The sequence below is a fragment of the Rattus norvegicus genome, chromosome 4, assembly GCF_021556685.1.
Source record: "Rattus norvegicus strain SHRSP/BbbUtx chromosome 4, alternate assembly SHRSP_T2T, whole genome shotgun sequence".
NCBI classification, from domain to species: domain Eukaryota; kingdom Metazoa; phylum Chordata; class Mammalia; order Rodentia; family Muridae; genus Rattus; species Rattus norvegicus.
Window position 1 is genome coordinate 79,803,615 of NC_141537.1, and position 144,179 is coordinate 79,947,793.

General features: G+C 43.0%; 1 protein-coding gene and 1 long non-coding RNA gene across 2 annotated transcripts; both read left to right on the top strand.

Moving 5' to 3' along the window:
• Positions 1–44,064: 44,064 nt before the first annotated feature.
• Positions 44,065–55,380, top strand: LOC147994844 (uncharacterized). The gene is made up of 4 exons (XR_015685987.1): positions 44,065–44,254; positions 50,375–50,508; positions 51,421–52,180; positions 53,248–55,380. It is a non-coding gene; the product is annotated as an uncharacterized LOC147994844 (long non-coding RNA).
• Positions 55,381–73,040: 17,660 nt separating this feature from the next.
• On the top strand, positions 73,041–80,244 carry Npy (neuropeptide Y). The gene is made up of 4 exons (NM_012614.2): positions 73,041–73,136; positions 73,929–74,116; positions 78,209–78,289; positions 80,043–80,244. The coding sequence occupies exons 1-4, from the start codon at positions 73,134–73,136 to the stop codon at positions 80,065–80,067; spliced, it is 297 nt and encodes a 98-aa protein (NP_036746.1). The 5' UTR covers positions 73,041–73,133; the 3' UTR covers positions 80,068–80,244.
• Positions 80,245–144,179: the final 63,935 nt, after the last annotated feature.

Consider the following 144,179-nt stretch of genomic DNA (forward strand, 5'->3'; position numbering starts at 1 on the left):
ATTCTTTACACACAGACAGAGGCTTCTTCAAGGAGTTTCTGGCCAATGTGCATTTTTTTTTGTCTTTCCCACAGACCCTGAGGTGTTCTTGAAGAAACATAAAAATAAACCTAAATCCTAAACACCCAACACTTCAATAATACTTCCTGAGGCGGAATTAACACGTGGGCTTCTCAGACACCCAATTAGATTTTAGCAAACTTCAGACGTAAACACACTATGTAGGAAAATACAGACCAACTCTCCAGTCACAGTTGGGCAGGTGATGCTGAAGGCTGTCTTTTGGCCAACTGCAATGTCAGGTTCAAGGCACTACTTCAACTGGGGTTTGACACACATTCCTTCCACCTATAGTGCTTCACCCCACCTCCTAATGAGAACTTTGTCATCTTCTTTAGTCTCCCAGGACATTCCCCAAACTCACCCCAACATTGTCCTCCTGTACTATCCCCAATCATCCCTAAGTCTGAGCCACCAAATGACCAGCAGTCCCCACCATGGGTAGGAGCTGTTTTCAAGCTTCTGAGTCTTGGCTTGCTGGAGTGGTACAGCACATGTATCTTAACTCGTCTTCTCTCTAGGGTGCAGTGGATGGGTGCTCATGTTTAATAACATTTCTTCTCCAGAAAGTTTCATTTCTCCAGAAAGATATTGCCAATCCCAAGGCTAATCCTACAGCGAGTGTGTAACATGCCATTGTAGAGCGTGAACTACCTTTGATTTTTCAGGCCCAAGTTCCACCATGGGGTGCAGACTTCCTGTCTCTCCATTTGTTCTCATGACAACTCTCAGAGAGAAGTAACCTTCTGCCTCAGGCCAGTGTAAGTCTCCATCTCTGTCTGAAGACAGAAACTGTTAGAAAAACAGTGCACACTGGTAACTTTAAGAGACTTGAAGGTGGTTGGAGCAGTGTCTGCATAACTATGTCATACAGTTCAAAAACTGGAGCACGCTTGGAATCCAGCATGGAGGGCAAGACGTTGTGGCAGGCCCTTGCTCTGCCCATTTCAGAGGGGATCTCACTGCGCTGATGTTGAAAAGATGATTGTGGAGGCACATGGAGGCATCGCCAAATAAGTAGCAAATAACGTGAAGCTCAAAACTCCTGCCCGGCCCAGGCATCTCCACTAGAAGGTGCAACAAAGGGAGAGAGAATTCTCCCTAACTGGTAAACTAGCTACACCCATGAATGTCATCCAGAGGGACAGGGAGTGCTGGGGAGATAACCTGGCTCTTGACAGCAGCCATCTGCCCTGTTTGCTCTTGCAGAAGATGTTGAACATGAGGCAGGGTGGAGTGTTTGGCATTGTAAGAGGAGAGCCTTCTTCAAATGTGTCTCTTTGCTTTCTGGCATCCACTGGCCTATTCTAGGTTCTATAATGAGGTCTATAAATAGTCAGGAAGGATCCAAGACAGTCAATAGTAAGTAATTAGCAGAGGATGGTTTCTATCAGACATGCAAGGCTTGCCTTATATAGAGAGACCAAATAACACCTTAACATAAGTTACTACTATACTCAGTGTTCTCTCATGGCAATAAGCTCATAAAAAGAGTGGAGAGGGAGTAGATAAGTAAGCAGGAAATCCTATTGGATGTGGAGTGCATACTCTTACAAGCTGGATCACAGTAATTCCCAAGTCCCGAGAGAAGACAGCAGAGTGCAGATATTCAAAATCCTGATGGACTGAATGGGAGGAAATACTATGATGTGTGAAGAAGGTGGGACTAAATGCTATTTTCCTTAACTTTGATAGCCAGAATTAGTCAATACTATTTGAAATTAAAATGTGAAGCGATGAATTCATAGATAAAGCTCCAGTCTTACAATATTTTCATGATCTTATTTTTTTAGCTTTCAGGGGCTGAGTTAGAAACTAATACTGCAGAAGACTGCTCACCAGTGGTTTCTTAGGCTTTACTGTTTCACTATTAGAGTAAAAAAAAAAGGATTTCATAATCACGTTTCTAGAAGTGATATTTTTCTACCCATTGTCTCTTCATCACCTGCTAAGTGTGTATGTATACTTATAAAACTGTGCATACAGCACTGTATTTTACCTCTGGGACTTTGGCACAGTACCTAGTAGGTAAAATACTTGCTGTGTAAGCAAGAGGCCCTGAGTTCTGATCCTTAACACCAATGTAGAAGGAGGGCAAAGAAGACCAGGGCAATGATCACTTCTTGGGAGGGAAAGACTGGGATTTGAGAGGATGATTCCTGGGGGGCTTTCTGGACAGCCAATCTAGCCAATCAGTGAGCTCAAAATTTAGTGAAAGACCCTGTTTAGCACAACTGAGGAAGATATTAGTGTCAACTCCTGGCTTCCACACACATGTACATATATGTGTGTGTGCACTCATATACAAGAACACATACATACATGGTTTATTTTTTCTATGTGATGAAGTTTTGGATTATTTTGTTTTTGTTCATGGCTTTATTTTTTGATTAAGTTCTAGATAACGATCAAGGAGTGTTTTATGAGATCAATAATATAATCAGTAAGGAGGAACTGAAGGGGAAGAGAAAGGCGGACAGAAGAAGGTGTGTGGCAGACTTGTCATGAGATCCAGAGCTTGTAGAGCAAATGTTAGCTTACAGCTCTAGGCCTTAGTGTCCTCATCTCTATGGTCAAGCCCCTCTCTTCTGAGTCTGTTGGCACAGCGAATGGGAGAAAGTCTGGCAGGCACACAGCACATCTGGCCTTTCACCATCTTAGTACACAGTGACTTCAAAAAGGAGCAGCATCCTGCAATGCTACAACAATAAGACACTTCCATGGTTCATCTCTTCAGCTTCATCCAGTGGAAAACTGAAGCCCACAGACCTCAGAGCTCAGACCTAAGCATTCACAGTCTGTACCACAACCAAAACCCTAGGGTTTGGGAGCATAGTGTGTTTTCAGTGGAAGTGGGCTTATGGCTGCCTTCGACTTTTTCCCTCATAGCTTCTCTGTTCTTGGGTTCCATTCTTTTCTTTGGGTTCTTGTATTGGTTAGGTAGATCTTGCTGTCAAATGCTGTGCTCAGAAAGGGCTCATGAATGCTGGGTTCTAAACATTTAGGATTTTGCCAGGATTGGAATATTCAGTAGAGACCCACTTCCCTTATGGCCAAGCCTTGGTCTTCTGATGCCAGCAGTTTGTGGGTTCATTCTGCAAACCATAATAGGAGTGAGGATGGATGCGTAGACCATGCATAGCTACCACGTCCTTGGGCTAAACTAACCACTGACATCCCCAGAGCACACAGCAGTAGATATGCAACGAGAGGTGGAAATCTCTGCAACTCTGGGCTGGAAGGAACACACTTGGAATTAAAACGTGGCCCAGAGTTCACAGCATGAATCAAACATGTGGCTGGTCGCAGTGATCTCAGTAGGTCCTCTGGTCCTCATCCACCAAGAGGTATTCCTGTCTTCTTCTTTTGCTCTTCTGCTGCCAGACAATAAACCGAATAGCTGAACTCCCAACTGATCAACTAATTAAATATCTTTTCAGATGCTCCCTTGTGGCAGTAAGCATGGGTATCTTAACAGGGCCACCGAATGAGGTTGGCAGGCTGAGAAAAGCCTGATATTCATGACAAGGTGGGTCTATCGTTGGAGACCTCTCTGCAGAGGGAGGAGGTAGGGTTGGCAAATAGCAATGAGAGGAGATAAAAGATTATCTCAATAACCACAGTAAGTGAAAGTGTGAGCTCAGGAAGCAGCTCCCAGGGGAAAATGGAATTGAGCATCTTTGAAATTTATTGGGAAAAAGAATCATCTAGAGACATCAGCCACAAAGCTCTAGTGTCCTTGTTTGTTCTCTCTACAATGGGCACTTGGACTAGCATGAGGTGGGATGGGCTAACAGTCTTCCAAGTAATAGCCAGGACTGCCCAGCTTCTGATTAATACTAGGCAGATGGAGCTGACAGAGGTGTACCCACTTCGTTCTCCTGGGCTGGCTGTATTTATTGAGCCTCACTCCCCACTACAGCTAAAGGAGGGGAAGCTATTAAGAACACAGGTTAGGCAGCAAATTACCTTCTCCCTTCCTTTCATTCTCAGCTTTCCAGTTATGAGTCAGGCCATCAAAAGTCTATCTCCGTCTTATAGAGAACTGACACATTCATTGTACTATGTCACTTCTCCAACTCTGCTGCCGTCATTTCAGCTAACCTTAATTTAAAATACTGTCAGCATCAGCTAGAATCCCTTACAAATGGAGCGCCTCATCACCATACTAATTGAACGGGGGAAAAAATGGTCCATGATTTAAATACCTATTGCTTCATCATTTCCCCAGTCTTTGGCTTCCATTTTGTCAGGCATGAAGTTGGTGATTAAACCCAAGGCATAATTATTAGCAACAGAAGTGCCTCTGTCCCATCTTGCAGTTTCCTGACCAGGTGCAAATTCTCGGCTCCACACTGAGCATGTCTGTCAGTCTTATGAACAATCCCAGCAGAATAAGTGACTGATTTCCTCTTTATAATCATGGAGGCGCTTTACAGAAAATTGTCACACTAGACCTCAACTTCTGAAAGGCATAATGAGTGTTTCAGTGTGGTGAGAAGTGTAGGCTTTGAAAAGGGGTGTCACAGTTGGAACCAGGACGCTGGTGTCCTTTATTGATGTACCTACCACGTCTGCCTCCCACCACACTGGGTTGTTCTCTGAGCGTTGTGAAACTGAGGAAAGGATTGTGAAGCTGGGTGGGAGAGAGAAGCTTACAAGGTCTAGCTTTGAATAGAGGTAAAATAGAAGCTTGTATGGGCCTGGACTCCATGTACCAGGGGGGTGTTACAGTGGAGAGCTATCAAGTAGGAGGAGGAGAGTCTTGTGTTCAGGAGTTAGAGAAAGGGTGATTAAAAAAAAACAACATCACAGATAGTAACAAATTAAGCCTGATTAACTATAGATTTGAGCTATTCAGATTTGTAGCATCAACTGCGGAACAAATATGTCTACCAAGCTATCAAGGAGACAAGATTAGCATTTGAGTTTCTAAAAGACCCCCTCAGAGCTCTGCTTTCCCACTACCATAGCTAGAGTGCTGTTCTCCCCTCCCCCCACTATCGCTCTCTCATGCACCCAGAAACAGACTTGGGCTTTAAGAAGTCTCATTGCTTGGACTCAGTTCTGGTAACATCACACTCCACTTCCATGTCCTAAATTCTGGCCATCTGCCCAAAACTAGAATGGCATGCCCCTTGATGAGTACTTGCCCTTACAGCTCCTTCCAAAGTTTTGCATTATTAATAGTCATTTATGTCGATATTAAGGTGACATGCAAAAAGTTTCTAAAATTTCCCAGACTGGGTGTGTGAGAGCATTTTCTGTATACACTCCTCCCTTGGGTTTATGGCAATAGTCATGATTTTGGAGATTGCATTCATGATTCATTATCAAGACATGCCTTTTGTTTCTCTTCCCAACTGATAGATTTGCAGGTAACTCTAGGTTTCCCACAGATATTGAGATGCCTTCTTTGCATTTAGAAATAGAAAGCTATAGTAAACTTCTGTCTTTCGTTACACCTTAGGGATTTAAGTCCTTGACGATGCTAATATAAGCAAGTAGGCACAAAGAACGTCTGTAGAGCAGAAAGCCACTGCTGGGTGTGTTACATGAAGCCCCCTAAAGGAGATCGTAAATGCAACGGATTTTTTATTTTTTGCAAAAGACATGATGGTGATGTTTGCAATGTAACCATTTATAGCATCCAGTCCTTGGAAAACTATTTAAGTTCTTAAGCTCAAAGGCCATCGGGTATAAAACTCCAGAAAACACAATTTAAGAGAGATGTGTCCTTCATCTCGTGTGCAATGGCTGGTGACCTTGGCCAAGTCCCTCTACATGTCTGGTGGTCGTTGACAGCAGGAGAGATTGTGACTCTAGCACTTTTCAGCTTTAAAAATCCTGTGAACTGATTTAGTGCACAGCAGGATACTGAACACAGGGCGCTTGCTCCAGATGTGCTGGAGCACATCTGTCTGTTATACCTTGGGAGGTAGTATTACTGATACACTAAGCTTAGGATATTCTGGTACTCTCTCTTCCTAGGGAGACCCATTGGTACCATTGGTACAGGACCTTAGTTCATTTTGACTTGAAAACAGCAAGACAAGTGGCTTGTGTACACTTTTCTGTGGAGAAAGATTTACTATAAAGTTGTAACCTCAGGAGATTTTTACAGCATGGTGGTGTGCAACTTTCAGTGTGTGAATACAGTCTGCTTATTCTACAAGAATGCATTTTTGTTATGAGGAAGGCGACTTTTCTCTTAAGCTTGGGAATATGGGGTGTGTTGGGCCTTGCCTCTAACATTGGATTATTGATGACGGTGCTCAGTAAGAATGGAATGAATACAAAGGATCTATAACGAAACAACTGCTTTCTACATGTGTGGCTTGTTCTGATTTTATTTTTGAAATTTCTTTTTGTCTTTTGTTTGTTGTTTTTTGTTTTTTTAATCCAGGTTAGCCTGAAACTCATTGTGCTGTCTAGGCTGGGCTTGAACTGATGGCAGTGTTCTTGCCTCAGTTCTTCCAAGTTCTGCGATTACATGTACAAACGACCAAGCTTGGCTCTAGATGTGACTTAAATAGGCTGCATTGTGCTTTGAAATGTTCTAAAATGAACACAATCCCAAACACGTGATTTTGGAAGTTTTCAGGTCAATTCTATGAAGACAGGTCATTGCTTCATCTGCTGTGACACTGTAAAATCATTCCACGACACGTTATACCGTGTCAAATGCTTGTGACTATTCACATGCTGCCTCTTCCCTCCCAGTTGCTGGTGGTGAAGAAATAACTCCCTCTGATCCACCCACCAGCTGTCAACAGCATAAGCCAGAGAGACAGGGAAATTTCCACTTGTCCTTTGGAGTCTGTTCGACTGGCCACTCATGGTGACATCTTCTTTTCAGGAGGCTATACAGCAGGCTTTAGAGGAAGTGATTGTGACTCCCCAAACCAGATGGCTCCCTCTTCCAGAACCTTGACCCTCCACGGTTGTGCAGAGCTCAAGCTGCCCCAGCCCTTCTTCTGGCCTCAGTGGTCTCTAGCACTACCCAGTTCGTCCTGTCCCTCAGAGGAGACTGTGGGACATGCCCAGAGGAACCTCTGGTCTCTGGTAATCTGCAAAAGTCCCATTGTGCTAAGCCCCCACATTTCAGGGGACTGTCTATTCTGTCCCTTTTGCCTGCTCTCAGAACCTAACACACCTCAGGTTCACACAAAAGGAGTCAGAGGCAGATAGACTCAGGGTACACAATGCAGAGAGACTACCAAAGAGCAGGTGCAGCTGCTGCAAAGCTCGGTGGTGTTCAAGGCAGGAGTGATGACCATGGTTTATAAGACTCTGGCTGTTTGTACTGTAGGGTAAATGGAAGGTTCCATGAGAGAACAAGGACTTTTTACCTTGAAACAGGACAAACCTTGGGGAAGTGAAAGAGGGCTGAAGAAAGCCACCCAAAAGTGGGAAGAAATATCAAATAGCCTCTCTTGGTCCGTCTCTGGGGGGGTGGGTCCCTAAGGACACACATGGAGAACTCTTCCTGACTTTAAGAGTGACTCTCTCCCAAACCTGCTCTCAGGTTACAGAACCCAAGCTGCAGAAGACCAAGTGGTATCCTCACATTTCCTAGGCACAAAAGAGAACAGGACAAAATGCAGAGTACCTAACTTCCTTGTGAGAGCAAGGAAGACTGTTTTCAAAATACACAAAACCAGTAGTGATGGAAGTCTATTCAGATGTCCCACAAACGATTGATTCTACTGTGTGCCAAGGCCCGCTTGTACAGTTGGGAAGTAGAACAAACACAGGCTTAATCTCATCTTCATTATGCAAATGGGCAAATAACTGTGGGTTATAATGTGAGCACCTGATTAGTGCTAGGAATAAAAGCGAATAAGGAGGGGAAGCAGAGGGATACCGGAGGGGAGGCAGAGGGGGAGCAGAGGGGAAGCAGAGGGGAAGCAGAGGGGAAGCGGAGGGAAAGAACTCCTTACTGTTGAACATGGCTGGACAGTTGTCTCTGCAGAGGTAGCATCTGAAGATCCGACAGCAGGATGGACCCAGCACAACATGGGATCTTGTGTTCAAGGAGCATCCAGGAGACCAGGGTTGTTGATAGTATGTGTGTTTGGGTACCAGTGAATCAGAGAGGGAAGGGCAGGAGGAGGACTAGGGAGTTACCAAGACTCGGATGCTGGAGGGCTTCTTATACAGAGTGTGATGGGCCACCAAAGGGCCTGTGCAAAGCAGCAACATCACAGTTTGCTTTTGAGAAAGTAGCCTGCTTTGGTGTGTGTTATCTGGTACAAAGGGCAGGTCATCAATGATATAGTGTGGTGGCTAACATTGCCAATTTGACAGGATTTTGAATCATCAATAAGACTAACCTCCGGCCATGCCTGTGAGGGGATTTCCAGACTGAGTTAACTGAGCTGGAGACACACCTTAAGTGTGGGTGGCGCCATCCACAAACTGGTGTCCTAGACTGAATGAAAAGGACGGAGTGAGTTGAGTCACATCATGCCACTGACCCCGGGCCAGATCCCTATAAACTGCAACAGACACACATCCTTCCTCCCTCAAGTTGCTTCCTTTCCGGTGTTTGATCACAGCAAGGAGAAAAACAGCTGATGCGCCCATCCCTAAGTCTGGATTCTGTTACCTCAGGACTCACTGATCAGAAAGTGATAAAAACTTCCCATACATTGTGTTTGACTAAAGCTGGAGATGCTTGACTCTGAACATACATGTAGAACCACAGATTATCTCTGTTGTCTTCAGCATGGCCTCTGTACTTGTGTTCAATGCAGTTTCGTGACAGATTTCATAGGGTAACTCTACATTTTCATGTAGAATAGACATTCAGTCTACAAATCAGCTCTGTTCAGAGATCAGTGAATCATGTGCCCAGTATTCCATTGCTCTGCATTCTGGAGGGTTTGCACACTTCCTCCTGAAGACAATAACTGATAAACTGCATTTGTGTTTTGTTTTGTTTTATAACAAGGGCAGAACTCCATGGGTTATTCTTCTTTTCTGTTTCCAAAGTCTGACCTTCCCGTTACATCCTAAGCCTCTTTCTTGGGAAGACAAGTAGAGGACACACATGCAGCCCTACAGACAGAGATCTTTCTCTCTGACTTTTCAAAACTATTAGGTCAGGCATGTTGTTACAGAAACCTTAAATAGATCTCAAACTAAGCTAAAACATGCCCCTCTTATCTCAGTGCATACACAGCCATGCCATTTGGTTCACTCAGTGCAAATGCCACCGAAATTGGTGGCCAGGTATTTACTGAGAGCTTCCAATGTATTTGAAGACCTCAGCAGAACACAGAATTTACCAGCTTTCCCTACCAACAAAAAAAAAAAAAAAAAAAAAAAGAAAAAAAAAAGAAAAAAAAAGAAAGAAAGAGAGAGAGACCAAGTATTTAAAAATAATATAAATCTCTCAGGTGTGTAAGGATTTTTTGAGGAGCATAAATATTGCTTCAACAGAAACCAAAAGAGAAATGTAAACAGAAATGTAAAATTCCAAATTATTAGAGAGATCTTAGTTGATAATTCCAAATCTACTCCTCGCAAGCAGTCTTTTAAGGGTGGCAGAGTAGAATTGCTTGATGACTGCCAAGATTCCATTTTTAAATTGGCCTGTTTTAAGGTTTCTCGGTGTGAGGTCAGGGTCATTAGAGTAGTGTAATGCATTTCTCATGATCGATCACAGGACCTCAGGAAGCAGCTGCTACCACTGGAAAGCATCAGCAAATACATAAACAGTCAGCTCATGAATGATGTAGGGACAAATTAAAACAAATCTCATCAGCCTTGCCAGGATAGGCAGGGAAAGTCGACAGTTGGGGACGTCTTAAGCAACTTCAGAGTACTGTTGACACTGCCATCGGGAGCTACTTGAAGGCTTGTTCCTCTCAGGGCTGTTGTGTCTGAGGCCACCCTCGCTGTCTGTCCTACAGATGGGTCACGGTTGAGAATCCATGTCTCATCACACATGATTTGCATTATCATATCTATGGAAGATTTTACTAATCATTGTACTGATTAGCAAACTGCCACTCCTTCTCCCCACCAAGCTCAGAGGAGTCCTCGGCCTCCTCCTCTGCAGTGGGCTGCAGTGGGCTGGAGCTAATCACCAGATGCTTCCTGGGGGTTTCGCCTCTTCATCACGGCATCGCACCGTCACAGTCACAGAGAAGAGCGTGCTGTGTGGGCAGCCTCTTCTCTCTTCTTTCCCGTTGGAATTTTGTCCAAGAATCTCATCCTGTAATTTTGAATTTGCTATTGATGTTATCTTTGATTTTACACTATTAAATCATTAGAAAATTTTCAATTAAAAAGAAAGCCATCTTTACCGTCTTGGCAGCTCCTTGATCTACTCTTCGATGTCTGTGGTTGCGTTTGAATGCATTTCCCTTGTATGTCAAAGCATCAGCTACTGTTGCTCTGAGGAGATCTGTTTCCCTTTGGTTTCCTGAGTCTGATGTTTCCCTAGTCTGCAAAGACTAAAACATTAGAAGGGGCTGCCTGGAAATAGCATGAAACACTCTGGGGGTTGGGGGTGGGGAAGCGAATGGGTAGAGTTTTCCAGGATACTCACAGCAGGCTAACAGCAGAGGTGTCTCAGAAAAGGAAATGTATTTTTGTAGTCACGCTCGCCATTGGTCCATCCGAAGACCTCATAACCTCCTTCCTTTGCTACAAAGCTCAACTATCTTTTGGTAATTTCCCCAGCTAAAATGGCCCCATCTGAGGGTCTTAGGCCTTTAAGGACATCACAGAGTTGCAGCAGAACCTGTGACCTAGCAACCCTTATAGCACAATATCTTATATTGTGAGAGAAATACAATTCTTAATTATTTACATTGCTGTGAGCTAGGTTTTTCCCCCCTCCTCCTGTAGCTGAGAGCTGAAGGCAGCCCCAGTAAGTGAGTTATCTGATGACGTCAGTCCCACTCTAAGCATTAACATTCTAGGCAGGGTAATTATTTGTTACAGAGGGGGGTTGGGCTGCACTGCACATCACAGGGCGTAATCCTTAGCCTCCACCCACTTGATGCCATTACTACCCTTTCACTGGGACAAAGAATTACATCTGCTGACATTACCAAATATCATCTGGGAATGGAGGGGACCAAAGCTTCCCTGGATGCTGGAGGCAGAACCTGTAAGGACATGGGTGAAGGCATGGGTGTTCCTGTGCCCTGAGTGGTCCAGGTTGGCAGAGCAGACTCCGGAAGACCACTGTGGCCAATGTGACCAAAACATTGCAGAAAATGCCCCAGCGTCTGCATCACAAGAATAATGCCTGTAGTCAGGACTAGCCTATACCCAGACTTAATAAAGCACATCATCTGTCGCCTCTCAATTTTAGAGTGTATTTTTTATACAAACATCTTCCAGAAAAGAGAGGGGCAGTTCATCACTCACAGATGTAGTGACATCAGCATCTGTAGTGCTGGGTCCCTAGTTTTAAAAAGTAACGTGTCTGAAAGATTTTTTCCAACAGCTCTTCAAAATGGTTGTCCTCCTGTGGCCTTTGTGAGTGAGAACGGAAGTTTCTCCTCTGTGCTCAGATCCTCCTATTTACGCTCTATCAAACTCATGTACACTTTTGTCATTGATAAAATTAACAAATATTTCTGTCTCTGGGTTTACCCCTCATATCCCAAACCCATGCTAGGTACAAAAGCTAATACAATACTCAGTCCTATGGAGCGCCATTTGGAAGCATAATAATAAGACTCCTGGGAAATTAGTGATCAAAGACAAGATGGCGAGCCCCTGGCTATGCTTTTTATTAAATAGAAAACAATAGATACATCAGAGCAATGATAGGGATCACTGCTCCAAGCACTTCACACTAACAGGAGAGAAACGCTCGCTGAAGGAACATTACTGCCACCAGCACGCAGGAAGAGAACGGAGGGTGGCAGAAATGGCGGTCTGCTGCATGCTTCAAAGACAAGACAGGTGGGAAGACACCTGCAAGTACCCTTTTACTCGGACGTAAGAAACACTTTGGGAAAGGTGGGTATTTTTTTATATGCCCTGGAATAGTTCTTTTCCCAGGCAAGATGAGACCTTTTAGGGCCCCGGATGGCTCAGGAATTAGAAAGGCCACTTCAAATCGTATCAATTTGTTTTATAAACCATGTTAGAAGCATGCCCTCGGGCCATCCAAGTCCAAAACCGCATTTAGTTCAGTTCACATAGAGAAAGTCTGGGAAGCGGGTTAGAAGCCGGCGTGCCTGAGAACTATGACCCAAGCAAGAATTACCTGAGCTGCAAAGGTTTGTGGGGTCACTAAGCCGCTGAGCCACCATGGTCAGCTGACAAGCTCTCTAGGCTGTGATTCCCCAAGCTCTCTAGACTAGGGCTTATTAAGCTCTTTTCCACTTACAAAATGCCTTATTGCCCTAGAAATATGTGTGCAACTCAGATATTAAGTATACAAAGTAAGCATATAAATCAAGGTCGGTGATAGGCCAAAGAGAAAGATGCTGGGTATACGTTACAACTTTACCATTAATTAAAGCTGAAAGAAAATTTGTATACTATTGAGAGATGTTTCTTTTTTCATGAAAGATTCAATCTTGGCTGAGTATTTGATATTGCAGGGCATGGAGTGTCTTCAATATTTTTCAGAGTTGATTGATATTTTGGTTTTACAGCCGCCAGTGCTTAGAATGCCACTTTGCATAAATACATAGCACAGAGTGGCAGAGTGCTGTTTATGGCCACTTCGGAAGCAGTCGGGAACACTTTCCTAACCCCGAGCCAAACATGCTAGCCTAACACAGCGCAATCTAAAGTTAAATTAATTTAATACATGCTGAGGAATAACAATGAAGAAGTGTTGAGATTCTTTATTTTCTATAAGAGTAGAAAACCGAATATAAAATAAAAACACTCCAATCTGCAATGCACGATCATCTTGAGTCTGCGCTGAGATGCTTCAGGCCCTGTTCGTTGGCATTTTATGTCTCCGTGGCATGGCTCGGTGTAAGGTGTTCGTGCTGTGTTTTCAAAACCAAGGCTTTCATGAAGTCCTGAGGTACAACACGAGAGAGCACTGCTCCTAAGCCCTTGAGTCCATTGTGCATTTGACTTTACACCCATTTTAGTTCTTGCATGTTCAGAAATTGCCTTTTTTTGTGGCATTTGGTTATGCAATACCACCAGAGAACATGACCCACGTTTTAAGAGTCTGGGGTTTGGACAGTCTGAATGACTGCTGCCTCACTGAAGGTGAACCCGAAAGGATCAGGGGCAGGAGGCACTTAGGATAAACTTGGAACACAGCAGCGATCGGATAACAGGTACACTGGGAAACACATCCCCTTAGGTTATTGAAATAACTACTGAGCCAGAATCTCGGGGGGATGGTTCAGAAGTTTATATTTTTCATAAAGTTGCAGGAGGATGCTCCTAGCAAGCGCCAGGTTTGAAAGCTGCGGACACTTAACTTTTGCTCACAGCAGCCCAGATCCTTTTCCAGAAGCCACAGCAGAGTGGTTGCCAACCACTGCTGCCAGGCTGCATGGTACAGGCAAAGGGAACATGCAAATGACGGTGCCCAGCAGCTGTGGCAGCTTGGGGGCAGCAAGTTGCTCCCATTCATGCTGTGGGGCACTCAGATAAAGAGGAAGAAATATGGTTTTCTGTAGGCAGCTGTTCCTACCATAGCCCTGACTATAAGGTCAGGGAGGATATGTGGCCTGGAAGAATTTCTCTAAGGTGTTCTAGAGCGGGATCTATTCTCAGGAGGACACAGATGGCATGGTGTCTTTAACTAGGACATGCAGGTGAAGCCCTGTGGCTATCTGGTGCCTACTTCATCTACCCCTAGGCTACTTATGAGGTTTGTGCTCCAGGCAGACACTGGAGCTAGGCTCACTTGACCCAGAGTAGGAAGTGTTTCCCGACTCCTCTCAGTCCTGGGTGCAGTAGAAGGCTGCTCCTGTGCTCTCCCAGCTGCTACTTCTCAGCTCCTCAGCGAGTCTTGTTTTGACTGTAATATGGTTTTTTACATCTAAAAATACTGCTAAGCATATGTTTTAAGGAGAGAAAAAGCAGTTCTCTATGTTAGACACCATGCTAGGGACTTTATAAGCATCGATTCTCTTTGCCTGACAAGCAGCCTACATAGTGGGAATCATTATGTCCCATAGAGTTTGCTCATGTGCAGTGGAACCTGGGTTCCAGCCTGGCCCATTTGTTGTAATCCTTATTATACTTTTCCTTGTTTTCATTTGACAATGTGCCAAATTGTACTTATTTATTGACCTGCTCATTACTTGCTTCTTTCTACCTTTCAAAACACACACACACACACACACACACACACACACACACACACACACACACACACACACACACGTGTCTAGGTTTTCCTTTGTGCTAACTCAACACTCAGCCCTACCTCAGACATTCAATTTGATTATACTGCCTAAGCTTAAAACCTAGGATATATTCATCATCGAGAAAGGGTCCTCCCACTCTGATTTGTGAATACATTTATCTGAAGCAACAGCAGCTGGGTGAAATATTTGAAATTGAGACTGGCCCAGAAAAGCTGGGACAAATAAATGATTGCTGCAAACTGTCAGCGTAAAAAATATTGAAAAGATTGTTGCCAGTGATCATTGCTGGCTACATAAAACTGCAAGACACAGCCCCTCTCCTTTACTTGAAATTTTATATATATATATTTCCCTAAAGGAAAGCATATGTGTTTCTGTCCTGCCTCCCCCCACCGTCAATGAGAAAGGGTCAATTAACCACCAGAATGAGTGGAACAGGGCTGAGAGAGACACAGAGGGGCCAAGGACACACTGGACATTTATTTCTTCCAGTTCCTTTATAAAGAGGACAAGGCATCTGCAGAGGCGGCAGGACAGGACAGCGGGGGTGATGGACGGCAGACACTGGCCCAGGAGGGGAACTGCAGACACTGAAATCAAATAGAGTTTCTTATGAAGCAAAACAGTGAGGAAATGAATGGCTGGCCCCAAACAAAGCAGCGATCTGGTGACTGTTGTCAAGAAAAGCCCCTCCCCCCTAGCCCCAGGCAAAGCAGAAAATCCAATAGGAAATTTTTATCATCTAATGGCAGGAAGGGACCATTAGTACCCCAAAAGCCAAGAGGACAGCCAAGCAGAAATTCTCCCTTTATTTGTCATTAACTCTTCAAAGCGCTAAATCTGCTTAAAGGGAGTAAGAAAAAAGAAAGTTCTCTGTGCTTCAAAGGCAGTAGCTCTTTGTGGTAGACAACTTGTCAAGATCTACCAGGCTCAGAGAGATTCGGACAATTAACATCCCTAGAAACTGCTCTTGCAAAGAGGCAAAATGGGCAGATTAATTACGTAGGCGTGTGTGCTCTTATTTCTCAATTAATGGGTCTGCAAATAGCTTGGAGGAGAATAATTCAGTAGCCTAACATCCTAGCAGGAAACTCTAAACTCCTTAGTGCTGATATTAAAAAAAAAATGAATGTAAGTTGTGCCAATTGTTTCTGAACTAGAAAATTGCCCCCATACAGAAGGGCTTTCGGGAAGACGGGAGGGGGGGGGGAGCAGGGCAGTACTCAGTGTGGTCTCTCTACGAGGCTAGTTTTGGAAGTACCTGCAATATTCTGGAGAATTCGTGGTCTTAGGAGATCTCTGAGGCACAACGGGCATTTGGAAGAACAGGGTGTGCATGATACGATGCATTTAAGAAATAACAGGTGAGAGCCAATCACCAATCCTCCTGCGAGGTGTGCAGTGGAGAGATGGACCATGTTGTGGCTTCTCCAGTAGGTTCTCACCTATGATGAGAAACGGCCATTATTAATTAGATGAAAGATCTGCTTGAGGTTTCAATATTGCCCTATTTTCATTTCAAGCACTAAGGTTCCATTTCACTTCTTGGAAAGAGAAGCAAACTGGTTTATCTGATTGGATAATTGGAGTCAGAGTCCTGAAGCAGTAGGCTAGCACCAACGATTGTCTTCTTATATTTTCCTGAGAGCCAGGCTGCACTGTATGAATGAGTGGTGATCCTGACAGCGTTATTGTTGCTCTCATTTTAGCTCCAATGTCAACTCGGTTTAACAAAGTAAGCACCATGATCCTGTGATGGGCTGGATCCCTCCTTGCTTGTGTGACTTGCTGTCTTTGACTGTAAGAACAGAGACCTACTCTCTTAAAATGCTAATCAGAACACAAACTCTCAGGGATATGTTGGACTCCACAGTTTCTTTCATAATGGGCTTTAAAAAGCAAAATTCATTAGACTGATGCCAGGGATCTGCTCTTTTCAGTTCCCCAAGCAACCTGGGCTCTGAGGGCTGTGAGTGGAACAGGAGGTCAGACGCTGCAGTCACAAGATGGCTTGGCTGTGGCCACACTCCACATGGCTCCCTGGGTCTGAGAACCTCCTTGGCTTGGATTCATATGAAGCCTGCAGTAAGTTGCTATCTATGGCTGAGGACACTGAAAGCCTCATGCAGGCTACTCCCAGCTCTCACGGCCTGAGAATCTTAAAGCTCATTTGACAAGTTGTAGTTAAAAACTTGGAATACATTCTCCATTCCTGGGCCAAACCGCAAAACTTATTTATGCTGTAATATCACTGAAATAAAGTAAGATGGGGTTTTTAATTTATCTTAAGTTCCTATTCTGAAGGAGAGTCTGGCTTAGGCTGAGAAGGATTTTCAAGATTCTATAAAAAGCCTCCTTCACACCCGAAGCCTTCCCGGCACTGGCTCCTCGTTCCGTCCAAGCACATGTCGAAACATCCCCACTCTTTCCCCTCCATGTGTCCCTCCAGATTGGTATCAGTTGTTGTAAGAATCAAGAGTTTTCATCTTTCATTCATAAACGGAATCAGAGAAATTGAAAGGAGGAGAAGCAGAAAGGGTGGATAACAGACAAGGTGAAAGGGTGGTGAAATCTGAGGTGAAATGAATAGTGGCTCTAGACCCAAAGGCAAACTGACTAACTTGTAAGCTACTCTGTGTATGACGGAGTGGCAGGGAGCCACGTAGAACCAGAATGGTGGGAGATTGGATCTAGAGATGCAGAGATATGCGAGAGGCACGTGGGTGATATTGTAAAGGGAAATGAATAGCATAATAGAGTCCTCAGAGACAGCTGTGAAGATGCCTTCCTAGCTCACCCTCTCTCCAATGCCACCTTGCTATTCCCTTGTGTAAAACACCATAGGGAAGGCCTGTGATATAGGTGGTTGAAAGAGTTTACCAACATATGAATCAGACAAACTGAATGTATTGAAATGTGAGGCCGGAGAGGAGTGGTCAAGTTCCCAGAAAGGAACTCATGGTGCTGAGAGGGAGTACACGTTCCCTTATAGAAGTTAAGAAGTAAATAACCTAGCTTGGCCTTGTCATTGTTGGACTCCTGAGTGGCCTTGTATCTGAGGGGACAGACAGACCTCTTGTGGCCTTGCTAAGGATAATATTTGACTGTTTTTCTTGAGACTGGTCATTTGTAGCTTCAATGAAACATCTGGCTCCAGATGTGTAAGATAACATGGGCCAGGCTTCAAATTGTCGTTGCCTGCTTCCTAAAGGATGGGAAATTTGCTTTTATTTCTGGTTCCTTGTTTCGGATTAGCTAGGTCAAGTTGTTGACAAGTATACAGATGTCCCATCTGAAGCTGCCTTGGAGCTGAGTGGGAGCATAGGGCCCTAGTCAAACAAGCAAACTCAATTATACACTGAAAGAGGCAGAAACAGAAAATATTTAGCAGAGTAATAAATCCTTCTAGAGAGATAAGAAGGCTCATTTATGCCATGTCTCTCTGGATAATGGTCGGGAAAAGCTGGCAGCAAGAGGAAGACCAGAGCAGGCCTGGCATGAAGGCTGAGGTCAACCAGAAAGAAAAGAGGCAAGAGCATTCTGGGCCATAGTGGGTGGGGAAGACAGAAGGGGTGGCTTCCCAAATTGTGAGGCCACTATTTGGCAGCAGAGACTAAGGTAGGAGATGATTTAGACGTGGACAGTTAGCATGTACTATCTGTCCAGGGATGCCTTGAAGATCCTCTGGAGACTGAGACTTGTAGGAAGAGACTTGTAGGAGGACTACATGCTGAAGATGGTGGGAACCTGCAGGCAGTGTGGTGCAGCTTGAGAGCAGAGACAATACATCCAGGCTGTGATGGGCAGTTCTTTAGCAGGAACAGAGGAGATAGTCAATGGAGTTGAATTTTCATCTGTTCAGAGACAAATAACTTTGTTTTAATAGAAGAATAGAATATAGTGACCATAAATACTATCTAGACATCTCCCATTTGGGTTGCCCTGCCCCTAAGTGATTGTTGGTACCAAATCAAACAAGCCTAACCAGCCTTATCTCCGAATCCTAGCAGGCCTCGGTAGGAGAAGGTCCACCACCCACACCATGTCACAGAGAAAAGGGACTGAGTGCAGGAGAAAAGGGAACCTGCATGATGGAAAGAAGCATTTCCATTTAGAGACTTGGTGAGGACCACTCCTGAAGAGGTATTGCCCTTCAGTCAAGAAGCCCTTCAATACTTGGTTGTTGATGGTGTGGTTGACTGTGAGGACTGGAGCCCCAAATTATTAGGGGGGGGCGTTTCCAAGTCAAGTTCTTCATGCAAGGAAATCTAAGTTGAAGCTTCTAGAATCTCTTCTGAGGTTTGCCTGAAGAATTAAATCTGCTGAAAGTCAGAAATTAAGTCACCAAGGAGAGCCAGAAAAGCCAGCTATTCTTGCTTACAGAATAGCCTTCTTAATTTGATACCCCACCCCCCAGAAAAGAGGAATTAGAGCAGTAGTAGAAAAGAACACAGAGTGGGACCCATAAGCACATTAATTAGCCAAGGAACTGAGAGCATTTGTGGAATAAAACCCTGGAACAGCAACAGAAAAAGATTTTAAGGAAATAAAATATGCAAAATAATTTGACATCCAGAAAACTTTAATTGCATAGACTGAAATGTTTGATGGTGATAAAGGATCTGTGAGCTTAGGAATATGTCAAATACAACTGACATACTGGGTAGTTATCTACCTAGTTACTGCTGTTCATCCTTTATTAATTTTAAGTATAAAATGAAAAGAAAATGGCAGCTCCTCTTTGAATGATTACAAAGTCAAGCGTTCTGGCCCATGAGCCTATAGATTTACTGATCTTAATTTGGCATTTGAAAGAGAAAGTTTAAGATTCCTATTAGTTTTCTATTTTGTAGGGATCTCTTGTAAGCTCTCCATTGGTTTTTACTATCTTACATGTTCTCATTCTCGTATAGTAAACATGTTCTGATTAAGGCACCTCCCTGCCATAATGGGTTTTGTTATAAAAAATTTTTTACATCCTTGTGTTAGTTTTAATTGTCAATATGACAACTATAGAATAACTTGGGGAGAGACTCTCAAGGAATCCCCTAGTGGGGGATAAAAGACAGCTTTTCATTTTTTATATTTTCACAACAACAGTAACACAGTCACATTCTTTGCTTGTATCCATCTCCTTCCAGCCTCTCCTGTCCTGTTGTAACAGGCTCCCAAAAGGTAGCATAACTAAGCCCATGTTGGAGGCACCATTCTAACCTTAAATCCCAGCATGTAGGCTCCAAAATGTGCCAAATTTTGAGAACAGAGACCTAGTCCATCAAAGACCTGGTCTACAGATCCAGGATCCAAGAAAGTTCCTAAAGATACTAACTTTGCTTTGGGGCTTCTGTAGTTTCTTTCCTTCCTTCCTTTCTTTCTTTTTAAAATTGGATATTTTTCATTTACAATTCAAATGCTATCCCCTTTCCTTGTTTCTTGTCCATAAGCCCCCAATCCCATCCCCCCCTAGTTCTATGAGGGTCTTTTGCCACCCACCCACCAACCACTTCCTACCTCTCTGCCCTGACATTCCCCTACACTGGGGCATCAAGCCTTGGCAGGACCAAGGGCTTCTCCTCCCATTGATGCTCAACAAGGCCTTCCTCTGCTACATATGCAGCTGGAGCCATGGGTCTGTCCATGTGTACTCTTTGGATGGTGGTTTAGTCCCTGGGAGGTTGGTTGGTATTGTTTTACCTATGGGATTGCAGACCCCTTCAACTACTTCAATCCTTTCTCTAACTTCTCCAATGGGGACCACTCTCTCAGTCCAATGGTTGACTGCGAGCATCCACCTCTGTATTTGTCATGCCCTGGCAGAGCCTCTCAGGAGACAGCTATATCAGGCTCCTGTCAGCATGCATGTCTTGGCATCAGCAATATTGTCTGGGTTTGGTGGCTGTATGTGTATGGGCTGGATCCCCAGGTGGGGCAGTCTCTGCTCCAAATTTTGTCTCTGTATTTCCTCCCATGAATATTTTTGTTCCCCCCTTCTAAGAAGGTCTGCAACATCTGCACTTTGGTCATCCTTCTTCTTGAGCTTCATGTGGTCTGTGGATTGTATCTTGGGTAAACCGAGCTTTTGGGTTAATATCCACTTCTGAGTGAGCACATACCATGTGTGTTTTTCTGTGATTGGGTTACCTCACTCAGAATATTTTCTAGTTCCATACATTTGCCTAAGAATTTCATGAAGTCATTGTTTTTGATAGCTGAGTAATACTCCATTGTGTAGATGTACCACATTTTCTGTATCCATTCCTCTGTTGAGGGGCATCTGGGTTGTTTCCAGCTTCTGGCTATTATAAATAAGGCTGCTATGAACATAGTGGAGCATGTGTCCTTGTTATATGTTGAAGCATGTTTTGGGCATAAGTCCAGGGGTAGTATAGCTGGGTCCTCAGGTAGCACTATGTCCAATTTTCTGAGGAAATTCCAGACAGATATTCAGAGTGGTTGTACCAGTTTGCAATCCCACCAACAATGGAGGAGTGTTCCTTTCTCCACATCCTTGTCAGCATCTGTTGTCAACTGAGTTTTTTTATCTTAGCCATTCTGACTGGTGGAATCTCAGGGTTATTTTGACTTGAATTTCCCTGATGACTAAAGATGTTGAACATTTCTTCAGATGCTTCTCAGCTATTCAATATTCCTCAGTTGGGAATTCTTTATTTAGCTCTGTACCCCATTTTGAGTAGAGTTATTTGATTTTCTGGAGTCTAACTTCTTGAATTCTTTGTATATAGTGAGTATTAGCCCTCTATCAGATGTAGGATTGGTAAAGATTTTTCCCCAATCTGTTGGTTGCCATTTTGTCCTAATGACAGTGTCCTTTGCCTTACAGAAGTTTTGCAATTTTATGAAGTCCCATTTGTTGATTCTTGATCTTAGAGCATAAACCATTGGTGGAAAAGTTCCCGAGTGACCATATGTTCAAGGCTCTTTGCCACTTTTTCTTCTATCAGTTTGAGTGTATCTGGTTTTTTTGTGGAGGTCCTTGATCCACTTGGATTTGAGCTTTGTATAGGGATCAATTTGCATTCTTCAACATGCTGACCTCCAGTTGAACTAGCACCATTTGTTGAAAATGCTATCTTTTTTCTACTGGATGGTTTTAGCTCCTTTGTCAAAGATCAAGTGACTATAGGTGTGTGGGTTCATTTCTGGGTCTTCAATTCTATTCCATTGATCTACCTGCCTATCTCTGTACCAATACCATACAGTTTTAATCACTATCGCTCTGTAATAGAGCTTGAGGTCAGGAATGGTGATTCCCCCAGAAGTTCTTTTATTGTTGAGATTAGTTTTGGATATCCTGGGTTTTCTTTTATTCCAAATGAATTTGCAAATTGCTCTTTCTAACTCTATGAAGAATTGAGTTGGAATTTTGATGGGGATTGCATTGAATCTGTAAATTGCTTTTGGCAAGATGGCCACTTTCACATTATTAATTCTGCCAATCCATGAGCATGGGAGATCTTTCAAACTTCTGAGATCTTCCTCAATTTCTTTCTTCAGAGATTTGAAGTTCTTGTCATACAGATCTTTCACTTGCTTGGTTAGAGTCACATTGAGGTATTTTATATTATCTGTGACTCTTGTGAAGGGTGTCATTTCCCTAATTTCTTTCTCAGCCTGTTTATGCTTTGAGTAGAAGAAGGCTACTGATTTGTTTGAGCTAATTTTATATCCAGCCAATTTGCTGAAGATGTTTATCAAGTGTAGGAGTTCTCTGGTAGAATTTTTGGGGTCACTTAAGTATACTATCATAGCTGCAAATTGTGATATTTTGACTTCTTCCTTTCCAGTTTCTATCCCTTTGCCCTCCTTTTGTTGTCTGATTACTTTGGCTAGGACTTCGAGTACTATATTGAATGGGTAGGGAGAGAGTGGGCAGTCTTGTCTAGTCCCTGATTTTAGTGGAATTGCTTCAAGTTTCTCTTCATTTAGTTTGATGTTGGCTACTGGTTTGCAGTATATTCCTTTTACTATGTTTAGGCCTTGAATTCCTGATCTTTCCAAGACTTTTAGCATGAAGGGGTGTTGAATTTTGTCAAATGCTTTCTCAGCATGTAATGAGATGATCATTTTTTTTGTTTTTGTTTTTTTGAGTTTGTTTATATAGTGGATTACGTTGATGGATTTCTGTATATTGAACCATCTCTGCATCCCTGGGATGAAGCCTACTTGATCGTGATGGATGATCATTTTGATGTGTTCTTGAATTCAATCCGGGAGAATTTCATTGAGTATTTTTGCATCGATATTCATCAAGGAAATTGGTCTGAAGTTCTCTTTCTTTGTTGGGTCTTTTGGGGTTTAGGTATAAGCATAATTGTGGCTTCATAGAAGGAATTGTGTGTTCCTTCTGTTTCCATTTTGTATAATAGTTTGGAGAGTATTGGTATTAGGTCTTCTATCAAGTTCTAATAGAATTTTGCACTAAACCCATCTGGTCCTGGACATTTTTTGGTTGGGAGATTTAATGACTGCTTCTATTGGACTATTTAGATGGTTTGTCTGATCCTGATTTAACTTTGTCACCTGGTAACTGTATAGTAAATTGTCCATTTCATCCAAATTTTCCACTTTTGTTGAGTATAGGCCTTTGTAGTAGGATCTGATGATTTTTTTAATGTCTTTAGTTTCTGTTTTTATGTCTCCCTTTTCATTTCTGATTTTGTTAATTTGGATACTCGCTCTATGTCCTCTAGTTAGTCTGGCTAAGGGTTTATCTATCTTGTTGATTTTCTCAAAGAACCAGCTGAAGTCTGTCAACCAGGATATAAATTTCATTCATAAACTACAAAGAGTCTGAGAAGCTTGGAACTGCATGATTTGGACAAATTTCTCATGCAGCTACTGATCAGCAATAAAGAATTTCTTTTCAGTCTTAAGATATGTGTGTGGTGTCCTCTGTTAGGCTTACATCGCAATACTATCTTCCCTTCATAGACACTTTCTTCTTCCAAAGAGTGTTCTTTCTATATACCATACACTATATATATGCCATATAAATGCCAGTTTTTTCATATTTACAAAATCACCATATGTACACATATAAGGTATGCATATATATTATGTGCGCACACACACACACACACACACACACACACACACACACACACACACACACACATATATATATATATATATATATATATATATATATATATACTGCAAATAAATATAAAACAACCTGCCATTTGTCTGTCTAAAGCCGGCTTATTTCATTTAACATTACGATGGTCTCTAATTCCATAAACTTCCTGTAAATGATACATTTTTCATGTGGCTCAGTAAGATTTTATTGTGGGTATATACCCCATTTTTTTTATTTATTCATCTGTTGTTGGATATCTAATTTCATTCTGATGGACTTCACCATTGTGAATAATGGATATCATGGATCCACAATAATCATGGATATTCAGGTGTCTCTGCTGCATGCTGGCACAGTCCTTTTTAGGTTCTACTTAGGAATGATATTGGTGGGTTATGTGATAATTTAATTTTTTGAGTAACCTCCATATTGATTTTCATAGCAGCTGTACTGAATGCACCTCCAACAATGGTGTAAAAGGATTCTGTATTAGTCAGGGTCCTAGACTAGAGGAACAGAACTGTAGAATGTGGTCCAGCTTGTTCAGCAATTGGAAGATCCAAGAATGTAGAAGTCATTCCATACTTGAGGCTGGACTTCTCAACTGGTCTTCAGGAAATGCTGGAATCTCAAAGAAGTAGGCTCTATTGCCAGAGAAGAAATAGGCTTGCCAGTGAGAACAGGCATGCAAAGAACAAAGGCCTCCCTCTTCCATGTCCTATATATAGCCTGCCACTTCGAAGGTGTGGCCCACATTAGCGGTGGATTTTCCCACCTCAAAAGATCCAGATTAAAAGTAGGTCTTTGACCTTCAAGTGATTTAATTAAAAAAAATCTTCTCACAGGTGTACCCAGTTGCTTGGGTTATAGTTAATTCCAGATGTGGTCAAGTTGACAGGTTCCAGGTTCCATTTTCCTTGCCACAGTTCCTCTGCAAGGTACCTCATCCTTGTAGAACTCTACTGGGGAGACAACTAGCTGGAATATCTGCCCTGAACCCCGGGTTTCCATCCACTGGGCTCAGGGGCACAATTATCTTTTTTGTAATGATTACATGCAGTTGTTTGACATCTCCACTTCTTTTTTGTGTCTGAAATATACTAAGGGCTAGGATAAAAGAACAAAAAATCAAGAAGTTGGTAGAGACTAGAGAGTGGGGAAAAAATCAATATTTCAAAAATGCCAACTTATCAAAAGCAATATACGAATTCAATGAAGTACACATCAAAAATATCAACATTGTTTTTCACAGAAGCCATCTTAAAATTCATCCTGAAGCACAAAAGCCAATACAACCCTGAGCAAAAACAATCACCATACCGGATAGCAAGTTACACTACGGAGTCACGGGCACTAAACAGTGTGATTTTGTTGTTTTTTAACTTTATTTTTTATTCTCATTATGTAAACTTAAATGTTCTAATAAAAAGACTGTATAACAAAAATATTTGGACAAAGAGTAGCATACATTTCACAAAATAAGATATATCAGTTGGAAATAGCATGCTGAAAGTTTTAAAAATTATTAGTTGTTAGGTGACTAAAAATTTAAATCTCAATAAAAAACACTACAAACAAATAAAAAGGTTTGCGGTTTGCCCACATGGAATGTTGGAGAAGATATGGAGAACTCAGAACCACACACAAAACACAACTATTTCAAGAAACATTTGAAAATAATTTTATGAAATTGATTATATATTATTCTATACCTAATAATTAAGTCCAGGGTATCTAATCAAAATGAATGAATAAGACTTGTGCAAATTTATTTATAGCAGCTTAATTTATAATAGTTTAAAATAGAACTAACCCAAATAACCTAAACTTTCATAAAGTAAGAAAACAGAACCAACGGATAATTCGTATGAGCACGATAAGGCAGAAAGCTTACAGTACACGTGGATACTGAAGTGAAAATCTTGCACAAAGTATTATTGAATTGGATTCAGCAATGTGGAAAGGGAGGGTTGTCCTGCTTAGTTTTCGTTAACGCAACACACACTAGACTCACCTAGAAAGAAGAATGACAGAGAAAACGCCTCCATCGGATTAGCCCAGATGCAATTACATATTTTCTTTCTTTTTTCTTTTTTTTTTTTTATTAACTTGAGTATTTCTTATTACATTTCGAGTGTTATCCCCTTTCCCGGTTTCCGGGCAAACATCCCCCTCCCCCCTCCCCTTTCTTATCGGTGTTCCCCTCCCAACCCTCCCCCCATTACCGCCCTCCCCCCAACAGTCTAGTTCACTGGGGGTTCAGTCTTAGCAGGACCCAGGGCTTCCCCTTCCACTGGTGCTCTTACTAGGATATTCATTGCTACCTATGAGGTCAGAGTCCAGGGTCAGTCCATGTATAGTCCTTAGGTAGTGGCTTAGTCCCTGGAAGCTCTGGTTGCTTGGCATTGTTGTACATATGGGGTCTCGAGCCCCTTCAAGCTCTTCCAGTTCTTTCTCTGATTCCTTCAACGGGGGTCCTATTCTCAATTCAGTGGTTTGCTGCTGGCATATGCCTCTGTGTTTGCTGTATTCTGGCTGTGTCTCTCAGGAGAGATCTACATCCGGCTCCTGTCAGCCTGCACTTCTTTGCTTCATCCATCTTGTCTAATTGGATGGCTGTATATGCATGGGCCACATGTGGGGCAGGCTCTGAATGGGTGTTCCTTCTGCCTCTGTTTTAATCTTTGCCTCTCTATTCCCTGCCAAGGGTATTCTTGTTCCCCTTTTAAAGAAGGAGTGCAGCATTCACATTTTGATCATCCGTCTTCAGTTTCATTTGTTCTAGGCATCTAGGGTAATTCAAGCATTTGGGCTAATAGCCACTTATCAATGAGTGCATACCATGTGTGTTTTTCTGTGATTGGGTTACCTCACTCAGGATGATATTTTCCAGTTCCAACCATTTGCCTACGAATTTCATAAAGTCATTGTTTTTGATAGCTGAGTAATATTCCATTGTGTAGATGTACCACATTTTCTGTATCCATTCCTCTGTTGAAGGGCATCTGGGTTCTTTCCAGCTTCTGGCTATTATAAATAAGGCTGCTATGAACATAGTGGAGCACGTGACTTTTTTATATGTTGGGGCATCTTTTGGGTATATGCCCAAGAGAGGTATAGCTGGATCCTCAGGCAGTTCAATGTCCAATTTTCTGAGGAACCTCCAGACTGATTTCCAGAATGGTTGTACCAGTCTGCAATCCCACCAACAATGGAGGAGTGCTCCTCTTTCTCCACATCCTCGCCAGCATCTGTTGTCCCCTGAGTTTTTGATCTTAGCCATTCTCACTGGTGTGAGGTGAAATCTCAGGGTTGTTTTGATTTGCATTTCCCTTATGACTAAAGATGTTGAACATTTCTTTAGGTGTTTCTCAGCCATTCGGCATTCCTCAGCTGTGAATTCTTTGTTTAGCTCTGAAACCCATTTTTTAATAGGGTTATTTGTCTCCCTGCGGTCTAACTTCTTGAGTTCTCTGTATATTTTGGATATAAGGCCTCTATCTGTTGTAGGATTGGTAAAGATCTTTTCCCCATCTGTTGGTTGCCGTTTTGTCCTAACCACAGTGTCCTTTGCCTTACAGAAGCTTTGCAGTTTTATGAGATCCCATTTGTCGATTCTTGATCTTAGAGCGTAAGCCATTGGTGTTTTGTTCAGGAAATTTTTTCCAGTGCCCATGTGTTCCAGATGCTTCCCTAGTTTTTCTTCTATTAGTTTGAGTGTATGTGGTTTGATGTGGAGGTCCTTGATCCACTTGGACTTAAGCTTTGTAAAGGGTGATAAGCATGGATCAATCTGCATTCTTCAGCATGTTGACCTCCAGTTGAAACAGCACCATTTGCTGAAAATGCTGTCTTTTTTCCATGTGATGGTTTTGGCTCTTTTGTCAAAAATCAAGTGCCCATAGGTGTGTGGGTTCATTTCTGGGTCTTTAATTCTGTTCCATTGGTCTATCTGTCTGTCTCTGTACCAATACCATGCAGTTTTTATCACTATTGCTCTGTAATACTGCTTGAGTTCAGGGATAGTGATTCCCCCTGACGTCCTTTTATTGTTGAGGATAGTTTTAGCTATCCTGGGTTTTTTGTTATTACAGATGAATTTGCAAATTGTTCTGTCTAACTCTTTGAAGAATTGGATTGGTATTTTGATGGGGATTGCATTGAATCTGTAGATCGCTTTTGGTAAAATGGCCATTTTTACTATATTAATCCTGCCAATCGATGAGCATGGGAGATCTTTCCATCTTCTGAGGACTTCTTCAATTTCTTTCTTCAGTGTCTTGAAGTTCTTATTGTACAGATCTTTTACTTGCTTGGTTAAAGTCACACCGAGGTACTTTATTATTTGGGTCTATTATGAAGGGTGTCGTTTCCCTAATTTCTTTCTTGGCTTGTTTCTCTTTTGTGTAGAGGAAGGCTACTGATTTATTTGAGTTAATTTTATACCCAGCCACTTTGCTGAAGTTGTTTATCAGCTTTAGTAGTTCTCTGGTGGAAATTTTGGGATCACTTAAATAAACTATCATATCATCTGCAAATAGTGATATTTTGACTTCTTCTTTTCCGATCTGTATCCCCTTGACCTCCTTTTGTTGTCTGATTGCTCTGGCTAGAACTTCAAGAACTATATTGAATAAGTAGGGAGAGAGTGGGCAGCCTTGTCTAGTCCCTGATTTTAGTGGGATTGCTTCAAGTTTCTCTCCATTTAGTTTAATGTTAGCAACTGGTTTGCTGTATATGGCTTTTACTATGTTTAGGTATGGGCCTTGAATTCCTATTCTTTCCAGGACTTTTATCATGAAGGGGTGTTGAATTTTGTCAAATGCTTTCTCAGCATCTAATGAAATGATCATGTGGTTTTGTTCTTACAGTTTGTTTATATAATGGATCACGTTGATGGTTTTCCGTATATTAAACCATCCCTGCATGCCTGGGATGAAGCCTACTTTATCATGGTGGATGATTGTTTTGATGTGTTCTTGGATTTGGTTTGCCAGAATTTTATTGAGTATTTTTGCGTCGATATTCATAAGGGAAATTGGTCTGAAGTTCTCTTTCTTTGTTGGGTCTTTGTGTGGTTTAGGTATAAGAGTAATTGTGGCTTCATAGAAGGAATTCGGTAGTGATCCATCTGTTTCAATTTTGTGGAATAGTTTGGATAATATTGGTACGAGGTCTTCTATGAAGGTCTGATAGAATTCTGCACTAAACCCATCTGGACCTGGGCTCTTTTTGGTTGGGAGACCTTTGATGACTGCTTCTATTTCCTTAGGAGTTATGGGGTTGTTTAACTGGTTTATCTGTTTCTGATTTAACTTTGGTACCTGGTATCTGTCTAGGAAATTGTCCATTTCCTGCAGATTTTCAAGTTTTGTTGAATATAGGCTTTTATAGTAAGATCTGATGATTTTTTGAATTTCCTCTGAATCTGTAGTTATGTCTCCCTTTTCATTTCTGATTTTGTTAATTTGGACACACTCTCTGTGTCCTCTCGTTAGTCTGGCTAAGGGTTTATCTATCTTCTTGATTTTCTCAAAGAACCAACTTTTGGTTCTGTTGATTCTTTCTATGGTCCTTTTTGTTGCTACTTGGTTTATTTCAGCTCTGAGTTTGATTATTTCCTGCCTTCTACTCCTCCTGGGTGTATTTGTTTCCTTTTGTTCTAGAGCTTTTAGGTGTGCTGTCAAGCTGCTGACATATGCTCTTTCCTGTTTCTTTCTGCAGGCACTCAGCGCTATGAGTTTTCCTCTTAGCACAGCTTTCATTGTGTCCCATAAGTTTGGGTATGTTGTACCTTCATTTTCATTAAATTCTAAGAAGTCTTTAATTTCTTTCTTTATTTCTTCCTTGACCAGGTTATCATTGAGTAGAGCATTGTTCAATTTCCACGTATATATGGGCATTCTTCCCTTATTGTTATTGAAGACCAGTTTTAGGCTGTGGTGGTCCGATAGCATGCAGGGGATTATTTCTATCTTTCTGTACCTGTTGAGGCCCATTTTTTGACCAATTATATGGTCAATTTTGGAGAAAGTACCATGGGGAGCTGAGAAGAAGGTATATCCTTTTGCTTTAGGGTAGAATGTTCCATAAATATCTGTTAAGTCCATTTGGCTCATGACTTCTCTTAGTCTGTCTACGTCTCTGTTTAATTTCTGTTTCCATGATCTGTCCATTGATGAGAGTGGGGTGTTGAAATCTCCTACTATTATTGTGTGAGGTGCAATGTGTGTTTTGAGTTTTAGTAAGGTTTCTTTTACGTATGTAGGTGCCCTTGTAATTGGGGCCTAGATATTTAGGATTGAGAGTTCATCTTGGTGGATTTTTCCATTGATGTATATGAAGTGTCCTTCCTTATCTTTTTTGATGAATTTTAGTTGAAAATTGATTTTATTTGATATTAGAATGGCTACTCCAGCTTGCTTCTTCTGACCATTTGCTTGGAAAGTTGTTTTCCAGCCTTTCACTCTGAGGTAGTGTCTGTCTTTGTCTCTGAGATATGTTTCCTGTAGGCAGCAGAGTGCAGGGTCCTCGTTGCGTATCCAGTTTGTTAATCTATGTCTTTTTATTGGGGAGTTGAGGCCATTGATGTTGAGATATATTAAGGAATAGTGATTATTGCTTCCTGTTATATTCATATTTGGATGTGAGGTTATGTTTGTGTGCTTTTCTTCTCTTTGTTTTGTTGCCAAGACCATTAGTTTCTTGCTTCTTCTAGGGTATAGCTTGCCTCCTTATGTTGGGCTTTACCATTTATTATCCTTTGTAGTGCTGGATTTGTAGAAAGATATTGTGTAAATTTGGTTTTGTCATGGAATATCTTGTTTTCTCCATCTATGTTAATTGAGAGTTTTGCAGGATACAGTAACCTGGGCTGGCATTTGTGTTCTTTTAGGGTCTGTATGACATCTGTCCAGGATCTTCTGGCTTTCATAGTTTCTGGCGAAAAGTCTGGTGTAATTCTGATAGGTCTGCCTTTATATGTTACTTGACCTTTTTCCCTTACTGCTTTTTAATATTCTTTCTTCATTTTGTGCATTTGGTGTTTTGACAATTATGTGACGGGAGGTGTTTCTTTTCTGGTCCAATCTATTTGGAGTTCTGTAGGCTTCTTGTATGCCTATGGGTATCTCTTTCTTTAGGTTAGGGAAGTTTTCTTCTATGATTTTGTTGAAGATATTTACTGGTCCTTTGAGCTGGGAGTCTTCACTCTCTTCTATACCTATTATCCTTAGGTTTGATCTTCTCATTGAGTCCTGGATTTCCTGTATGTTTTGGACCAGTAGCTTTTTCTGCTTCACATTATCTTTGACAGTTGAGTCAATGATTTCTATGGAATCTTCTGCTCCTGAGATTCTCTCTTCCATCTCTTGTATTCTGTTGGTGAGGCTTGTATCTACAGCTCCTTGTCTCTTCTTTTGGTTTTCTATATCCAGGGTTGTTTCCATGTGTTCTTTCTTGATTGCTTCTCTTTCCATTTTTAGTTCCTTCAACTGTTTGATTGTGTTTTCCTGGAATTCTTTCAGGGATTTTTGCGATTCCTCTCTGTAGGCTTCTACTTGTTCTCTAAGGGAGTTCTTCATGTCTTTCTTGAAGTCCTCCAGCATCATGATCAAATATGATTTTGAAACTAGATCTTGTTTTTCTGGTGTGTTTGGACATTCCGTGTTTGCTTTGGTGGGAGAATTGGGCTCCAATGATGCCATGTAGTCTTGGTTTCTGTTGCTTGGGTTCCTACGCTTGCCTCTCGCCATCAGATTATCTCTAGTGTTACTTTGTTCTGCTATTTCTGACAGTGGCTAGACTGTCCTATAAGCCTGTGTGTCAAGAGTGCTGTAGACCTGTTTTCCTGTTTTCTTTCAGCCAGTTATGGGGACAGAGTGTTCTGCTTTTGGGCGTGTAGTTTTTCCTATCTACAGGTCTTCAGCTGTTCCTGTGGGCCTGTGTCTGGAGTTCACCAGCCAGCTCACTTGCAGCAGAAAAGTTGGTCTTACCTGTGGCCCCGAGGCTCATGTTTGCTCGTGGGGTGTTTTCCTCTGGCATCAGAGATGTGTGCAGAGTGCAGTCTCTTCTGGTTTCCCACGCATGTCTGCCTCTCTGAAGGTTTAGCTCTCCCTCCCACGGGATTTGGGTGCAGAGAACTGTTTATCAGGTCTGTTCTTTGAGGTTCCGGCGGTGTCTCAGGCGCAGGGGTCCTGCTGCTCCTGGGCTCTCCCCCATGGGAACCCAGAGGCCCTATACAGTTTCCTCTTGGGCCAGGGATGTGGGCAGGGGTGGGCAGTGTTGGTGGTCTCTTCCGCTCTGCAGCCTCAGGAGTGCCCACCTGACCAGGTGGTGAGGTCTCTCTCCCACGGGGTCTGGGAGCAGAGAGCTGCTGCGGGCTGGGATCCGCGGGTTTGGGACTCCCCTACATATTTTCTTGATTAATGATTGGTGTAGGAGGGCCCAGTATAGTATAGGTGAGAACCCCTGGGCAGGTGTGTTTGGGTTGTATAAGAAAGCAGGCTGAGCAAGCCATGATGAACAATCCAGTAAGCAGCACTCCTCCATGGCCTCCTCATCACCCCCTACATCTACTGTGCACTCCCCTGGTGAAGGAAATATAATGTAAGGTGGAATAAACCCTTTCCTCCCCACATTATTTTTGGTTATGGTCTTTTTACGCACTGACAGAAACCTGAGACAGTAGTGTTAATACGGTTGTATTTGTCCCAGAAATCAGGTTTTGTCTTAATACTTGGTCATTAAAAAATGACTCCTTTTTTAATTATAGTAAAAGATTAAGGGAGAAAACCTATCTGGTCGTTTCAACAGATCTCCCCCCAAATATGTGATGGCATTCAGCATCCCCTTAAAATAAAGATGCTAAACTAAGTTCAAGCAGAAACTACATAAATGTAAAAAGTTTATAGCCAGTATAATAAAAGTTGAAATAGTTAAGATTCTCCCTCCTGATCACAACAGAACAACGTGCGTTATTGCTACTTCTAGTCCATATTTCACTAACAGTATCAGTTTGTACAGTAAGATACGAAAAAGAAATGCAGGGTGGAGACAGTAAGTAAGAGTGACATTGTTTGCCCACAAAATGATTATGTATACATAATATATTAGAATTAATGTACCACCTTTTAGTAAAAAAAAAAAAGTTTAAAGCTAAGTATTTAAAAATCACTGCATTAACCCAGATGCCCTTCAACAGAGGGATGGATACAGAAAATGTGGTACATCTACACAATGGAATATTACTCAGCTATCAAAAACAATGACTTTATGAAATTCATAGGCAAATGGAGGGAACTGGAAATATCATCCTGAGTGAGGTAACCCAGTCACAGAAAAACACACATGGTATGCACTCATTGATAAGTGGATATTAGCCCAAATGCTCAAATTACCCTATATTCATAGAACATGTGAAACCCAAGAAGGATGACCAAAATGCAAATGCTTCACTCCTTTAAACGGGGAACAAGAATACCCTTGGGAGGGAATAGGGAGGCAAGGTTTAGAACAGAAGCTGGAGGAACACCCATTCAGAGCCTGCCCCACATGTGGCCTATACATATATAGCCACCAAACTAGATAAGATGGATGAAGCAAAGAAGTGTAGGCTGACAGGAACTGGATGTAGATCTCTCCTGAGAGACACAGCCACAATATGGCCAATACATAGGCGATGCCAGCAGCAAACCACTGAACTGAGAACGGGGCCCCCGTTGAAGGAATCAGAGAAAGGACTGAAAGAGCTTGAAGGGGCTTGAGACCCCATATGAACAACAATGCCAACCAACCAGAGCTTCCAGGGACTAAGCCACTACCCAAAGACTATACATGGACTGACCCTGGTCTCTGACCTCATAGGTAGCATTGAATATCCTAGTAAGAGCACCAGTGGAAGGGGAAGCTCTTGGTCCTGCAAGACTGAACCCCCAGTGAACAGGATTGTTGGGGGGAGGGCGGTAAGGGGAGGAGGATGAAAAGGGGAACACCCATATAGAAGGGGAGGGGGAGGGGTTAGGGGGAATGTTCGCTTGGAAACCAGGAAAGGTAATAACAATTGAAATGTAAATAAGAAATAACCAATTTAATAAAGATGGAGTAAAGGAAAAAAATAAAAAAATAATAAAAAATAAAAAAAACCCACTGCATTATTCTTCTTTGGAAGTAAAATATAAAACAAAAATTGAAACCCAATTTACATTAGCATTAAATGCGAAAAGAAGCAAATCTAACGAAGGATCTCTATGGAAAACTACCAGTCATTCTCAAGAGACCTTCAAGAAGTCTTAACATGGGTGTAGTCATATAGCAAGAGCATATATGTTGAAACATATATAAAATTCAGTATATACAATTAGATAACAGGACTAATTATCCTAATTGGTTTAAAATTTCAATGGACTCAAATCAAATTTTCAGTAGCATTTGGAGTAGCTGAAAGTTCAGTCAGGCATAGACAAGGCACAGTTGTCCCAGCACTCCACAGGTGGAGGCAGGAAGATCAGGGATGCCAGGCCAGTGACACATAATGAATTCAAGGTCACCAGGGGTGTATGAGACTCTCTCTTAAAAACAACCATGTCAAATAAAAATATATATTGACATGCAATATGTTAAGAGCACCACTGAACTCTTGAAGAACAGAATTGACTGCTTTGCCTCAGTATAGACAATTGCTATAGAATTAAGGATGTTGTCCCAGGATAGTTCAGGTCTGAGGGATGAGAATAGACCATGGAATAGGTATATCGCAGAGGCTGATTTACACATAGAGTTGCTAGTTCCCCATCCAGTGACAGTGACAGGCAAGGCTAAAGTTAATGATGGGTTTTGCCGTAAATGACACAGAAAAACTTGGTAGCACTATCGAGAAATAATCCAACCTTTATTCGTCATCACAATTATAATAAAATATCAAATGCCAGATTAAATAAGAGTACAGTTCCTCCAGAGTCTCTGCTTCAGTTTCTGTGTTCAGGTCCTTGCCTTGAGTTTCTCCTGACTTCCCTGATACTAGAGCGTAAGCTGTTGGCTGGAATAAACCTTTTCCTCTCCAGGTTAGTTGTGATTGTGCTGTGTCTTATCACAGCAACCTAGAAACTGAGCTACGAAGCAGTTACCTTTGTAGAGGAGAGCATGCGGGGCTGTCATGAGTGACCACACTGGAGTACTGATGACAGTTATGACTATTACTGTTCATCAGACATATTTGCTTTAAAAATGTGTGTCGAACTTCCTCTTAAAACTTGTGCACTTTCCTACACATAAATTATGCTTTTGGGGCTGGGGATTTAGCTCAGTGGTAGAGCGCTTACCTAGGAAGCGCAAGGCCCTGGGTTCGGTCCCCAGCTCCGAAAAAAAGAACCAAAAAAAAAATTATGCTTTTAATGTTTCTCTTAAGCACGGCTACTAGGTATGTGTCCTAGTTTGGACTCTATTGCTGTTTTCCCAACAGAATCAAAGAGGTTTCTATGTTCTCAGCTGAGTTCTCTCTTCTGAGATGGCCCAACATTCTATCAAGTGGACAAAACCCAACCAGCACAGCATGTTTGTTCTGTTATTTCATAATTGCTTTGTACTTGGAAGCCTTTATACAAGTAGTCATTAGGGTCCCTGCATGCTATGCAATATAAGGACAGCTACCAGGGGTGATGGTCATCGGTTGGCTGGATAATGGCCACGTCTACCCTCTGTAGCCTCGGGGAGACTTGGCTGATGTTTCCAAATCAGAAGCTGTTATGTCACCTTTCATTTGAAGGCTTCCCGTGACTTGTAGGAGAAAATTCAAAAAGCATCAACCTGATGGACAAGAACGTTAATTGTCCATTGCAGTCTTACCTCTCAGATGTGGCCATATTATATCATCCCAACCCACTTTTCCTCATTAGCAATCACACTCTTCTCACGCCAGCCTTCCAGACTCCTGTGAATCCAGTTCAGATGCTGGCTTCTCCCCAAAATCTTCCTTCATGCACCCATGAAGAATGGGGCCTTCTTTTCCTTAACTACCATTCCACTTCATAGTTATGGTGATTTATGGTTTCACTAATCGGGAGTGAAAAATGCTTAAGCAGGGCACACTACCTTTTGAAGAATAAAGTTATTTTTGAGGGTGTAGCATACGGAATCAATCCACAAAAATCAGGTGAATTAATACGCATTAACAACGGGCTACATAAAAGGAGACTAAAAGTAAATAAATGGGTTGGCCACAGCATCAGCAAGAACACAAAACACCTAGAAGAAATTAACTAAGGAGACGACAGATGCGCACTCTGAAAATGATAAAACACCGTTTTAAAGTTAAAGACGTGGGCTCTTAGACTGGTGTAAGGGAAAGAGCTCTCTGAAGCATGAGGGCCTAGGCTGAGATCTCCAGTAACTATGTAAAAAGCTAGCTGTGGAGTCAGCTGTGCTGGGTAACCAGGGTCAGGAGGATCCCGGGATGGACAGCTTTCTACCAAACTGTGAATTCCGGAGTCAATAAGAGATCATGTTCCAAAAGGTAAGGTGAGAAGTAACCGAAGAAGATACCTGACCTTCAATCTCTGGCCTACACATGTCACACAGACGCACACAGACAGACAGACAGACACACACACACACACACAGACACACACAAACACACACAAACACACAGACACACATACACGCACATATACATGCACACAATGTATGCAGGTCAGAAATCAAAACTAGCACAAACACAGGGAGATGTCTGTGTTCGTAATCTGGAAAACAATATTATTGTTAAAATTCTGAGAGTATCTAGAGAACTCTACAATTTAAACTTAACCTCTATATCTCTCTCAAAATACCAGTAACATTTTTTCCCAAAGGATTATAAAACATTATCTTAAAATTCATATGGAACCACTGAAGTTTGTGAACGTCCAAAAAAATCATGGGGAAGAACAAACTGGAGGAATCACACTTCCTAACTTCAAAATATTTTAGAAAGAAGTAGTATTCAACACAGTATAGTAATAACAGAGGGGAGGGCTGGAACAGAATTGAGGGCTGAAATAAATCCACTTTGGTCAGTGGGTCTTTAATAGGGGTGCCAAAAATTCTTAACGGCAAAGGGCCAGCCTCCTTAATCAGTTAAATTTAGACAACAGGTTAGCCTTTCATTAGACCAGCACTCCTCATCATACCCCTCCCTTCCCATGTGCCCAGCAGCATCCTCTGCTCTAGTTTTACTGTGCATCCCTAGGGAACTTCCCTCCAAGGCCATTTCTCCTTTAAAAAACCACCTGTGCTGTTACTGCTGCAAAGAGACCCTTTTATTAACTGCTGTATAAATTCTATGCTGTGCAAACTATTGCATGGATGAATGTGTGGCCTAATTCTAATGGTTCCCAGTCCAGTGGTGCCACACCTGTATCTGCATGCACACAGGTGGCCATCTCCCTGCCTGGTTCCTAAACACTGGAACTGCTGATCATAAGATACGTATCTGTGTTCAAACATAATCCTATTGCAGCTGCCTAGGTTCTGAGCTGTTGCATTCATTTTGCAACTTGTGCTTGGACAGGGTGTGGCTCACATATGACGGACCAGAAACCAAACTCTTGGTGCACATAGAAAGAAGTCTGTTTGAACACGCGGATGCTCCAAGGTCATAGATCCAACTTAGCTCTTACTAGCTAACACAAGGTATCTTGCCAGAACTGTGAAAACCAATACCAATAAAGAAAAATAGTGTACACACACACACATACACACACACACACAGCTCTAATGAAGTAGGTATATTAGCAAGATAATTTTAAGGCAACGAAATATGAAATGTAGAGACCACTGCTTTTGGGGCAAGAACCACGACACAGGACAAACTAGACAAGATTGACGGAATCTGACCTTGGTGAGCACAATATTGAAAACAGCATGTTGTGGCCAGCCTGGCAGGGGCTTAATGTCCCTGGCTGTAATGCCAATACCCAGAACACCAACCCCCGCTCTTTGTGGCTCTGATGCTGGTCATGAGTTCCAAGAACAAATGGATAGGAGTGGGTATATTCTCAATTGTTTTCTAATTTTTACCTTTCCTGCTTACTTCGTAAACATTTAAAAAATGTATTACCCAAGAAGAAGCTTCCGGAAGCAGCCTATCACTGAATTAGGAGCTGGAAAAGTGGTTCACCCAGAGCAGGAACAACATGCTCCAGGCCCAGGCAGGGGACAGTGAAGCACTTGAGCCTGATATTTGCCAGAAAACACGGCAGAGTGCTAGCAAGACACTGGTGCTTCTGACCTGGGTGTTTGTGAGTCCTACTTACACATTCAAAATCAAGGTCGCACCGTGGCCATCTTGGCCCTGTAGTGCATGCATGAGGAGGGTTGTGGTGTGCGCTAGCAGGCACTCAGCAGGACCTATGCTCTCAATCATTATATACAGTACACATATTTATGTCACCAAGTGGTGACAACCAATATTCCCAGATGTTCCCTGGAGTCAAGATTTTCCCCAGGTGAGAATCACTGCAATCTCCTCACTTTCCTGGTTTCATTAAAAGTCCCTTAGACATTTGCTGAATGCTTTGACAATACTATTTCCACAGCGGCCTTGCATTTAGTTGACTAGGCCAGCCGTTCACTTCTCTCCTTAATAACCATGCAGGAGCTCCTGTGTCTTACCTGCTACAACCCCATGATTTAAATAGAAGTTGGGTGCCTGGGAAACAACTCCAAGTAGCAGTATCATCGTCCTAAGTTTACCCTGGAGATACTGAACCACAGAAAGGGAGACAACCTGAGCCAAGACCCAGAGCGTGTAAGGCTGAGCCAGATGTGTCACTCTAGGCATCATGGTACAGAGGCCCCCTCCACCCCTGGTAGGACACAGCGTCCTCTGCTGTTGTGGGGTTGGGGATTCTGCGGCTCTTGAAGATTAGAGTGATGTGTTTCCTTCTACATTAAAGGCTATTTAAATCTTTCCATGTATTGGTGGTAGGTATTACACATTTACCTTAAGCTGGGCATATTGCCAGGTACTGGGACTGCCAAGATGAAGGCAAATTGGCTGTTTGTTTTAGATCCCTAGTAAGAAAGAGAGGTTAAAAAATCAGATTAATACTAGTGATAGGTCCCTAAGTAAAGAGAGGCTTCAAGGTTTAGGGTAGTAAGCCAGATACAAGGATGACCCATAAGACCCAACCCTAAAGCTAGCCTTTAAGAATCTGTCATAGCTCAATCAAGGTTCTAACTGTTCAAGCAGTCTACTTCTGGTGACCAATCCCTGAACTGAATTCTCTACCCCATTATGTTCCCCCCTACAGTAGAGGAAGTAGTGATTAGAAATTATCTAGAGACTAGTTTCTTATCTAGTAGAAGTTATCACTGCCATAGAGTACCCTGCAGTAAAGAGAAAAGCTCTGTGGGAAATCTGTAGCTGTTGGGTGAGCAGGAGAGACAGCATAGGTGGAGGCTTCACTGGAGAGACTTTCATTAAGACATTGCCTAGCCAAGGGAATTTAGAAGCAAAGGTGCCAACAGCCAAGAGATGCTAGCTTCATTCTAAGCCTGAGAGGTATAGAAAGAAGCCTGTTGCCTAGGCAAGGAGAAAGCTGCCATGCTCCAGCACCACCACTACCACACCATCACAAGCACCACAGCACCTGCTCACCACCACACTACCACAGCACCACCACCACACCCCCATACCACCACTACCACCACTACCATACTAACACCACACCACCACTACACCACCACACCACCACCACCACACCACCACCACACCACCACTATACCATCATACCACCACACCACCATACTACCACTACCACCACTACCACCTATCACACCACCACCACTACACCACCACCACCACCTACCACATCACCACCACTATACCACCACTACCACCACCAGAGGAAGGGGCTAGCAAATAGATTACTGGAGGAGGCAGGAATGAAACAGGATCTGCCAGGTCTGTAGTGAGACAGAAGAAATGGGAACCAATGCCCTGGTCTTGCTTCATCTGGGACTTTCTGTTGCCTTCCCCAACAGGAAAGGCAATCAGCAGTCAGACATCCATAATCAGGGAACCTGGGTCACAGAGTCCGCAAGTCTGTCTCTAGGCTGAAGGTGGGCAGAAGGCTCACCCACAGTGGGAACAAGTGTCCCTTGGAGGCCTGGGCTCTGGAGAGGAGAAAGGCTGTGGGCACCTCTTGGATTGGCAAGGTTGAAGCAAGGTGTCAGTTAAGAGGCAGTCTTTGAGTAAGGGGAGGAAGGTTAATGAGAACAAGAGGCAGGCAAAAGAATCCCAGGAAACTGAGCTTCTCAGAAAGCTCCCCAGAAGTTAGGACCCAATTTTAAGGCCCAGAGCACATTTCCCGGAAACCCTTGGAGCTTTCTGCCTGAGCTGAGCTGCTCCACCCTGGTTGATAGGTCAGCTGCTTTCAGTTGAGGTTCAAAGTCGGTGAGTTTCTCAAGTCACCTCCATGGTCACCAAGCCACCACCCAAGGTTGTCATAGCTATAGATTTTTGGTTGTTGTTTTTGAAAAATAAGTTCCTAATCCTTAACACGTGGGCTCTTGATTCTTCATTAGGATATTTGGTTTATGTGTTAGCTACTGCTTCTCCCTGGGAAAGTCTAAGAGCTGATGGTTCTTTGTGCTTTTATGGGTTCATTGCTTCCCTGAGAGAATGGTATAGGAAATGAATTTCCAAGATCAAAAGGAGGAGGTGTCAAGAAGAATATACCATGAACAAAAGCATATCTGTTAATACACGTAAGCACACTTTGTTCAGAAGTTGTCATTTTGGGAGGAGCAACAAAACGCAGGACAATCGGTCAATCTCAAGCCATCATTAGATTGTGTCCAGTCCTGTCCACCTACATACAGCCAAATCAAACTTCTGCCTCCTCATGGCTACCCTCGGCATACACCTTTATGATGTCTAATCTACCTAAGTATTCTCTTCCATTCTTTTCTGTTACGATCCCACACTGTCACCACATTGAACCCCATGGGACCAATTATGTCCTTTCACCTCCATAGTGGATAAGCTTTCTCCCACACTTTCTAAGCTCCCTGAGGGTGGCTCCCATTCTCTGGAGTTCTTTTAGTAGAGCATTAGCTTCTTTGAAAGACTTTGCTTGCATTCACGTGGTAGCAAGCTACAGAAGCAGATGCTGGAAAGTTTAAGTGAAATGTACTATCTAACTAAATACCCTTGGGATGCACTCGCTATGCTGATCTCAGACGAGCTGTTTCAGAGCGGTGGCGGCAGAAACCCTCTCTCTGGGACTTTGGTGAGCATATGGCTTCTCTCTTACAATGCAGGCTGAGGTTTCGTGACCAAGGTTCCATAGAGGAATGGTATCAATTCATCTTAGGCCGGGTGCCTCCTGGATTGTCCATCATTACACAGAGATGTGGAAGACCTCCATGCATGGAAAAAAATGTAGTCAGAGGGAGTGTAAGAGCCCTGATGCTCCAAGATGTGTCTCTTACAAAGTAATCAATTCTTGGTGTTGAAAACCATCACAGTAAGTGAGAAGCTGAGAATTAAGATCTATTAGAAGTCATTCTGTACTCTGTGTGGAAGCCCTCCTTCCCATCAGGGAACACAGGGCAGTGTTGAATGAGGATCTAAATGGACCTATAGCCAGACACACTCATTGACAATGTATTCCCTTAAAGAGTCACTATCCTTGGCAGATCATGTAAGAAGACAGTTAAACAAACACCAGCAAACCCAGGTTCTACTCTTTGACTTTGTTTAAAACATTTTGCACATGAATTCGCCCTGCAGGTTGCAACCCGGCATCCTTCTTTGATCTTAAGCTTGGTGGCTCATAGGACATCACCTCATTGCTTTGAGCTTTCAGTACTGCCAGTTTCCTTAAAAGCCATAAAACTTCACTAATGCATATATTATCCATTAACAGATACAATGACTAAGGGCTATCATAAACCTGACCAAACTTTTAAAAGAATTACTTTATATGTTTTGTGTGTGTGTGTGTGTGTGTGTGTGTGTGTGTGTGTGTGTGCGTGTGTGTGTCTGAGGGTGCTAGAGAGATGGCTCACAGTTTAACAAGCACACACTGATCTTAAGGAGGACCCAAGTTCATCCTAGAACCCACATCCAGTGGCTCACAATGCCTGTAACACCAGCTTGACTGTTCATGTATGTAAGTCTTTGTAAGAGGAAGTTTTTCTTAGGTACTTCTCCTGGCCAGAAGGGTCAAACTTACCCTTATCAGAAACTTCTATGTCTTAGCTGAAAAGCCTCATAACTCTGACTTCCTTTTCACAGCATGGGTGTCTTCCACGGGAGATACTTTCTGAGGCTGGCCCCTTGTGAGCACACTGATTCTTCTGAACAAGATAATGGTTACTTGTTATGGAAAAATAATCCCTACTCAGTCCAAGGATGGCTAAGCCTGAATGACAAGAGTTTGTGGCCCCTAAAGCAGAGTCTGCCTACTCACACAGGAGCCTGGATTCAGTGAAGAAATACTGAGGTCTCCCACCACTCTGTGGGAAGGATCCTCTGGCATCCGGAGATCATGGATTAGGCTCCAGTTGCCCAGAGTAAGTGAGTCACAATGCAGTTGACTTTGTTTCTCTCCCCTCTCACCTCCCTACACCTAGTGGTGTGTCCTGGCAGGCAGAGTACTCAGTGCCTGCAACCTTTAGCTCCCGATTGGTTTGGGGAACCAAATGAACACAAGGCCTGGATTATTTGGCCCCCTCAAACCTGCATTATTATGTTTCTCCCAAAACAAGTGTCTTTGGGTATATATTTTTTTAAATTTAGTCATGAACTAATCATAATATAAGGAAGTTGAAGTTAGCCGAAACTGTAGACACCAATGAATTCATAATTTATAATAAATATGGGTGAGGCAAGTCCAGCTCCTTCCATTCCTCGTTCCGGGGCTCCCAGGTCCATTTATCCCTTGACCCCCCTCCCCAAGCAATGACTCTGACTTTACTGATGATTTTCAACAGTCCTAGGACTTTCAGAGATTGTGTCTCTTATGTACAATGGAATCTCTTCCCCCCCAAAGAATCTTATCTTTCTACCTCCGAAAGTTCTTATGAGTTTTTAAAAACATCAACTCTTTCCTGTGGACAGCTCTCTATAGTCACTTGGGCCAGGGTGTATGCTGGTTACCATTTAGTAGCTTGATGAGAACATAAGATTTTTTTTCTCCTGGCTCTCTCTCTCTCCTCTCATGCTCACAATGCCTGTATTGTTGCTTTTCTTATTGCTGCTAGAAAATAACCAATAAAAGCAGCTTAAGGAATGATGAGCTTGGGTTCACAGTTTGGGGCATGGTCTATCACGGTAGGAAAGTCAAGGCAGCTGAGCAAAGTCAGGAGTACAAGGCATCCAGTCAGGAGTGGAAGAAAAGTGCATGGTAGTGCTCGGTTCACTTCTTTCTGTTTTTTTCAGCCTGGAGTCGAGACTCAAGCCTGTGGAATGATGGCTCTCACATTCAGGGTGAGTTTTCCCTCTGAAGTTAAACATCCCAGAAAACTCACAGACTCACCCCGATGCATGTCTCCTGGGTGATTCCAAACCCAGTTAAGCTGACAATGAAGACTGACCATTATAAGATCTAAAAATATATATATTCTTAAGTGGTATCTCTTCTCACTCAGAGGGAGGATAAATATGCCAGAGAGTATTCACAGCCGATGCTTCAGAAAAATTGAAACTGTTGGCTGCTGCCATTTTGCTGTCTCCTGGTGGAAATCAACGACTTGATTTGTTGACCAGCTTTGATATGTTTTACCGACATGTAGAGGAGAAGATGGCATAAGATGCTCAAGCCTTAGTGATATTTACCTCCTAAGGCAGGAGTTCTCAACCCCAGACCTCTTGATGTTGGAAGCATTTTACTTTCCTGTGGGTGCTGTACTGTGCCTTGTAGGATGTTGGGCAGTGTCTCTGTCCTGTACACAGCAGAAGGCCATTGCATGGCTTTTATTGTGAGAGTCATACATGTCTTAACATTGTCAGATGTCCCGTTGGGGGTAAAAACCTCTCCTATTGGAAGTTACTGTCACAGGGACCTCTGATGATAATTATTCTGGTGTTGCTTCTCCAGGCAAACCTTTGGTGCATTCTGGCTTTTTTCCCATAAATATGAAACTTCTTAGATTGCAGATTACAGGTCAGCAGTCAAGGCTTTTCAGCTTCTGAGGAATCTCACATGACAATCTCGTTTATAAGTCTATTAGATGGGTGTTTATGATTCAGTTCTGCCTATAAATCCCAGCATTGTGAAAGCTGGGATAGGGTCAGATATTGGGGCCATCAATGGCTATACAATGAGATCCTGTTTCAAACAAATAAACCATACTGTTAGTTCAGCTTACATGAATTTTTCTCCCAGCAATGAATGTATCTTTTTAAAAATTTTATTTTTCAAGACTCATACCAGGGAACTTTTGGCTGAAAGACACCAAACAGAACCAGACTGAATCTTAGGTGTACTGTAAGAAGGGCTGCCCAGAGAAATACGCAAGAAATGACTACACACTTTTCAGTTAAAATGACACACTGTCCTGACTGTCCATGTGCTTCCGTTGACTGTGATTGGTGAGTGTGCAATGTCATAGATTGCAAGTGAGGGACTGAGATGGGGCCTCTGTTTGCTCCCTTCCTGTGTTGTTTTCTCAAGGCTAAGGAAGCCAGAAGAGAGAGGCAGCGATGAAGCAGGGGATGAAGCAGGCGAGGAACAGCCCAGACTTGAGAAGGGAAGATGGGAATCCATTCAGCTCTTCTTCATCAGTAAGTAAGGGGAAAGTCTACAGTGCAGGACTGAGAGAAATGCCGGCAGGGGGAGTGGCAGGTTAGCTGACATAGCTATGTCCTCTCAGAAGCCTCCCAGGATGTGCACCCTAGCTGTCGCAGGGTTTCACTGCTATGAAGAGACACCGTGACCAAGGCAACTCTTAAAGGACAACATTTAATTGGGGCTGGCTTACAGGTTCAGAGATTCAGTCTACCATCATCAAGGTAGGAACATGGCAGTGTCCAGGCAGACATGGAGTGGGAGGAGCTGAGAGTTCTCCATCTCATTCAAAAGGGAAACAGGAGAAGACTGGCTCGTGGGCAGCTAGGAGGCGGGTCTCCAAGCCCACCTCCACAGTGACACATCTAGTCTAACAAGGCCACGCCTACTCCAGTGAGGTCCTAATAGCGCCACTCCCTGGGCATATTTAAACCACCGCATCAGTACGCGTCAACTTTGCTGCCTCTCAGCAAGTTATGCTGGATGATGAAGAAGAGACAGGACACAATGCTGTCTGCACAGTGAGCTTGGGAAACAGGAACTAAACACTGGGAAGTCAGAGCTCCTCCGAGGAAGGCCAGTCCCTGTCCCCCACAGATGCTCCGATGCCGACAGCTGCCTAATCACCTCGGATCTGTGTCACTAAACATCACGCTTTTCTATGTGATGACCCGGATGGTGACCACGTCTGTCTGAGACGCTGCTGGTCGTCACCGCAGGTCAGAGAGTGCAGTGTGCCTCACACAGCAGGACCGTCATCCATGTCGATATTGAAACGAATTCTTTCTGGTGTCGGAAACACGACCAGGTCCGCTCTCATTTTGCTGACATCTGTTAAGCAGACCTCTCCGCTCAATGTCCCTTGTGTACATCTATTGCGCAGGTGTGACTGGTGGTTCTGGGGGAGATTTTGGCCCTCTTCGTGGGCATTTGATTAGTCCATCCAACAAAGTCCAAAGGGGGCTGAGAATTAGCTCAGGGCTGAAATAATTCCTTCTGTTTGAGCCCAAATTCTTTAGAAACTGAAAATCTAGGTACAAAATATACACGGTGACTTTCTTAAAAACCGTTCCATGTCAGAAAGGACCTGTCCAGTCAGCTTACTTCCTTACCTAAATGCCTAGACACATGCCCTGAACTCCCAACCCCTCTACTGGGATTGCAGGCTGAGCCACAAATGTTGGCATTGCAGGGAGCCACCATACCAAACTCACTTAATCCCTGTACTTTCGAGGGCTTCCTTGTTTTCTATCTTCTCAAGATAAAATAGGAGAAACCCATTGTAACTGAGAACCTGGACCCTCTGAGCACATTGGGCACTGAAGAAAGCTGTGGGACGAAGGGGTGCTGTGTAGTGCAGAGCTTCATCTGTCTGCCCCAGTGACTGGATGGTGTGTTGGTTTGCATATGAATTAATAAGGAGATTCTTAACCCTGACATCCGCTTACGGCGAGGATGCTGCCTTCCTATCTGGTGCGGATACTAACTGTCAAGTGTCTATGGTCGAGTAGAGCGTTGGTGGGGAGTTATGACCTTACTGTCCAAGGAGACTAAAGGGCAGCTGCATGGCCTTCGGGGTCTAGGAGGACACTCTTGCTTCCTCGCTGGAGAATAAATGGGCGCAATAAGATCACTTACTTCAATTCATTTGACTCCACCTGGTATTTCCAGGTCTAGCCAATTAGATTAGGAATTAGCACAGGGCCATTGGGATGTCCACAGGGGACCCATTATTTGTTCTCTTGTGCTATTTGATCGCAACCTGCAGACACCTCAGTCAGAAATATGGGTCTCCTGTGGGATCTGGTTTTCCGCTGTAATGAGGTGTTAGCCGTGTGTGGAGGGATAAGGAATACAAATTGCTCAGAAGCTGAGCACCAAAGTTCAACGTGGTGGGAGTCAGCAAGCTTCAGCACATACTTCTAAAAGTTCCCAAAAAAGAGTCGGACTTCCATCTTGCCGTTTACAAAATGGACGTTTTGTGTGCTTAGATAATATGGGACAGAGAAGTTTTCTATTCCTAGAAAAAGTGTGTTTAAAAGGGGGTTGTCTCCTGCATGACACAGCTTTTGAGACCGGGAAGATACACAGAGGAGTGACTCAGGCCTGCTGAGGAAAGGCTCTGGGGAGATAAAGCTCTGGTGAAACTCACTGCTCACCGGAAATGCTTCTGTGAGGCCAGAAGCAAGTCATTCATCTAACTCTATCTGTGAGAGAGAAGTAAGAAAATGTCAAATTAGTCAGAAGTGCTCGTGCGTGCCTTTAATCCCAGCATTGGGACTTTGGAAGCAGAGGCCTGCACCCTGGCTTTAATGCTAGCCTGGCCTACACAGTAAGCCATATATGTATGTATGTAAGTATGTATGTATATATATATATATATATATATATATATATATATATATGTATAGCCTCAAAAATGTATATATTTAAAAAGCCATATAAATTAAGTCTCCAGGAGAAAGAAAATAACAAAGAAATAGTAATGATATTGGTAAGTAAGACTGATCTGTAGGAAGGAGGGAGGGAAGGAGAGGGAGAAAGGGAAGGAGGAAGGAGGGAGAGAGGGAAGCAGAGTAACTATTATAGATTAAAGAGGGAAACTCATCTTAGGTCCCACCAATATTAACAGAATGCTAGAAAATACTATACATAACTCCATGTAAATCCAACAATTTATACTTAATAATTCCTCCCAAATGATAAACTATGACAGCTCACTTGTGATAAAACAAATTGTTAGAACTGTGCTGTATATGTGTTCAAAATGAATTTGCAATTTGAAAGCCTCCTGCAAAGCAATTCCCAGCCTAGTGACTGCAGGAGTGAATTCTGTCTAACACTTAACGAAGAAATGGCTTTACAGCTACACATTCTGCGTCATTTTAGGACCTGAGCATTACATTCAAAGGAAAGCCAGGCAATTGATACCAAAGCCTGGAAATAAATAACAATGAAATTATGCGTCCTTCATAAATACAGACACAAATACCTTCAACAGCATATTCCAGGAATAGGAATTTTTATTAGCAAAATCAAATACTGAAATATGTTACAAACAAAACAGAACACTATGGCAAATGCGATTTGTTCCCAGACCGAGATGCTTGTACAATATGCATGCACACATGTGTGCACACTCACAGACACATGAATAATGATGATGATGATAATCAAAACTTAGCATTCCAAAGAAGAAAACACATAATTTCATTAAATGATGGAGAAAAAGCATTTCACCTCCTTTAATATCATTGAAAATTTACAAATTCATTGAAAACTTATAGCAAAGTACAATGAAAAAGAATCTTTGCTTTGATAAAAGGCACCTGCCTGACACATGTAGCCACTATCCCACCCATCAGGAACACTGAAGGCTTCTCCCACAACTCTGGAGAAAGATGAGGGTCTCCACGTTGTTGCCCACACCCTCAAAGTGGAGGTGATAAAATGACTGTGTGCCCTACCTGTGGCAATGTTACATGTGTCAATTCTTACAAAAGTACACACACACACACACACAGAGAGAGAGAGAGAGAGAGAGAGAGAGAGAGAGAGAGAGAGAGAGGCAGAGGAGGTGGAGAGAGGGGAAGTAGTGAGAGGGAGAGGAAAAGGAAAAGGAGGAAAAGAAAAAGGAAGAAGGAAGAGTGAGGAGGAAGACTAAGGAAGTGAGGAAGAATGGGAGGGAGTAGGGGAAGAGAAAGAGGATAATGGGAAGAAGGAAGAGGAGCAGGAGAAGGGATAATGGGGCAAAGAAAAAAAATCACATCTTCCATAAAACCCTTAGGCCACTTGTTTGCTTTCAAGTGAATGGTCTACCAAATACCTCAGTTCTCTCTTGCAGAGGAAAACATTCTGTTTCTCTTGTGCTGAGTCCTTGGACCATCCATCCATCTCTTTCTGTGGTATCACTTTCTGCTCTCCCTCAGATGCCTTCCTGCCCTTGGTCTTTCTTGTGTTTGCCTTTATATCTGGTCCTAGTAACTATTCTTATATCGCCACTGGCTGTGGGTCAGTGACCTAATTTGTCTCCAGCCCTGTGTTTTACACTTTCATTAAAATGTGGAACCAACGTCTCTCTCCTTTAAGGGAGTGTGGGCATCTAGGAGCAAGAAGGGGATATTTGGGGGTGCCTTCTAGGACCTTTGCCATTAGTTATTGCTGCACCCATGCACTTGCCTGTGGACAGTGATAGTTGTACTGGCACCAGCAGATGCCAAAGCTTCCCCGCGTTCTGTAGGGAAGTGTGTAGGGAGAACCATCTCACTATGAACATAACTAATTCTTTTCAGGAGGTCCTACATACATACGTATCTCTAACCAAAGATGCCTAGCTAAAGGGAACCCTGAGATGAATGCTGGACTAATCCTCTGGGGAAAAACACCCCACTCAGGTCTTTCTTGAAGATGTGCTAGTGACTTTGAAGACTTCTAGACAGGGCTTCTAATCCTGGCTCTCTGGCAACTGTTTCAAAGGCGATGCTTCTGTTTAAAAGAAATTTTTAGAAGTTATGCCTGCAGGATTTGGTTGGGCAGGCACACGGTAAATAGTGCCATTCTAAGCTTTTCAGGGCCGTCTCAGTCAGAGGTTGCTCTAGGCAGAAGGCATCACAAGCTGTGAGAATTCAGGCACAGAGAAGCCATGTGACCTGAGCCTGGGAATCTGAGGGGCGGAAATAATATTTTTCTAATCCAATTATTACTCAAGTTAAACAAGCCAAGAAATCTTTTCCCTTCATCAGTCACTGACACTTTTAACAATTCCTGGAGCACTAAACAGTTTAGATATATTCCGTCTGCCTACTAATAATATGTTGAAATGTGCTAATAAACATATTTGAAAGTGTAGTGAGTTACAAAAATTTGTACAAATAGACTAGAACTTTTTCTTGGCTCTTCAAGGAAAGAAAACTCCTCGATGGCACAGCTTCCTAGCCATGCTTTCCCATTAAAAACAACAGAGGAGACTTTACAAGGCTCAAATGTCTTACTCTTGAGCAGAAACATCCAAATTGCTCCAAGGCGCGCGCGCGTGTGGACACACACACACACACACACACACACACACACACACACACACACGCATACATGTGCACACATACCACCTCTGGGGAGAGACTTAGTGGGACAGCACAGGAAAGTTCCATAATGTTAATGAGCTGCCTCAGGTCGCCTTGGTGAGGTCTTCTCTCACTGCTACAGACTGGATGACCACGTCCTACTGGGAGCCCCAGCGAAACAGTCAGGCATTAGGTGATCTTGTGAGAGCTAAGCTATTTCTAGTTCTGGTGAGCAATTTCATATTTTCTGCCCAGCAGGAGATCCATCAGTTCTTCGCCAACTCCTCTCTGCTCTCCACTCAGGAAAAATTTTTACATTACTCAAGTTAAAAGCAGGGAGGGGGCAACCCAAGAGACTTAGAAGTTGTTCAGAATAAACCAGAAAGCTTTAGGATTCCAATAAGCATTTGTAAAACAAAGAGCAGTTCACTGGAGCAACTTGAAGGAAACAGAGCACAGAAGTCATCATTCAATTTAGAATTGAGAGCCATCTTACTGCTGGGGGAAGTGTTTATCTTAACATAGAAGTTCATGCTAAGTACTTATTTCTTTCATGTATGTGAGTACACTGTAGCTGTCTTCAGACACATCAGAAGAGGGCATAGATCTCATTACAGATGGTTGTGAGCCACCATGTGGTGGCTGGGAATTGAACTCAGGACCTCTGGAAGAGCAGTCAGTGCTCTCAAACGCTGAGCCATCTCTCCAGCAGAAGTGCATGTTAAACATAAAGGACAATCAGACCTTAAATAACCAATCAGAGCTTAAATAACCACAGTATTAGCCTGTATGTGCTGCTCCAACCTCCTCTCCTTCCCTTCTCCCCAGAAGCCTACCATGAGCTTATCGAACCCATGCTGCTGTAGCATTACGGTCAGAGCATAATCAATGCGGTTTAAATGGTTTACTTGAATTATGGGAGTAGTTTAATTGCATTAGAATTGTCTGTCGTAATTCCTCATATAAAAGAAGTAACAGAGAGCTTAAAGGCTCTCAATCAAATTCTTAAAATGCATTGATGAATAAAGTGATTACAATAAAAAATCATTTTTATAGGATTACGCAAACAATTGCAAGACATTTTACATAACAGAGGGCTATTGTCAGCTGATCTTGAGAAAGGGCTGTAAAGAGCAAGAAGAAACTTCAACCGGGAAAGAGACATCAGAGATGTTAAGAGGAAAAATATGGTAAGGCATGGATACCTCTGTCTCCACATAACGTATTAACAAATTGCTTATGAATTTTTAAGCTATTCTAAGGCATCAGCTACTCTTTCGCATGTGTATATATATATATATGTGTATGTGTACATTTGTCATGAAATATGGTAATCAAAGTAAAGCAACCAATCAATGTCAAAATGATCACAGACAGACAAGCCATGATGTGCGCCCATGACTCTGACGCCTGTGATGGTTGCAGGGTTCCTCCCTTCACTGTGCTGCCATAAACTATACATACCCCAACCCCGTAGTCTCTGAGACGCTCTGTGGCCTGCCTTCATCACCTTGTCTCTGTGGAGAGAGTTCAGATGAGCCCCTAGAGCACAGGGTAGAATAGCATTTATTACAGAGAAAGGGAGGGCATCCTCATGGGATGGGCAAGAACAATGGTCAAAAAGACCACTGCAGAGGAAGAGAGCCTTATGCAGTGAGAGTGGCCCTTTGATTGACGGGCTTATTCGGATTCATTCCTAAGGGAGAGATCAAAGCTCTGACTTAGTTGTTTTGCTAGAAAGCTTCCTACTAGACAGAAAGTTTTTCTTGGGCCAGAAATACATTTATCCCACTCTTTGCACACGTGTACATGTATGTATGGGTGTGAGCACTCGCTTGTGCATGTATGTGTATGTGAGCACTTGTATTTGCATATAAGTGTGCATGTATGTGCACACACACACACACACACACACACACACACACACACACACACACATGCAAGGAAGCCAGAGGTCCACATCATTGTCTAAGCTCTATTGCTCTCACCTTATTTTTTGAGGCAAAATCTCTCACTGACCCAGAGCTCACCAACTGAAGTTGACTGAGCGGCCTGTGAACTGCAGAGGTTTAATTGCCTGCATCCCCCTGCTGTGCTTCCAGGCCCAAGTGTCCACATCTGCTTTGTACGTGGGTACTGAGGATCTGAAGTCAACCTTTCCAGCTTGTCAGCAAGTACCCCCTTCAGAGTCATCGCTTTGAACAAAAACCATGTAACGGAAGGAATTACAAGCAATTAAGTGAGAAAAACGACCTATAGAGACAGCCACACTTAACCGGCAGAATATTGCCTTCCCTTGGTGAGCCTTGACAAACCTTGACGCTTCCACCCTTATTCCTTCTGGCTAATAAATAGCTACCCTCTCACGTGGTATTTCCATTTTAAGAAGAATTATATTTCCCTTTCTGTCAGTTTTTTTATTTCATTTGCCCAATTATGTGTGATCATGAGGAAGAGTCCATTCTCAATGACCCTCATGTTGCTAATACTACCTAGCCACCTAGAGTGATTGTGGGAAACAAAACAAAACCAGAAACAGACAAATAAACAAAAACAAAAAAACAGGAGGAACTCAAATTAAGGCATTCTGTGGAGTGACAACTCTATACTCACCACAACATTGAGCTTGTGAAGGAATGAAGAAATCTAAAGAAAGGGAATGGAATGCAGGCGTACCCAGAGTTTTAGGGCAGAAGCCTGGACTCCAGCTACTCCTCAAAGCCATGCTCTGCCACTGGTCCCCAGTTTCCAACAAAAGACAAGTAGTGGTGAGGAGCAGAGAGAGGAATGTATTCATTACGGCCACATTTGGAGGAGGAACAAAGGTCCAGTGAACCCCAAATCAGTCTTCCGCGTACTAAAGTAAGTTTTAGACTTTACTAGAGGGAGATTTGGGTCTGGGTGTCTCCTCGGTTGCTGGCCTAGCTCTCCTCCTGCAGGGTGGGAAGATGTCCTGTGGCCTGTGAGGTAAGGTGGTTGGTTCTCAGATGACTGCTCTGGCTCCAGATTCACACTCGTAGATAACGGTCCTCATCTGCACCAGGGTGTTCAATTTGTCCTGTGAGTTTTTACTGCTCTGGAATCCAAACTGATGTAAGAAGAAAGGCTAAGGACTGTGACTTGTTTTGGTGGCTTTGGATAGAGAAGATGTGTACACAGTGAAGACAGAGGATAGAGAAGATGTGTACACAGTGAAGACAGAGGCACTGGGCTCTCGTCCTGCCTTTACTGTTCTACTTTTGAGCAATAGCGGTTTCTAAACGCGTCTATCAAAATATCTGATCCGGCTACGTTCCCTGTTCCCCTTTTGGTGTAAAGAAGTTTAGGGAAAAATGTCTAACTTTAAACATATTGTAAGTTGAAGCATGGGGTGCTTCTTGGTAACCCTGTAACCTGGTTAACTTGCACTGGGATTCTGCAAAAGAATGTTCTTTTTGTCTTCAGCAAAGAATGTGTGGATTAGAAAGAAGCAGAAAGCTTTGCTTGCGAGTCACTCTCACTGTCCCTTAAAGAGTTGCATGTCTGCATAAGATACACACGGATATGTACACGTGTGTTCACAATTATATGTTCTGTTTAACATGCTTATAGTTTAACAAACACACCATATGTAGACACATGCAAAAAGTCAACAACAGACACATAAAACTGTGATCCCATGAGAATGCAGAGGTTAGGGACTTTGTAACCCTGAGGTTCCCTACATGCACACTGTAATGTCCACACATTGACAAAACAACACCTGACAAAATACTTATTCCTGTATTACCGTTCCTGAGCAACACATATGACAAGTATGTGAACATATATGCAGGTCATTTATTTGTTTATCTATTGAGGGGAAAAAACCTGAATAATTGTCAATATATGAATAATGAGATCGTGGTACTTTTGTGATATTTTAAATTTTTAAATTATTTCTTTTAAAGGAAAAAAAAGAAAAGGCCTTGAGAAGGGGACATGGAAAGCTCCACATTTCCAGGCTAGAAGGACGAGAAGCACTCAGTCACACGCTTTCTACTCTCTGGGGACAAAAAGCTGTTCATTGGAAATTATATTAAGAGGACAATTCAGTTGGTGCCTGGGGAAAGCTCGTGGGTATAAATCTCACCTTGAGTTAGTAATCAGGGCTTGGAGAGTTTTCCAATTCCCTGGGCATGTTGGAATTTTAAACTCAAAAACTACTAGTAGTTTCATTTTGATTTAAATGAAAATATTCTATTTTGTTGCAGTAATTCTGAGCAAATAGTGTCAGCTAAAATAATACGTTTTTGGCACTGATTTATCACAGGGTCTTACTCTTTGCAAGCATATATGTAAATAATTACAAGATTTCATTAACAAAAACATTTTAGCATCTAGCTGTGGCCGGTAGAGGTGCTCACACAGTAGAGTGAAGATGTGCTCTATTTCTTTCTGTATGACTGCAGTGTGTGCTTTCCTCAGGACCGAGAAATGAGCTGTCATTTTGGGCCCAGCTGCTTTCTAGATGTTCAGATGTGTGTTCGTCACAGAGTCAACACTTACAATCACATGGAGAGACGTAAAGGAGCCCGTCTTTCTATTCCCTTGTCTGGAAACCTTCAAGAAGAGTTTCCATACAGAATATGTCTCTGTCCAATAGCAGTGCAATTGAGGTGCCCATCCAGTGCCTAGTGAAACATACCTATACTCCCCCTCCAGCCATTTCTCTCTGTATCACAGCTACAGTCACCTCAAAGCTCTGGGTGAGCTTTACTCATGATTGGAAACTCTGAGTCTAGTCAATAATGTCTGCTTGCCGCTTGGCATTGTGCTTCTCTGACTTTATTTTATTTTAATGGAATGTGTTCATAATTTAAACAAACAAGATAGAAGGAAGACATCTTTTATTCCTGGAAGGGTAGTCTCTTGTGTTGTGGTATGATCTGCAGTGTTGGCCATGAATTTTCAGTGCTCCAAAGAGGTTCCCACTCAGTGTCTGGGAGGCAGGAGGGGCTTTCCTGGAGCAGAGGGGGCTCACAAGCACATCCTTCCTTCCTGGGGAAAAAGCTGGGGAAAAGGAGAGCAGGGCTCTGTGGAGTAAAAACATTTTCCTCTTTTTCTTCTTATTCTTTTTCCTTTGATGGAAGAGAAAACTCACTTGCTAAAAAATTAGGTTTGGCTGGGAAAGGCCCCAGGGTCACTGACAAGAAAATGATAGAGTCCTTGTACCTTCGAATGGAACTTGAAACTCTTTAGGCTCACCATCTATAGGGAGGATCCCTCAAGCCAGCCAAGCAAGAGCTGGTGATAAGTGTGTGCAGGCCAAGCGCCAGGCCTAAAAGCCAAGTCATGGGACTGTATGGCAGAGGATGGCTCCCTTCCTTCCAGCACCGATGAGACCCCAGAAAGATAAAAGAGAAATTTGTTCAGACAAATAAGAGAATTATTAGCTTTCTTGTCCCCATACCATTAGGCCCGCAGCAGAGTGTACTTTCTAGATAATGCTCATGCCTTAAAAACAACAACAAATGGCTGGAAGTTATTGTGCTTTCGGAAAATTATATTGAAGCCACGTAATAGGCGATTGCTCCCATGGCCGCGAGCAGAACCGCGGTTTGTTACAGTGGGTTTAGGAAGAATATTTTTTTGTTTGTCACAAATTACTTTCATACAGAAATGCATTTTTGATAAGTGTAAACAGACTGTTTCGTCCAGAGGAAGGCTTTATCAGCAAAGCTAGAATTGCTGAGTGGAACTCAAAAATTACTCATACATAGAACTATCGCATTAGTGGAGCTCGGATGCAAACCCACTCACCCGGAAATTACTTCAGGCGCTGCGAGGCAGGGACGGAGGTTTTTCTCATTTCAGCTTTCTCTTCCATTTGGCTTTAGTGCCCATATCTTTGTAAAGCTTTGTTAATTTACTTCCAAATCCCCCACACACAGAAGCTCCAGGTTCTTTCCTGGCCCCAGCCTTGTCTTTCCTCTCCTCATCCACAAAAGTCCCTCCGTGTAGGTTTTGTGGTAAGTTACAAATGCAAACTGGTGTCAGGGTGTCAATGAGTTACAAGGTGAACTTGCTCTCCTAGCACCGGAGGACCTGAGAACTTCTTGAGAAAAAAAAAATAATTTCTGGTTTTATTTATTTTTTTTTGTTTCCTGAGCCTTTTTTTCCACTGTTGAAGTGTGTGATGCCCCATCTGCCCACTACTCTTGGTCCCAGTAGAAGATCTGGGGCTCAGTGGGGCAGATACAGTGCCTGACAATCGATGGGGCTCAGTTATCCTGGTCCTGTGAGAATCCCAGACTTCGGTTCAGAAGCAGCCCAGGAAAGTATTAGTTAGGCCTCTCCCCAATATGTCTATATTTTTGTTTTACTGGTTGTCTAATTAAAAAAAAACTTTAAATCAAATTTTGGTTTTTAGTTATTTCTTTTTCCTATGTTTTGTATTTTTAATAAAAGCAATATATATGTATACACACACATAGATATCACTTCTCTCTCACACACACACACAGACACACAGACACACATACACATGCATGCATGCTGGCACACCCCATACATACTAAAGAAAATCAAAGGATACTGTCATCTATTCTCTTTCCTTTGAGTTAATAAAGGGTCAATGTAAATACCAATAGGTTTATTTCCACCTTGGATCATGGGTGCACCTCACCCTGGGCTGTGTCTCTTACCTCTCGGTACTTCGTGGCCATTTTGTAGCTCTAACTATTGTTCATTCTTCTGAACAATGCTGTGCACTGCTCTGCCCTCTGGCTGCTCCCTAGCTGGGCCGTTTCCTTTTGGTGACTTCTGAGCATCCACAATGCTTCAATGGACACCCCATGAGGCTGTCCTATGGTATCCCAGTCTGTTTGCGGAGTCAGTAAGTATAAACTCCTTAAATATTATAGTCATGCTAAGACTACAGTCCTTAAACATTCTAGACAATCATCTCCAACCCGTAAGCTATGAAAGTACTTAGCTTGCAACACCTGATATTTTTATTCAAGATTAAGACAAGGAGTATATTAAACCAGCCCAGGAAATTCTTGTGTGCCCAAGCCCAGGAGCGCTCTCAGGACAAACGGGGGAGAATATAAGCATCAACCAGACATGTGGACTATATGGGGTTGGTATACAGATATTTATATGGAAATACAGATGTGTGTGAATATACATACCTCATATAGAACCTGGAGATGTATGTCTGTGTGTATCATTAATTATGATATTACATATAATAAAATAATTACTTAAATCCTCAAACTCGATTTTCACTTCTTTCTAGCAAAGACCAGCATATCCCTATAATTGAACAACCTAAATTTCTTTTTCTTGCTCACTCCAGCCATGGGGATTGGGGTTGGGGCAGGGTGGCAGGGAGTGAGGGAGGGAGGGAGGGAAAAGCACCTCCACAGGGATCCAGAGGAAACTGCACTTGGTTTGGTTGGATAGTTTGGAAAGCTCTAAGGAAGCCAAGGTTTGCTCTAGATAGGGTCTCATGAGAAAGCAGAGGAAGTCTGTGATGGATCATTTCAATAAAGCTCGTCTACAGGGAGCAGAGCAGAGTGGAATGAAGCTGGACTCGGCAAGGCAACAGTAGTCACAATAGCCTGGAGGAGGCATTTGGAATGTTGTGGGCTATGTGGCAACCATCTGAAGTGGATGCTTTATGAGATTGTTTCTATCTAATAGGAAGGCAACACAGCTTAGAAGTTGTGTGTTAGATCGTTTGAAAGGTAATAGTATGAAGCCTATCTAGGAGTGTCTGGGACTGCTTCCACAGTCAATCAATAGAGAGGTAAGTAAGTAGATAGACAGATGGATGAATGGCAGATAGATGTCCCCAGACAGAAAACCAAATCTCAAAAAGAAAACAGAAGAGAACATATTTTTATAGGGTAGCCAATAAGACTTTAACTTGGGTATTAAACCTAATCCTTCCTTTGAAAACTAATTCTTAATCATAAGGAAAACTACTTCTTAAGCAGAAGGAATTAAGTGTTTTTTTCTATCTTTCCAGTAGGGAAATTTTTTGCAAGATAACCCAATAGTCCCGGGTGTGACGGGATAACTCTTTACAGAGAACAACAGCTGGTCTCGTCTGGTAATGGATGTGGAGCAGATGATGACGTTAGAACAGTGAGACTTTACTGCCCACGGTGACGACCTGCGTGAGGTCACCATCAGTGGTCAGACTGGGGGAAGCAGAGTGGAGAACTCCAGTTTACGCCACCGGGAAAACCAAACCTTCAGATTATTAACACTTGGCCCAGTGAGCCGTCTCAGAACCACGGATACAGTTGACACCACACGTGGTTGCTCTCTGTGTGGATAAATTGTTTTTCTGGACTTTGAGAGTTCTGAGTGGTTTTTACTTATTTTTATTTTAATATACATATCTTTTCATAGGAAAGAATTTTTCATACAACATATTCTGATCACAGTTCCCTCCAACTCCTCCCAGATCCTTCCCGTCTCTCTCCCTACCCAAATCCATGCCCTCTTTTTCTTTCTAGAAAGCAAAAGGAACACAAAAAGCAAACAAACCAGAATGTGAGACCAAACAAAGGAAAAACAAAGAGAAAACACAAGATATACACACAAAACCCATAAAAACACAAAATCAGAAACCAGAATATGCAAGCCAGGGACCAGCTAGACAAAAACAAAACAAAACAAAACAACAAACAAACAAACAAAAATGCTCAAAGTGATACTAGGCCAAAGTCTACAGCAATACCATTGTGTTTGTTTACGGTTGTCTATTTACTGTTGGGATAGAGCCTCTCTTAAGTGTGGTTAATATATCCAGTGAGACTCCATTGAAGAGAACTAATATGTCCTTTGCAAGTGAATGCCAATTAGAGATAGCTTCTTGGTTAGGGATGGGAGCCCAGGTCTGCTTACCCCTCTCTGCACTGGGACCATGTCTGAGTTGAAACTGTGCACATTGGCACAGTCTTTGTGAGTTCCTGTTGGATCAGTCCTGCTGTGTGTGGAATATATAGTTTCCCTGGTACCATCCATCCCCTTTAGCTCTTACAATCTTTCTTCCTCCTCTTCTATGGAACTCCCTTATCCCTGAAGGGAGGGGTTCCATGATCTCACCCCATGTAGGACTGCCCATTGTCCAGTTGTGTCTCTGTATAAGTTCCCATCTATGAAAAAGGAAGCTTTCTCTGATGATGGCTGAACAGTGGTTATAGCTCAGTGTTGTTAGGACTCATTTTACTGCTCTGTTTCTTTTGAAGAACAATATCATTTGGTTTCACCTAGGACCATGGCCTATCTAGTCTCAGTCCTCAGCCGACTGAGCAGTGTCAGCCATGGGTGTCATACAGTGGAGTGGGTCTTAAAGCCAATCACAGAGTGGTTGGTTACTTCCACAGTGTTTGTGCCACCATTGCACCTTATCCTGTGGGCAGATCATTGCTATAGGTTGTAGGGTTCGAAGTTGGGTTGGCGGTTGCCTTTCTTCTCTGGTAGTGTGCATGGAGTGCCTTCTAGTACTCTTAGCACTAGTCAATAGGGATGAAGGCTCTGGTTAGTCACCAGATTGACTTCTCGCTCCACGTTCACTGTCTATGTAAGTTCTGTACTTCCTACAACTACGACTACTACTGCTACTACGACTACTACTACTACGACGACGACTACTACTACTGAAATTCCCATCAGTTTGTGGAAAGTAGTCACTAACCTTGACAATACCAAGTTGAGATTTTTGGGCCTGATCAGGAGGCTAAGGACTGAGACCAGATAGGCCATGGCCCTAGGTGAAACCAAATGATATTGTTCTGTGAAAGGAACAGAGAAAAAAAAAAGAGTCCTGACAACACTGTGCTGTAAACACAGATCAGCGTCTTGCTCAGAGTGTTTCCATGGGGCCCTTTTGATAAACAACTAAAGCAGAGTAAACCATTCTGGGCAATGAATGTTTCACTTGGTAGCAAAAAATGTCCAGTTGCGGCATTATCTGGCCCATAATCTGGTAACTCGGTTTAGATTTCTTTCATGCGTGTATATATTTTTAAAAACTTGTAAAACAGTAGGTTTTCATGTGACCCCTCAAATGGCCCTGAGCATTAGTGTCCTTCCCCATATTCCCTCCTGGGCCCACCTCTTCCCATTCCTCTCTCCATTCAGACCTCGTGTTCCTGTCTCTGGTCATCTTTATTTTACTGTTTTCTTTTATGCCACAGTGGCTCTTTAAGTTAATCAAATGCCTTTCTGTATCTATCAGTCATGCAGTACTTTTCTTTTAATTTACTAATTGATAAATTGTGTTCAGTGATGTCTTAAAGTTAGTCTATCTTTATACTGCAGAAATTCTGTTAATATTTTATCACAATTATTTTTGCCATGAAGTTTTGGGTTTTTTTCCCTAAGACAGGGCTTCTCTGTGCATCCCTGACTGTCCTGGAACTCACTCTGTAGACCAGGCTGGCCTTGTACTCAGATATCCACCTGTCTGTGACTCCCAAGTACTGAGATTAAAGGTGGGCATGGCCACTGCCCAGCTGTAATATCCTACACTTGTCTTTATTAACTGAAATAACTGTATAGCTTTCAGTTTATGTTTTGTCTTTGTAAAAATATTTTTGTAAGGTTTGTGTGCAGGTGTGTGTGTGCGTTCGTGTGTGTGTGTGTGTGTGTGTGTGTGTGTGTGTGTGTGTGTTAGTTTTATGAGTTGGTGTGAATGTGTTCACATGCATGTATGGAGGCCACGGGTCAACATCTGGTATATTCTGCAATTGCTTTCCACCTTAATTTTTGAAACAAGGGACCTTACCAAAACCTAGAGCAAACAAATCTGGCTAGACGGGTTGACTCCAGAGATATGTCTGTCTCTGCTTCCCCAAAGTTAGACTTACAGCTGCATACCTCAGCACCCAGTGTTTACATGGGATTTGGGGACCATGCTTGGACAGCAAGCATTTTGCCTACTAAGCCATGTCCTCTGCCCATTGTATCAGATTTGAATATGATCCAGCATGATTGGAAGCAAGTATTAGATGACTTGCCATTTGAAGATGAGGTGAAGCCTGGATGTGAAAACCACCAGGGAGTCTGGCTCCTTCTCAGCTAAAGAAGAGTTAATTGGTTAATCGAGTTCCAGTCTTTATTGTTTGCTTATGTTTTGCGTTGCTTTGTAAAGCCAACTTTGGTCGGTTTTAGCTAACGCATTTCATACTCCCACAGGATTTAAATACATGACTGTGGCTTACGTGCACCCTTTTCTTTTGTCTGTAGACTCTCTCCAGGACTGCGGCTTAGTTGGGTTCCTATCTCCTCAAATCTTCTGTTTCTGCAGTTCATCTTCAGTTGGCTTTGACAGATTATTTTATTAGACTTCAAAAACAAACTATTTTTCTTTTCTGTAATCATCCTTTTTTCTATTTTGCTTATTTGTTTTTTGTTTTGCTCCTTGGGGTTCAGTTTGTTTTTATTTTGTTGTTTTTGTTTTGTTTGTTGAGACCAGGCCTTGCTATGTAGTCCAGGTTGTTCTTAAAGCTGAACCCTTCCTGCCTCAGCTTCCGGGGTGCTGGGGTTTGAGGCATGGACCTCCGCGCTTGGCTTGCATCCGTTCCTTTCTCAGTATAACTCCTTATAATTGATTACATTTATGTTTTTAAAAAGTTAAAGATCTGAATTTTTCTTTAATTAGAAATTTGTCAGCAACCACAACCTCTCCTACAAACTATTCCCTTTCAGTTTTTTTTCTGGATGATACAGAATTCAGTTCTTTCTAGATGGTATAAGTTTGATTTTAACCTTCTCTTTACTTCTATTCGTTACTTCTTCCCAAGTTAATTTGGAAACTCTAATGTTGTGCATGTGTGTGCGTGCATGCAAGTGTGTGTGTGTGTGTGTGTGTGTGTGTGTGTGTGCATACATGTTCTCTTCAAATGGATAGTTTTCCATTCTTGCCGTCAGAATTCATTTTATACTTCTGAATACTCTCTCTAAGATCGTTTACTCCTGGCAGCTCTATAGACTGCCAGCTCATTCTCCTCTACTACATAATTCCCAGCTTCTCCATCAAGTGTCTGCCTTGGCCGTTGCTCCCAGAGCAGAGGTGGGGGAGGGCAGCAGCTCTTCCCATGGCCTTTTTTTCTTCTTCCTTCTCCTTCCCTTCCTTCTTTGCTGTACTTCTGTGGTTTGAGGACTAGGACATTTTATTAATTATATCCCTGTCCTTTCTTACTTTACAAAAGAGATTGGTGCTTGTGGGCACTGACAGGAAATCATACTGTTGGTATTCAAATTCAGGACCCACCCCTTGTCAGCTCTGAGGAACTCAGAAGATAACTGTGTGAAGAATGTGCTCATTTGCCCAGGTTCCCCGTCTCTGGTTCTCCCCTTGCCCATTCCCCCATGTGTGTACCTGGTTATTGTTCTACTCCCATCACCCTTCGGGGCAGATACAGCAACCTCATTGTCTGACAGTGGTTATGGAGCATCCGATAGTGAAGAAGCCTGAACTGTCAGCAGAACGAAGCCCATGCTCTCATGTCACTGATACTCTAGTGTAGATAAAATTGAAAACAAATAAGAACTATCTCTAATAAATACTAAAATAAAAATGTAGTGATAGAAAATACTCTACTTGTCTATTATTATAAAAAGAAACCCAATATTTAGTGGTTTAAAACAAAGACCATGTTGTTGTCGTGTGATTTCATGTGTGTGGGTATTTGGCCTGCATGTATGTTTACGTACCTTGTGCGTGTCTGGGGCCCACATTGACTAGAAGAGCGCATCAGATCTCCCAGAACTGAATAGGTGACTCTGAGCCATCATGTTTGGTGCTGGGAATCAAGTCTTCAGGAATGTTCTTAACGTCTGAGCCATCTCTCTAGCCCCTTCTATCATAATTTGGTAGGTGAAGAATTTGGTGGAAGCTTAGCTGGATAGTTCTTTGGCTCCACATCCGATCTGTGTGCTATTAAGATGGCGGCAGGTTTAGAGGATGCCTCGTGCCAGGGAGGGTAGTTAGAAGGTTAAGACTGCTGCCTGGCATTCCTGCATGGAGACTCTGTACCAAAGCAGCATGGGACAGTAAACGAGTCTTTTCACTTGAACACTCAAGAGTCCATTGTGCCAGTTCTTTAGGTTTTTGCTAAAAGATACTTCCTCGCAGACCCCCGCTCTAGCTAGGTGTAACTCACTCTCTAGTCCTCTAATCCTGTGTTCTGTCTTTTTGTTTCTCACATTTTCCACTCTAAACTGCATTTCTTTTTCTGTGACTAATAAGCTGGGATATAAGTTGAACTTCCTGAGTAGCTGTCCCTCCTGTCATATGTCTTACTATGTACTCAGGGCCCCAGACACTTCCTGCCACAAACCAGGTCCCTATCTGCAGAAATGAAAGCATGAGTAGCTGTTAGTTATTGTGGCTGCTAATACTATTATAGATCAGCTGCCGTATCCTCTTGGAGCCTCAAGTTAGTCAGCCTCGCACTGACTGCTGTGACAGACACCTGAGAGAAACAGTTACAGAGTGGGAAGACGGAAGGAGAGGCCAGTTAGCCAGTGTCATTGTTATGAGGAGGCAGAACATCATGGCAGGGCCACATGCTGGAACAGAGCAGCCACTGGGGCAGACAGGGAATAGAGGAACAGAAAGTGGGCAGGGCTAAGACCTGTCCATCAAAGGTACATTCTCAGTGACCCATTCCTCCAACAACGCTGCTTTCCAAAATCTACCACCTCCTAATTGTTCAATTTTTGAATCAATCTATGGATTAAACCTTGTTTAGGTCAGAGCCCTCCTGATGTAATTATGTCTCAAAACACCTTCAGACACACCCAGAAGTATGGATTGCTGATTTCTTGGGTTTCTCTCAATTCAAGTGGCTAAGATGAACTAAGATGCACCATGGCTTTCTTCACCCACGACGTGTTAATGGCCCTGCACCAATTGAATCCACATCTGAATGGCCACTGTGGTTCAGAGAATCTGGTCTTCTTTTCCTACTCTTCCTCATGCAGATGCCTGCTTAGTCTTTCTGAACTATTGCTCAGTGGTTTCACACACACACACACACACACACACACACACACACACACACACACACACACACACACCTCATTTAGCAGTAGTTTAGGAAGAACTCAGGACTTTGCAGCATTAGGCAAGCTTGACATCTTTCTCACAATATAAAGCCCTAATCACAGAGCCGATTTGTCTTTTCTCCCACAACTAGTCTCTCTCTTTTAGTCTTAATTCCCCATCCTTTCCTTGTATAAACTCTCAGCCCAGCCAGGTTACTACTCGTGCTGGAAACTGGTATTTTTCTTTTCGTATGACTTGACCGCGGTGGTTTGTTCCACCTGGCCCCAATCTGGAGCTTAAGTCTCACACCCCTGGTGGTTGTCTCAAAAACACTCCTTTCTTTCTCCCCCTTCCCCCTTCTCTTTCCTCTGTTGCCCCCTTTCTCTTCCTCCCCTCTCCCTTTCCTGCTTACCTTTCCTTCATCACGCATTGTACCGTGGTGTGCTCGCCATGTTTACGCCCACGGGCGCGGCTTCCTCTTCGCTGTCTAGGTGGGTGTGCTCCGTCCTACCTGTGAATCACAGCCCGTGGGTCTGAGCAGCCACTTCAACTAAGGGCTCTTGGTTTGAATTCCTGCCCCTCCCTTATTAGATGAATTTGGAGAACACTTAGAGTCTCTCTGGGTTTCTGATACCCTTTCAATAGAACGAGGATAATGGCCTCTATCCAGGGCTATTGTCAGAGGCAGACAAGTTCAAGTACGATGCTTTATGCACCACGGCCTCAGTAAGTTGGTATCTTTCCCACATGTGCCACCCACAATGCCATTCACAGATTTTGTAAGTAGGCAGAGAGATGTCTATAGTCAGCATTCGCCGTAGCTAGCCACATGATGTCTCACAAACATTATTGCTTTAAGACAATGTCTACTCCCGGTGACCTAAACATTGCTTTCATAAAACACTGTTGATAAAGACGGTCTAGGAAACACTGAGCTCCTACTAAGTGCCCTGCAGCTCCCCCACCCCTACATGCCTGCACCCCTGTCGATGTACTGTGTTCCCTACAGTGGGGGTGTCATTGGCACGTGAGGCTGAGTGATCAGAGCTCTAGAAGGTTGAAGCCTCAGCTAGAGACATTATCTTGCTGAGACCGGGTCGGGTCCACAAATGATAATTTTCAAACTGGAAGGTCCGTTCCTCACCACCTTAGGTTCTGATAAGGCTATCCCAAAGAACTGAACAGATGCCCTCCTGGACAGACAGACCGACAGACAGGCTGATGAGGAAATGAGAGCCTTTCTTGGGAGCAAATCCAGCTTCAGGCTTTTCCCGAGGTTACAGCTGAAGAGGACCTGCCTCATGAAATACAAAAAGTAAATTTTTTTCCCAAGTTACATCCCCAATTTGTTAAAAACAAAAACAAAAACAAACATTTTTTGAAATCACAAAATGATTTAAAAATGACTCTAATAAAATAATTTAAAATCTTTATTGACAGGATGATGTGGCTTTTCCTTTTAATTTCATTCTGTTGACACGTCTAGTTACGCTTATAAGTTTACAGATTCTAAGCCACTTGTATTCTTGACATAAATGTCACAGGTCAATAAAGACTATTTTATTATATTCCAAATACATTTGGAATTTGGCCATTGTATTCCTAATGGCCATTTGATACACCATTGGACTTTGCTCGTTGCTTTTACAAATACCTTTCCACGTATTTCACGAGGGATGCTGACATGTGGCTTCCTGTCATGTGGTGTCTTTGCTGGATTTTGATCTCACAATCTTTCTGGCATTGTAAAATATGTTGTGAAGTTTTCATGCTCCTTCTCTCTTCTCATGAAGATGGTGGGGAGGGTCACTGGTAAAGACCTGTGGACATGGGGAACGTGTACAAAGAGGGTTTTGTTATCGCTTCCAACTTCACTAGACATGCAACTATCCAGGCTTTTCCAGGCCTGTGTGCTAGTTTTGCTGTTTTAAAGACATTTCTCTGTATTACCATGCTTGTCGTCACGCGCTTGGGGGGAGACTTTGAGGACAGTTCACACCCGAGCATGCTGCTGTCCTCTAATGCTCAGAACTTACATTCTGTCCTCACTATATATGTGAATTATGACACATGGACAGACTGTGTAAGTATTGGTAGTACTGTTCCTACCGGTGAGCAATATTGGCTTTTTCATGCACGCAGACACAAGCACAAAACCAAAGTAAACTCTACTCCAAAAGCTGCTGTTGGTGGTAGCCAATGGCCACCCTTGTATTCTTGCTATAATAGAAAAAAAATAAAAACTTTAAAAATACGTTTAAAGTGTGTGTGTGTGTCTAGTTATATATGTGTCTATCCCTGTGTGTATCTATCTGTGTGTGTCTCTAGTTATATGTGTGTCTATCTGTCCCTGTGTGTATCTCTCTCTCTCTCTCTCTCTCTCTCTCTCTCTCTCTCTCTCTCTGTGTGTGTGTGTGTGTGTGTGTGTGTGTGTGTGTGGTGTGTCTCCATGGGCTACTGAGATGAAGACATAGCAAGGTGCTTTGTATGGAAGTTAGAGGATAACTTTGTAAAGTTGTGTGTGTGTGTGTGTGTGTGTGTGTGTGTGTGAGTATGTGTGTCCGTGGGTGCAATGAGCACATGGCAAGAGCTCTGTATGGAGGTGAGAGGACAACTCTGTGAAGTCAGGTCTGTCCTTCCTCTCTTGCCTGGGTTCCAGGCTTGACCTCAGACAGGCAGGTTTACTGAGCCACCCCCACACTACCACCCCTCCCCTGAATACTTCTTACACACAGTCTTCATTTGGATGGCCCCTCTCAGCAAGAGCTGACTTCATCACCTAACCCGACGAAGAGTCTTATTGACTGAATTAATTCTGTGAATGACTCAGTTAAAACCCATAAAAACCAGGATGCTGGATGCATCTGTACAGAGACCCTCCACTCACTACAAACGATATACGATATTGGTGTATCTGAAGGAGGCCTCAGACTCCTGAGGGTGGCCTACCAACCCTGCAGGAAGAACTTATGCAGGTTAGAGACTGTAGGGCGGAGCCTTGGCAAAGCCTGGAGTTTGATGACATTGTCAGTTATTGACTGCTGAGTTCACTGTGTAGCCTGGCTTGTCTTCCAGCTTCTTATTTTTGTGAGATCGTGAATCTTCTTTAGGACCTTGGATGGTAGATCTCAGATTTCCCATCAAGTATATGTGACACTTGCCGAGAAAAGCAACCTTTGAGAGGTGATGTCCAGCAATGGCAATGGACATCCTTCTCAGGCTGGAGGCCCTGTGACCCTGCTGGCCCTTTCCTGCTGGAGATTTCAACTGAGCTTCCTCCCTCAGACCTCTGAGGATGGTGCTTCAGATCCCCCTTGACCATTTTAGTTTTAAGGACCTGAGCTGTGTAAAGGAACAACACCTCAGAGAGCCCTACAGTTTCCTTCCCAAGACTCAAGGGAACAAGCCTAGTGGGGGTAAATTTCATTCAAACCATTAGCCCCTCCCCCATGACTCTGCTTTTGGCCACAGCTTTGATCCAGAGCCAGAGTCTGTTCTGGTGGCTTCAAGATGAAAAAGTTTACTGAAGGGTAGACTCTTTAGGAAGGAGAGAAAAGAAGCCTGGTTTAGGATGAGTTTCCAGAGGACTCCCCAAGGAGTTATGAGCATAGCTGCTTTCCCCCTTAGACCCTGAGGGCTCTGGAATCTTCTTCAGGGCTATCTGCTCCATAGCACATGATCCCTGGCTCTCTTAGGCCTGACAGAGGGGGCCTCAGTCTGATGTTCCCCACCTGACTTAGTCCTTTTGTGACTCAGAGTTGTTGAACCCCATTTTAATCCATAGGAATATGGGGAATGGGCATCTAGGTGTTCAAATTCAAGGTTGAATTGAGTCTCAAGCAGCTTGACCTGCTAGAAGTCACATACAAACTAACTGGAGGCAAGGCTGGGAAACCAAGAGTCACCTACCAACCCTTGTGGTCCAATCCCCAGGAGGCTGAACTCCTGCAGTAGGCCTGCAGGGACATAAATCCTCAAATTCCAAGGCAGTACCTAGAATAGAAATAATGTATCCTCTCCACGGAGATTGGATGTTCACTAGTTCAACCCTATGAGAAGTGAATACAAAATTCTCCGATGTCTTCAGGAGACTCACTTGAGGCAGGTCACTGTGTGGCACATCAGCTGTCCAATCCACACAGGCAAACCAGTGGTTCCTGCTGTAGAAAGCCCACCTCCCATGCCGCAGACTGCATCAGTTGTTCCCACAATCCTACTTCATCCCAATAAAGCAAATATTCTGCCATTGTATGACCAGAAGCATGGGACTTGAGCTAAAAATAAAATGAAACTGGCCAGAAGAACACAGAGTCTGTCTGAGGATCCGCATTCGGTGCTCTCTCAGAGGCATCCTTTCCTGCCTGTGCAGGCGACACAGAGGAGAGAACTGCAGCGATTGCCAAAATACTTCCAGATTTCATATATATTTTTCCCATAATTATCTGATATTTTAGATAAATTTGGGGATAATTTTGGTTCCAATGGTCCTCATAATCGTTCCAATTCTCTAATACCTGAGTATTAGACACTGCTAAGAAGACAAAGTAAGAGAAATGCTGTCAGCCAGTGGCTTCAATAGAGCAGAGTCCTGGGAAAGGACTTGCAGGATCCAGAAGCTTCCCTGTTCCCTCGTCTAGCCAGGTGAGTGAAGTAAGGTAGAATGGCCCAGAGAAAGGAGAAAGGAAGAAGCCAGAAGCTTCCTAACCAAGGAGTGTGCCCCCTGAGTACAACAGGCCTAAGTTAATTCTTACATGTATAAAGAAATGAGCCCAGATAGCATGAAAGGAACATAGAAAAATCAGAACTGGATGCACATGCTTTTTGAAAAGTAATCTGAAAATAGCGAAATAGAAGGAACAGGCAAAGAAATTGAGAGTTGGGAGTTTAAGTTGCTTGCAACTAAGAATGCCTTTGGCTGAACATAGCTGGAATCCAGTCGACAGAGGCTTACAATGTATATGTACTTATTATAGATATCACCTACTAAATGACACAGTTATAACTATATTAACTGCATCATTATTTACTGGCCTTCTATAGTGCCTAGTCTTTTAAAGTCTTTTGAGGCAAACACTTCAAAGGAAATATTTATATGGAGTGTGGTGGTTTCAGTGAGTGTGGACCCATAGGTTCATACATTTGATACTTGGTCCCTAGTTGGTGGAGCTATCTGGGAAGGATTAGGAACCTTGTCGGAGTAACTGTGTATAATTTTGCTATGAGAAAATAACTCTCAAATTATCTAAAAACATCATATTAGACTGTTAAATTGTGACTCTGTATCTTTCTCAAAATTTGCTTAACTTTGATAAAATAAATACGTATTATCTTTTAACTCATGTTGAACTCCCAATCCTCCTGCCTTCGGTCTGCTTAGTGTTGGGATTACAGGTATGGGCAGCCCTGGCAGATTATTTAAAACTCATACAAGACAATGATTTATCGTCAATGTCCTTGCAAAGTTAGTTACTACATAAGCAAATAACAAGCTGGGGTCTAAGAGAAGATGAATCGGTTTTTAAAGTTGAATTATCCTCTTTGTCCCTTGGACTGTATGGATGGCATATAATACTGCTATATTAGGCTTTGACGAAAATGTGTGTTTCTTGGATGAGGGAAGCAAGAGGCACAGGTATCTCCCACCACCTGGAGTTTGTTGTCCATTATTCTGACAGCTTACCCGTCTCTATGTCTCATCGTCTCGTCTCTGGCTCATCCTTCATGGTCCTTTGAGGACCTTCAGACCTTTGAAATCCTAACAAACTTTGACTAATGGATGGATGGATGGATAGATAGATAGATAGATAGACAGACAGACAGACAGACAGACAGACAGACAGATGTGACAGTGACTCCCAGTTTTATTTTACCTACTAAGAGACAGGTATCCCTCTATGTTTGTATGTATGGAGCTTGCAATTACAAAATGTTAAAGACAGGAAATGGTTTAGAAGCAGCACACATGTGTGCACGGGAATAGAGTTACAGCTGTGAGACAATCTTTAAAAAAATGTTTACAGTACTGTGGGCCCAACAGTGAGAGTGAGGAAGCAGAAGCTATAGTGGGAAGGCCATGCTCAGAAACAATGACAACAGTAGACAAAAATAAGTAAAACACCTCTTAGAACATAGGCATCTTCTCTGAGCATAGTGATCTCCTGGCAATGAAAACACGAGGCATGTCATGTAATGGTACCAGAGAACTGACTGGAGCCCGCCAGAGCTGAGGAAGTCAGGCAGCCTTGGGAAGTGGGGTTGGGCCTGGAGAGCCCTGCAGTGAGAATGTCTGGGGGATCTGCAGTTTCTCCAGACAAAACTTAGTTGAGTGCTAAATAAATCCTACTTTCAAAGAAGCCACTCAAGGTAAGACAAAGAGCCACCCAGGGGTGTGGGTAAGGAGGGTTCAAAGTTCACAAGGGCTGGGAGTAGCCCAATGGCTGATAGGAAACCTGTCCCCCTCAGCTGTCAGTTATCAGTTAAAGCAAGAATGATCTTACTTTGAAAGTAGAAAAAAATTAACTCTAGACAGATGCCAGCTTGGTGTCCCCTAACAAAACTGAAGTGCAAGGTGCAGCTGCATAAAACTAGCGGTTCCACCCTTCCAGAGCAAAGCTCAAGCATTTACAGGGACACAAAAAAGTCCGAGGGACAATAAGGTAAGATCAGGTAAGCTCCATAGTGTCTGACGTCCCACCAAAGATTCTGAGGCATACAGAGAAGTGGGAAAATGCAGGTCATCATGTGGGGGCGGGGCGGGGAGGGCAATCCAAATACAGCAATTGTGTGAATGATAGAAGTTATTGATTATGCATATCAGGCTGGACATGACAGCACATGGCTGCAGTCCTAAGACTTGGGAGACCGAAACAGTTATTGGGAGTCGAAGATCAACTTAGACCGCATGTGGAGAACCCACTTCAAAATGTCAAAATAATAGTAATAATAACGATGTGTTAAAAATCCAGAATAGAACAACATACACATGCACACACACACACACACACATACACACACATACACACACATACACACACACACACACATACACACACACACCTTTGAATCTTCTACCTGTAAACCCCCCTTTCACTCAAACCCACTAGGAATATTGCTATTATTAGAATCACTATTCTTACACCATCCTTCAAGATTCAGACAGTCCAAGTACATGTTTCAGAGTCACCCAGAAAAAAAAATCCAGAATAGAGAGTTGCCGTGATGGGTATTAAAGAGACCCATATTGAAATTCTAAAGATGAAAGGTACATTGTCTAAAGTGCAAAAATCAAAGAATATAATTGACAAGGATCACATATTAGAAGAGGAAAAAAATGAAGTAACTAAAGATGTAGCAATAGAACTGGCCAAAATAGAAAGAAGAAAAAAATAAAAGAACAAATTAAAATAGACCGGCAGTGACCTGTGGGACAGAGCTCACGTCAGTTGATGACTTAATGTTTGTTTCCCTAGGAGAAGTGATGGCTTACATCAACACAGTGACTTATCAATCAATGCCCTTGCAGAGTTAGTCACAGCACAGGCTGGAAAGAACCTGGGGTCCAGGAGAAGCTGACTGGGTTCTTGAAGTTGAGGGGCGTCTTAGAATGGAAATGTGTCAACAGTACAGTATGTGCTGTTGACATTTGGGTGAGACTCAGCTTAAGGGTGTTGGATTAAAAAAAAATGAAAGCAGAGATGAGAAGCTATTGAGGAGCTGGGCTAGAAATGCTAACAACTCATGTGTCTGGAAACAGACCCATGGAGGACAGGGAGGAGCAGGGAGGAGCAGGGAGGAGCAGGAGAGCACTGTCAGAGGGATGTCACAAAGTCCAGGGGTGATGAACCTATATTCTTTATGGCTTCGTGAATGTGGATGTGTATCCGAGGGAATTTTTCAAACATTTGAAACTTCATAGTGTATTTTATTGAGAGTTAAGGAAAGCTATTACAATAAATAACCATGCATATAAATAAAAAGCCAATGAAGAGAGCTAGCAGCAGCTAGGAGACCGGTGCGGTGCTTTGAATGACATTTGGTTTTGTTTGTTAGAGGAGGGTTGCTTCTATGAGCTGCCAATGGTTACAGGAAACTGCGGAAGGGAGGGGTTAATTGATGGAGTGGTATCGGAGAATGACAGCATGTTAAGAGCCCAAGGCCAGATTTGACAAGGAGAAGAACAGGGTATAAGTGACATTCTGGGCACGCCCTCCCTTGACTTCATTTTCCAAATGCTGAAGGGAAAAGTTCTTGTTCTCAAGCACCAACATTATAAAGTAAGTTAATCAGATTCCCAGAGTCCCTTGCTCAAAAGTGGCACCCCTACCCCTACCCCCTCCGTGTACTTTCTCCCAGATTCTGTGACGCCTGCTGGACCCAGGTTTTGACCGATGTTACTCCCTGATTCACTACAACAGGAAGATTACTTTATTGAACAGCAGTGTGTGCCTTCCTCCTTACCAGAGCGCTCTTGTTAGATGCCTTTCTCTTAGCAAAGGTTCTCAGGAGGGCACAAGAGAAACTCTGACAGCTCAGTGTTTGTGGCCTGGTGCAGGTTTCTGACATAGGGAGAGTGCAGTCTTCCAGCTGCGAGGGATGGGATATTGGTGTTCAGGATTATCATTTGATCACATAGTGTCTCATATTCATTCTCTCTCTCTCTCTCTCTCTCTCTCTCTCTCTCTCTCTCTCTCACTAAAAGTTAATTCATCCCTATTTAAACAATGCACAAAGTGACACTTGAATGAAATCATTTATTTTAGCTTTGAAATAACGCTTTAAAACAAACTTTAGCTTTAAAATAAACTCCACTTTAGCAACATACCATTTTACCTAGATTCAAACTTCCAGAGGCATTAACTCAAGCGTACCTTGTAAAAATCCCCATCTGGTAAACATAATTTCAATATCGTTCATATTTATTCAACAGGTTTAACGCGAGGAGCACAGTGGCGTTGGTCTTTTAATCTGCTCCATTTCAATCTAAAAGCAAGTGTTCATTCGGGCGTTAGCCGAGAACACTCGGGACTTCACAAAGCTTACAGATAGGGGCTCGAATCGCTGCCACTTTCCGCTGTAGATACAGAAGCCTCCTGGACCGCCGGCTCCCCGTGGCAGCCTTAGGGAGTTTCTGGCTGAGGCCGAGCCTGGCTAGCAGCGTTGGGGAGTGTGCTTGGGGAAGGGTCCACCTTTGGTGGGGGAGACCAGTAGGTCCAGTAGGTCCAGTAGGTCTAAGAAAGCCGCTGGGGACCTTGCGGTCCGGGACACCTGCTCCGGGAGCGGGAAAAACCTTGCTCGACTGCTTCCCTCCCAGCGCTCGCAGTTGTCCCAGAGATGCTCCCCAAGTACCGTGTCTGGTCCCTACAGACCCGCGCGCAGACAGCAGGCAATTCCCGCGACAGGCAATCTAAGCGGTCCCTGCTTTATCTTTCTCTCTGGCAGCGGGACTCGACGGGGAGAAGTAAAGAGGGATCTGGGGGATGCTCACTCTTGGATGTTCCCTTCTCCTCTCAGAGCGGGCTGCCTGGAATTGGGGTGTGGGTGGCTCCAGACGCCGCCACTCGAGCGGCTGTGGCTCCAGCCTCCTCCCCCGCTGCTGGGGGCGGGAAGTGGCTGTGGGAGTCACCCGGGCGTGACTGCCCCCGAGGCCCCTCCTGCCGCGACAAGGGCGCTCCATAAAAGCCCGTTGGCGACCCGCTCTACGCATCCCACCGGTGGAGCTCATTCCTCGCAGAGGCGCCCAGAGCAGAGCACCCGCTGCGCAGAGACCACAGCCCGCCCGCCATGGTGAGTGCCAGGACCAACTGGGACAGCGGTGCGGGCCCCTAGACTCCCTTGAACTTGCCCTGCAGCCGGTCCCCTGAGCTTGTTCTGCCAACTTGACACCCAGCTCTTTGGGGCAGCTAAATTTCACTTGCTGGACTCTGGTTCGACCCTCCACCTGTCCTTCTCCGGAGCCCTCCTATCTAGGCGCTCCACCTCCACGCCGGTTATCTTTTGAAGGAAGGGAGAAGAACGTGGGGACACCTATCCCTGGGCAGCGGTGGGGTTTTGTTTGTTTGTTTGTTTAGTTGGTTACAACCAGGAATCCAGATTGCATGCGTGGTCCTAGAGGGAGATTCCCCCAAAGTATTTTCCCTGGCATGGGGAGCCCCGTGCCCAGTCACCTCCAAGATCTGAACTGAGCCTCTGGGTATCTGACTGTCACAGGATCTGTAGCCACACAGATCATAAGCGACTCAGAAGAAAAGTTTCTCCTCCGAGGGTGATTTAGGAACAAGAGGAGAAAAGTGGTCTTTCTTTAAAATAGAGGGCAGAACTTACAATTCTATTCTAAAAGGGGGCCCTCTGCTTCTCACTAGGAGCGTTGGAGGGAAATTTCATGAACAATGGGGCGGAGCAGAGGGGCCAGGTCCGGGCAAGTGGTTCTCTAAGGCTCTGGAAGTGGAGCCTGCCCAATCTGGGCTTTTTTTCCTAGGGTCTGGGATGGGAATAGATGAGGGTCTAGAGTGGTAGCTGGAATCGGGACAAAGGCGAGCATTCTCTGCATCTCCAAGTCTGAGCCTTCTGTATCCACAGATGCTAGGTAACAAACGAATGGGGCTGTGTGGACTGACCCTCGCTCTATCCCTGCTCGTGTGTTTGGGCATTCTGGCTGAGGGGTACCCCTCCAAGCCGGACAATCCGGGCGAGGACGCGCCAGCAGAGGACATGGCCAGATACTACTCCGCTCTGCGACACTACATCAATCTCATCACCAGACAGAGGTGGGTGTATCCGCGGCTGGTATCTCGAGCCCCAAAAAACTGCGGTTCTGGGAATCTTGGACGCCAGAGACCATTTCTTTCTCCTTGTTCTGTCCCAGAATAGGACAGGATCCGGCATATATTCAGCTCCAGATAAATATGTGAGATGGGTACACACGCCACAAACTGGATACATTGTCTTTGTCACTAGACTTTCTCTCCAACCCCCGAAACTGAGATTCAGTACCTCTGGGCTGTGTCTGTCTCCCACCCACCTTTCCTGCCTCTTTTGCTTACATCAGTTGGGGACTTACCCAGCACCCTCCTTGGGAAAAGGCAGCATCAGGAGCAGGGGTGCAACAGTGTAAAGGTGTAACCTAATCTAGAGTAAACAACCACCCCCAAAGAAAACCAACGAGACAGTCCAGCTGTCAGAGAGTGGATAGACCTTCCAGCCTGCCCAGGGCAAAGGGAGTGGCAGCATTTAGGGAAATAAATAAATAAATGAGAGAGAGAGAGAGAGAGAGAGAGAGAGAGAGAGAGAGAGAGAGAGAGAGAGAGAGAGAGAGAGAGAAAGAGAGAGAGAGAGAACGAACGAACCATGGGTTTCTTCTGAACTATCTCAGCCCTACACTTGAAAATTGCTAGATGGTCTTAAAAAGCTGACTTCTCTCATTTTATAGCAATTGCGTTCTGAAAAGAAAGCGTCCCATGAAGAAGAAACAAAACAAAGCAAAGCCTTTCCACTAAGGACTCTGGTGGATACAGACAGCTCCACTGGCTGGGGCCTGAGAGACAGACGGGGATCTGTATTTTTAATGTCCAGAAAGTGGAAGAGAGGTGCCTTGCCTTTCCTCTCAGCATTAAAATCAAACAGAAAAAAAAATCAAATCCAAGCTATTTTACAAACAATATGGGACTTAGTTTGCAAAGTCAGTGCATTTTAGTTCTAAATCATTTAACAACACATTTCAATTACCGAGAACCTTGAAGGATCATATAGGCAAACTCTTTGAAAGCATTAATGTTCTTTACTTAGCAAGTTTCAATTATGCATAGTAAATTACCAGAGAGAGGTTAAACTGCTCACCACCCAGGGGATGGTTGGATGGGACATAAAAGGGAGGTTGTGCTTCTGAAACAGTTTCGTACTTTTAATTTCACCAGAAAAGTATGTGGCATCCTGAAAGCCCTCTGGGGAAAACAACCCCAATGTATACAGAACCACTTAAGTAATACAGGCTCATAATCTTTTGAAATCTGACCATTTTCACTAGCAGAAAGCAATTGCGTTTTTGAGCCTAATAAATTTCCAGAAAATCGATGACGTCAGTTTTTTTGCTCCATACAACTCAAAAAAAATTTACACAAATGAAATGATAGCATCTCTCAGGATTTATGCATGTATTTTATGTATATGAGCATTCTGTCTTAATGCAAACCAGAAGAGGGAATCAGATCCCATTACAGATGATTGTGAGCCACCATGCGATTGTGGGGAATTGAACTCAGGACCTCTGGTGGTTAAGCCAGTGCTCTTAACCACTGAGCCATCTTTCCAGCCACAACACCATGGCTTTTATTGTTGTTTGATTGTCTTTTTTGTTTGTTTGTTTGTTTTTGATTGGCTCGTTGGTTGTTGTTTTGTTTTTTAGATACAACAGATAGGACTCATTCTTTTTGCAAAGACTGCTGCTATATATGGCTTTGCCACAGTGTATACAGTGATGCCATTTCACATTTCTCTAGTCATCTCATTCAGTCTTTTCCTCCAAACTTTGAAGTGAATTTAATCGTCTCCATTCTGCAGATCACAAAGCTAAGGACATTTCAAGAAAGCTTTCTTAGGGTTATGGAACTGGAACCCTCTACTGAGTTCCCTTGTACGGGGCCACATCATTAAAATCCAATGTAACATCCACCATCTTTGAGGGAAAAAAACAGGGGAAGGGGGTTGCATGTCCTAGGAAGAAAATCTGGTTCAATGGAAACGAACCTGTGTCATCTTGGTAAAAGCTCTCTTTAGAAAACATTAGAAGCCCCATTGTACACTTGCTGACTTCCCACCAAAGGTTCACTCGAAGAAATCCAGGCCTTTGAAAATTACCGTGTCATTTGTGACGGTTTAATCTGTAATTCTCCTTCCTTCCTCCTGCCAGTCCTATTTGTAGCCGTCCTCCTGTTGCTGTGTGTGCTGCTGATTTGTTGCTTCTGCAGTCCAGATCACTCATTCTAGTCAATGGCTCTTGTTTGTGTGGTTCCTTAGAACAGGGTTCTCAGGTGGGGGTGATTTTTACTCCCTAGGACATAGGGCTCTGTTGGGGGGAGACTTGTTGGCACAACCAGAAGTGAGTGCTACTGGTATACGCTGTTAGACATCCCAGGATGCTCAGTCCAGCTTCCCACTCCACACCCCTTCCCCAGCAAAGAGTCATCTTCCCTCAAGTGTTCCTACTGAAGAGGTCGAGAAGCAGCAACCCTGGATTACTGTTTCTCCGTCCTGGCTTTGTGTCACAGTCACATGGAGAATTTTAAAGTGGAATGTCCCTGCCTCCACCCTTGCCAATTAAATGAGTCCCTCTAAGGTAGAATCTGGGCTCTCTAGTCTCCTTCAAGGCACCCATGGTGAGTTTAATGTGAAGCCAGGTCTGAGAATCTTTGCCTTGGAGACTGGTCTTTAGATGGTTGCCTGTTACAGAGAAGGATAATCTAGAGTTAGAGAAAGAGCCCTGAGCCCAACCACCATTTGGATAAGTCCATGAATGTGCAGAAACTGTCACAATACTGGGAGATTTTTGACCAAAAAATGGTGGTAACCAGTTGCCAGTCTTTTTAACTCTCTGAAGCATGATAAAGGTGAATGAATTCAGGTTGTTTGCCCGAAGTGTGAAGATTAACAAAATCAACTGAAGAACAGGTTAACCAAGAGCAGGCCACTAGCTCTAGTCTAATCTTGCAGAAAATCTTATATGAGAGTTGGGTGGTGAGGACGAGAATTGTTTACTTTTGCTCCCCTTGAGTCCAGCACAGGAGCAATGAGAAATCTCACCAATGCATCTGGATTTAGTTCTGCTGGGTTGGCACTCAGAACATCTGTCAGCTTTGTCCAGCTGTTCTACCTACTTGTTAATCCATCCAGACCAGGCCAAGTTTTCACTTGGAAATGAAGTGGCTGCCGGTGCCCCATGCCTTTCCTGAGAATGGGGAAAATCATATCATTTGCTATCAACTTGTCAACCCCCTTAGTGTTCTGAAGCAGTTAGTCTATTTTATCTTTACAGAGGAATGCAACCTCAGGTCCATATATTGTTCTTACCATATCCTACTATTACTGTTGGTCAGTAGGACTTGGTCATGCCTCAGAGAAAGCATTAGTGCATCCAACAGAGAGGAGAGAGTGCAAGATCCAGGGTATGTAGGGATCTGTGAGGAGGGCAGTGATGACAGGGATGTTAGTGTGGGTGCATTCAGGCAGCAGCTTCCTTTGGGCATCACTGATGACCTGAGTTCAATCCAGGAACCCAAAGAAGAAACAAAGGACCAACTTTGACTTCCAACAGCTGAGGAAGGGGTATGTGGGAGGGTTGGTAGGGAGAAATAGAAAGGGGTTAAATGAAGTGATTATAATATAATCTCAAAAATAAAATATTTATAAAGTACTTCAGAAAAATTTAAATTGTATCTGTGTGTGTGTGTGTGTGTGTGTGTGTGTGTGTGAGAGAGAGAGAGAGAGAGAGAGAGAGAGAGAGAGAGAGAGAGAGAGATGTATGGATACCCACACTTGCATATGGAAGTCAGAGGATGGTTTTTCCAGAGTTGATCTCTCTCCTCTTTGGGTTCTGCAGATTGAACTCAGGTCATTGGGCTTGCATGGCCAGCACTCTCACCCTCTGGGCCGCCTCACCTGGTTGTATGTATATATGTATGCGTATGTGTATATGCATATGTGGTCATGATAAAGTTGCTATGACATATGTGTCACACTCTGAGAATACTTATTAGCTCATGAACAGCTGGGAATAACATTTGAGTTTTGTGGGATACGCTCCCTTTTTCTCCTATGGTTACTCCAAGCTTACTTTATAAAACCTTGATTTTACTTTCTTGTTTCAGATATGGCAAGAGATCCAGCCCTGAGACACTGATTTCAGATCTCTTAATGAGAGAAAGCACAGAAAATGCCCCCAGAACAAGGTATGGCCAAGCTAGGGATGGAGATGTTGCTACAGAGCTTAAGGTGCCAGGCAAGGAGATCTAGGGGAGTCTGTGTGAACATTAGGATAGCAGCATCCGGGAAAGAGGGGTTAGGGTAGACACAGGGGATGGAGAAGTATACATGAAAGACCTTGCATTTCATGCATTCACAGCAAATCTCAACTTTCAAGGCATATTGTTTTCTAATACATATTATTTGGTGTCACTTTTTTAAAATGGCTGACTTCTAGCTCAGAAATTATATTCTATAGAATGCCATGCCTTATTAGAAGTAAGGAAGTATAGAGCAAGCCCCCAACTCTATGTTGAAATGACCAATCATCCATTTGGGCTGGGCAATTTAGTTTTTGTACACTAGGTGGCATTCTCAAATGTCCTAGAGCCCGTAGACCTCATGCGTTTGACTCTGCCTTTCCTGGCTTTATCCAAAACTAAAGATAAGTCAGGCGTTCCTGGCTACCTTTTGGTGTATTTTAGGTCAATATACTGATCTATTTTATTCAATGAATCATTGTTGGGTAATGTATTACCCTTAGGTGTTTATCTATAGTCTGCAAACTTTCTTGGAGTATAGATTGGTCTTGAGACAGATATCTGCCCAGATCTAAGGGCTCATCATTGGGCTAAGCAGGTGCCTTCTGGTCAGGGAAGGAATAATGCTGAAAGAGGCTATCTACCTCACTTTCTTAACCCCTAACCTCATTTGCTGACCTTGAGTCCAGCTCACATGCCGTATCACACCAAGATGTCAGCACACCAGTCCTATTGCTGTCCTATCCCTAGTAGTTAGCTGGCTAGCTTTCTGAGATCCAGAACTCTACACCATCAAAAACCATGTTCCCCAGAAGAGGTCACTAGCACACTTATTCAGTGAGTATGACTGGAGAGTGACAGGAGGTTCATGGAGGTTCCCCCTGGTGACCTCATGGGTGACAACAGGACCAGCCCCTCCAGATAGTTTCTCTGAGGGAAGCGAATAAAGTACAATGCTTCTGTCCCTGGAGGCATCAACTTAGAGTTAACCAGTGAGTGCTAGGGAATGGTGGGAAATTATAAGCATTGTTTTTGATGCTAAACAATAAGCATCCTTCTGTGTCTCATTGATATGCATGGGATATTTGCCACAGCAAAAGTTTAGGCTAGGCTATGTATACTTAGGATTTGGAAGTGATGATCCAGACCTACTTAGAACTCTACTGCCTGCTTTGTTTTGTAGCCTGAAATAACACAGTTAGTGCAGGAAATAAAGTTAATTGCTCCCTGACTGACAGACTCAATCATGCGCAATTAGAAGGAGACAAAAGTTGATAGCCTTGGAGTTGCATGTGAGTGCTGCTTTATTAAAAGGGGCTCTTTATAGTCTAATAAATAGCATCTCACTGCATAAAAGGCTTGCTGGGAAACAACAGAGCATATTCAGAGTTGAATAACACTAACTTCTTGTTATAGTTTCATGTGATTCCTGTGGTTTTGATCTTCAGAAGTACTTTGGAGTCCCTTAGCTCCTTTGATATGTACAGAGGCTTCTAAGTACTCCCTTAGAGACTGCAGTTCCCATGGGCAAAAGCTGATGAACTGGGTCTTCATTGTGCTGCTGTTCTCCGTAGCCTCTCATTCAGAGTGCCAACAGGAGGCTTCACAATAGCTTCTGATTATCTTGTAGCTCAGGGTGGAGAGTCTCACTCTTGTAAGACCCCGGGAGCTCCCATGTTTTGCCTCTTGTGTTTTACAGGCTTGAAGACCCTTCCATGTGGTGATGGGAAATGAAACTTGCTCTCCTGACTTTTCCTAGTTTCCCCCCACATCTCATCTCATCCTGTGAAACCAGTCTGCCTGTCCCACCAATGCATGCCACCACCAGGCTGGATTCCGACCCATTTCCCTTGTTGTCGTTGTATATATGTGTGTTTAAATAAAGTATCATGCATTCAAAATTGTGTTCTCTGTGAATAATCTGCTATCACAATAGAAAGGATTAGGTTAGCCCTTAAATTATAATCAGCCTCAAGTAACAAACTCAGTTTGTTTCACCAACATTAAGCAATGGTCATGAAGAGTAAATAAATAATTATGCTGCCCTTGGAAGAATTTATCTCTTAGAACTTTGTGCAAAATGTCTCATGTCCATCTATCTACTATAGCAGGCATGAGTGGATGACTGAACACCTGGTGTGACTACTATAAATGGCTTTACATTTCATGTAATTTAAATTCATTTTACTAGCCATGTTTGCTGGTGGCTACCACATCCTGTCACCTAAAGTCTATGCATGAATTGAGGTCACTTTTTGAATATAAGTCAGGATCATACCAGGCAGGATGATCACCTCACACAACAGGGATGTGTTAAATAGATAAAAAATTGCCATTCAACTTCCTTCTTCAAACACTGGCTTGCATGGACTTAGTGTAAAATTAATGCAATGGGATTCAATTCATTTTCTTTTTCTTTCTTTCTTTCCTTCATTGGTTCTTTCTTTCCTCCTCCTCTTCCTCCTCCTCTTCCTCCTCCTCCTCTTCTTCCTCCTCCTCCTCTTCCTCCTCCTCCTCTTCTTCTTCCTCCTCCTCTTCTTCTTCTTCTTCTTATTTTTATTTTGAGGCAGGGTTTCTTTGTATGGTTCTAGCTGTCCTGGTACTCATTCTATAAACCAGGCTGGCCTCAAAACCCGAACACAGGCAAATGCAAAAAACAAAACAAAACCAAACGAACAAAATAAACCTTGGGCTTTTAGGAGATTTTTTGTCATTTTACTAATATCATAGAAAGTATTTATAAAGACTAAATTAGCCACAGTGTCCCTAGGCAACACAGGGTGTTTTATAGGATCCCTGCCCATTGGTCTTTCACTAACTGGAGTATTTGACACATGACTGCTATGCCCCTGTGAATATTCTAGCACCAAATATTTTTTGTACATAAATATTTTTCTGGTTTCTCCAGCCAGTGAAGCCAGTGATGCTATTGACAAGTCTCCTTGATGGACACAAGTTCCCTTGAAGAAAATGGTTCTGTAATTTCCAAAACATCCCCATCATTTTTCTTTGTTCCTTTAAATACTGATATACAAGGAAGGTGGGTTTTTTTCTTAAACCTTTAAAGGTTGACTAAGTCACGATTTACCATCATATACCATGAGTGTTCGGTCCTGACTAACTACATTTGGAGATTTTGTTTACTAAAGTTAGTATTATGTAAAGAAAGTTGACTCAGAGCCATCTGGCAACACAGCAATGCTGGGAATGTGTCACTATCTAAAGACACCCGGTTACACAAGGTAAACAAAATAGGAGTGATGTGCACAAGCACTGAAGGATAACCCAGGAACTTGATTTTAAAGGAAAGTTTCAACTTCCTGTCATCAAACCTAAGCATCGAATTACCCATACTTCCTCATACTCAGCCCTGAGTCTCACAGCTGCTTCACTACATCTTACTAGAAAGCAACCGAACCTTCCCATCCCTTCAACTCTGTGGTCTAGGGCCCACAGCTTGTCAAATGCTCTGACTTCTCAGTCATGGAACTTCTGAGTTCTAACTCATGAGATGGAGATAATCATGTCCTAGGTAAGTTAGAAGTAAGTAATAGAAGTAGGGAGAGGTAGGTAGGGAAGGTGTTTCAATGAGTTGGGTTATCAATCCCTAATAAACAAGAATTGATTTAATGATGCATAATGATGATAAACTTTAGTAATTACAAAACTACATTTCAAATGGTCCCAGTGGTGACATTTCTCAAACATTTCCGACTGCTGACCATCTCCAGAGTAGGCTTAAATGGGCTGGATCATGTCCCTGCAAAAAATAAATCAGGGGCAGAGACAGCTCCTCTCTCCTATTAGTATTTAGGTACCTGGGTTTCTTAGAGTGGAGAAGAGTGCCCTAGGGTGGGGAGAGTACAGGAAGCCGGACAGACTTCCTGGGGCAGCTGAGGTATGAGCTGAAGTTTGAGAGACAGCAGTAAATGCCACTCAAGATGGAAAGGATGGCCTGGCTTCTTCTCTGACTGCTGTGATAAAATACACCATCAGAACCAACTTGCAGGAAAGGGGGTTTATTTTAACTTACAACTCAAAGTACAATGTACATCACCACAGGGAAGTCAAGGCTGCAGCTGGTCCACATCTAGTGGTGAAGGGTAAGTGTTGCTTAGTTCTCTATTTCCATAGGCCAGAGTCTCACACAGAGAATGGCGTCATAGTGGGCATAATCAATCTTTCATGGGCGTGGTCAGAAGCTCATCTCCCAGGTGCCTCTAGAACCTTCTATTAAGTTGATGACACTAATCACCACAGAGGCTTTCAAAGAAAAGGCAGCAGTACATATTTTGATTGTTTGAACCATTTCCAGTTTCTGAGGGGTAAAACCCACTTGGGATGAAACCATGTCCCAAAACACTCAATTATTTCCTTTGGGCGTTAGCTCACCCATCCTACCCACTCATCCCCAAGACTTTCCAACACAAGGGTGATCTGACCATATTCTTTCTTCAGCCAACTCAGGGCTGGACTTCTCATTCAGAAATCCACCGTGATGGAAAAACTGAGGAGCTTAGAGAATAAATGGAAGGTTAGCTCATTGCTGAAGCCAGGAAGGTAGGGTCTCTCTTTCTTTTGCAATGTTTCAGAGGCCTTCCTCTCTTCTGTCTTTTTTCCCTCTGCCTTAGACCAGGATAAAGAAACCCATACAGACATCAGTGTACCTTCCATACATAGCTTCTATATGGACCAACGATGCTAGAGGAGTGACTGTGATGGCCGCTCATTATTCCCCTCTGTCTTTCTAAGGCATGAACATTAAGCACGTATAGCTCCTTATTCCCCTCTACAGTAAGAAAAAGAGTTCCTTGCTGCTCCAGGGAGACCACAGGAGTCAGCTACAATGCCATCACAACTTAAAAATACCCTTTCTAGTGCCATCAAAGAAAGCAGTGCTTTAAGCGAGGCATTTCGGGAGGAATGTTCCTCTATTATGGTTCTGGGCAGGAAGATTATGATATTGTCACAACTGAAATCATTGCCTTTTTCTTCTTCCTATTAGAACAATTAGTACAGCAAGACATCACACAGAAACCTTTCCTTTTAAAAATTAAAGTGGAATAACTTATAATTAATCCTACATGTCATCCAGGCTCATTTTTAATCATGCTAAGCGACGGCTATTAAGTTAAACTCATTCTCATGCTGCAAAAGTGAGGTGCCGTGCGTTTGGGAGCAGGGTTCTGTGTGTGCAGACACTCGTCTTGTTCCTGACACAGTAGATGCTCTGGGAGGGCCAGTTCAGCCTGGAATCAAGCGGAAGACTGGGAATGATCACAGTGAGCCCAGAACACATGCCAGGCTTGGCTGAACAGTCTACAAAGGCTCTCTGTGAGACAATAGCATCACTCAAATGATTTTTCAATTAAAGGTTGCCTGGGATAATTGGATTTTTATTTATTCTAATACGCAAATCCTTTCTATCACTGCCAAGTCTCCTCAAACCAGAACTACCTACTAAATGAGCTGGTCTATGTAATTTAATGCAAGAGTGAACGACACCAGCAGACCACAGACCTCACTGACAGAGTGGGATATCGACCTGGTCCAAATGGGACTCTCTGGTCTTTGCATTTCTTGAGTCCCAAGGTTGCTATCACTTTTGGAAACAGCTATTGAGTATTCTCTGTGACCACTACTCTCATAGGTTCTAGGAGTGATACCGATATAAGGAGATGGTCCCCTATACCTAAATACTTGTCAGTTTATGAAGGACATAGGCCTGTGCTTAATGACATGTACAAGACCGATCACAGCAGGTGTTTCCATAGAAGCATAAAGCAAGAGGTTATGTGTGTGAGGAGTGGGGAGTGTCCTGTGAATTGTCTTTGGTGGCTGGCAGCTGTTCCTGCTAATCTTAATTTGAGGACTGTAAGGATCATTATTAATTATAATAGTAATCATACACTAATCCCTAGAAACAAGCTTTGCTGGCACCTCAGCAACCCATAGGCAGAGCTCTCATCTCATAGCTTGGGGAGATGAGGGTTGGGCACCCATTTCAGGATGAGCTCCTATTGTCGGAGCATGTGCATGTGAAGGGGGATGAGAGGAGAAGGACCATGGAAGGGAGAGTATGACGACAGATCCTCTCTTGCTGCTGGTTGGCTCACCCACCCCCTAATAATGAGGGGCTAGTTTTGGGCAACAAAATGAGAAGAGTAAGTCCTTAGAGCTAAATTATCATGTGTGTGGGAGGGGGTGGGGTATATAATCACATATGTGGAAGTCAGAGGACATACTTCTACCATTTGAGTCTGTAGGCTAAGCAGCAAGTGTCTTTGCCCTTTACTTCCTGAGCCATCTCTCTGGTCCACAATCTGTTTTGGAAAGGTTTGCTATTGGGGTAAGGTATTCTGCCCAGGGCATGGGTGATAGAGTGTGTCAGAAGAGACATCCCCTCACCCCCAGGCTTCAGAAGCTGCTGCACAGTTAGAGCCCCAGTGATCATCAAGCCCCAAGTATGCTTCCCAGCACTGCAGAATGAAACTGACATGTAGCAGAGCAGAGTTTTCAAAAGTGGTCCCAGCAGTTGTGACTGATGCCACCAGATCAGTTGCTGGACTTGGGAGCGGGGGTGGGGGTGGGAGTATGGGGGTGTGACTGACTATTCTGTTTTTATCTCAGAGGATCTGAAATTTAGCACCAAAGTCCTTCATCCTGGGACACTGCCAAGTTCCAAACTAACAGGGATAGTTGGTCCCTCCCAGGTCTAGTAAGAGCAGCACTAAGGATCTCAAAACAAGAAATACTCAGATTATCAAGACTCTCCTAAGCAAGCCCCTCACCCAGCAGTCAGTATCTATACCTGAATATAAATGTTCAACCACATGTGATTTCCCTAATTGACCTTGAGGCGTAGTCTTCCCTTTATATAATCGTAGATTGCAATTTCAAAAATGTTCCCAGTGGAGAGATATCAGCTGTAAAGTCATTAAGAAAGTTTTGAATTTCTAGACTAGGTGCTTCCATATCCTAACATTATAAATACATTGGTTCTGTGAAGTCAGAAATATTTAATTTCATGGTTAATTAATTCTTTGTAAGAAAAAAAAGATTTCAACTTGAAAATCTAAATAGCTATTTGCTTTCTGAAGTTATAAATTTTGTGAATTCCTTTTCTGTGGTAAGAGATAAAGTATGAGGAAAATAAGATCTGTTGAAAAATGAGCATGGATGCTCCCTTACTTACCCTCTAATCTTCACTCAAGCCACAGAGGTATTTCTGGATGTGTTTTATAGATGAGGAAACCAAGGCACCAAGAGGTTAGTTAAATGAGACATGACAATACTGCTGGTCAGTGTTCTAGTTTCCTTCTATTGCTGTGAGGAAACATGCTCTGACAAATAAAACAAAGCAAAACAAAACACCAAAAACCCAAACAAACAAACAAACAACTTCTGGGAGCAATGGCATTATTTCAGCTTAGAGTTATAGTCTATCATTGAGGGAAATCAGGGCAGGTACTCGGGTAGAAACTTGAATTTGGAACCAGAGAGGAATGCTGCTTACTAGCTCTCTCATGCTTTCTTAGCTTACTCAGCAGATTAGGATCATCCGCCTAGGGAATAGTGCTGCCTACAGTGGGCTGGACTCTCCTGCATCAATAACAATTAAGACAAGCCCCCAAAGATGCATTCACACAAGTGTCCAAGGGCCAATCTGATTTGGACAATTACTCAGTTAAGACTCCCTTCTCAGGTTGTCTCTAGGCTAGATAGATTCTCTAGGTAGACCCTGTTGTGTCAAGTTGACAGTTAAATGTGACTAGGACAGTCATTGCTGAAGTTGGAACTACAAACCAAATGGGTAGGCCTGCACACCAATATTCTTTGTATCACACTTTTAAAAAATTAGTTCTTCGGACCCGGTGAGAGAGAGACCCAACCGCCTGGTCAGGTGGGCACTCCTGAGGCTGCAGAGCGGAAGAGACCACCAACACTGCTCACCCCTGCCCACATCCCTGGCCCAAGAGGAATCTGTATAAGGCCTCTGGGCTCCCGTGGGGGAGGGCCCAGGAGCGGCAGGACACCTGCCTGAGACACCGCCGGAACCTGAAAGAAACAGACCAGATAAACAGTTTTCTGCACCCAAATCCCGTGGGAGGGAGAGCTAAACCTTCAGAGAGGCAGACAAGCCTGGGAAACCAGAAGAGACTGCTCCCTGCACACACATCTCGGACGCCAGAGGAAAAAGCCAAAGACCATCTGGAACCCTGGTGCACTGAAGCTCCCGGAAGGGGCGGCACAGGTCTTCCTGGTTGCTGCCGCTGCAGAGAGCCCGTGGGCAGTACCCCACGAGCGAACTTGAGCCTCAGGACCACAGGTAAGACCAAATTTTCTGCTGCAAGAAAGCTGCCTGGTGAACTCAAGACACAGGCCCACAGGAACAGCTGAAGACCTGTAGAGAGGAAAAACTACACGCCCGAAAGCAGAACACTCTGTCCCCATAACTGACTGAAAGAGAGGAAAACAGGTCTACAGCACTCCTGACACACAGGCTTATAGGACAGTCTAGCCACTGTCAGAAATAGCAGAACAAAGTAACACTAGAGATAATCTGATGGCGAGAGGCAAGCACAGGAACCCAAGCAACAGAAACCAAGACTACATGCCATCATCGGAGCCCAATTCTCCCACCAAAACAAACATGGAATATCCAAACACACCAGAAAAGCAAGATCTAGTTTCAAAATCATATTTGATCATGATGCTGGAGGACTTCAAGAAAGACATGAACACACTTAGGGAAACACAGGAAAACATTAATAAACAAGTAGAAGCCTACAGAGAGGAATCGCAAAAATCCCTGAAAGAATTCCAGGAAAACACAATCAAACAGTTGAAGGAATTAAAAATGGAAATAGAAGCAATCAAGAAAGAACACATGGAAACAACCCTGGATATAGAAAACCAAAAGAAGAGACAAGGAGCTGTAGATACAAGCTTCACCAACAGAATACAAGAGATGGAAGAGAGAATCTCAGGAGCAGAAGATTCCATAGAAATCATTGACTCAACTGTCAAAGATAATGTAAAGCGGAAAAAGCTACTGGTCCAAAACATACAGGAAATCCAGGACTCAATGAGAAGATCAAACCTAAGGATAATAGGTATAGAAGAGAGTGAAGACTCCCAGCTCAAAGGACCAGTAAATATCTTCAACAAAATCATAGAAGAAAACTTCCCTAACCTAAAAAAAGAGATACCCATAGACATACAAGAAGCCTACAGAACTCCAAATAGATTGGACCAGAAAAGAAACACCTCCCGTCACATAATTGTCAAAACACCAAACGCACAAAATAAAGAAAGAATATTAAAAGCAGTAAGGGAAAAAGGTCAAGTAACATATAAAGGGAGACCTATCAGAATCACACCAGACTTCTCGCCAGAAACTATGAAGGCCAGAAGATCCTGGACTGATGTTATACAGACCCTAAGAGAACACAAATGCCAGCCCAGATTACTGTATCCAGCAAAACTCTCAATTAACATTGATGGAGAAACCAAGATATTCCATGACAAAACCAAATTTACACAATATCTTTCTACAAATCCAGCACTACAAAGGATAATAAATGGTAAAGCCCAACATAAGGAGGCAAGCTATACCCTAGAAGAAGCAAGAAACTAATCGTCTTGGCAACAAAACAAAGAGAATGAAAGCACACAAACATAACCTCACATCCAAATATGAATATAAAGGGAAACAATAATCACTATTCCTTAATATCTCTCAATATCAATGGCCTCAACTCCCCAATAAAAAGACATAGATTAACAAACTGGATACGCAACGAGGACCCTGCATTCTGCTGCCTACAGGAAACACACCTCAGAGACAAAGACAGACACTACCTCAGAGTGAAAGGCTGGAAAACAACTTTCCAAGCAAATGGTCAGAAGAAGCAAGCTGGAGTAGCCATTCTAATATCAAATAAAATCAATTTCCAACTAAAAGTCATCAAAAAAGATAAGGAAGGACACTTCATATACATCAATGGAAAAATCCACCAAGATGAACTCTCAATCCTAAATATCTATGCCCCAAATACAAGGGCACCTACATACGTAAAAGAAACCTTACTAAAGCTCAAAACACACATTGCACCTCACATAATAATAGTGGGAGATTTCAACACCCCACTCTCATCAATGGACAGATCATGGAAACAGAAATTAAACAGTGATGTCGACAGACTAAGAGAAGTCATGAGCCAAATGGACTTAACGGATATTTATAGAACATTCTATCCTAAAGCAAAAGGATATACCTTCTTCTCAGCTCCTCATGGTACTTTCTCCAAAATTAACCATATAATTGGTCAAAAAACGGGCCTCAACAGGTGCAGAAAGATAGAAATAATCCCATGCGTGCTATCGGACCACCACGGCCTAAAACTGGTCTTCAATAACAATAAGGGAAGAATGCCCACATATACGTGGAAATTGAACAATGCTCTACTCAATGATAACCTGGTCAAGGAAGAAATAAAGAAAGAAATTAAAAACTTTTTAGAATTTAATGAAAATGAAGATACAACATACTCAAACTTATGGGACACAATGAAAGCTGTGCTAAGAGGAAAACTCATAGCGCTGAGTGCCTGCAGAAAGAAACAGGAAAGAGCATATGACAGCACACCTAAAAGCTCTAGAACAAAAAGAAGCAAATACACCCAGGAGGAGTAGAAGGCAGGAAATAATCAAACTCAGAGCTGAAATCAACCAAGTAGAAACAAAAAGGACCATAGAAAGAATAAACAGAACCAAAAGTTGGTTCTTTGAGAAAATCAACAAGATAGATAAACCCTTAGCCAGACTAACGAGAGGACACAGAGAGTGCGTCCAAATTAACAAAATCAGAAATGAAAAGGGAGACATAACTACAGATTCAGAGGAAATTCAAAAAATCATCAGATCTTACTATAAAAACCTATATTCAACAAAATTTGAAAATCTTCAGGAAATGGACAATTTCCTAGACAGATACCAGGTATCGAAGTTAAATCAGGAACAGATAAACCAGTTAAACAACCCCATAACTCCTAAGGAAATAGAAGCAGTCATTAAAGGTCTCCCAACCAAAAAGAGCCCAGGTCCAGACGGGTTTAGTGCAGAATTCTATCAAACCTTCATAGAAGACCTCATACCAATATTATCCAAATTATTCCACAAAATTGAAACAGATGGATCACTACCGAATTCCTTCTACGAAGCCACAATTACTCTTATACCTAAACCACACAAAGACACAACAAAGAAAGAGAACTTCAGACCAATTTCCCTTATGAATATCGATGCAAAAATACTCAATAAAATTCTGGCAAACCGAATTCAAGAGCACATCAAAACAATCATCCACCATGATCAAGTAGGCTTCATCCCAGGCATGCAGGGATGGTTTAATATACGGAAAACCATCAACGTGATCCATTATATAAACAAACTGAAAGAACAGAACCACATGATCATTTCATTAGATGCTGAGAAAGCATTTGACAAAATTCAACACCCCTTCATGATAAAAGTCCTGGAAAGAATAGGAATTCAAGGCCCATACCTAAACATAGTAAAAGCCATATACAGCAAACCAGTTGCTAACATTAAACTAAATGGAGAGAAACTTGAAGCAATCCCACTAAAATCAGGGACTAGACAAGGCTGCCCACTCTCTCCCTACTTATTCAATATAGTTCTTGAAGTTCTAGCCAGAGCAGTCAGACAACAAAAGGAGATCAAAGGGATACAGATCGGAAAAGAAGAGGTCAAAATATCACTATTTGCAGATGACATGATAGTATATTTAAGTGATCCCAAAAGTTCCACCAGAGAACTACTAAAGCTGATAAACAACTTCAGCAAAGTGGCTGGGTATAAAATTAACTCAAATAAATCAGTTGCCTTCCTCTATACAAAAGAGAAACAAGCCGAGAAAGAAATTAGGGAAACGACACCCTTCATAATAGACTCAAATAATATAAAGTACCTCGGTGTGACTTTAACCAAGCAAGTAAAAGATCTGTACAATAAGAACTTCAAGACACTGAGGAAAGAAATTGAAGAAGACCTCAGAAGATGGAAAGATCTCCCATGCTCATGGATTGGCAGGATTAATATAGTAAAAATGGCCATTTTACCAAAAGCAATCTACAGATTCAATGCAATCCCCATCAAAATACCAATCCAATTCTTCAAAGAGTTAGACAGAACAATTTGCAAATTCATCTGGAATAACAAAAAACCCAGGATAGCTAAAGCTATCCTCAACAATAAAAGGACTTCAGGGGGAATCACTATCCCTGAACTCAAGCAGTATTACAGAGCAATAGTGATAAAAACTGCATGGTATTGGTACAGAGACAGACAGATAGACCAATGGAACAGAATTGAAGACCCAGAAATGAACCCACACACCTATGGTCACTTGATTTTTGACAAAGGAGCCAAAACCATCAAATGGAAAAAAGATAGCATTTTCAGCAAATGGTGCTGGTTCAACTGGAGGGCAACATGTAGAAGAATGCAGATCGATCCATGCTTATCACCCTGTACAAAGCTTAAGTCCAAGTGGATCAAGGACCTCCACATCAAACCAGACACACTCAAACTAATAGAAGAAAAACTAGGGAAGCATCTGGAACACATGGGCACTGGAAAAAATTTCCTGAACAAAACACCAATGGCTTATGCTCTAAGATCAAGAATCGACAAATGGGATCTCATAAAACTGCAAAGCTTCTGTAAGGCAAAGGACACTGTGGTTAGGACAAAACGACAACCAACAGATTGGGAAAAGATCTTTACCAAGCCTACAACAGATAGAGGCCTTATATCCAAAATATACAAAGAACTCAAGAAGTTAGACCGCAGGGAAACAAATAAACCTATTAAAAAATGGGGTTCAGAGCTAAACAAAGAATTCACAGCTGAGGAATGCCGAATGGCTGAGAAACACCTAAAGAAATGTTCAACATCTTTAGTCATAAGGGAAATGCAAATCAAAACAACCCTGAGATTTCACCTCACACCAGTGCGATTGACTAAGATCAAAAACTCAGGTGACAGCAGATGCTGGCGAGGATGTGGAGAAAGAGGAACACTCCTCCATTGTTGGTGGGATTGCAGACTGGTAAAACCATTCTGGAAATCAGTCTGGAGGTTCCTCAGAAAATTGGACATTGAACTGCCTGAGGATCCAGCTCTACCTCTCTTGGGCATATACCCAAAAGATGCCTCAACATATAAAAGAGACACGTGCTCCACTATGTTCATCGCAGCCTTATTTATAATAGCCAGAAGCTGGAAAGAACCCAGATGCCCTTCAACAGAGGAATGGATACAGAAAATGTGGTACATCTACACAATGGAATATTACTCAGCTATCAAAAACAACGAGTTTATGAAATTCGTAGGCAAATGGTTGGAACTGGAAAATATCATCCTGAGTGAGCTAACCCAATCACAGAAAGACATACATGGTATGCACTCATTGATAAGTGGCTATTAGCCCAAATGCTTGAATTACCCTAGATCCCTAGAACAAACGAAACTCAAGACGGATGATCAAAATGTGAATGCTTCACTCCTTCTTTAAATGAGGAAAAAGAATACCCTTGGCAGGGAAGGGAGAGGCAAAGATTAAAACAGAGACTGAAGGAACACCCATTCAGAGCCTGCCCCACCTGTGGCCCATACATATACAGCCACCCAATTAGACAAGATGGATGAAGCAAAGAAGTGCAGACCGACAGGAGCCGGATGTAGATCGCTCCTGAGAGACACAGCCAGAATACAGCAAATATAGAGGCGAATGCCAGCAGCAAACCACTGAACTGAGAATAGGTCCCCTATTGAAGGAATCAGAGAAAGAACTGGAAGAGCTTGAAGGGGCTCGAGACCCCAAAAGTACAACAATGCCAAGCAACCAGAGCTTCCAGGGACTAAGCCACTACCTAAAGACTATACATGGACTGACCCTGGACTCTGACCCCATAGGTAGCAATGAATATCCTAGTAAGAGCACCAGTGGAAGGGGAAGCCCTGGGTCCTGCTAAGACTGAACCCCCAGTGAACTAGTCTATGGGGGGAGGGCGGCAATGGGGGGAGGGTTGGAAGGGGAACACCCATAAGGAAGGGGAGGGGGGAGGGGGATGTTTGCCCGGAAACCGGGAAAGGGAATAACACTGGAAATGTATATAAGAAATACTCAAGTTAATAAAAAAAAAATCAGTTCTTTGAGATATTCATAAAATTGCTTTTGACTACACTCAACACACGTGCATGAGTGCGCGAGCGCGTGCGCACACACACACACACACACACACACACACACACCTCCTAAAATCCACCTCCTTCACTACTTACTTACCCAACTTTGTGTCCTCTTGTTTTTTCCACCCATGAAGTCTCATTCGTGCTGTCCACATATCTATGACTAAGTGACCTTACAGTCAAATGTAGTCGCTGTATCAGTGCCAACACTCATAGAAAAGTGACTAACCCTCTTCCAGCAGCTATTAGCTGCCAATACTTCCTTGGCTAGGGGTGGGGCTTCATGTGTACTTCCCCTCTCCATGCCGGGATTTGGGCTGGCTTGAGCTTGCATGGAGCTTGTGCATGCTGTCAAAAGTGTGTGAGTTCATGTGTGCAGCTGCCCTGTTGTGTCCGGAAGACACTGTTTCTTGTCAGCCATTTCCTCTGGTTCCTACAGTCTTTCTAGGCTCTCTTCTACAATGATGCTGGACAGGATCTCAGGGGAAGGAGAAGGGCAATAGATATTCCATTTGGGGGTGAGTGCTCCATAGGCTCTTACTGTCTCTGTGCTGCACGTTTTACCTATAGGTACTTTTGATCGAGCATTGTCTTATTCACTGTGTTAAGGAAGAGCAGTCCTAGAGCGCTTGGGAACTGGAGGCCTTTATTACAAAGTTCTGATCTCAGCAGCACACACGAGTGCTCCTTGCCCTCAGAAGTGCACCGTGCCTAAAAGGCTAGTGTACAGTCACTAAGACATAGCTTTTGAAAAATACTACCACATATTTATTCCATCCATTTACTTCCAACCTTCACAAGCTCTAGCTGTATCTGTCATAAAACAAGTTTGCTATTTTAGAACTATAAATTAAAAGTGCTCTAAACTAGATAGTCTAGAGTATAATTATGATTACAGAGATAAATTTGTACCTCCTAATTTTACTCTGTTTACCGTGTTTTAATTAACCTCACTTTCTTATCTTCCATTAATAAATCAAGTTTTATTTTTATTTTTCTACTAATTTTTTTTATTAACTTGAGTATTTCTTATATACATTTCAAGTGTTATTCCCTTCCCCGGTTTCCGGACAAACATCCCCCTCCCCCCTCCCCTTCCTTATGGGTGTTCCCCTCCCAACCCCCCCCATTGCCTCCCTCCCCCCATAGTCTAGTTCACTGGGGGTTCAGTCTTAGCAGGACCCAGGGCTTCCCCTTCCACTGGTGCTCTTACTAGGATATTCATTGCTACCTATGGGGTCAGAGTCCAGGGTCAGTCCATGTATAGTCTTTAGGTAGTGGCTTAGTCCCTGGAAGCTCTGGTTGCTTGACATTGTTGTACTTTTGGGGTCTCGAGCCCCTTCAAGCTCTTCCAGTTCTTTCTCTGATTCCTTCAATAGGGGACCTATTCTCAGTTCAGTGGTTTGCTGCTGGCATTCGCCTATGTATTTGCTGTATTCTGGCTGTGTCTCTCAGGAGCGATCTACATCCGGCTCCTGTCGGTCTGCACTTCTTTGCTTCATCCATCTTGTCTAATTGGGTGGCTGTATATGTATGGGCCACAGGTGGGGCAGGCTCTGAATGGGTGTTCCTTCAGTCTCTGTTTTAATCTTTGCCTCTCCCTTCCCTGCCAAGGGTATTCTTTTTCCTCATTTAAAGGAGTGAAGCATTCACATTTTGATCATCCGTCTTGAGTTTCGTTTGTTCTAGGGATCTAGGGTAATTCAAGCATTTGGGCTAATAGCCACTTATCAATGAGTGCATACCATGTATGTCTTTCTGTGATTGGGTTAGCTCACTCAGGATCTACTAATTTGCATATTACATTTTCTATCTATTTTAATATGGATGCTTCCAATGACTCTCTCTAGACATTTTGTCTGCCCTCCCAAGTAAAGTATCAGCATCCTTATATTTCAAAAAGCATATACTATCAAAGCTTGTTTACATTTTCTATGCTCACCATTTCCTTAACTCATTGTTCTTTCTGTGCATCCTTTTGACCTGGATTCATCTTCCTTGTCTCTAGTTCATCCTCTGGTAGCCTTTAGGGGTTTCCATGAGTATCTCTTTTAAGCCTATTCTGCAATGTCTGTATCTCACCATGACTTTGAATGACACTTCCACAGGCACACTGTTCTACATCTACAGTGATTTTTCTCACAATTGTCTGAAGCTAGTTTTCTATGAACTTTCAGCTTTTCTGTTGACTTTGAGAAATCCATAGTCATTTAAATTGGGTTTCTATTTTTTAATCTCCCCATCACCATTGATTTTGCTGTTTTTTTTTAAAGAATTTATCTTGATGGTCTTGGATTCCTTGAGGATGTGGTCAGATATGGTATTTCCTTTCGTTTATCCTCGGTAGGATTTACTGGGATTTTACTCCATCCTTTGTCTAACCTCAGTTATCACCTGTACATCCTTTTGTTAAAAACTTTTTATTTATTCACTTTACATCCCACTCACTGCCCCCTCTCGGTTTCCCCCATCCTACAATTCTTCTCCCAATAACCCTTCTCCTTCTCCCCTGAGCTGGTAGGATCCCCCTCAGTATTCCTCTACCCTGACACATCAAACCTCTGCAAAGCTAGCTGTATCCTCTGCCACTGAGGTCAGACAAGGCAGCCCACCTAGAACAATATATCCCACAGATAGGCAACAGCTTTTGGGATAGCCCCCACCCCAGTTGTTCAGGACTCACAGGAAGACCAAGCTGCACATCTGATACATATGTGCAAGGGGCGCCTAGGTCCAGTCTATGTATGCTCTTTGGTTTGTGGTTTGGCCTCTGAGAACCCCAAGGGTCCAGGTTAGTTGACTCCGTTGGTCTTCCTGTGGAGTTCCTTCTATTTTTCCATGAGAGTCCTCAAGCTCCATCCACTATTTGGCTGTGGATATTTGCAACCATCTGTGTCAGCTGCTGGGTGGAGCCTCTCAGAGGACGGCCATGCTAGACTCCATGTAAGCATAACAGAGTATTATTAATGGGGCCATGTATATGCTTGCACATGGGATGGATCTCAAGTTGAGGCAGTTATTGTTTGGACACTCCTTCAGTCTCTGCTCCATCCCTCATATCTGCACTTCTTGTAGACAGGATACATTTCAAATCAGACAGTTTATGGGTGGGTTAGTGTTCCTATCACTACACTGCCTGGCTACAGTAGATGGCCTCTTCAGGTTCCATATCCCAATGCTGCGAGACACAGCTAAGGCCACCCCCATTGATTCTTGGGGGCTTCCCTTATCCCAGGTTGTAGGTTGAAGTCAAGGCAATACATGATTGGACAGTAGAGAGTGGGGCATGGAAAAGGGTTTTCTAAGGCGAGAGAGAGGAGGAAGGAGGGAAATCAGGATGAGATGACGGAGCAGGATGATCCAGATCCAGGGGGACTAGGTCAGTTTTATCTTGTCTAGGTGGGAGGTTTCTATCTTTATTAATTGGCAGTGAATTTATTCTGTGGATGTATTGTAGATTAAGAGTTTGACATATAAGTCTTTGCTAAATTATGATTCTGGAATTTACCGGGCTAAAGAGGACAGTGTGTGGAAGAAATGGCTGAGAGGCAGTTGGAGCACGTGGATCTGGTTTTGTTGCCCACACAGAGTGAGAACGCACAGGGTCTGCAGAATGAGGTGTGTGTGTGTGTGTCTGTGTGTCTGTGTGTGTCTGTGTCTGTGTGTGTGTGTGTGTCTGTGTCTGTGTGTGTGTCTGTGTGTCTGTGTGTTTGTGTCTGTGTGTCTGTGTGTCTGTGTGTGTGTGTGTGTGTCTGTGTGTGTCTGTGTGTGTGTGTCTGTGTGTGTCTGTGTGTGTGTGTCTGTGTGTCTGTGTGTGTGTGTCTGTGTGTGTGTCTGTGTGTCTGTGTGTGTGTGTCTGTGTGTGTGTGTGTCTGTGTGTGTGTCTGTGTGTGTGTGTCTGTGTGTGTGTGTCTGTGTGTGTGTGTGTCTGTGTGTGTGTGTGTCTGTGTGTGTGTGTCTGTGTGTCTGTGTCTGTGTGTCTGTGTGTCTGTGTGTGTCTTTTCATGGGAAATCTACATAACTTTATTTGAGAATTTGTACTTATACAAATCCCTGGGCTGTTAAGTATATCAAAGGAATCTCCTGGATCAGTAGTGTCTGATTGGTTTATTTGCTTGTTTGTTTGAGTATTTTTTTGAGGACATTACTTTTATTTGTAAAGATTTATTTATTTTATGTATGTGATTATATTGTTGCTGTCTTCAGACATAGCAGAAGATGGTTGTGGACCATATGGTTGTTGGGAATTGAGCTCAGGACTACTGGAAGAGCAGTCATTTCTCCAGCCTGGTGTCTGGGTAGTAGAATATAAATCTAAACTCTCAAACTTACATGATGTACAACTTAGGAGTTTAATTTGTATCTAGTGCATAGGCACAGAAAATGTCCATACGTTTTTGGGTTTTGTTTGTTTTTAATTCATCCTTGCCTCATTTGTTATGTCTATAATATAAACAACCTTGTGAGAATCTTGTATTTGTGATAAAATTTCAGTCTCACTTTACTACTTCATGCATGCTGAAGGCCTTGGGTCCTGCAACAATGAAGCTCCAGCTCCTTAGTTACTGGAAGCCCTGATCCCACTCTCTCTCTCTCTCTCTCTCTCTCTCTCTCTCTCTCTCTCTCTCTCTCTCTCTCTCTCACACACACACACACACACACACACACACACACACACACACACACACACACACACATCTGCTGTACTAAAGAGGATGGAGACATGAACACAGCGCCTACCAAAGAAACACAAGACAGAGGAAATGACAGATGCTTTTAGAGTTGTACCAAAACTTTGATCCTTCTAAGTGATGACTGAGGGCAAGACACAGGCTTTCTCCCTTAGTTTTAGATCCTGAGAGATCAACTAGTAATACTAACCTTGCACAATTATTGCAAATTAGGGAATGAATAAAACAGCTTGTAAAAAACACCCAGCATGTAGTTGGTGCTCAATCATTTTAGCCTTCCCCCTCCAAATGGTCATGTGTGTGGCTGCAGTAAAAACTGGAAGAAATTTTAAAGGGAAATGTCAGAAGCTAATTGAGGAGCATAATTAACTTGGACTTTAGAAATCTGCATCTCTTGAGAATCCAACTGAGAAAAAGCCAATAAATTTAGACACTGACTTGTCCCTTACTTACTGTACCTAGCGTGTTGACAAAAGTCATCACCACTGTCCTCACCGGATATGAATAAGGACATTTGGAGTCTGATCTTATAAGGTCATAAGTACAGTCTGCAGAGTTACACCCTCTGCTCTTCCAGCTGTTGATGAGTGAAGGGAGGCGGCAGTGGTAAAGGCAACTATTTTCCAGACCATTCCTTCACCGTGACAAAAGTCTGTTACCATTCCACTCAGATCAAGAATTATAGGTAACTTTGAAAATCATTAAGTTACAAATTGTTAAATATTGCTTCTGGTATCAGCCTCTAGCACAGGTGGTTAGTGGGTTTGCCTGACAGAAATGATATATAGTAATAATATCCTGAAGGAAAAAGATGTGGCTGCTGTAGAGGAAGATCTTGCACTAGAGATGGGAAGATTATCTTTCATATGATTAACATTGCATTTTCTCCTAGTTTTGGTGTGTGTGTGTGTGTTGTATGAAAAAAGTCATGTGGGTGCCTTTACATATATGTACAGATATATGTGAACCTGTAGACACATGTATGGAAGCCAGAGATTGACTTGGGTTGTCCTCCTCACCCACTCTCCCTCTTTGTTTTGAAATGGGGTATCCCACTAATCCTGACTTACTAGACTTGGTGGTCAATGATCTCTAGCAACCTGCCTGTCTCAGCATCCCCAGGACCAGAACTCCAGGCAAGTGGTATCACACCCAGCTTTTCACATGGATACTGGGATCCAAATTCAGGTCCTTGTGCTTGCCCGGTAAGTTCCTGATTGAGTCATCTCCCTCCCCTGAAATTGTGCTTTTAATACTCAAATCTACCAAAATGATAAAGATAGGTTGCTTTTCTCTTCTGTTCTCGAGAAATTTATTTGTGGAACATACAGTCTAATTTCTCCCAAATCAGGTTCCTTACTCTGCTTTAATGGAATCAAATTTCCCATTGATATCAAAGAGAGTCAAGCCTTCTCATTCAAAGCAGTGCCTTCTCTCACTCATTCCAGGAACATCACCAATTTAAATTTGGGAAGTCTGAACTGAGCTTTTTCTTTGCCCCAAAGGTTTCTTTTACTCTTCCTGAGATATCCAAGGTCTATGAGCAGCCTGGTGTCAGGGTAAGGAGTCTGACTTCATATGCTATTCTTCTCCAGAAACTTCTTGTTCCTGGTGAAGCTGGAGTTTGTTTTCAGTGGTGCCTGGGCTGCCTGGTCCAGCATGGCCATGGTTCCTACCCTCAGAGCAGAGTGTGGGTCTTCTTGAGTGCTGATTGTTGTTGTTGGTATAAGGCTGGGGTGTGTAATAATGTATATGTTTTACTTTATTTTTCTCCTTTGGGGAGTGTTCTCCCTGCCAAGGTTAATGACTCCATGATAATCAGAGACAGCACAACTCCAGGAAGTGAGAATATGTCTAGTTTTCCTCAGCAAAATGGTGACTGCGACTGTCAGGATGACCCTTAAGACTATAGGAAAGAACTCTGAAAATAATGAGCTCAAGAATACATAAATCAGTGTGAGAACTGTTCTTTATAAGATTTCTCAACTCTGTAAAAAATAAGGATGCAATATGAACTGCTTCATGGATCTACAAGAACAGAGACAGCTGCACTAATGAGCCAGCTTTGTCAGAAAGATAATAAGAAAAGGAAGAGATTTAGATCAGGGTATGATCCCACCAGGCTAAGTTTATTGTTTGTGTTTGCAATTGAACAAGAAATAGTTTGGACTTTTAATCTTGAAATAAAGGGCACAGTTGTGATTCAGACCTTGAGGCTGGAAGATACAGGCTTTTGATCCAGACCTTGAAGAAAAGTGGCCATGATAAGCTTAGGCTTGGGCATGGCTGTACACACCTTTAATCCCAGGAGACAAAGGCAAGCAGATCTCTGAGTTTAAGGCCAGCCTGGGACAGAATAAGTTCTAGGTGAAGAAAAGCTTAAGTTTAGGCCTGGTGGTATATGCCTTTAATCCCAGAATTCAGGAGGCAGAGGCTTGCAGATCTCTGAGTTCAAGGTCTGTCTACAGAGGAAGTTCCAGGATACCCAAGCTTAGGCAGTGAAGGAGTTGAAAACATAAAGCTGGTGATGATGTAATAGAAAAATGGTAACAAGCAGCAGAACTCGGCAGCTTTGGCCAGGTGGTTCTGTCTTTAGAGTCAAGGGGCTAAGGTCATAAAATATTGATTTGTGGGATAATCAAAAGGGAACCTGGATAAATGATTGAATTGATATGCAATTCCTAAGGAAGTAGCTTATGCAAAATAGAAGACTGGGCTTTGGTCTGAAAGAGAGAGCTACCTTGAACAGAGAACTATCTCAAACAGGACACAATGCTGTTAGCTTACATCCATCACTAACTCTGGGCTGTTCATCTGCCACTCCCAAAGACCCCTTCCTCAGTACCCCTGACCAAGCTGAGTCTAGTCCTCAGCATGGGCAGTGACCTCTGAATAATTAATTGTTCTTGTCAAAAGCAACTCATTGTCTCTCTTTTTGGGTAGCCTAAACTTGGTGGGTCTTATCTAATAAGCCTTCAGTGTGGCTATCTGCCTAACTACTGACTCCTGGTTATAAGATCCACTCAACTGACAGACCAGATAGCCCTGGCTGACATAGTCAGAGCACAGAGAAGAAAAGGGAGTCACAGACCTCTCTGTACTTACACATTCATCAGTGATACTTTCCTTTTGGATGCTGAGATTTAGGAAGGACATACTTCATACCCCATTGTCATACATTTACTTCCCGTTCCCTTCCCCACACACTCAGTGAGACTCCCAGAGCAGCAGCCTGTGATCCATAGTCTGACTTCATCATCACTTACTCCCAGTTTTGGAAAGGGCTCTCACTTCTCCTGTTATATGCTCCATTGTGAGTGACCCATTTTCTTACCTTCCTAGTTCTAATAAATGTTCTTCCCCACTCCCCTCCCCAGAGTCTCTAAATGCCAGAACAAAGGGCACTATGTTGAAAGGAGATGTGCAATGGGAGGTATTCCAGTGATGTTTTTCCTGTTACATATCCCAGGACAATGTAAAGTAAAACATCAGCAGTTGTGTGTCCTGAGCAGAGCCAGTGACCAAATGTCAGCTAACTCCAGAGCTATGCTCTGCCCTGCCACTCACAGGTCTCAGGGGGACTCCTTAGACTCTGATGGCTTTAAGTGTGAGGCCCAGGAAGTAACAAGTTCATGGCATCACCTTTGGACTGCCTCCAACTACAAATTTTGTCTTGTCATGGATTTTTGACCAACTTGCTGTTTTTAGGAACACTGCGTGATATTTTTAGTAGCACCCTTCCAGTCACCTTGCAAACTGAAACATCACTGAGGAGGTCAGGAAGCCCAGGCCACCAAAGTTAAGTACTTCCCTAAAAGAAGAGGCTCAGGTTTGTTTATTGACTTCAAGGCCATTTCTCCGAATGACCAGTTATCTATCACTGGTAGCAACAAAGTACGGTGAATAACATGGCAAGGGTTGGGTAAGTGATAAAACCCCTTTTCTTCAAACTTTCTCCATTAAAGTGCTTCCACATTTCAACAGCATATGTCCTATTGAAATGCAGATAATATATATTTGAGGATGGGTCAGTTTTCATCATTGTTGATCGTTATAATAGCTAGCTAGATATAACAGTGTGATAGCTAGATAGATATGACTTTTTCTAAGGAAAGTCAGAAGAGAGGAGCTTCTATAAAGATGAACAGAGGGCGATGAAGTGAGTTATGAGTTTGTCTCAGGTGGGTGGAGAATTATGCCGGGAGTTTATTGGTCACTTTTCTACAGCTCTGATGGAGCACAATGCTCAAGGCAGCCTATAAAAGTGCTTAACTGGGCCCATAGTTCCAAAGGGTTATATTCCATGAGGGCAGAGACAAGGTTTGGTGGCAGGAATAGTTGAGAGTTTACATCTGGAATATCAAGCTGAAGGCAGAGAGAATGTCAAGATGTGTGAGCCTTCTGAAACCTCAAAGCTTCACCCAGTGGCCTCCTTCAGCAATGTCTCACCCCTGAATCCTGTCCAGTCTACCAACTGGGGAATCATGTATTCAAACACGTGAGTCTATCGGGCCCATTTTCATTTAATTCACTCCACTCCACTCCCTGGCTTCCACAAGCTTGTGGTCATAGCACAATGTAAAATGCATTTTTTTCCAACTGCAAAAGTCCTTGCAGTCTTTCACAGTCTCAACATCATTAAGTCCAATCTTTTTCTGAGACTCAAGGCAACCTATTAATTGTAACCCCCATAAAATAAAAAAGAAATTACATCCTTCAAGCATACAATGTCACAGAAGATACATTACTATTAAAAGGAGGGGGGGGGTCATGGAATACTGGATCTGAGAAAGACCAGAACTGAGCAGAACAAAATCCAAATCCTGTGGCTTCATGTTGGAGGTCAGAAAGCTTAGATGGCTCTATATTCTTGGCTTCTCTGTCTACAACACTTGTCTCCCTCTTGGTCTGGTTCCACTCCCTGTTTGCAGCTCTTCTTGGCAGATACACAGGACGTTGTCTTGTTCAGCATCTTGGAGTCTCCAACACAGCCCAGGCTTTACGTCCATAGCCTTATGCAATGGTCTCTCTGGTCCTACATGCAGGGACACACACCTCGCCTCAGTGACATGCTGTAACCATTGAGGAAGATCCAACAACTCCTTTAGTTATATATCCTTTGTGTTTCTAAAGCCAGAACCATGTGGATAATATTTCCAAGTATGGCTACCAACTTGGAGTGACCTCTCTGGTCCTATTGAATCACATCTGCAGCAGCTTTAAAATTTCTTAGGTTTATTTCTTTTACAAGTCGGAAACTTTGCTGAGTGAGGTCTTACTCTAATGGCGTCCCTCCCTCTATTTTACTGTGGGTCAAGCCTCTTCTTAGTTTCTTCATCTCTCTCAACACAAGCCTTAGCTCCAAAATTAAATTTTCTGGTGCTTTTTTCTCTTTAAACTGTATGTTATCCATACACACACACACACACACACACACACACACACACACACACACACACGCACGCACACACGCACGCACATGCACATATCTATATATACATATATATACACATTTACATATGTATAAAACCTCTCTTGCTCTTTTTCATTGTAGACCTGTATCAGACTGATTATTAATAACCACACAACAGAGTCAATATTAGGCTCCCTTGAAATCTCTGCCAAGGAAATAATTTTGTTACTTTTAGTTTAGCCTCAGGTAAGTTCTTAGGCCAAGGCCAGAAGAGAGCCATATTCTTCACCAAATATTACAAGAGTGGTCTCTAGCCTATTTACTAAGCTCGTTCCCCCTCTGAAACCTCTTGAGCTGGGCTTCCAAGGTTTTCATAGCTCTCAGTATCACTGTATTCCAAGCATCTACAAGGATCTCCTATTAAGCTCTGCTTGTAGCACTCAAATGCTGTCCTACTCCAAAGTTCCAAAGTCTTCCACATTCCTTCAGTCCTCAGCATATATCTTCACAGCAATATCACGCTTCCTGGTACCAACTGCTACACTAGTTTCTTTTCTATTGCGGTGATAAAACATCACAACCAAGGCAAGCCTATGTTCAAGGCAGGACAGGGAATGTGGGTACGTAGCACACTCAGAATAATAAATGATAAATGGAGGGGTGGGTTTCAGGGGCAGTGAAGATTGACGAATCCCCAACTTCAGATTTCTATTCCAGAGGCTGGAAATCTACCAGGAGGGGAAAGAGGGACAATCCACTGAGTGGTTTTATATCATTTAAGCAGACAGACTTCCTGTCTCACCTAAACAAGCAAGCAATGAGAGGTCATGGAAACCACCCTGCCCCATGCCCTTTCTGCTGAAAGTGATGTCAGCTCAAGAGAGGGCAGAGAGGACTGGAGATGGTTGGTGAGGCAGGAAATGCCAACACACTCACTCTGTGCCCTTAGTGGGGCTTGCCCATGCACACAGAGGATTACTTCTACATGTGCATGAAGGACATAGGTGAAGAAAACCTAATTTATACAACAGGAAATGATGGCACAGCAATGTTGAGTCCAGACAAAAGATGTTTGCTGAAACCCTCGTGTTAGGGGTCCATGTGGGTCAGAGTTGTTCTTCTGAAGCACACGGCACTGCAGAACTGGTTGGATGCGGTCAAACTGCTCTTTTCACATTTTTCACAGTAATAGGAGAAGGTGAGAAAAATAAAAGTAAGATAAAATAGCTACTTTCCCCTATATTATGTAGAATAAAACCCATTATTTTCCAGTGGCAAAAGTAAAAACATGATAATATTTGCTATGTTAGGAAATGATCGCTGTTATAAAATATTATAAAGACTTCTATTGTCTCCTAGCTCAAAGTCAATGGAAATATTTTTTTTATTTCAAACCTCAGTGAGGTCTTTATGAGCAGATTCTAAAAATTATGTGAAAGGGGAAGTAAGAAAATGTCAGAAATAGTTAAGAACGGTTTTGAAAAAGAACAAGCCAGAACCTGCCTTTTGAAACATGGAAGTTAAACACAAATGCAGAAGTGAACAGGGACCAGGTAGCACAGGAGACAAGAGACTCGTGTCTCAGAGCAGAGCCCAAAGCAAAGCCGTAGACACAAGTGAAATGGTTGTGTGGTCCACAGCAGTAGGGGAGAGGCGGGCCATCTTCTGAATGGTTTTATTTCAACTCAGCAGATAAAGTCAGGTCCTGTCTTACCTAAACAATCAATGAAATAAATTCTACCTATTACTGGACAGCATTTGCTACAAAGGGCCAATTGATGTTTACTTGTAGCTTTGGGGGCTATGCCAATCTGGCCATTATCCAGGCTGTCATTGTAATGGAAAAGATCTCTTCAGGAGTACATGCGCAAACACATCTAGCTGTATTCTGAGGAAAGAATTCACAAAGACAGGATGATTTGCTGATCCCAACTTATAAACACTGCAAAAGAAAGAAAAACTCTGTAACAGAAAACAGGGAGAATTTGTTTTAACATTGATACAAGGGAGTCTTTCCTCCAAGCAAGACACAAATGAATAAACGTATTTCCATGTGAGCATTAATCCCATTACAATGGACTTACCTTATAGAATGAATTCTAGTTATGCATTTTGATGTGTCTTTATCTCCATAAGCCTATATAAAGAAAACGTTCGGGGCTGGGGATTTAGCTCAGTGGTAGAGCACTTACCTAGGAAGCTCAAGGCCCTGGGTTCGGTCCCCAGCTCCGAAAAAAAGAACCCCCCCCCCAAAAAAAGAAAAAGTTCAAAATAAACTGCACACCCATGAACAGAGGACTGACCATTAATGGTACATCTACATATGTGAACAGTTAAAAAAGCAAATGGTAGCCCCAGGGACTATTCCCACGATAGATTGAGTTTTAAGACAAGGAATTCTTCTAGAACAGAGAGCAGACTCTTGCTTTTGTTATGACTACTCTGCCAACTTAAATCTCTTCTCCCTCAAGTGTCACAACAAGGTAAAAGTGGCTATTATAACATAGATGTGGTGCAATTCTAGTAATGTAGTCATCAAGTTGATAGACTCAGCCTAGGGTGAGTGATGCATTCTTCAGATACTGCAAACCCTGTTATATCACTCAAGTGCTCTCTAACCAGGCGCTATTACCTAACTTAGATCTTCTAAGACTTTTGAGAAGAGCCACATAGTTAGAGAAGTCAGTAGTCACTTTTGGAGAAAAAGGTGCTAGGAGGGAAGGAACGTAACTAGCCTGTGGGCTGTGGTGGAAACAGTGCACTGTACACCATACTGCAGCTAAGACCCCTGAGTCAAGGGACAGGGTGCAAGATGTTCTCTCCTAGATGGCAGACAATGAAAATGACAAGGACTTCATTTGCAATCTTTCTCACAACAACTGCTCAGTGGTCCTTTGAGGCATCACCTCTCCACTGTGGCAGCACAATGCTACATTTTTACATAGCAACATTTTTTAGTGTCCACAGATTTATACTGTAACATCACAAGGTTCCACTGGACAACACAGTGTTTCCTTGTGCATTACAGTGCAACATTGTGAAATCACAATATTCCACTGTGATGCAGCTTGTGACATCACAGTCCCCTCCTATGTTGCAGTGCTGTACTGTGCCAATACAATGCTTCCTTCTGATGACACATCTTTGCAGTGACATCAAAATGCTACATTGTGACATCAATGCCCCATTGTCACATAACAATTCTGCTTTCTATTCTGCCACTGCAATGTTTCTTTTTTTTTTTTTTTTTGAAATAGCAATTTTTTTTTTATTAACTTGAGTATTTCTTATATACATTTCGAGTGTTATTCCCTTTCCCGGTTTCCGGGCAAACATCCCCCTCCCCCCTCCCCTTCCTTATGGGTGTTCCCCTTCCAACCCTCCCCCCATTGCCGCCCTCCCCCCATAGACTAGTTCACTGGGGGTTCAGTCTTAGCAGGACCCAGGGCTTCCCCTTCCACTGGTGCTCTTACTAGGATATTCATTGCTACCTATGGGGTCAGAGTCCAGGGTCAGTCCATGTATAGTCTTTAGGTAGTGGCTTAGTCCCTGGAAGCTCTGGTTGCTTGGCATTGTTGTACTTTTGGGGTCTCGAGCCCCTTCAAGCTCTTCCAGTTCTTTCTCTGATTCCTTCAATAGGGGACCTATTCTCAGTTCAGTGGTTTGCTGCTGGCATTCGCCTCTATATTTGCTGTATTCTGGCTGTGTCTCTCAGGAGCGATCTACATCCGGCTCCTGTCGGTCTGCACTTCTTTGCTTCATCCATCTTGTCTAATTGGGTGGCTGTATATGTATGGGCCACAGGTGGGGCAGGCTCTGAATGGGTGTTCCTTCAGTCTCTGTTTTAATCTTTGCCTCTCCCTTCCCTGCCAAGGGTATTCTTTTTCCTCATTTAAAGAAGGAGTGAAGCATTCACATTTTGATCATCCGTCTTGAGTTTCGTTTGTTCTAGGGATCTAGGGTAATTCAAGCATTTGGGCTAATAGCCACTTATCAATGAGTGCATACCATGTATGTCTTTCTGTGATTGGGTTAGCTCACTCAGGATGATATTTTCCAGTTCCAACCATTTGCCTACGAATTTCATAAACTCGTTGTTTTTGATAGCTGAGTAATATTCCATTGTGTAGATGTACCACATTTTCTGTATCCATTCCTCTGTTGAAGGGCATCTGGGTTCTTTCCAGCTTCTGGCTATTATAAATAAGGCTGCGATGAACATAGTGGAGCACGTGTCTCTTTTATATGTTGAGGCATCTTTTGGGTATATGCCCAAGAGAGGTAGAGCTGGATCCTCAGGCAGTTCAATGTCCAATTTTCTGAGGAACCTCCAGACTGATTTCCAGAATGGTTTTACCAGTCTGCAATCCCACCAACAATGGAGGAGTGTTCCTCTTTCTCCACATCCTCGCCAGCATCTGCTGTCACCTGAGTTTTTGATCTTAGCCAATCGCACTGGTGTGAGGTGAAATCTCAGGGTTGTTTTGATTTGCATTTCCCTTATGACTAAAGATGTTGAACATTTCTTTAGGTGTTTCTCAGCCATTCGGCATTCCTCAGCTGTGAATTCTTTGTTTAGCTCTGAACCCCATTTTTTAATAGGTTTATTTGTTTCCCTGCGGTCTAACTTCTTGAGTTCTTTGTATATTTTGGATATAAGGCCTCTATCTGTTGTAGGATTGGTAAAGATCTTTTCCCAATCTGTTGGTTGCCGTTTTGTCCTAACCACAGTGTCCTTTGCCTTACAGAAGCTTTGCAGTTTTATGAGATCCCATTTGTCGATTCTTGATCTTAGAGCATAAGCCATTGGTGTTTTGTTCAGGAAATTTTTTCCAGTGCCCATGTGTTCCAGATGCTTTCCTAGTTTTTCTTCTATTAGTTTGAGTGTGTCTGGTTTGATGTGGAGGTCCTTGATCCACTTGGACTTAAGCTTTGTACAGGGTGATAAGCATGGATCGATCTGCATTCTTCTACATGTTGCCCTCCAGTTGAACCAGCACCATTTGCTGAAAATGCTATCTTTTTTCCATTGGATGGTTTTGGCTCCTTTGTCAAAAATCAAGTGACCATAGGTGTGTGGGTTCATTTCTGGGTCTTCAATTCTATTCCATTGGTCTATCTGTCTGTCTCTGTACCAATACCATGCAGTTTTTATCACTATTGCTCTGTAATACTGCTTGAGTTCAGGGATAGTGATCCCCCCTGAAGTCCTTTTATTGTTGAGGATAGCTTTAGCTATCCTGGGTTTTTTGTTATTCCAGATGAATTTGCAAATTGTTCTGTCTAACTCTTTGAAGAATTGGATTGGTATTTTGATGGGGATTGCATTGAATCTGTAGATTGCTTTTGGTAAAATGGCCATTTTTACCATATTAATCCTGCCAATCCATGAGCATGGGAGATCTTTCCATCTTCTGAGGTCTTCTTCAATTTCTTTCCTCAGTGTCTTGAAGTTCTTATTGTACAGATCTTTTACTTGCTTGGTTAAAGTCACACCGAGGTACTTTATATTATTTGGGTCTATTATGAAGGGTGTCGTTTCCCTAATTTCTTTCTCGGCTTGTTTCTCTTTTGTATAGAGGAAGGCAACTGATTTATTTGAGTTAATTTTATACCCAGCCACTTTGCTGAAGTTGTTTATCAGCTTTAGTAGTTCTCTGGTGGAACTTTTGGGATCACTTAAATATACTATCATGTCATCTGCAAATAGTGATATTTTGACCTCTTCTTTTCCGATCTGTATCCCTTTGATCTCCTTTTGTTGTCTGATTGCTCTGGCTAGAACTTCGAGAACTATATTGAATAAGTAGGGAGAGAGTGGGCAGCCTTGTCTAGTCCCTGATTTTAGTGGGATTGCTTCAAGTTTCTCTCCATTTAGTTTAATGTTAGCAACTGGTTTGCTGTATATGGCTTTTACTATGTTCAGGTATGGGCCTTGAATTCCTATTCTTTCCAGGACTTTTATCATGAAGGGGTGTTGAATTTTGTCAAATGCTTTCTCAGCATCTAATGAAATGATCATGTGGTTCTGTTCTTTCAGTTTGTTTATATAATGGATCACATTGATGGTTTTCCGTATATTAAACCATCCCTGCATGCCTGGGATGAAGCCTACTTGATCATGGTGGATGATTGTTTTGATGTGCTCTTGAATTCGGTTTGCCAGAATTTTATTGAGTATTTTTGCGTCGATATTCATAAGGGAAATTGGTCTGAAGTTCTCTTTCTTTGTTGTGTCTTTGTGTGGTTTAGGTATAAGAGTAATTGTGGCTTCGTAGAAGGAATTCGGTAGGGCTCCATCTGTTTCAATTTTGTGGAATAGTTTGGATAATATTGGTATGAGGTCTTCTATGAAGGTTTGATAGAATTCTGCACTAAACCCGTCTGGACCTGGGCTCTTTTTGGTTGGGAGACCTTTAATGACTGCTTCTATTTCCTTAGGAGTTATGGGGTTGTTTAACTGGTTTATCTGTTCCTGATTTAACTTCGATACCTGGTATCTGTCTAGGAAATTGTCCATTTCCTGAAGATTTTCAAATTTTGTTGAATATAGGTTTTTATAGTAAGATCTGATGATTTTTTGAATTTCCTCCGAATCTGTAGTTATGTCTCCCTTTTCATTTCTGATTTTGTTAATTTGGACACACTCTCTGTGTCCTCTCGTTAGTCTGGCTAAGGGTTTATCTATCTTGTTGATTTTCTCAAAGAACCAACTTTTGGTTCTGTTGATTCTTTCTATGGTCCTTTTTGTTTCTACTTGGTTGATTTCAGCTCTGAGTTTGATTATTTCCTGCCTTCTACTCCTCCTGGGTGTATTTGCTTCTTTTTGTTCTAGAGCTTTTAGGTGTGCTGTCAAGCTGCTGACATATGCTCTTTCCTGTTTCTTTCTGCAGGCACTCAGCGCTATGAGTTTTCCTCTTAGCACAGCTTTCATTGTGTCCCATAAGTTTGAGTATGTTGTATCTTCATTTTCATTAAATTCTAAAAAGTTTTTAATTTCTTTCTTTATTTCTTCCTTGACCAGGTTATCATTTAGTAGAGCATTGTTCAATTTCCACGTATATGTGGGCATTCTTCCCTTATTGTTATTGAAGACCAGTTTTAGGCCGTGGTGGTCCGATAGCATGCATGGGATTATTTCTATTTTTCTGTACCTGTTGAGGCCCGTTTTTTGACCAATTATATGGTCAATTTTGGACAAAGTACCATGAGGAGCTGAGAAGAAGGTATATCCTTTTGCTTTAGGATAGAATGTTCTATAAATATCCGTTAAGTCCATTTGGCTCATGACTTCTCTTCGTCTGTCGACATCACTGTTTAATTTCTGTTTCCATGATCTGTCCATTGATGAGAGTGGGGTGTTGAAATCTCCCACTATTATTGTGTGAGGTGCAATGTGTGTTTTGAGCTTTAGTAAGGTTTCTTTTACGTATGTAGGTGCCCTTGTATTTAGGGCATAGATATTTAGGATTGAGAGTTCATCTTGGTTGATTTTTCCTTTGATGAATATGAAGTGTCCTTCCTTATCTTTTTTGATGACTTTTAGTTGGAAATTGATTTTATTTGATATTAGAATGGCTACTCCAGCTTGCTTCTTCTGACCATTTGCTTGGAAAGTTGTTTTCCAGCCTTTCACTCTGAGGTAGTGTCTGTCTTTGTCTCTGAGGTGTGTTTCCTGTAGGCAGCAGAATGCAGGGTCCTCGTTGCGTATCCAGTTTGTTAATCTATGTCTTTTTATTGGGGAGTTGAGGCCATTGATATTGAGAGATATTAAGGAATAGTGATTATTGCTTCCCGTTATATTCATATTTGGATGTGAGGTTATGTTTGTGTGCTTTCATTCTCTTTGTTTTGTTGCCAAGACGATTAGTTTCTTGCTTCTTCTAGGGTATAGCTTGCCTCCTTATGTTGGGCTTTACCATTTATTATCCTTTGTAGTGCTGGATTTGTAGAAAGATATTGTGTAAATTTGGTTTTGTCATGGAATATCTTGGTTTCTCCATCAATGTTAATTGAGAGTTTTGCTGGATACAGTAATCTGGGCTGGCATTTGTGTTCTCTTAGGGTCTGTATAACATCAGTCCAGGATCTTCTGGCCTTCATAGTTTCTGGCGAGAAGTCTGGTGTGATTCTGATAGGTCTCCCTTTATATGTTACTTGACCTTTTTCCCTTACTGCTTTTAATATTCTTTCTTTATTTTGTGCGTTTGGTGTTTTGACAATTATGTGACGGGAGGTGTTTCTTTTCTGGTCCAATCTATTTGGAGTTCTGTAGGCTTCTTGTATGTCTATGGGTATCTCTTTTTTTAGGTTAAGGAAGTTTTCTTCTATGATTTTGTTGAAGATATTTACTGGTCCTTTGAGCTGGGAGTCTTCACTCTCTTCTATACCTATTATCCTTAGGTTTGATCTTCTCATTGAGTCCTGGATTTCCTGTATGTTTTGGACCAGTAGCTTTTTCTGCTTTACATTATCTTTGACAGTTGAGTCAATGATTTCTATGGAATCTTCTGCTCCTGAGATTCTCTCTTCCATCTCTTGTATTCTGTTGGTGAAGCTTGTATCTACAGCTCCTTGTCTCTTCTTTTGGTTTTCTATATCCAGGGTTGTTTCCATGTGTTCTTTCTTGATTGCTTCTATTTCCATTTTTAATTCCTTCAACTGTTTGATTGTGTTTTCCTGGAATTCTTTCAGGGATTTTTGCGAATCCTCTCTGTAGGCTTTTACTTGTTTATTAATGTTTTCCTGTGCTTCCCTAAGTGTGTTCAGGTCTTTCTTGAAGTCCTCCAGCATCATGATCAAATATGATTTTGAAACTAGATCTTGCTTTTCTGGTGTGTTTGGATATTCCATGTTTATTTTGATGGGAGAATTGGTCTCCGATGATGGCATGTAGTCTTGGTTTCTGTTGCTTGGGTTCCTGCGCTTGCCTCTCGCCATCAGATTATCTCTAGTGTTACTTTTTTCTGCTATTTCTGACAGTGGCTAGACTGTCCTATAAGCCTGTGTGTCAGGAGTGCTGTAGACCTGTTTTCCTCTCTTTCAGTCAGTTATGGGGACAGAGTGTTCTGCTTTCGGGCGTGTAGTTTTTCCTCTCTACAGGTCTTCAGCTGTTCCTGTGGGCCTGTGTCTTGAGTTCACCAGGCAGCTTTCTTGCAGCAGAAAATTTGGTCTTACCTGTGGTCCCGAGGCTCAGGTTTGCTCGTGGGGTGCTGCCCAGGGGCTCTCTGCAGCGGCAGCAACCAGGAAGACCTGTGCCGCCCCTTCCGGGAGCTTCAGTGCACCAGGGTTCCAGATGGTCTTTGGCTTTTTCCTCTGGCGTCCGAGATGTGTGTGCAGGGAGCAGTCTCTTCTGGTTTCCCAGGCTTGTCTGCCTCTCTGAAGGTTTAGCTCTCCCTCCCACGGGATTTGGGTGCAGAGAACTGTTTATCCGGTCTGTTTCCTTCAGGGTCCGGCGGTGTCTCTGGCAGGGGTCCTGCCGCTCCTGGGCCCTCCCCCACGGGAGCCTAGAGGCCTTATACAGTTTCCTCTTGGGCCAGGGATGTGGGCAGGGGTGAGCAGTGTTGGTGGTCTCTTCCGCTCTGCCGCCTCAGGAGTGCCCACCTGACCAGGCGGTTGGGTCTCTTTCTCACCGGGGCACTGCAATGTTTCATTGTGTCATCATGGTGGTCTAGTGCCACCACAATGCTCTCATATATAGTCACCAATGTGACATTGAAGTTCTCAATTATGCTAGAACAATGCTCCATTCTGAGAATAAATTGTTCCATTTGCCTTGGGCCAACTCAGTGCTCTCTTTTGTGTCAAGTTCTCAGTGATGCCGTCACAACAGTGCACAGTGACATCACAATGCTTCGATTTCCCATGGCAATGGTTTGTAGCAATCACCATTATAAATTCTGACACTATGGTTACACTCTCACATTGGTGCCTTCCTGTTCCAAGATAGACCACTGAAAAAACTTGTGGTCAAGATTAAGTCAGAAGAGCTAGAGAGACGGCTCATTGCTAAAAAGTAGGTACTGCTCTTTCAGAGGACTGAGTTCGATTCCTACCACCCACTCACAACTCCTTGCAATTCCAGCTCCAGGAGGATCTGACCCTTATGTCCTAGGAAGACACCTACATTCATGTGAATATACTGTCCTCCACCACACATGCACGCGCATAATTGAAAATAATAGGAATAATTCAAAAAGATTATATAAGATCTGCGTGCGTGATCTGATAAAATTTCACCATTGTGGGCCATGCTCATTGTATGTCCTCATTCAGACACACAATGATCACTTGTGACATCTTTTATAGTACTTATCAATTTGTTGGAGGGAGTAAGGAGACAGTGTTTTTCCCAGGAATCCTCTCTCGGCATTTTGTTGTCTCTCATTCACAGCCATTGCTAAAATTATATTTCTTGGTTTTATTCATGTGGTGCCTTCAAACACACAGTTTCCATATTTTGCCTCTCCCCAAACAATTGAGCTTCCCTGGGACACCCCCACATAGGCATGTGATCATTCCTTGGCTACATTCTCTTTCCATGGGACAACCAGATTCACTCAAGATGTGGTGAATAACAGAATTTGCAAGGGCAGCAGCCTCGTGACAGAGGTCCTCCTCATCCCAAAGCTTTATCTCTCCTTCCCTCAGCTAGGCTTTCCAATTCCCCCAAACTCCCACACTGGGAACTCTAATTGAACACTGGACTTTCACTAGCCAATCCCTGTTCAATCATTAGCTCCCATGACACCTTCTCCAGGTCTCTTCCCATGATGTTGCTAATGACTCTGCTCTCATTTGTCACACTGGTTACTCTGCTCCCACGGATCCCTCTGGTGACTGAGTACCTTTGTACTGTCATTTGAACAGTAACTTCCTTAAGGACCAGGATCTCACCCATCTTCTCCACCTCTATATCCCCAGCAGATAGCATGGTGCCTGGCCTTTAAAACAGAGCTGACTAGTGTTTACTGGACGCATGAAGATACTCATGCCTACCATGAGAGGCTCAGGGGAGCTTCAGGTCCTTTGGATGCTCACAAATGCTCTCAGTCATCTGTCTTTTCAGCTTTAAATTCAGCCTATGAATCAGATCCGAGGCCAGATATTATTTTCACAGCGAGACGTCTCTAATTCCAGTTTTGTGGAAACCCAAGGATACAGTGAGAGCCAATCAATAGGAAATGATTAGATACAACATGCAGCATTCATTTTTCAGAATATCTCTCAAATCGTAAGGTTGGGGAAAAGTATAACCACATGTCCAGGCATGGAGGGATGTCCATGACACATTAAAATTTGTTAAGCAGCATTTTTGTAAGAAAGGTTTTCTGTACACACACACATACACACACACACACACACACACACACACACACACACACCAAAGAACTGAAACTAAATAAGAGACACAAACCTACATAGAACTATATAAACTTAGAGATGTGTGAATAAGAAAAAACTGGTGTGAATAGATGTCTGCTGTGTTGTCAAATGTGGTTATCTCTAAAGACTAGAATTGGACAAGGGGAAATAATGAACCTTAAATACATTGTATAGCATTTTATATAGCATAAAAATGAATATATAAAAATGAATGTGTAGTTTATGTGCACCAATTACATTAAGCATTTACACTAACATCAATATAGATCTTGGGATTTAGGAGGATTCTGTGTTAGCATGCTCCATGAACTTCATGGTAAGAATCTCCTGGGGGTCTTCCGAACATTACTGCTGTGCCTTAGGGTTTCTAATTCAGCAGGGTAGGGGTAGGGCTTGGGATTGTGCCCCTGCTGGTCTACAGACCTAACTTTGAAGAGCCCCACTGTATCTCTAACTTCCCTGAAGAAATATCAAAGGAAGTTTCAAGGGCATCTCAAAGGGGCTGAGACCAACACCCCGTTCAAGTGATGCTTGCATGCTGTCAGTGAGTCTGAAAAAGCTTCATTCTGGTCGATGGTACTCACCACCTCTTCACAGCCTGAGCGCTGACTCCCCCTTCTGTGGGCTCAAGATATCATCAGTGAGGTGCTGCTGTTGGCCATGGTGGGCTGAGTCTCCTTCCGTCTTTCATCCCATATATCCTCACGTTCCCAGTCATTTTCCTGCTGGATGCTTGAAAGGAGGCTTTGCTTTTCACGGCAAGATTGGAAGTTCTGAAAGCACACTCCAAGGCAGTCACCGCTGGGATCCATTTGACTGGAGAGACAGCAGCCCCTCTGGGCAGAGGGCTGTTGAAGCTGGGCATGATGAGAGCAGTACTCTGCCATGCCAGTCAGCTTTTCCTTCATAGGTGATTTGCTTTGTGAGCTCCTGATAGCGCCATGGAAAATAAAGCGCCTGAACTGGAATAGGAGCTGTCCGAAGGGTCCATGGAAGGAGCCAAGGGGCCGGCTAGATTCTTGTGGATGAGGAGCAGACCTAAGTCTCTCAACATCTTGATGTGGCTGAACAGCTGTGAAGCATCTGGCTCAGACTGCAGGTCTGTCATTAAACATGATTTCGAATCACAGCTCTATCGTTGCCTAGCTGTGTGATCTACATGTTGGTCCTGTGGTGTGACCCGTGTGCTCCTGAGTAAAGCAGTTAACACCAGCCTCTGCTTTCCCCTTCCGTCTGTTAAAAACAAGAAGAGTGTCTGTTGCAGGGGACTGCATCATCATTAAACAATATAGGAAAGAATATAGGTTTATCTGTAGGGCCAACAAGATGGCTCAGTGTGTTAAGGCGCCTGCTGCCAATCCTGGCAACTTGAGTTAAGACTTGGGATCCACACAGTGGAAGGAAAAGAACATACTTTAAAAAGTCTCTGACCTCCACATGTACATCATGACTTGCGTGCCCACACCCATATGTGAGTACACATAAAATGAATGGGTAAATAATAAGAATTTAAAACTATAGTGTGTGTAAATAGCTTGGTACTTTTGCAGCCACTGTCAACATGATGCTAGTGCTTCACTAATTGCAAGACACAAAATTTTAGAAACATAACACACTAGAATAAGTAGTGTTTTACCCCTGTTGCTAATCAGGAGCTATTGTGATGGGTGTGTTGTGGCTGGAGTGTCTACACATGGAGATATCAGCACTGTGGAAGAAAATTCTGGACACACAGGGAAGACCTTTCTTTTAAACACATAACTGATATTTGTGGCAGCCTAGACTCGATATTAATATTATGATGGTGACATAACTGTTGTGGGCAATAAGTTGAACAGTGGTTCAGAAGACTCAAAATCCTAGGGGGAAAGACTTGGGAAGAACGGTATTACTTGGGGCTAAGAGATGACTCCGTGGTTAAGAACACTTACTGCTCTTACAGGGGATCTCGGTTCAGTTCTCAGCATCCACATCAGGCGCCTTGCCACCACCTGCAACTCTAGCTCCAGGGTATCTAGTGATTGCTGGCCTCTGTGCACCTGCACATACATGGTGCAAATAATGTTACACAGGCACACACACACATACACATAATTAGAACTGTGTAAGCCACGATCTCATGAGGGATCTGAAAGACTTGTAAACTGGAAAGTTGAAGAGAGTTTAAAGAGGGGGAGATTGTGAAGTCATGAGCAGGGTTCAGGACAACCAGCAAGGAATAACTGCTTCATCCTCACCTGAGAAGAGGTGACCACTCCTTTCCTGTAAAGGGAAGGAACAGTGGTTATGAAACCCCTGCAAAAGTAACTCCAGGGAGGACTGACTGGCAGGAGCAGGGGGATAATACGAACCTCACAGGCCTCCTAACCACTAACCTCCCTCAGGCTTACCCTACTGGTTGAGTCAAACAGAACCAAGGGACGTATCCTGGCCAAGAGCCTATGAAGGCCAGCCTCCTAGGCAGAAAGCAAGGCAGATCATTATAGACTGAAACAGAGGGTTGAGCAGTGCAGAGGCATGCACCATGCTACTGCATACACAGTTTTCATTCTCTGGATATATGGGAGTCATAAATGATTTAAAAGTATTTCTAGATGGGCTTGATAGCACACACTTGTAAAATCTCGGGATTGTAAGTTCAAAGTTGGCTTAGACTATATGACAAATTGTAGTAGACCAATGTCAAATCAGAGAGGGAGGGAGGGAAGGAGGGAGAAAGAGAGAGAGAGAGAAAGAGAGAGAGAGAGAGAGCGCTTTAAATCTACCTGTCATATGCCTTCTAATATGAAATAAAAAAATTTTAAGGAACAGAAAGTAAGGTTCCACCTCTCTGTGGTACCTCCAAACCCTGATAAATCTTGTAAAATACTCCCCTCATACCATCCTGCCCGGTCAGTTCCCAGGAGCTTGGTGTGTCTGGTCGTGAGAGGTAAAGCTGAGATGATATTAGCTGACATGAGAAAGTATTTCATGAAGTTTTGAATAACCAAAGACTTCAAAGGTGCAAAAGCACTGACAAGAGAAAATCCTGATAAAATGAGCTACAGGAAGATTAGTTTATCAAAAAAGACAATGGAGAGGATGAAGAGTTTGGGATGGGAAGGAAATCACAGGCAACACGTGACTTACCCAAGCCTAAAGACTTCTACAGCACTGGAATTGGCAAAGGATTCAGTATTAAAATGGTACAAGACTCCAGGGACTGCCAATTAGCAGTAAATAATGGTGGATTTCAAAACTACTATAGAAAATGCAGACTAAATTCCCCAAATCTCTAGAATGAGCTTATGCAAGTACCTTAGGCAAAACCACGTGTTAGCAAAAATGTGGCACTCTGGGACCCCTGTGTGCCTCGGATGAAGTATGAAAGAGAGAGAGAGAGAGAGAGAGAGAGAGAGAGAGAGAGAGAGAGAGAGAGAGAGGTCTAATCATTCCACTCTAGTTGCACACCCAACAGAAAAGGTAACCTGAGACATGAAGGGAGGTTACCCAGAAAAAGCTCTGTGGTGATCTCTCAGGGGAGGGCATGGTGATCTTAGGAGAGGAGATGACCTGAAGCCATACATGACCAAACACATGAACACACACATGAACACACATGAAAAGATTTATACCCAAATCAAGCCAAGTGTCTATGGCACTACAGGCTACTATGGTGGTCTCCTTTGTGGACAGGGGCGGCAGAAGCGCTTGGGAGCAGGTGAGAAGCGGCTCCTTAGAATTAGTGATGGTTCCATTTTGTCGTGGGCACTGATGGGCTTGTTCAGGGCTAATTAGCCAAGGGTCTGCTTATTATCTGCACATTTCCTTCTGTTTGCAGTTTATTAATTAACTAAATGCTTTTGCCAAACAGAGGGTTTATAAAAGCTAGGCAGAGTTAGATCAGAGAGGAAACAAGGTAAAATCCAGACTAGAGAGCAAGCCTGACAATGTAAACGGCGAGATTCTATTTTAGCCCGTAGAGCACTCATCTGTTATAATAGGTTGTCATGTGTTGCCTCTCAACCAAAATCTGGAAAATCACGTCCTAAAAAGAAATTGCTAAGGACTTTGAATTTCATCCTATCATCCCTTTCCAACTTGGCTGAAATTAAAGCCCTATTAAAAAGTGACTTCATTTAATAAAACTTAAATTGCCTGGCTTATCTGTCCAAGCCAGAACTGCATTTCACAGCCTTCGCATACAGGCACAAGGATGCTTAACGCTTTGTTCTTTACGACTTCCCAAGGTCTAAAAAAAAGCTTGCACATGAACAAAACAAATGCATAACACAAATTATGGAACGGCTCATATAAAATCAAGGGGCCAGAATTATGGATTTTAACAATTCCTAAATAATGTTCTATAGCTAATGGTGTAATTTGAGGAAGTTAACAAGGCAGCGGATTGCTCTAACAGTCGCCTCTCCATTTCTCGGTGTATGAACACCTCTGAGCAGATTTGAACAGCTGCAGCAGAGGAAAGGGCCCGGCTTCCAACGTTCTGGCTGCAGCCACTATCATGTCACCTATCGTGTGTCCTGACATGGAATCCTTCTTCTCTTCATACCTGGATCTAACAGTGAATCCAATGGTCAAACAAGCCAGAAAGAGAAAAGATGGTGGCCTGACTCCAGTCCCATGGCCACCAGGAAACGGGCAGGGAGCCTGTGCTCACTGGGGATTACAGGTCATTGTCTGGGTCAACAATCACCTCCCCAGTGTCCACTTATACCGCAGAGTCTGGATGCTGCAATTACCAAAGAGAGTGTGGCCCCTCTGCCGGAAGAGCTCCTGAGTAGCACCGTACATCCCCTGCAAGAGTTATCTATTACCTTTAAGCCACCTGAGTAAGGCTAAAACCTGCTTCTTTTTTTGCCATGCAGAAAGTCTTAATAAATACTCTTGCAGTTACAAGTGCACACAGCCCTTACTTTAAGTCCCCCCACCCCCTTTACTCTCCGTGCTTCTCTGTGCCCAGTGTCTCTCTCACTTGTTTGTGAACAATTTCTCACTCCCTTGCAAGCTGCAATGGTGAGCAATTCTCAACCCTCGGCATCTGAAAGGAGCTCCCTGTTCTGTAGCAATCTTACCAATTTCTCTCTTTTCCTTTTTTCTTTTCCTTTTTAGAACTAACTAAAAAACAAAATGGAAGTGACTACATTTCACTTGAGTTGCGAGAGGAAAAACCACACCATTTCCTGAGAGGCTCTGCACTGGCTTGATGACCTCTAATCATGACTTTGCATTTACTCAAAAAAATATATTTCTTGTCTCCCCATCCCCCTCACCACCATTTGTAAAACAGAAATCAGTATCCCAGTCTGAAACAATCTTAAACCTCTCAGTCTCCTGCTTTCACCTCCCAAGATCTGGGATTACAGGACTGTGCTGCCATATCCTGTTCATGCTGTGCTGAGGTAGGAACCTTGGTTTGCTCATATGGTAAGCAAGCACTCTACTTGAATAACTGATCATCTCCACTAAATGTTTCTTTAACACACACACACACACACACACACGCTCATGCACACATACACCTCCATACACATATACACACATGTATACCACACATGCACACATTCACCCCCACATGCATGTACACACATATACCACACATGCACTCATGTGCACACATACACCCCCACATACATGTGCACACATATACCACATGTGCATATGCGAGCCCACACAGGTACACACATACATGGCATGCACCTACAGCTGCATCTGTATCAGTGCCTATGCCTTGCTTCATCTCTACCAAAGGCCATGTTCCTCAGGAGGTGGCTGAGGTAGGGAGCTCCCACCTATGGCACACACAGCAGGGCCTGACACAGAGAAGCTTGTCTATAGCCTGTCGGGTCACAACCGATCTTTTCAGCTGTTGCCACCACAGTGAAAATCACCAACACCCACTGCAGTCATTCCTGCCCTGAAGCTGATTTTATATGAAGGGGCTTTGCTCTAAACCCTCCCACCTGAGGTACCTCTGCATTTTGGAATTGTTATCAGTGGAACACAGGGCACTAATTGTATGTAAGGTAAGCATTCTCGGAGGCTCACTTCACATTGACAGGATCCAAGAATGGATCATCCACTCAGTGGGGCTGGCAGGACGCCACGCACTGATCACTCGGGAATAGGCTCTGGGTCAACTGGGGTCAGCAGGAAGGATGTATGTGGTCATGTAATTCAACATAGGTCTGTCTGGGTAGTGACCTCTGGTCATTGATATAGTAACTCTTACCAAATTAAAGTTTTCATTTAAAAAAGGGGCTCTCAAGTGGAGAAAAATACTTCTATGTCCAAACGCCAGAGCCAGGGGATGCCTGCCATGGAAAGCCGCTAACAGGGAGTACAACAAGCCCAGGGCCAAGAACTCCACTGCAGTCAGCAGTGATGAAAGAGGAGCTGCAGATCTGGAGACCGCTTGGACATCAGACACGGAGGTGCAGAGTTTGGAGTCTGGCCAGCTGGTTTCCTGTCTTGCTTTGGGGATTACAGTTAAGCGATTGGATGAATCTCAGAAGAGACCTTGATCTTTGAACTTTTAACATTGTTGAGACTACTATAGACTATGGTGGCTTTGGAAGTCGGACTAAATGTATTTTTTCTGAGACTGTGTTTAGGTATGGCTCCCATAGACTTATGTGTGTGAACAAGCTTATGGAGGCCAGGGAGTGGTATGTGATGTTTTGTATAAGCTTGGCCTAGGGCGTGACACCATTAGGAGATGTGGTCTTGTTGGAGTAGGTGTGTCTCTGTGGACATGGGCTTTAAGACCCTTAACCTAGCTGCCTGGAAGCTAATCTTCTAGCAGCCTTCAGGTGAAGACGTAGAACTCTCAGCTCTGCCTGCACCATGCCTGCCTGGATACTGCCATGCTCCTGCCTTGATGATAATGGACTGAACCTCTGAACCTGTAAGCCAGCCTCAGTTAAATGTTGTCCTTAGAAGAGTTGCCTTGGTCATGGTGTCTGTTCACAGCAATAAAACCCTAACTAAGACACTAAGATTTTTTTCACCCCTTCGACCTTTTCTATCTGTAAAATAGAGCCCTTCTGGCTGAATGAAAACTCAGAGTCTGGTCTTTAATGTTACAAACATTGAGTGGACAAATGAAGCCTGGGAAAGAATAAAGAGAGACAGCCCTCTCCCTTTCTTCCAGAGAACTAGTTCTAGTAATCTAATATAAGTAAAATTGGATTGAGAACCGTCGGAAAAATACCAATTTTCCTTTTGTGTATGAATAGCCCGTAACAGTTTATTTTTCTTCCTTTCTCAAAAATAGGTCCTTGAAAAATAATGTGGATGACAGGGTCCTGTAAGAGCCCTAAGGTAGAAATTGTTGTCATGACCCTTGAAGATAACGGTGCTTGTTACTCTCTATTACTCCTGCAGGCCCTGGAGACAAGTCCCCTTCTTCTAAGCACCATTCATTTCTGTGTGTCTCAGGAGTCAAGTGCCCAGAATGCATTGCTCAGCCGCCACTATGCCCTACGTTGTCCCCTTCCAGCAGGGAGAACTAGGACTTAACTGAAGCAAAAAAGTCATCCACCGCAGAATGTAAGACCTACGTTTTACTGTGAGATGTTGCACCACAGGGCTTGAGTGTGATTACCTCAAGGAAGGAGGCTTCCCCCTACTGCTTGTCTGTTTCTCATAATATCTCTCATACCTGCCTAGAGAGAGACATTAGAGGAGCCTCTTCCAGGTCTCAGTTCCCTTGGGCTGCCCTGGCCCTCCAGCCCTGGGGATGGAAAAGGTTCCACACTGCTGTTGGTCTTCAGGTAGCCCACCTTCTACTGGGGGTTCGTCTAGCCTGTTCACACCTACAGAACTAGTTCCTATGTCAAGTCTCTAGAACTAGCTTGAAAGTTGACAAGGATCTGGCTATACCAATAAGCAGCTGTTTTTAATGGAGCTAATTCTGGTTGTTTTATCTTGTTTTCAAAATAATGTTTATGCGCATACTCGTGCACACATGTGTGCTTCTGCGTGTGCTACCACAAGTGCATGTGTGTGTTCGTGCATGTATGCATGTTGCTGAGAATCAAACCTGGGCCCTTGTTATAGGCTAAGCAAAGCCTCCCTATAGCCCAAGTCCCTCTATAGTAAGCAGTACAAATAACCAAAATATTACTCTCAAATCAAGAAAGAAGTTGAAAAGAACTTGAAGTCCATTCATCTGCTTGTTTAATTGTAAATTAAATTTTGTCCCATTTAAGAAAATGTGCCAGAAAAGGCTTCAAACTGGAAAGTCTTTAACACGTGCAAACCTTGCACAAAATGTAACATAAATGGACATGGAGTGTTTTTAGAGCCTCCTCTTATTTTTTTTTCCGATTCTCCAGAATTCTTGATTTTCTGTCTCTACAATAAAGGCACAGAGAGCCATTATGACCCCATAAATTCAGAGACATATCAGCTAGTGCTGTGCAAAGCATATCTGGGGATGCCTAGAAACTCGTGAGTGACTCAGCAGTTCTTTTACTGACAAAACTCCCTTCTCCAAAGCCTACAAACCACCTCATCACACTGCCGGTGGGGATGCTAGTGAATGAGTCCAGGAGACTTGCAGTCAGCCAAGCCTTATAGCATCCAGCCTGCTGCCTTTTGAGTAGGTACAAATTTTGAGGCCTGGAGGGGACAAAAGTAAGGGAGGAATTTACCTTCTGGTGCCCGAGTGGATGACTCTGCCCTGTCCCTTGTCCTCCAGGTTTGTCCATGATTAAAAGTCCATGCTACGGTTGGTCTGCTGACCTCTCAAGCTGAGAACTGAGGATGCCCCAGAGGCCAACCTTCCCACACCACAGGGCTAGAGTCTGTTTTGATAGCAACATAATTACAATTTTCCAGTGTGACATTCTAGCATCTGCCGAGACACTGATGTCTTGATTTACACATGTTCAGAAATGGACTAGCGGTTGATATGAAAATGTTAATTAGTATTATAGCTGATCTTTAATTTGCATATCCTGTTAATTAATTTTCTCTTCCAGAGTGACCAGATTTGAAAACAAAGATCGAGCAAATTGTAGAGCTAAGAGAAGAGCAAGGTTTTTAAGACGTTTTCTTCTCACCTACCTTCCCAATACCAAATCACCTCCGAACTGCCCCTTAAGATCTCTCTGCTTCTGCCCCTGAGACAGACAGAGAAACCAGTCTCTCCCGGGAGTGCTTTCTCCGGTAAGAAAGACAGAGACTCTAAAAAACACTCCAATGTCCATTTATGGTTCATTTTGCGCAAAGTCTGCACTTGCTAAAGACTTTCCAGTCTGAAGCTTTTTCTATCACATGTTTACTTAAATCATCCCCCAACCCAGAGTAAGCAAAGTTAAATACTGTTAAATCACTATTAATGCTAATGTTAAGACATCGTTGCAAGGTATTTTTAATATTTATTTTTTCTTTTAAAAATGCTTAATTCACTTCATTTTTCTTGTGTAAACCTCCTTATATGGTTGTTGTAGCTGGAGCCTGGGTCCTGTAAATGGAAGTTTCCACAAGATGGCCAGTGAATTCCTGATAAGGAGATTTGGTGAACAGCCTCTTTTCAGAGGTCAGAGGTCAGAGGTCAGAGGTCAGATAGCTCTAGGTCTTAGAGATGGTGTCAAAAGCTTTTCAGGGTGGTAGTACAGCCCCTGACTGAGGTGTAGCAGTCATCAGTACTGCCCAGCAATAGCAGCAGCCTCTTGGGAGCAGCAGAGACAATGCTGGGAGTGGGAAGGGTGGATGGTGAGTGGTAGGTAGGGGGTAGGGGTAGAGAGTGGGAGGTAGGGGTGGGGACGAAGTGTCCAGCTAAGGGTTAGGGGGTAGGGGGTGAGGGGTAAGTGCACCAACACAGAGACACAGCAGCCTGTCATCCTTGCATGGAACGATGGGGCCTTGCCAATCTTATTTCCCAAGTAGCCTCTCCACATAGAGATGATGCAGAGCTTGGCCAAGATGATGGCCTCTAGGATGGCAGTGGCTACCTCCTTAGATCATGTAACTGTAAGACCAACAAGATCAGTGTTCCCAATGGCTACAAAAGTTCTGTCCCTGTCCTCAAACAGCCCGAGTATGCGTCTACACTGGCAGGACCTTCAGAATTTCATCCTTCAGTGATGCGGCCAGGAAAAGTCAAGAGTTCCAGATCCTTTGGTGGGCGGGGCAAACAAGTAGATCTCTTTCAGGGACTGGGTCTTCATGTCCTTGACCAGCCTGCCCAGCTTGTTGATAGGGATCCAATCTCTACCCCTACCTCTACCTCCCACTCTCTATCCCCACCCCTACCCCCGCCCCCTTCCCTCCACTCTCCACCCCACCTCCTGTCCCTTTACCTCCATGAGCCCCACAGACTCCACCACAACCCTAACCCTGCTGCCAGATCCTCTGCAGAAGCCGCTGAGCCCTTCCAAGCCCAGACCCTTGGCGCCTCCCGACCTTTGTTGTACCAGTGTCATCTGCCATTTTGGTGTTTTCCAGAAGAAGCTGTTTTCCTTTGAATAGGCAAAGATGTTGTGGCTAGGGTGACTTGACTCCCTAAACAATGATGATTTGACCCTTCCCTGGTGCCCTGACTGCCTTGAACAAAGGGCTGTAGGTCAAATTACAGTTTGTACTGCCCTCATGCCCTTCCACCCTCTACAGATGCCTTAAGGAAGCTGCATGGCAAGTAGGCTGCTTGCTGCTTAAGAACAGCCCAAGTTCCAGAGGATGATGACCTGGCCATGATTGTTTCAAGCAACTTACACTGGACATTTTGCTATCTGGAATATTGATATACTCTACATGACCATGTGGCCATTTTCACCGAAGCCAGAGGAGAACTGTGTTCTTTGCTCTACTGAAGGTCTAAAAACACCTACACAAGAACAATAAACAAACAAATAAATAAATAAATAAATCAAAACAAAACAAAAAAACTGGTTTTTTTTTGTTTTATAGTTTTAAAACTATGGACATGACTAATACAAAACTCATAAGCCAAATTTAATAGTATCTAAATAATGCTCTGTGCTCCCTACCTTAAGGTAAATCAGACAGTCTCTATGAGATTCAGAGACAACTGAAGACAGAGGCATATACAAAGAAAACAAAAGAATTCTATAAACAAAAAATGTTTACCTACTAAATATCCCTGTTCTTCTGCTAGGTTTTGGTAATGCTAGAAGCTACTTTAACAAGTCAAGCAACTAAAAGTGTCCTCCCTAAGGAATGCAATGTCCCTGAAATGAGAACTGCAGAAAGGTTTGGAATTTCTCTCCATCATAAAGAAAGTGTTAAAGGAAATAAGGTCGTAATTATAATTAGAAGCATTAAAACTTTTTAAAGGTTAGAACAATGCTTGGAGTGGTGCTTTGCATAAGAATGGTCCTTATAAGTTCACATAACTAAATGTTTGGTTCTTGGTTGGTGAGACTGTTTGGGAAGGATTAGGAGGTGTGGCCTTGTTGGAGGAAGCGAGCCACTGTGGCTAGGCTTTGAGGTTTCAAAAGCACACATCATTCTCTGCTCTCTCTCTCTCTCTCTCTCTCTCTCTCTCTCTCTCTCTCTGGCGCATTGTTGTTGTCTTAACATGTAAGTTCTCAGCTACGGCTCCAGAACCATGCCTATCTGCCTGCTGCCATGCTTCCTGCTATGACGATCATACTCCAACCCTGATGTTAAATGCTTTCTTTTAAAAGTTGCCTTGCCCATGCTGTCTTATTGCAGAAAAAGGAAGTTAGGCATGTGGTGAGTAGCAAAGAGAAAAATAAAATAATAATAATAATAATAATAATTCTAGAAGTAGCAAGTGAAGGAAAAGAAATTACAAATAAATAATTTAAGAAAATGTTTTAGAATGGATGCACCACTCTCTTCTGGCCTCTGTGGGCACCAGACATGCATATGGTGCACAGATATACATTCAGGCTAAATGTGTATACACATTAAAAGTAAAATTAAATTTTAAAAAAAAGAAGCCTAAAGCTGTCAATCAGACACACCATATGCTTTAAAAACTCTTGAAACAAAGAGGAGAAATTTCCTCATAGGAAAAACAGTAATTAGATTTTACGTAAAAGTTGGAGAGCTAGCTCATACTTCTCTCCAAAAGAAAGTGCTCTACTGCCATTTTCCTAAACCCATGTAATCCCTAACTGTATTCTAAATCCTCATTCACAGATAAGCATAGATCTCAGCCCTCATCAAAGAAGCATCATTTTGCAGCAGAGATCTATAACTGGTCAAAACCCAGAGAACAGGAGACTGTGGGATAGACAACCCCGGCTCTACGGCAACTGACGACTTGGGAAGCATAGAGGGACAGAGCTAAAGATTTTGAATCAGACACCAGGACATCTCTGAGACAGTGTCTTCTATACATGAGAAGCTATGCCCATGTACTCTGAACAATGTGTTTGCCTAAACAAGGTAGGCATAATGATAACACCAGTTGGTATGTCAACATGGACAGGGGAAATTCCATATGTTCTCACCCTTAGATAAAAAGCTGCACCCCAGTGAACTCGATTGTTGAAGGGAGGGCAGTAATGGGGGAGGATGGGGAGGGGAACACCCATATAGAAGGGAAGGGGGAGGGGTTAGGGGGATGTTGGCCCGGAAACCAGGAAAGGGAATAACAATTGAAATATAAATAAGAAATACTCAAGTTAATAAAGATGGAGGGAAAAAAAGCTGCAGGTGGTCGGTGCCTACTGAAAGAGGGAAAAATCAGTGTCTTCCGGGGTGAATTTCCACATACGTTATCCAATCATAAGTAGTCAGTTCTGGAAATATATATACATAAAGAAAGCTAAATGGATTCGGTAGGATATGTTTGTGTGTGTGTGTGTGTGTGTGTGTGTGTGTGTTTACATATGTATATTTATAACAATAATAACTAAAAAGGATATCATGAATTTGGGAGAAGAGACATGGGAGGGGAAGGGTGGGGGTAGGGTGATGAAGATGCTCATGTAGGAAATTCTTTAAAAAAACAAAATTATTAAACAAGCAAAAAAGAACGTGATTGGACTTAATAGCAATCACAGCATGTGTGAAAACAATGACTAGAGGAGAATGTTTCTGCAGCAGGAGAAACTGGGGCCCTCTCTCAGGGTTCTTAGTCTTGTTAAGAAAAGAATTTAGGAATGGGCTAAAATTAAAATTCAGTTTTATTAGAGTTTAAAAGAAAAACCACCAGGGCAGGTGTAGCGGTGAGTTTGGGCTATACCACTTTGGCTCCCAGTGGGTCGCACACATTTACATGCCCATGAGCTATCTGGATTCACGAATGGAAAACCGGCACATGGAGACACATGCACACACACACACACACACACACACACACACACACACACACACGCACACGCAAATTAATTTTAAAATGCCTTGGCTAGCTCAAAGTCCTTCCCCTGCTACTTAAGCCCAATAGGGGAGGTAGCTAGTGGTCATCCACTCAAATTCTCACATTGGCTTTATCTCCTGCAGCTCCTACATCCGTTTGTCTCCCACCGCTTTATGGAGATCCTCCTTTTTCCTTCCACCATGTCCTAGCCCAAGTGACTCTAAGGGTCCTGGCCCTGTCTTCCTTTTCCCAGTCATTAGCCAGAGGCATCTTTATTGCTCGATCAAAAACCAGTTGGGGACAAGGACCTTTAGCATTTGGACACACAGATTCCTGATTGAATCAAGGCATTCGACCAATCTCTAACAGGCAGCTAAGCTGTAAATTTTAGCAAATACCTGAAGGAGAATGAGGGGGAGAAGGAAAAAGCCCTTCCATTAGAGGGCTAGGACGTGATGGGAAGAGAGACTTTAGAGAAAGAGCAAGGAAGCCCAAGGACCAGAAAAGCACATTTAGGTTCTGACCAGCATCTGCAAAGAGACACCAGAAAAGGGGAAAGAAAAAGGTGCACAGCTCCCACCCCGAGCCACGACTGCACCTGTGCAGACTGCACCTGTGGAGCAGGTGTCCTAGAACTGAACAGTGTCATTGCATCATTAAAGGAATTCCACCTGTTTCCCAGGTGTTGCTAAAGCCATTCTCCTTCCTCAGGTGGTCCTGCCTTTTTGATGGGTGGTCCCGTAGCCAAATCCCTGACTGACTGTCTTAGCTAGGGTTTCTGTTGCTGTGAAGAGACACCATGACTACAGCAACTTTTATGAAGGACAGCATTTAATTGGGATTGGCTTACAGTTTAGAGGTTTAGTCCATTATCATTGCAGGAAGCATGGCGGCATGTAGGCAGACATGGCACAGAAGAGGTAGCTGAGAGTTCTGTATTTTAATCCACAGGCAGCAGAAAGAGAACTGTGAGCCCCTGAGCCTGCACTTGAGAATCTGAGACCTCAAGGCTCACCCACAGGGACACACGTCCTCTCACAAGGCCACGCCTCCTAATAGTGACATTCCCTATGGACCTGGAGCGGGGAGGCACTTTTATTCAAACCAACACACTGCCCAACTGGAATGCTAGAGCACCACTCAAGGGACTCTACTCTCTTGACTACAGGAATTTCCCCTCTAATAGTCTTTTAATGTTACTCTAACTTCCATGTTATACCCTCCCATTTACTCTACCAATCATATGGTATATGTACATTATATATACATTATATATGCATATATGTATATACGTGTGTGTGTGTTTGAAGAAAGTATGTCCCTGTGGGTTGGGCTTTAAGGGCTCAGATGCTCAAGTCCAGGCTCAGTGGCTCACAGTTCTCTTTCTGTTGCATATGTATATGTGTATATATGTATATAATGTATATGTGTATATGTAATGTACACATACATGTACATGCACATGTACATGTAAACACAATCTAGACCTTCTCATTCCTTCTCACTACTCATTGTTATCAAGGTAAAACTGAGCACTGTTTTTTGTCTCTTTCCATAAACCTAAGGTATTTGTGATGGTTGGCTTTGTCAACTTGACACAAGCCAGGGTCATCTGGGAAGGGGGACTCTCAATTGAGAAAATGTCCTCCTCAGTTTGACCAGTAAGGGAGTCTATGAGGACATTTTCTTGACTAATGATTGTTGTGGGCAGCCCTAGCACACTGTGGGCAGTGACACTGCAGGGCAGAGGGTCCTGAGGGTCTAAAAAAGTGCAGGGGGTGTGGGGTTTGAGCATCAAGCCATGAGGAGCAATCCAGTAAGCAGTGCTCCATGGCTCCCGTCTCTGCTCATGCTTCACCGTCCTCCAGATTCTGCAGTCTAACAAACCCAACAATGGGCAGCTGTGAGTGGGAAGTTCAAGAACCTACTAGTTGCTCAGTCCCACGAGGCTAGTTGTTTCAGCTGGGCTTCTGTATAAGCTGGATCTCTGAGGACGTAGGTTCCAACAGATGTGCTGGCAAAGTGTATGAAAGCTGGTGAAAGAAAATAAACACTTCTTTTTTCCATTGGCTTTATGTAGACCTCTAGCAGAAGGTATGGCCTGGATGAAAGGTATGTACCATGCCTGGATTTGGAACATTCTTTGCCTCAGACTGGCCTTAAACTTAAAGATCTGCTTGACTCTATCTCCTGGGATTAAATATATGAACTACCTTGCCTGGGCCTAAGCTTTTCATGACCACTATGCCTCAAAATCTGGATCACAGATATGCCCTCCATTTCTGATGTAGTCGAGTTGACAACCAGCAATAGCCTGTGTGTGTGTGTGTGTGTGTGTGTGTGTGTGTGTGTGTGTGTGGTGTGGTGTATGGACAGCTTGAATCCCTTTGCTAGTTCTTTATAGCATATATAATATCCTACTGTGAACTATTACATACAGTACTGTGTGGTTGAATTATGCTATAAAATGCTAGACTTCATTCCTCTTAGTAATTACATTTTGGTATCTTTTAGCCATCTTCCGGCTAGTTCTTACCCCTTCTGACCCTGTGTCTGTTGCTTATTATTTTGGTTTTTATTTCTCTGAAGCCCACTTTCCAGAGTAAAAGTGTATACTCTGTCTTTTTGTTCCTAGATTTTACTTAATATAATATCCGTTAATTTATCCATTGTACTGGCTGGTTTTGTTTGTCAACTTGACACAAGTTGGAGTTATCACAGAGAAAGGAGCCTCCCTGAGGGAATGTCTCCACAAGATCCAGCTGTAAGGCATTTTCTCAATTAGTGATTGAGGGTGGGAGGACCTATTGTGGGTGGTGCCATCTCTGGGCTGGTAGTCTTGGGTTCTATAAGAAAGCAAGGTGAGCAAGCTAGGGGAAGAAAGCCAATCAGCAACGTCCCTCCATGGCCTCTGCATCGGCTCCTGCTTCCTGCCCTGCTTGAGTTCCAGTCCTGACTTCCTTTGGTGATGAACAGCAATGTGGAAGTGTAAGCTGAATAAACCCTTTCCTCCCCAACTTGCTTCTTTGTCATGATGGTTTGTGCAGGAACACAAACCCTGACTAAGATTTCCATAATATGAGAAATGACAGAATTTCATGTCCTTTGTAACTGAATAATATTCCATGTGTATGTGTGTGTATGTGTATACATGTATGTATTTATGTGTGTATGTACCTTTTTATGCATTTGCCTATCCAATAACACTTTAGTTGACCCTGTACCTTGGTTATTGTGAACAGTACAAAACTAAATATAGCAAGGCAGGTGTCTCTTTGTTATACTGATCTCTTTCCTTCCGGTGGATGCCCAGTAGTGGGATAGACACATGATCTTCTATCTATTGCTGCTATAATCCATCTTGTTAGATTGTCCCATAGCTACAGGCTGTCAAAATCGTTTCAGATCCTAATTCTATCAGTCAGTGCCTTTTCTATCCTTTCCAGACTCCTGTCATCCACAAATTAAATCAATGTGCCCTCTAAACTTTCATCCAAGGCACAGATGTAAATGACAAGCTAGCTGGGGCTGTGTCCACCCAGGAGTTCATCAGTCAATGCCAGCAGCCATTCTGCAGTTCTGAACCCCCCCTACTTCTCATGGGATATGCTCCGGAAGATGTAAAACTAGATCTGTGAACAAAAACGTTATCATGTTATTAATATGTGGTATGTGAGTCCTCTAACCCCAATGCACTGTGCAATTTTAAGTTCAAAGAAAAAGTCCTTTAAATAAGGTGAGCAGTTGCTGCCTTCTCTAGACTCAGTTTGTGAATGCCAACTACACTGGAAAAAATGTGATAAAGACATCTCATAGGAGTTCTTTTATAAAGAGAAAACAAAGCAACCATTGCCTCTCATAATTACCCTTTAAAACTTCCTTAGGACCTCAGTCTGTCTCTAAGGTCACCAACACTAGCATTTCTTCCTCCCTTGGAACAGATGGGCCTCTTTTGTTGAGTAGCATGGAGTAGTAGGCTTAATGTTATAGCCCTGTTAAATGAACACTATACATGCTTTGCACATCACAATCACACAACATAACAAGAAACTCCTGTGGACAGGGATGTAAGCCAGTCCCCTGGGTGAAGAGCAGGCCACACTCACTGGCTGCTGCTCCTATCACCCTGGTGTTTCTCTTCCTTCTCCCCCCACCAAAACCACCCCATTTCCTGAAATATGCTCTCCATGTTTAGACATTACCGTGTGGTTCTTTGGTAATATTTTTTGTTATTGGGGGTGCTCAGAGTTTCTCCATTTCAGCATGAGCATAAGTTTCATTACCATCCAGACCAGTTATGATTTAGTTGCATGTCTAACTTGGAGAATTATTGGATTCTTGGATCCAGTCTTTGTAGTTGTTTAAATCTTTGCCCCTGTGCTTTAGGACATTCAGAAAAGCTCTTGTCAACGGGATGCTGGGATTTAGAATTCCTCAATAAAAAACCAGGGCCAAGAAGAAACTAGCAGGGACTGCAAAACAGAAAAGCAGGTATCTGAAGAAATGAACAGCCAATGTCATACAGGCGTGCTTGCCTAACACAACTGAGTGAAACTTCTTTAAAAAATATGTGGACAATTATTGCTCCCAAGGGAGCAAGACTGAGAACCTGGCTGCCTCATTTCTTGGAGGACAAGGTGTTCCATTATCTTTAACCTTCAAGGTGGGGTAAGATGATTGGTCTTTTGCAAGGTTACCACCACACAGAGAAAATAACATTTTTAGCCTAGCCATCACTGAGGTCAGGGCCTGACTCAAACACAGCCTCAGATCCCTGCAGAGGGGAGGCCACTGCAGAGTGTCACAGAACTGAGAAAAGCAATGTCCATCACTAATGAAAACTTCCATCACATGGTCTTTGGCTGTGTGAGGAGAGCACTCCTGTGATTGACAGAAGTAAATGTGTGCTAACATTCAAGAGCACTTAGTGGGAAAGACGCAATTAAATGGCCGATGTTTCAGCAGCACTTTTCTGAACCTTGGTCTTAATTTGATTTGACCTTTTAAGAAAAATTACTTAGCAGATAAATTTGTCCTAAGATTGTGGACAAGAATAAAGTGCAATCACACTTACAATTAATTTCTCACTTGCTAATATTAACTTCTTCCATATACTTTAAACCACATTAATAGGCATGTTACAAATATAGAATTCTACATTTTCATACATCCTTACTTGGGGTCTTGTATTTTAGTGGCTTCTAGCACTTATTGATGTTATGACCTCAGAACAAATCCCTTCCCATTTTTGGCCTCAAGGTCCTTATTCTAGCATTAGAGGGGGATCAGTTACTAAAATTGACTGTAGAGAGCTTTAAGGCTGAATTAAAATTGTGTCCCATAAACAGTTGTGTCGTTTATATTTGTTAGAGGGTGGTTACCACCTGGCTCATTCCGCTTGTTCTTTAGGGACATAAAGTTATGGGGCAATTTTTCTCATGGAAGTTTTTAATCAAAGTGCCAGCTCCTGTCTAAGCCATCTTGTTGAGACACGGTATCTCTAACCCTAGTAGCATTCTGGGAATTTGAATGAGAATACAAATTTGTTTCATTAGGCTTTCTTATTGGTTGACCAAAAAGAAAAATTAACTTTGTGTATATCCATAGATTAAAATATTAAAATTTAAAGGATCTCTGCCTCCAGATATAGGAGGGAAAGGTGTAAATTAATTTAAAAACATCTCTTGAGACTGTCACATGCTGCTTTTACCTTTCAGTGAAAAGACTGTGGCCAGCATACAAGAGCACAGCTTACATATCTCCCACGCCCTGCCAGTGACTGGGTACCACCTAGCTCCCATAATCCCATTACTCTGTGGTATGCTTTAGTGTTGCCTCTGGATTTACAGATGGGGAAACTGAGGCATATAGTGTATAGGTGACTTGCCTGGGAATATAACGCCAAGCTGGCTTTGAACCAGGCACCAGCACAGCAGGCTGTGTGTTCTACTGTACTCCCACAATCCTCCTATAGAACACAAAGATCTCGTCCAACCTTTGACCAGAGGCTCTAAATCCCGGACAGTGGATGAGTGGAAACCATGTATTTTCATGTCCCAATACCTCAATGTTCTTTCAAAGGCTCTCCTGTTCCTCTTTTGGGTTTTTCTGTGACCTCGTCCTAGCAAGCAGTAGGAGAGGGAACTGTGATTTAGAGAAGACATTTTTCTATGAATGCTACACGTAGGAGAATAAAAAGGGAGCCTAAAGAGTAGAAAAGCATTCAGTTCGCCTTCTCTGCTTTGAGCACCTCACTGTAACAGGTCTGGATTCTTTCATTTTCGATTACAGCGGCTGCACATTGCCTTCTGGTTATTTTGGCTTCAGTTAGCAGAGGCTGGTGTGGTCTTTTCATTTAGCTATTCTCTCTCCTCTTGTTCTACCTAAAAGGATATGATGAGGTACTTTTCTCGCTATTCTGTAAAAATCTAAGCTCTCTAAACAAGCTATGCCCAGCCTGTGCTGTTGACAATTGGACAATAGAAACTCACCTGCCCAATGTAAGCACTGTTTGCTTTCCGTGATGCAAGCCAGAAGCAGTGCTGGGCGGTTTACTGAGAACATCCTGTGTGGGGAGCGGCTGACAGGTACCTGATTGCTGTGGGCTCGGTACAGCACATTCTAGCTAGCTTGGCCTGAGAATTACTTTAATCGGTGGCATGCATCCTCTGGGCTCCAAGTCAGTAAAAGCCATTGTCCTGTGTGTACCCAGAGTGTCTTAATGTGTTAGAGTTGGGAGCTGGAACAACGGAAATGCACAATGCTAATAAAATAGCTTTTATGTTCTGCTTTCTGTCTTTTCTTCAAGCTTTGCAAACTTGGACAGGACTTCAGAGTTTGTTTAGTTGAACCCCAAACTTTCCTTTGTAGAGAAAGCTAGAGACTTCTCTCTTCATTTCTGTCTTGGGATGGGAGTGGTAAGTCTGTCTTGATCATTAGCCATACACCTTCTGCTGAATTCATTGAGCCCTTTACCATCTCTTGAGAACCCACCATGTCCTAGGTACTGCTTAGCACCTGGAGTGTTAGGCTTCCCTTTTACAAAGGAGACATGCCAGAAGTGGACAAACCTCAACTGGCATCTTAAGTCTCACGGCGACACAGCCTGTGTGTTGACTCACGTGTGTTTATGGCTCTTCTGAGGTGTGATGGCAGAGCTGAGATGTTATTACAGACTGGATATCTTGAAAAGGTAAAAATACTTACAATTTAGCCCCTCAAAGAGAAACATTGTTACACCTTATCCAGTTCTTTTCCCATGGGTATCCATTAAAAACAATGTTACAAGTGAGTGGTTGATTGAGAAGGTAGCCCAGGCAAGGACCAGAACAGTATGGACAACACCAGAAGAAGCCTGTAGCTTTTCTAATGAAATAGACTACTACATAACTATACAGTTGGGATGCTTGGTGGCTGGTGAGGGTTGAGGGTGAAGCACTCATCTGGAGAAAGGTCACTTAAGACAGGAAGAATGATGGGTGGCTTGGCCTCCCTCAGTGTCAGTCCTAAGCCTTGGCCTGGATCATTCTTTACCTCTCCGTCAGTGATGCTCTCATCACAAAACTCAGGCATTGTGGGAAATATTCAAGCATTGTGGGAAATTTTCAGGTATTATGAGAGATACTGAAACAAACAGTGGAGTTCCCTTTCCATCCTCAGGTACAGATACTAATTGACCTTTAGAACCTACAACAGCACTTAGCATGTGACAGAATCATGGCAATTATTGCACACACAGTGTGTGAGTATGTATACATGTATATGTATATATAAATATTATATATTTGTGTGTGCATACACGTATATATGTAAATATGATATATAAATATTATGTATATGACCTATTAAGTCCATTTAATGATATTCATATGTATACTGTGTACAGCTGACCACTTGGGGTTGGATAATCTACTGGGGACTCATGTCTAGAGAAGAACTGAGACCCTCCCTCTCTCAGAAGCCACTGAGAGCTCTTTATCTGAGGGAGGGCTTGGTGAGAGCTCCACTACTTGTGTCAGCATGTCAACTAGAGTTGGCGTTATGCAAGTCTTGCTTTGGCAACTGTACTGCTGTGATCTCACGGGTGCAGTTCTCCAGAAGACACTGACCTACAGTAGGCATCCAGGTCCTCCGGCTCTTACACTCTTTCGGCCCCGTCTCCTGTGCTTTCTCTGAGCCTTGGGTATAGAGGTTGCACTGTAGCTGAATTCACTGAGGTTGGACATCCCAGTTGCTTATGCTATGACTTTTGGCCGCTTGTGGATCTCTGTAACAGTCTCCATCAAAAGCACCCTTTCTAAATGAGTTACTTCCCCCAAGAAAATGGCCTGAACACTTGGTATAACTGCCTTTGCTGACAGGTGACTCAAAATCATCTCTAACAGAAGGTGGCTAGGGGACAGCTCTGGCTGTGTCTACATCAGGCTACTTGATCAATTCTTATTTGGCCTTTGATTTTAACACAAGTTTTACCTATCAGTTCCTGATTAGACATCTGTTTGATGACTACCTAAATGGAATTTCATTTTATCCCATGTCGTCAGTAATAGAACCCCCGAGAGCTATAGAAGTTCACCTCGCTCTTTGTTGGTTGGCAGCATTCCTCCTCATGCTGTGGTGGACAAAATGAGCTCATTCTGTCTAAAATATTACCTTTTGTAAATGGATTTGACACCATTAGCAGCTAGCATCGAATGGCTGCCTACTACAGAGCATGCCCTGTGCTGGCTGCTCTAAATGCAGCATTTAATTTGGTCATTACCATAATGCATAAGGAGGATGGATGAGCATTTTGTTTTACATATTTAAGACAAGATCAGATGAGTTTAACTAAGTTATCTCTCTCTCTCTCTCTCTCTCTCTCTCTCTCTCTCTCTCTCTGTGTGTGTGTGTGTGTGTGTGTGTGTGTGTGTGCGCGCGTGTGTGTGTTCAAGCCATCTATTTACTTTTGTCTCCACTCAGCCACCAATACAATAGCCTGCCTCAACCATCTAGAGTTTACAGATTTGTCACTTTGTAGTATCACAGTTTGGATGGCAGCCTTCCTTGGGCAATGTCTCAGTCAGTCCTCTATTGCTATGAAGAAAAACCTTGACCAAGGCAACTCTTAGAAAGGAAAACATTTAACTGAGAGCTTTGCTTAACATCTCACAGATTTAAACCATTTTCATCATGACAGGGACACCGTGTCACATGTGGTGCTGGAGCAGCGGCTGAGAGCTACAGCCTGATCTGCTGGGGAGGGGGAAGGAGGGAGAGAGGGGGGAGGGGGAAGGAGGGAGAGAGAGGTAGAGAGGGGGAGCGCTTGGACTTGATGAACCTCAAAGTCCACCTCCAGGGACACACTTCCGCTTCCTCCAACAAGGCCACACCTACTCCAAAAAGGCCACACCTTTTAGATACTTTGAAGCAGTTCTACTCCCTGGTGATGGAGTGTTTAAATATATGAGCCTATGGGGGTCATTCTTATTTAAACCACCACAGGCTGTGTATCACAATGAGATTTTTATTTTATTTTGTTTTAAGGGATTAAAAAATGTGTTATGTGTCTGAGTATTTGCTTGCATATATGCACATGCACGACATGCATGCCTAGTGCTTTGAGAAGCCAGAAGAGGTCACTGGTTACCCTGGAACCTATCAGTCATTGTCATGCACAATGTGGGTAATGGGAACTGAGCCCAGGTTCTCTGTAAAAACATCAAGTGCTCTTAACCACTGAGTCATCTTTCCAACCCTACCACAAAGCAATTCCTACCTAGGACTCAGGAACACTTTATGGGTACCTAAAGGATGCTGAAAAGCCCAGACAGTTCATGCAAAATTGTGTGTTTCTGCATGTGCACATGCATGTGAGATGCAGTCTTCCTAGTAAAGGCTTTCGTTGATTTCCATTGCTCCATAAAGTGTTAGGAATAATTTACTTAGTTTACTTAGTTTACTATTTCATTATTCTTAGATTTACTCATTGAAAATTTTCTAGCAGCAATGTGGCGGGCACTGTGCAAGGGAGTTACTAAGATGAGCACTACATTACAGTAGAAGCTTTTTCTGCCATTAACCTAGCATGGTGTTTCCTTATTTAGGCCTGTAGAATTTGTACCATGCATTTATTTACTAATTTAGAGTTCACTAAAAATTAATAGTTCTAAGTATACTAGCTGAATTAATTACAAAAATTAATTAAAGGCACCATTCCCTATGAAACAATAGAAAACACCTCTGAAACATCTTTTCATAAATTGCATGCATATTCAATCTTTATTGCAAGACTGTTTTCTCATAATACTTATTCTATGGAGGAAAAAAATTAAGAGTTTAGCAATGGAGTTGGGATTATGTTTTCTTGTGCCAGAAACTGAGGATTCTTTGTTTCAATCTGAACAGAAATCATATTTTTAAATAACACAAGTACATTCAGTTGACACACTCAAGGCAGGTTTTGTTTTAGAAATCTGGTGAGTCCAGAGAGCAAATAATAGTGTCAAATTTCCAGTTCTCCTTCTGCCTCCCCCTTGCCACATAATGAAAAATGGCTCAAGACTCTTATCCTTCAAATTCAGCAACACCAATGGAGAAATGATCTCCGCTGATCTCCATCAGGAAGGGTCACAAACATTGGATGAACTGGCATGGATTGTAGATGTTCAGTTCTAGACCAATAATTCCAGTAGCTTTGCCAAAAGACACAGCCCCTATGCCTGCCCTTTGACCTGGGGTAGGCTAGAAATGGCTCCACTCAAATAGCATAAGCTCTTATAGAACAGAGGATTCTATTGCCCTTACAGAGGCGAACAATTTCCTGATGGATCATAACTACAGATAGCCATGTGTGTGTCTAGGAAACTGCCGTGAAGCTGACAGTCTGTTTTTGACTCAGAGGCAACTCTTCTTTCTTATGTGTTAGGCGTCAAACAGACAAAGCAAAGGGTCAAGGATTCTGTCTTCTTAGAGGACTCAGTTGTATGCAAATCAACTTATACACTGCTAGATTTGCATATGATGCCCTCTCAACAGGTTCCTGTCTTGAACATTTGGTTTCCAGCTTGTGGTCCTCAGGGTGAAAGTTCAACCATATCTCTCCATCTCTTTCTTCCTTTAATTCTATTTCTGTCCACCGTGAGATGAGCGGCCTCCTCCTCCTCCACATGCATGATGTTCTTGCCCAAGCACAGGAGCACAAGAGGCTTAGCAACCATGGGTGGAACCCTGAAAGCTATGAGCTCCTCCCTTGGGCTTTTTCTTTTTTCAGGTATTTTATTATAGTGACAAGGAAAGTAAGCAATGTGCTCACTGAGTCATAAGGTAAAAAGCCTTATGGAGAGATACAAGGGCATTATCAGAGGGTAGAGTGAGGCCAGTGTTCAGATAGTCACAAAACCTCAGAGGAAAATGTTGGCCAAAGATCAAATAAGTGAAGACGGCCACAGGGATTTCAAGGAGGTGAGCTGTTGTGAAGAGAGAGAAAGTGGGGGTGGTGAGGGGAGAAGAAGGGGAAGAGGAAGGAGAAGAGGAAGAAGGACAAAAAGAACAAGAAAGGAAAGGCAGAGGCACTAGGGAGATATGATGCCTGGCACAGTCAAGGATTAGAGGAAGCCAGGAGAGCTGAAGATGAGCTCTGAGTGTGGTGAATAGGAGCTAAGGCTGTTCAGACAGCGATATACCTTACAGGGTCTTGGTTTTGACCTGGAGTGAAATGAAAATGCACCACAAGTATTTTAAGAGAGCAAATCTAGACCAAAATCCTACTTGTGCCTATTAGCCATTAGCTACATAGGGCAAGTCAATTACCTGACTGAGGAGCTCTTCCTGCTTATGGCAGTAACAGGTAGATTATGAGACCCAACAAAGATAACCTTGTAAATAACCCAGCACCCGACAGCACACACAGAAGTAGGCAATGAAAACTGGCTTGCTTTCTATACTGGATGGCTCTAGTTTTCTAGACGCTGTCCCCTGCAGAGTAAAACAAAATGAAAGCATAAAGCCAAAGAAGCCCTTTTAAGTTCTTGTAGCTTTATTTCAGCCTTTGTTGAGTTTGCGTATCTGCATGACCTGTAGGTAACAGTACCCCAAATAGGGCATTAAGGCCTGCTAGTAACTAGCTGCTTTCAGAGCGGATGAAGATGGACTTGCTGTATATAATACTTTACTTGGTAACAAAGAGATTTTTAGTGTGTTCTAGTGTATTTTTTCTGGTATATTTAATATGTAATATAATAAAAGGACTCATGTGTTATGTCAAGGGGCATAGCATAAATGATTCTGACGGGGAAATGGGAGATCAGATGCTATAACCTCAGCTGACAGCAGAACCAGCATGATTAATGTTCTCAACTAAAATAGCCAGCTTTCAGCTTTCAAAAGCACCCTTCCAGCCCTTCCAGGGAGCGGAGAACACGAACCGTTTCATAATGAGAAATGACCAGCTTGGTTTCCTGAGTGTCTTAAGAAGCAAGAGATAACTCTTAAATTTTCAGAAAGAATTTAGAAGAAAGTTACTTGACCAAGGTCAAGGATATGGGAATCTCTAGAAGACATTCAGCAACACACACACACACACACACACACACACACACACACACACACACACACACATTTTCTTAAAATGATATATTGGGATTACATTGGTTTAAAAAGGAATAGGATCTGGGCTAAAATATTTTGTTTTTCTTCTAAGTTTAAAAGAAAACATTTTTTTGGACCCCGGGTTCTGTGTACATTGCACCCAAAAACTGTCATCTATGGCCATCATATAGTGACGATACATCATCTCACACGGAAAAGACTTGTACTTATTCTGCATTCTGCTCCTTAAAATTAGATCATGTACCTCAGAGAGTCATCGTTGGCCAAGAGTATCTTCTAACCTGGATGGAGGCTACAATTCTTACTGTGACATAGCAAGTGGGCTACCCCTAAAACTGCTGTCCTCACTGTGCACAAACATTAGTGGTACAGAAAGAAGGGAGTGGGGTGAAGAAGGGTGGTGGTGAGTCCTGAGGCTAACAGGGGCTGGGGAGCTGCCACCTGGGAAGCCAGCCTTTGTGCTTTCTGGCAGATGGAGTAAGAGTGACAGACTGGATTCTGGAAGAATATCCCAACCACCAAGTCAGACGCCCGCCTTCTGGTGCAGTGACCCGGCCAGGAGAACCTTACTTTGCACAGGACAGTAGGATGAGCAGGCAGGGTCGCTGTTGTCTTCCCAGAAGGCTCTACTTCTACTGGCGTGATTCGAACCTGATTGCTGTGGAGGAGGTGATGAAGCAGTGTGTGATGACAGTCACTTGCCTCAGCCACAAGGTTTAGTGGGGTCTCTGGCTTCATCAATAACATTTCAGGAAAGGGCAAGGAGAGAAACTTTCTGGCAGTCATCAGAATAATGGGAATTCTGTATTAATCCTAATTTAAAATATTAGTCTAGATTTGCAGGCCAACACATAATCTGTGGTCTAGTTTGACTTGATCACCATCCTAGGATTAAACAATTAATGAAATCAAAGAAAGCAGGAAGGGCTATACCAAAGCCATTCTAGAATATTCTGTGACATGGGGTGCCCATATATATGTTCATGAGGACATTTGACAGCCGTGTTTTACTTAGAGAGGTTGCTTGTTTTTGTTTTGTTTTGTTTTTAATAAAAAATATGGGAGAAGTAGGAAAAGACACTCTTCTTAAATTAAGTAGAATGTCTGGAATATTAACATACTGTAATTCTGATGTATTCATCAGAAGCAGACATCTAAGAGTTCCTATAAAGAGGTAAGTAGAAAATATTCTTTTAAGCACTTATGACACTGTGATCTGAGAGAGAAAGGAGAAGACCATGTGTCAAATCCAACTAAAAAAGTGTTTAGCAAATCAATTTACTTCACAGAGTAATTTATGGAGCTATTGTTGGGGGCCTTTGTATTTGAATAAGAGCTTGTCTCTCTCATCACCCTGCCTCTCTCTCTCAGGAGCCTGTAGTGAAGGCACAAACTTTTACATGGGTGATTATTGTGGGTTACCATGGAAATAATGAAGAGCACCTAATTCAGCATTAGGACTTCACAGTGTTCAGAGACAGGATGAAGAGCCAGTCCAGTATAATAAGAGGCTTGCTAATTAATGGAGCACCAGGGGATGGATTAAAGAGAAAACCACACAGCAGAGAAGTCCAGGTTTTCGGGGCTCTCAGAAGAAATGATGACTCTCTCAGGAGGGCTATGCATGTGGAAGCTTTCTCTCCTGTACTCTGCCTTCTGTTTGGTTCTGGGAGGCAGGTTTGCCTGGACTTACCGGAGGCAACCGTAAATCGAGGCTGAGGCAACTTCCCAGTCAACCAAATTCAAGATGTAAAAATGACACAATGAACTCCTGGGAAGGCATTAATGGTGTTCACAGGGCTCCTGCTTGCTGTCTTGGTGTCTCTGTCTTTTGGGCTTTAGGTTCTCGGAAGGAGCTGCTTTGGAGAAGTGGCACCATCTCCCCACGGGGCTGCCTTCTTTTACTCTGCAGCATTCCAGCTCTGCCCTCCGGGGACACAAACACCGTGGCCTCCCCAAGTCTGTTTTCTCCCCTTCCTTGCTTCTGAACTACTCTCTAGAAGTCTCTCGGCTAGTTAACAGGGATGGGAGAGCAGGAGGTGCAGGGAGGGCTTTGGAATGAAATGTGAAGTCACCACTGAGTGCTGGCCAGTGCCCAAATACCAGCTGCTTGAAGGAGAGCAAAAAATCACTTCCTCCCCAGTAGCCCATTTGAAAACACTTCACAACAAATGAAAGATTGATTGGGTCATTTGAAACATATCAGATTTCATTCCCCCAAATGTTTTCTGTGTGTCAATCATGAATGGGCCCTGAGATGCTAACTCAGGACAGACCGCACAGATTCCTTGGGCCAATTAACTCCCCTCCCATGGAAGAACTGAGCCTGTGACACCCGGCGAGATGCATCCTGACAGTTTCCCAGCCTCTCCCCTGTGTCAAGAGCTGAAGGCATCTTAAGATGTTTGGCATTCATTGGTTTGGGCCTTGGAGCTGAACGCATAGAATTGACTTGACTGGAGATGTGTGGTATGACTCCCCTGGATAGTTCTGTTCCTTTATGAGAGGAACTAGAATTTGTGCGGGGTAGGGTGATGACTGGCATACTGTGGATGGGGGGCAGGTGGTCACTCTATGCCTTGTCCTTTAGCAAGATCTCCTTCTTTACCAACAAGCCTCAGTATATGTTTAAGCCACTAACTGTGGCTGAGAAAAAGAGACATCTGTAATCTTTTGGCTCTAGCTTAGGACTCCACTGTGGCCTACCCAGGGCTTTTAAGGCATAGCCATGACAATAGAAAGTTATCTATCAAGTTGCTTGGACTAAGTATCCCATGATAACTCCATGTTCTAGTTTCTGTTCTATTGCTGTGATAGAATGATTTAACCAAAAGCAACTTAGGAGAGGAAAGAGCTTACTTGATTTATACTTTCAGGTCAGTTCAATCTTTGAGGGAAGGCAGAACTTGAAGTAGAAACCATGTGAGAACACTGCATGCCTGCTCATTCATAGGTTCATGCTTATCTATTTTCTTATAAAGTCCTGGACTACCTGCTCCCATCCACAGCAGGGTAGGCTTCCCTACGTCAATTAACAATCAGGACGATCTTTCACAGATATGCCCACAGGCTAACCTACTGAAGACAAGCACTCAGTTGAGACTCCCTTTTCAGATGACTAAAGCTGTATCTAGTTGACTGGACACCCCACACAAGAACAGGTAAAGCAATGGTGGCCACCAACTAATGAAAATGGACACTTAGAAGTAAATAGGGTAGCCTCTTTGACCCAAATAATAAATATCCAATTGTAAATGACATGGAAGATGGAAGTCAGGTCTTGAAAGTGCAGAAACAAATAGGTGTTCAAACTATTAATTGAATATATATATATATATATATATATATATATATATATATATATATATATATATATATATGAGCAAAAGCCCAAATCCTCACGTTAGTGTGTGTGTTCTCTCTCACACCCTCTGTTCTGCGATCTAGCTGGTCTCGGCTTTTCCCTGAACACCCTCAGCTCAGGACCTTTGCACTTGCTGGTCCTTGTGCTTCAGATGCTCTTTCTGGAAACCATTTGCCTACCAGAACTCCACTCACACACCACCATATTGGTGAAGTCTTCCTAGGGGGCCGTGTGGCACTCCACCCTTGCATGCTCCCTTTGCTTTATCCAGAATGAGTCTGTATCTCAAACCGCGAGTTTCCCAGCTCCTTACTCCTCTTTGAGCTCAATTCCCAGATACTTGGTACTTGCTGTTTCCCTGCTATTTTATCGACTCCCAGGATCCTATTTGGTCTGTAAATAGGTACTTAATAAACATGCATTGTTGAAGTTGATGTGGACTCATTTGTACCCAATTTGGAAGGTGCATTTAACCGTATTCCAAATGAACAGAACTGTAAGGCAGAAGGAGCTAAGCACCTCAGGAGGGAGCAGGTTAAATGTTCTTGCTGTCTAGGACAGAAAGATGATGCCTGCTGAAGGGAGAAGCATGGCGAGTGGAGAAGAGACAGCACAATCCTTTATCCATAGGTTGGAATTGGCCCTTTGGGGATAGCAGAAAAAATTAAATAAAGAACATGACACAAGCAAGTATGAAGAGATCTAAAACTAGCAATTAACAGCGAGAGAGGAAAGCAGTGGAAAGCCAGCCTGAGGTCTGAGCTCACCATCTCCTCCCTTCTTCAGGAGGCAGTAAGTTCTCATTCTTCAGATAC

Bases quoted from the DNA above. Each gene is read 5' to 3' on its own strand.
- Npy (NM_012614.2), top strand. The intron at 74,117-78,208 runs GTGGGTGTATCC...TTCTTGTTTCAG, and splicing joins AATCTCATCACCAGACAGAG to ATATGGCAAGAGATCCAGCC. The intron at 78,290-80,042 runs GTATGGCCAAGC...TGTGTTTTACAG, and splicing joins GAAAATGCCCCCAGAACAAG to GCTTGAAGACCCTTCCATGT.